Source organism: Oncorhynchus kisutch, linkage group LG21, assembly GCF_002021735.2.
Source record: "Oncorhynchus kisutch isolate 150728-3 linkage group LG21, Okis_V2, whole genome shotgun sequence".
NCBI lineage: Eukaryota > Metazoa > Chordata > Actinopteri > Salmoniformes > Salmonidae > Oncorhynchus > Oncorhynchus kisutch.
In genome coordinates this window covers 42,182,322-42,326,500 of record NC_034194.2, presented here as the reverse complement: position 1 = coordinate 42,326,500, position 144,179 = coordinate 42,182,322, and the positions used below count along the sequence as shown (strand labels likewise).

The following is a 144,179-nucleotide window of genomic DNA, read 5'->3' as shown; positions in this document are numbered from 1 at the left end:
TAAATAAAGGTCAAATAAAATATAGAGAGAGACCTGGGGACGTTTGGGAAAACACTCAGCCACATTGCCCAGTGCTTTGCCTGGATTTGACTGGAAAATGAATTGCAATGATGCTTGGTGTAACGGTTATCCTCCTCTTCTGAGTGTTTTTAATCAAAACGGAACACTACACAAACTGAAAACTAAACAGTTTTGTGTGCAAAACACAGACACAGAAAACAAGCACCCACAACCAAAATGGGGAAAACAGGCTACCTAAGTATGATTCTCAATCAGAGACAACGATCGACAGCTGCCTCTGATTGAGAACCATACCAGGCCAAACACAGACATACAACATAGAAAAAAAGAACATAGATAACCCACCCCAACTCACGTCCTGACCAAACTAACACACAGACATAACAAAGGAACTAAGGTCAGAACGTGACACTTGGACTGCGTTCCAAATGTCGCATTATTCTCTACATGGTGCACTACTTATAGGACCCATAGGACTCTGGTCAAACCTAGTGCACTACTTATAGGACCCATAGGACTCTGGTCAAACCTAGTGCACTACTTATAGGACCCATAGGACTCTGGTCAAACCTAGTGCACTACTTATAGGACCCATAGGACTCTGGTCAAACGTAGTGCACTACTTATAGGACCCATAGGACTCTGGTCAAACATAGTGCACTACTTAGTTAATAGGTTTGTATTTGGGATGAAGACTTGATGAAGTTCCTCTCTTGGATATTAACCACATCCTGTAGTCTCTGACATCATGTTATCATATGCATTTTCACTAATATGAATACCAAACCCTCTACCTCCCTGCTACAGAGCCAGGCTAACGAATACCAAACCCTCTATGTCTCTGCCACAGAGCCAGGCTAACGAATACCAAACCCTCTACCTCTCTGCCACAGAGCCAGGCTAACGAATACCAAACCCTCTACCTCCCTGCCACAGAGCCAGGCTAACGAATACCAAACCCTCTACCTCTCTGCCACAGAGCCAGGCTAACGAATACCAAACCCTCTACCTCCCTGACACAGAGCCAGGCTAACGATTACCAAACCCTCTACCTCCCTGCCACAGAGCCAGGCTAACGATGACCAAACCCTCTACCTCCCTGCCACAGAGCCAGGCTAACGAATACCAAACCCTCTACCTCCCTGACACAGAGCCAGGCTAACGATTACCAAACCCTCTACCTCCCTGCCACAGAGCCAGGCTAACGATGACCAAACCCTCTACCTCCCTGCCACAGAGCCAGGCTAACGAATACCAAACCCTCTACCTCCCTGCCACAGAGCCAGGCTAACGATTACCAAACCCTCTACCTCCCTGCCACAGAGCCAGGCTAACGATTACCAAACCCTCTACCTCCCTGCCACAGAGCCAGGCTAACGATTACCAAACCCTCTACCTCTCTGCCACAGAGCCAGGCTAACGAATACCAAACCCTCTACCTCCCTGCCACAGAGCCAGGCTAACGAATACCAAACCCTCTACCTCCCTGCCACAGAGCCAGGCTAACGAATACCAAACCCTCTACCTCCCTGCCACAGAGCCAGGCTAACATTTGGCTAATGATAGCTAGCTCATGATTGTAACCTAAAGGACTCATTGAGTAGATTTTACATGCACAGTAATAATTAGATATTAAACGAATTGAAGGCAGTAGGCTGAGTATGGTATTAGTCATGTAAACACCTTACTCTGCTCATCTTAATCGGCATAAGGAACATAATCCACCGATTGCTTAGAAAACCAGCTGTTTTAATCTTTCAAATGACTAGGATATGTAAAAACCTTAATCGGTGTATTTGATCTGCAGCATGTGCCATCAAATCAAATGTTATTTCACATGCGTCAAATACAGTGAAATCCTTTACTTACAAACCCTTAACCTTCAATGCAGACGAATAAAAAATAAAACTAAAAAATATATAAAAAAATTATAAGAAATAAAGGTAACAAATAATTAAAGAGCAGCAGTAAAATAACAATAGCGAGACTATATACAGGAGGTACTGGTAGAGAGTCAATGTGGAGGCTATATACAGGAGGTACTGGTAGAGAGTCAATGTGGAGGCTATATACAGGAGGTACCGGTAGAGAGTCAATGTGGAGGCTATATACAGGAGGTACCGGTAGAGAGTCAATGTGGAGGCTATATACAGGGGGCACCGGTAGAGAGTCAATGTGGAGGCTTTATACAGGGGGTACCAGTACAGAGTCAATGTGGAGGCTATATACAGGAGGTACCGGTAGAGAGTCAATGTGGAGGCTATATACAGGGGGCACCGGTAGAGAGTCAATGTGGAGGCTTTATACAGGGGGTACCAGTACAGAGTCCATGTGGAGGCTATATACAGGAGGTACCGGTAGAGAGTCAATGTGGAGGCTTTATACAGGAGGTACCGGTAGAGAGTCAATGTGGAGGCTATATACAGGAGGTACTGGTAGAGAGTCAATGTGGAGGCTTTATACAGGAGGTACAGGTAGAGAGTCAATGTGGAGGCTATATACAGGAGGTACCGGTACAGAGTCAATGTGGAGGCTATATACAGGGAGTACCGGTAGAGAGTCAATGTGGAGGCTATATACAGGGTGTACCGGTAGAGAGTCAATGTGGAGGCTTTATACAGGAGGTACCGGTAGAGAGTCAATGTGGAGGCTTTATACAGGAGGTACCAGTACAGAGTCAATGTGGAGGCTATATACAGGAGGTACCGGTACAGAGTCAATGTGGAGGCTATATACAGGGGGTACCGGTAGAGAGTCAATGTGGAGGCTTTATACAGGAGGTACCGGTAGAGAGTCAATGTGGAGGATATATACAGGGAGTACCGGTAGAGAGTCAATGTGGAGGCTATATACAGGGAGTACCGGTAGAGAGTCAATGTGGAGGATATATACAGGGAGTACCGGTAGAGAGTCAATGTGGAGGCTATATACAGGAGGTACCGGTAGAGAGTCAATGTGGAGGATATATACAGGAGGTACCGGTACAGAGTCAATGTGGAGGCTATATACAGGGGGTACCGATAGAGAGTCAATGTGGAGGCTTTATACAGGAGGTACCGATAGAGAGTCAATGTGGAGGCTATATACAGGGGGTACCGGTAGAGAGTCAATGTGGAGGCTATATACAGGAGGTACCGGTAGAGAGTCAATGTGGAGGCTCAATACAGGAGGTACCGGTAGAGAGTCAATGTGGAGGCTATATACAGGAGGTACCGGTAGAGAGTCAATGTGGAGGCTATATACAGGGGGTACCGGTAGAGAGTCAATGTGGAGGCTTTATACAGGAGGTACCGGTAGAGAGTCAATGTGGAGGCTATATACAGGGGGTACCGGTACAGAGTCAATGTGGAGGCTATATACAGGGGCACCGGTAGAGAGTCAATGTGGAGGCTATATACAGGGGGTACCAGTAGAGAGTCAATGTGGAGGCTATATACAGGGGGTACCGGTAGAGAGTCAATGTGGAGGCTATATACAGGGGGTACCGGTACAGAGTCAATGTGGAGGCTATATACAGGGGGTACCGGTACAGAGTCAATGTGGAGGCTTTATACAGGAGGTACCGGTAGAGAGTCAATGTGGAGGCTATATACAGGGGGTACCAGTACAGAGTCAATGTGGAGGCTATATACAGGGGGTACCGGTACAGAGTCAATGTGGAGGCTATATACAGGGGGCACCGGTAGAGAGTCAATGTGGAGGCTATATACAGGGGGTACCAGTAGAGAGTCAATGTGGAGGCTATATACAGGGGGTACCGGTAGAGAGTCAATGTGGAGGCTATATACAGGGGGTACCGGTACAGAGTCAATGTGGAGGCTATATACAGGGGGTACCGGTACAGAGTCAATGTGGAGGCTATAGACAGGGGGTACCGGTACAGAGTCAATGTGGAGGCTATATACAGGGGGTACCGGTACAGAGTCAATGTGGAGGCTATATACAGGGGGTACCGGTACAGAGTCAATATGGAGGCTATATACAGGGGGTACCAGTACAGAGTCAATGTGGAGGCTATATACAGGGGGTACCAGTAGAGAGTCAATGTGGAGGCTATATACAGGGGGTACCGGTAGAGAGTCAATGTGGAGGCTATATACAGGGGGTACCGGTACAGAGTCAATGTGGAGGCTATATACAGGGGGTACCGGTACAGAGTCAATGTGGAGGCTATAGACAGGGGGTACCGGTACAGAGTCAATGTGGAGGCTATATACAGGGGGTACCAGTACAGAGTCAATGTGGAGGCTATATACAGGGGGTACCGGTACAGAGTCAATGTGGATGCTATATACAGGGGGTATCGGTACAGAGTCAATGTGGAGGCTATATACAGGGGGTACCGGTACAGAGTCAAAGTGGAGGCTATATACAGGGTATTACGGTACAGAGTCAATGTGGAGGCTATATACAGGGGGTACCGGTACAGAGTCAATGTGGAGGCTATATACAGGGTATTACGGTACAGAGTCAATGTGGAGGCTATATACAGGGTATTACGGTACAGAGTCCATGTGGAGGTTATATACAGGGGGTACTGGTGCAGAGTCAATGTGGAGACTATATACAGGGGGTACCGGTACAGAGTCAATGTGGAGGCTATATACAGGGGGTACCGGTACAGAGTCAATGTGGAGGCTATATACAGGGGGTACCGGTACAGAGTCAATGTGGAGACTATATACAGGGGGTACCGGTACAGAGTCAATGTGGAGGCTATATACAGGGGGTAGCGATACAGAGTCAATGTGGAGGCTATATACAGGGGGTACCGGTACAGAGTCAATGTGGAGGTTATATACAGGGGGTACTGGTGCAGAGTCAATGTGGAGACTATATACAGGGGGTACCGGTACAGAGTCAATGTGGAGGCTATATACAGGGGGTACCGGTACAGAGTCAATGTGGAGGCTATATACAGGGGGTACCGGTACAGAGTCAATGTGGAGACTATATACAGGGGGTACCGGTACAGAGTCAATGTGGAGGCTATATACAGGGGGTAGCGATACAGAGTCAATGTGGAGGCTATATACAGGGGGTACCGGTACAGAGTCAATTTTAATTTTTTAAATTTTTTTATTTTACCTTTATTTAACCAGGCAAGTCAGTTAAGAACACATTCTTATTTTCAATGACGGCCTGGGAACAGTGGGTTAACTGCCTGTTCAGGGGCAGAACGACAGATTTGTACCATGTCAGCTCGGGGGTTTGAACTCGCAACCTTCCGGTTACTAGTCCAACGCTCTAACCACTAGGCTACGCTGCCGCAGGGGGTACCGGTACAGAGTCAATATGGAGGCTATATACAGGGGGTACCGGTACAGAGTCAATGTGGAGGCTATACACAGGGGGTACCAGTACAGAGTCAATGTGGAGGCTATATACAGGGTATTACGGTACAGAGTCAATGTGGAGGCTATATACAGGGTATTACGGTACATAGTCCATGTGGAGGTTATATACAGGGGGTACTGGTGCAGAGTCAATGTGGAGGCTATATACAGGGTGTTACGGTACAGAGTCAATGTGGAGGCTATATACAGGGTATTACGGTGCAGAGTCAATGTGGAGGCTATATACAGGGTATTACGGTGCAGAGTCAATGTGGAGGCTATATACAGGGGGTACCGGTACAGAGTCGATGTGCGGGGTCACCGGTTAGTCGAGGAGCCTCCCTCTTTAGCGCCAGTGAACTGAGTTTGGAACAACTGAATGTAGCGTAGTTGAAGTCGTTTTCACATAATTCAGAATCAAATATGCTTCCCAAAAATAATATGTTCGCCGTGGTGGAACATTTATTTTCTACATTTATCAGAGTGCCATCAGGTAGTGTCCATGGAAACAGGATCAGGTAGACTGATTTCAGATGTGTCCATGGAAACAGGATTATTAGGGAAATTGTTCTTCCTGCTAAACATTTAAATGTTTGAATCTAGCTATTATATTAATCTGACTATCCACAATAATCACATTATTATTGTGTGCATGTACCCACACTCACTGACCATGTTGTTGAGGTACTGTCCTCTCTTCATCGATATAGCCTGGTGCCAGATCCTTTTGTGCCGTCCTGCCAACTCATGCATGTCAATTACCATAGGAGTTTGAAAGAGAGCACAAACAGGTCTGGGACCTGGCTACCATTGGTATTAAATGAATGAATGGTGGGGATGGGAATGTTTAGTCACCACGTCTTCAATGTGGTTTTGAGACGCTGGTTTCTCAACATCGGGGCCTGCCAAAGCCAGGTTGCAGCATGCTCATAAAGCCTGATCAAACCGTGAGCAGAAAATAAGGAGAAATGAAAGCTGTGGGCTGAGTTCCTGTTTTCTGTTCACAACTTACTCATCTCACATGCTTTTCCTTTGAGTTGAACGACCCAAGATGTACCACAACAGAGCAGAGTACAACACGGCCCTGGACAGGACCATAACATACCACAGCACAGGACCATAACATACCACAGCACAGGACCATAACATACCACAGCACAGGACCATAACATACCACAGCACAGGACCATAACATACCACAGCACCATAACATACCACAGCACCATAACATACCACAGCACCATAATATACCACATCACAGCACCATAATATACCACATCACAGCACCATAACATACCACATCACAGGACCATAACATACCACAGCACAGGACCATAACATACCACATCACAGAACCATAACATACCACAGCACCATAACATACCACAGCACCATAATATACCACATCACAGCACCATAACATACCACATCACTGGACCATAACATACCACAGCACAGGACCATAACATACCACAGCACAGGACCATAACATACCACAGCACAGGACCATAACATACCACATCACAGAACCATAACATACCACAGCACAGGACCATAACATACCACATCACAGAACCATAACATACCACATCACAGGACCATAACATACCACAGCACAGTACCATAACATACCACATCACAGCACCATAACATACCACATCACAGGACCATAACATAACACAGCACAGAACCATAACATACCACAGCACAGGACCATAACATACCACAGCACAGGACCATAACATACCACATCACAGAACCATAACATACCACAGCACAGTACCATAACATACCACATCACAGGACCATAACATACCACATCACAGGACCATAACATACCACATCACAGGACCATAACATACCACAGCACAGAACCATAACATACCACAGCACAGAACCATAACATACCACATCACAGCACCATAACATACCACATCACAGGACCATAACATAACACAGCACAGAACCATAACATACCACAGCACAGGACCATAACATACCACAGCACAGGACCATAACATACCACATCACAGAACCATAACATACCACAGCACAGTACCATAACATACCACATCACAGGACCATAACATACCACATCACAGGACCATAACATACCACATCACAGGACCATAACATACCACAGCACAGAACCATAACATACCACAGCACAGAACCATAACATACCACATCACAGCACCATAACATACCACAGCACCATAACATACCACAGGACCATAACATACCACATCACAGGACCATAACATACCACATCACAGGACCATAACATACCACATCACAGAACCATAACATACCACATCACAGTACCATAACATACCACATCACAGAACCATAACATACCACATCACAGGACCATAACATACCACATCACAGTACCATAACATACCACATCACAGAACCATAACATACCACATCACAGAACCATAACATACCACATCACAGAACCATAACATACCACATCACAGTACCATAACATACCACATCACAGGACCATAACATACCACAGGACCATAACATACCACATCACAGAACCATAACATACCACAGCACCATAACATACCACAGCACCATAACATACCACATCACAGCACCATAACATACCACATCACAGGACCATAACATACCACATCACAGAACCATAACATACCACAGCACAGGACCATAACATACCACAGCACAGGACCATAACATACCACATCACAGAACCATAACATACCACAGCACCATAACATACCACAGCACCATAACATACCACATCACAGCACCATAACATACCACATCACAGGACCATAACATACCACATCACAGAACCATAACATACCACAGCACAGGACCATAACATACCACAGCACCATAACATACCACATCACAGAACCATAACATACCACAGCACCATAACATACCACAGAACCATAACATACCACATCACAGAACCATAACATACCACAGCACAGGACCATAACATACCACATCACAGAATCATAACATACCACAGCACCATAACATACCACAGCACCATAACATACCACATCACAGCACCATAACATACCACATCACAGGACCATAACATACCACATCACAGAACCATAACATACCACAGCACAGGACCATAACATACCACAGCACCATAACATACCACATCACAGAACCATAACATACCACAGCACCATAACATACCACAGCACCATAACATACCACATCACAGTACCATAACATACCACAGCACAGGACCATAACATACCACAGCACAGGACCATAACATACCACATCACAGCACCATAACATACCACATCACAGGACCATAACATACCACAGCACAGGACCATAACATACCACATCACAGGACCATAACATACCACAGCACAGGACAATAACATACCACAGCACAGGACCATAACATACCACAGCACAGGACAATAACATACCACATCACAGCCCTGGACAGCACAGTACCATACAGTACCTCTGGGCCCTGTCCTTTAGGAGTCCACTTTTGTGCCATCTGCATTTTATCCTAACTGTCCGATCCCTCCAAAGTCAAAAGAATGAGGGTTTGTGTAAGGTTGGCCTAACTGTCCGATCCCACCAAAGTCAAAAGAATGAGGGTTTGTGTAAGGTTGGCCTAACTGTCCTTGTTTAGCATGAAGGACAATTCCATGGTAACGGAATTACGCTGTATACTCAACAAAACCGTTTGATTTCAAAAGTTTAACCAACTGTAGAACTGTAGAACTACTTTTATCAATTTCCACAGAATTTGTTTTTACAAAAAACACATTTACAGGAAGAACTGTTGCAGATACAAAGTTTGGTGACAGAATAAAACTGAGGAAGATTATACTAACTCTACGAACTAATGCTAATAATGAACTAATGCTAATAATGAACTAATGCTAATAACGAACTAATGCTAATAACGAACTAATGCTAATAATGAACTAATGCTAATAACGAACTAATGCTAATAACAAACTAATACTAACTAATACTAATAACTAACTAATACTAACTCTGTCACCAAACTTTGCATCTGCATATCCAGTATTTTAATTACAAGTTTTACTCATTGTGCATAGAGTATGGTTTGTTAAACTTAGAATGGTTTTTGTTTGGCATTCATTTTAAAGTGAGAAATTGGCGTCTCAGTGTAATTCTGTTTATCAAATTCTTCTTCTCCCCAGAGGGTTAAGAAAGGAAGCCTGGGTCAGAAACTCAACAGCACACACTGTAGCATAGTATGACTGACTGAGTGCAGAGGCTGTGTTCCAAATACTACCCTATACCCTTTTATAGTGCGATACTATTGACCAGAGTTTTATGTTTTCAAGTAGTGCACTATAGAAGGAATGTCATTTGGGACTCATCCAGGCAGTAATGGAGCCATGGCTCAGGACTCATCCCAGGCAGTAATGGAGCCATGGCTCAGGACTCATCCCAGGGAGTAATGGAGCCATGGCTCAGGACTCATCCCAGGCAGTAATGGAGCCATGGCTCAGGACTCATCCCAGGCAGTAATGGACCCATGGCTCAGGACTCATCCCAGGGAGTAATGGAGCCATGGCTCAGGACTCATCCCAGGCAGTAATGGAGCCATGGCTCAGGACTCATCCCAGGCAGTAATGGAGCCATGGCTCAGGACTCATCCCAGGCAGTAATGGAGCCATGGCTCAGGACTCATCCCAGGCAGTAATGGAGCCATGGCTCAGGACTCATCCCAGGCAGTAATGGAGCCATGGCTCAGGACTCATCCCAGGCAGTAATGGAGCCATGGCTCAGGACTCATCCCAGGCAGTAATGGAGCCATGGCTCAGGACTCATCCCAGGCAGTAATGGAGCCATGGCTCAGGACTCATCCCAGGCAGTAATGGAGCCATGGCTCAGGACTCATCCCAGGCAGTAATGGAGCCATGGCTCAGGACTCATCCCAGGCAGTAATGGAGCCATGGCTCAGGTCTTGAGGAGAGGAGCATCACTATCATTGTTCATTTTCACCATGTTATTCCTTCTCCAGGCCAGAGATAGGTTGGGCTGTTTGCATGTCACTAAGAGTTGTGCAAGATGATATGTGAGGCGAGCAGGCAAATATGCTGAGGCCAAATGTAGGAGGCGAACAGTGCTGTTCTTCAACAAGATAAGTTAAAGAGTGTTCTGGATGAGAAGCATGGCTGCTTCAAGTTTCACCCTGTCGCGGGGAACGCCTCTTTTCCCCCTGTGGTGGGGAACGCCCCTTTTCCCCCTGTGGTGGGGAACGCCTCTTTTCCCCTGTCGCGGGGAACGCCCCCTTTCCCCCTGTGGTGGGGAACGCCTCTTTTCCCCCTGTCGCGGGGAACGCCCCCTTTCCCCCTGTGGTGGGGAACGCCTCTTTTCCCCCTGTGGTGGGGAACGCCTCTTTTCCCCCTGTGGTGGGGAACGCCTCCTTTTCCCCTGTGGTGGGGAACGCCTCTTTCCCCCTGTGGTGGGGAACGCCTCTTTTTCCCCTGTGGTGGGGAACGCCTCTTTACACCTGTGGTGGGGAACGCCTCTTTTCCCCCTGTGGTGGGGAACGCCTCTTTTTAGAGTGGAGTTGCTAGGGTATTGATGGTAGGAGAGTGGAGCTGCTAGGGTATTGATGGTAGGAGAGTGGAGCTGCTAGGGTATTGATGGTAGAGTCTGGGATGCATCCCAAATGGCACCCTATTCCCTTTATAGTGCACTACTTTAGACCAGACCCCTATGGGTACTGGTCAAAGGTAGGGCACTATGTGAGTGCCATTTGGGACACAGAGGTTGAATTCCTCAGCCTTGGATTGGAGCAGCTAATTGGCCTCAGGAATGGTGCAGGAAATGGACCCATTTTGTCGACCTGAAGACGGATGAAGTATGTGAGTGGAGAAATCCAGGGTTTCCTGACATATATAAATACACACACACACACACACACACACACACACACACACACACACACACACACACACACACACACACACACACACACACACACACACACACACACATTTGTCTGAGTGCACACAGATTTTCGAACACACACGCAGCCATGGCTCATATGCCATTGGTCTTGGCCATGTGCCAGCTAGCTAGGTCCTGCATTGAGTTCTAATACATGGCATTTCCTCTCCCACCCTGACTGTGCTGTGTGTTTGGCTTCTCCTGAGGCCTTTCAGTCGACTAGGCGGTTCTGTAAAGCAGAAATTCCTGCCCTGCCTTGCTCTGCCCTGTCCTACCGTGGTATGCACTGCCCTGTCCTGTCCTGCCATGCCCTAACCTGCCGTGCCCTGTCCTGCCATGCCCTAACCTGCCGTGCCCTGTCCTGCCATGCCCTAACCTGCCGTGCCCTGTCCTGCCATGCCCTAACCTGCCGTGCCCTGTCCTGCCATGCCCTAACCTGCCGTGCCCTGTCCTGCCATGCCCTAACCTGCCGTGCCCTGTCCTGCCATGCCCTAACCTGCCGTGCCCTGTCCTGCCATGCCCTAACCTGCCGTGCCCTGTCCTGCCATGCTCTACCTGCCATGCCCTACCCTGCCGTGCCCTGTCCTGCCATGCCCTAACCTGCCGTGCCCTGTCCTGCCATGCTCTACCTGCCATGCTCTACCCTGCCGTGCCCTGTCCTGCCGTGCTCTACCCTGTCCTGCCATGCTCTGCCTGCCATGCTCTACCCTGCCATGCCCTGTCCTGCCGTGCCCTACCCTGCCGTGCCCTGTCGTGCCATGCCGTGCCCGTGCCCCGTCCTGCCCTGTCCTGCCGTGCCCTGTCCTGTGTGACTGTCTTTGTCTGTCTGGGGGTACAGTATATTAGTATATTGGCTGTGTGGCACCGACTGGCTTTTCTGCTTGACTGCGAGAATACAGAGTGTGTTGCATCATCAAACACTGACCACTTATCCTGGCAAACGTTTGCCCGCCAGCCCGGCGACACAAACTGAGAAAATACAAGAACCCCCCCCCCCCTTTTGAAAAGGGAGTGGTAAAACCCCTTTTCACCCTCTGGCTTTTAGCAACCACTACTTGCTTCTGGGGGGGGGGGCTTAATTGTTTCATGTGTCAAACAATCGAGGGTGTTCACAGCCAGAAATGTCTCTGAGGGGGGGGTGGTTCTCTGGTCTTAACTGTGTGTTCGTTGTGGGAAAGGTCTTTGATCTAGCAGTGGATATTTTTGGTCCTTTTCCTCAAACCTCCAAACTCTGCAGACAGAGTTAAAACATCAGTCTTGTTGATCAGTTTGATAAACATCTGGATCTAGTTTGAATGTTTTTATAGTTGGAAGGAGTTTCCTGTGTAGTTTTTATAGTTGGAAGGAGTTTCCTGTGTAGTTTTTATAGTTGGAAGGAGTTTCCTGTGTAGTTTTTATAGTTGGAAGGAGTTTCCTGTGTAGTTTTAATAGTTGGAAGGAGTTTCCTGTGTAGTTTTAATAGTTGGAAGGAGTTTCCTGTGTAGTTTTAATAGTTGGAAGGAGTTTCCTGTGTAGTTTTAATAGTTGGAAGGAGTTTCCTGTGTAGTTTTAATAGTTGGAAGGAGTTTCCTGTGTAGTTTTAATAGTTGGAAGGAGTTTCCTGTGTAGTTTTTATAGTTGGAAGGAGTTTCTTGTGTAGTTTTAATAGTTGGAAGGAGTTTCCTGTGTAGTTTTAATAGTTGGAAGGAGTTTCCTGTGTAGTTTTAATAGTTGGAAGGAGTTTCCTGTGTAGTTTTAATAGTTGGAAGGAGTTTCCTGTGTAGTTTTAATAGTTGGAAGGAGTTTCCTGTGTAGTTTTAATAGTTGGAAGGAGTTTCCTGTGTAGTTTTAATAGTTGGAAGGAGTTTCTTGTGTAGTTTTAATAGTTGGAAGGAGTTTCCTGTGTAGTTTTAATAGTTGGAAGGAGTTTCCTGTGTAGTTTTAATAGTTGGAAGGAGTTTCCTGTGTAGTTTTAATAGTTGGAAGGAGTTTCCTGTGTAGTTTTAATAGTTGGAAGGAGTTTCCTGTGTAGTTTTTATAGTTGGAAGGAGTTTCCTGTGTAGTTTTTATAGTTGGAAGGAGTTTCCTGTGTAGTTTTAATAGTTGGAAGGAGTTTCCTGTGTAGTTTTAATAGTTGGAAGGAGTTTCTTGTGTAGTTTTTATAGTTGGAAGGAGTTTATTGTGTAGTTTTTATAGTTGGAAGGAGTTTCTTGTGTAGTTTTATTGGTTGGAAGGAGTTTCCTGTGTAGTTTTAATAGTTGGAAGGAGTTTATTGTGTAGTTTTTATAGTTGGAAGGAGTTTCCTGTGTAGTTTTAATAGTTGGAAGGAGTTTCCTGTGTAGTTTTAATAGTTGGAAGGAGTTTCCTGTGTAGTTTTTATAGTTGGAAGGAGTTTCCTGTGTAGTTTTTATAGTTGGAAGGAGTTTCCTGTGTAGTTTTAATAGTTGGAAGGAGTTTCCTGTGTAGTTTTAATAGTTGGAAGGAGTTTCCTGTGTAGTTTTAATAGTTGGAAGGAGTTTCCTGTGTAGTTTTAATAGTTGGAAGGAGTTTCCTGTGTAGTTTTAATAGTTGGAAGGAGTTTCCTGTGTAGTTTTAATAGTTGGAAGGAGTTTCCTGTGTAGTTTTAATAGTTGGAAGGAGTTTCCTGTGTAGTTTTAATAGTTGGAAGGAGTTTACTGTGTAGTTTTAATAGTTGGAAGGAGTTTATTGTGTAGTTTTAATAGTTGGAAGGAGTTTATTGTGTAGTTTTTATAGTTGGAAGGAGTTTCCTGTGTAGTTTTAATAGTTGGAAGGAGTTTCCTGTGTAGTTTTTATAGTTGGAAGGAGTTTATTGTGTAGTTTTTATAGTTGGAAGGAGTTTCTTGTGTAGTTTTAATAGTTGGAAGGAGTTTCCTGTGTAGTTTTAATAGTTGGAAGGAGTTTCCTGTGTAGTTTTAATAGTTGGAAGGAGTTTCCTGTGTAGTTTTAATAGTTGGAAGGAGTTTCCTGTGTAGTTTTAATAGTTGGAAGGAGTTTCCTGTGTAGTTTTAATAGTTGGAAGGAGTTTCCTGTGTAGTTTTAATAGTTGGAAGGAGTTTCCTGTGTAGTTTTAATAGTTGGAAGGAGTTTCCTGTGTAGTTTTAATAGTTGGAAGGAGTTTCCTGTGTAGTTTTAATAGTTGGAAGGAGTTTCCTGTGTAGTTTTAATAGTTGGAAGGAGTTTATTGTGTAGTTTTTATAGTTGGAAGGAGTTTCCTGTGTAGTTTTAATAGTTGGAAGGAGTTTCCTGTGTAGTTTTAATAGTTGGAAGGAGTTTCCTGTGTAGTTTTTATAGTTGGAAGGAGTTTATTGTGTAGTTTTATAGTTGGAAGGAGTTTCTTGTGTAGTTTTAATAGTTGGAAGGAGTTTCCTGTGTAGTTTTAATAGTTGGAAGGAGTTTCCTGTGTAGTTTTAATAGTTGGAAGGAGTTTCCTGTGTAGTTTTAATAGTTGGAAGGAGTTTCCTGTGTAGTTTTAATAGTTGGAAGGAGTTTCCTGTGTAGTTTTAATAGTTGGAAGGAGTTTCCTGTGTAGTTTTAATAGTTGGAAGGAGTTTCCTGTGTAGTTTTAATAGTTGGAAGGAGTTTCCTGTGTAGTTTTAATAGTTGGAAGGAGTTTCCTGTGTAGTTTTAATAGTTGGAAGGAGTTTCCTGTGTAGTTTTAATAGTTGGAAGGAGTTTATTGTGTAGTTTTATAGTTGGAAGGAGTTTCCTGTGTAGTTTTAATAGTTGGAAGGAGTTTCCTGTGTAGTTTTAATAGTTGGAAGGAGTTTCTTGTGTAGTTTTTATAGTTGGAAGGAGTTTCTTGTGTAGTTTTAATAGTTGGAAGGAGTTTCCTGTGTAGTTTTAATAGTTGGAAGGAGTTTCCTGTGTAGTTTTAATAGTTGGAAGGAGTTTCCTGTGTAGTTTTAATAGTTGGAAGGAGTTTATTGTGTAGTTTTAATAGTTGGAAGGAGTTTCCTGTGTAGTTTTAATAGTTGGAAGGAGTTTATTGTGTAGTTTTTACAGTTGGAAGGAGTTTCTTGTGTAGTTTTTATAGTTGGAAGGAGTTTCTTGTGTAGTTTTAATAGTTGGAAGGAGTTTCCTGTGTAGTTTTTAATAGTTGGAAGAAGTTGTTCTGCTGTATGCTAGTTCAGTCTGTACTCTGACACACTCCGGCCAATGCAGCTCCTCTGTAGATTCAGGTTGTAGAGATTTGTATAATCTTATCTCATGTCTCCTATATGAATCAGCCCATAGCCTGTTTAGCGTAGGGATGGGATTCCCCGTGACTGAATAACCTAATTGTTCCATTGGAACAGAAGTGGCTCAGCTCCCTTTCTCAGACGACGTAGCCCTCCCGGAGTAGGCCTTCAGGAAGAAAATGCCTGCCACAGACCTTGGAGCTTTTGTTGACGGTGAAGTTGTCTCGTTGGATGTTGTTCACCCACTTCTTTCGTAGCTCATCATCGGCAGGGAAAGAGTAGAATGACAGACTGGAGAATTTGAAGACACTAACTAGCTAGCCAATTAATGAAACACACAACACTACTTGTACTATACTACTAATATTACTATTATATACAAAAAAGAAATAGTGATGCACCAATATTACATTTTTGCCTGATACCGATATCTGATATTTTCCCTGCCAAAAAAACCCGATACCGATTCTAGTACAGTTAAATAGTTAACACACACACACACACACACACACACACACGGACACACACACACACATGGACACAGCGGTCTAAGGCACTGCATCTCAGTGCAAGAGGTGCCCTGCAATAGGCCTGGCTCCGTGTTTAGCCCTGCTGTAGGCCTGGCTAGGTATCTAGCCCTGCAATAGGCCTGGCTCTGTGTTTAGCCCTGCAATAGGCCTGGCTCGGTGTTTAGCCCTGCATTAGGCCTGGCTCTGTGTTTAGCCCTGCTGTAGGCCTGGCTAGGTGTTTAGCCCTGCTGTAGGCCTGGCTAGGCGTTTAGCCCTGCTGTAGGCCTGGCTAGGCGTTTAGCCCTGCTGTAGGCCTGGCTAGGTATCTAGCCCTGCTGTAGGCCTGGCTAGGTATCTAGCCCTGCTGTAGGCCTGGCTAGGTATCTAGCCCTGCAATAGGCCTGGCTCGGTGTTTAGCCCTGCTGTAGGCCTGGCTAGGCGTTTAGCCCTGCTGTAGGCCTGGCTAGGCGTTTAGCTCTGCTGTAGGCCTGGCTAGGCGTTTAGCCCTGCTGTAGGCCTGGCTAGGCGTTTAGCCCTGCTGTAGGCCTGGCTAGGTATCTAGCCCTGCTGTAGGCCTGGCTCGGTGTTTAGCCCTGCTGTAGGCCTGGCTAGGTATCTAGCCCTGCTGTAGGCCTGGCTAGGTATCTAGCCCTGCTGTAGGCCTGGCTAGGTATCTAGCCCTGCTGTAGGCCTGGCTAGGTATCTAGCCCTGCTGTAGGCCTGGCTAGGTATCTAGCCCTGCTGTAGGCCTGGCTAGGTGTCTAGCCCTGCTGTAGGCCTGGCTAGGTGTCTAGCCCTGCTGTAGGCCTGGCTAGGTGTTTAGGCTTGCCCAGTCATTTCAGCAATCAGTTGTAATGGATGGTATGAGATAAGGAAAGGAAACTAACATCTATACACTTACAAAATATTTATTCATTCATAATCTCCTGAGAGGAGGAATCGGAGAATGTGTAATCGGTAAACTGTGCCATCTTGGTCTCAGACCATTTTTCCGACAGTAACTCCCTCTCGGTCTCTCCCTCCTTCACTCAGTCCAAACACACAACGCTGTGAGACCAGCTCTTGGCTGGGTGGAGTCACCTAGAATAGGGCTTACATGACAGGTCTTTTTGTTTTTTTGTAACCTCTTCTCCCTCTGCCTCTCGTTCTCTCTCTATTTTGCTGTCTCTCTCTCTCTGTCTCTCTCTCTCTCTCTTTCTCTCGCTCTCTCGCTCTCTCTCTCTCTCTTTCTGGCTTTTGTAATAAAAGGTGCCGATTATTTTCCTAAGAAAGGAACCCAGCCCAGCAGTGTAGTCAGTCAGGAACATGCCTGTGTCCCAACTGACACCCTATTCTCTATAGTCCACTACTCTTGACTACTGTCCCTGGTCAAAAGTAGTGCACTATATATGGAATAGGGTGCCAGTTGGGACACATACCAGTCAGCTGGTCAGCCCCACCGGCAGCAGGCAGTCAGTTGGTCAGCTGTCCTGTCCTGTCCTGCTCACCTCACAATCATAGTGTTTGAGTTGAGAGGTCGAGGAAATCCCTCTCATCGCTCTCATGAAGCGGTGTGCAGCTCCGGCGCTCCACGTCCTTTCCAACCGCTAAAAACCGTTCAGCGCTCACAGGAAGAAAAACTGCCGCTCCAAGTATTGAAACCAAACCATATGATTTTAATTATTTAAAAAAACGAAACTAAAAAACAGGAAGAGGTGACTAAGGAGTGCTCGTCATTTCAAATGGGCGGCATGTCATTTTAAACAGCATATAAACACTCTAAGTAGGTCAGATAGACAGATAAATGTATTATATTATTTCAAGGCTATAACCTACAAAGAAATGCATTTGGAAGTGCGACACACTAGGTTGGTAGGGACATACAGCACTCAGCATTTAAACAACATTTTGTTGTATTAAGTTACTTAGAATTAAATACATGAATAAAAATGCCTTATTAGGGTCCATCTACAGTGCCTTTTTAATTCATTTTTAGAAACACGAGTTCGGCCAGAGCCTGTGGCTTCAGGTTCAGGCGACGGCATCAGGAGAGCAGGCTAGCAGCGGAGAAACGCTGGGGATGCCAAACACCATTCGGGTTACTCTAGCCAGGGTATAACCCTATCAAAACAGAAAGCTCCAGGACAGAGGTAATATACCAGACCTATTGGGCCAGAATCAATGATGGCCTATTGTATAGATAATAGAATGAAAATGAACTAAACTTTAATTAAGATATAAGATTTTTGTTGTTTATAAATACTTTGCTACGTTGACACACATAGCTAGCTAGCCACCTTTCTGTTAGCATGTACATGTAGTATGCACAGCATCCGTGCTGCGTTCAGGATGCGTCTGTTCAGATTCCACAATGATTCTTTAGTTGTGGACACTACATCACGCACTCCCTCTCTTGCTCTTAGTTCTCTTCATCACATACTGACACATACTCTGCTCATAATGCACGTCTTGGCTGAAAGAACGCACTTCATCACCAGATCAAGTTTGTGTCCTGTACCGTCCCTCTCCTCCTAACCTCGAATCCGATCTGTTGCACTGTTCCATGAGCAACATTTTTGTTTTCTGTTTGGCCATCAGGAGTTTTCCACAGCACAGTTGTGGTTCTAACAGTCATTACATAAATCTATTCATTCTGCAGCCACTTCTTCTAGCCCTGGTCTGTACAGGCTCTGTTTCTCTCTCTCTCTTCCTTTCATTTTTCTTTGATTGACCACAGGACTTCTCAATGCAAACTCTTGAAAATTGCCCGCAATCATTAAAATAAAATAAAAATACTGTTGGTATGCAATGCATGATGAATCATAGCCACAGCCTGAACATGGAGCCTACATGGAGCCTACTTAAAAATGTAGATGAACATTCCAGAGTAGAATTTAGCAAAATCCAGTTTGTCAATTCTGTTAAAGCTGTCTGTCGAGGATATGAGAAAATAGCTTTAGAACTATGAGGGAAAGGAGACGGACACAGGGACATGAATAAGGCACGTAAGAAGACCCTTTAGCAATGGACAATAAAGTAGCTGGACCTTACAATCAATGACCTTCCATCTCCTCCTCTCTCCCCCTCTTCCTCTCTCCCTCCATAGCTGTGGTGTATGGTGGCTGGGTCTAACATGATGCCCGGCCAGATCCTTGACCCCTCCCTGACGGCCGGCTCCTTGCCCAGCCTGGGCCCACTGGCGGGCATCTCTGCCACTACACTCACCGATCAGCTCAAACTTGCACAGGACTTCAGGAACCTGGGTGCCATGTTGTCACCACTGCATTTCCTGGGACGGCTGGGCAAGAGGCCACTCACTGCTATCAAGGGAGAGGTGAGGAGGGAGGGGTAGATTGGTGGGGAGGGAGATGGAGGAAGAGCTCACTGCTATCAAGGGAGAGGTGAGGAGGGAGGGGTAGATTGGTGGGGAGGGTGATGGAGGAAGAGCTCACTGCTATCAAGGGAGAGGTGAGGAGGGAGGGGTAGATTGGTGGGGAGGGAGATGGAGGGGAAGAAGGAGGAAGAAGAGCGTGAGGTGGGAGGGAGATGGAGGGGAAGAAGGAGGAAGAAGAGCGTGAGGTGGGAGGGAGATGGAGGGGAAGAAGGAGGAAGAAGAGCGTGAGGTGGGAGGGAGATGGAGGGGAAGAAGGAGGAAGAAGAGCGTGAGGTGGGAGGGGTAGATTGGTGGGGAAGAAGGAGGAAGAAGAGCGTGAGGTGGGAGGGGTAGATTGGTGGGGAAGAAGGAGGAAGAAGAGCGTGAGGTGGGAGGGGTAGATTGGTGGGGAAGAAGGAGGAAGAAGAGCGTGAGGTGGGAGGGGTAGATTGGTGGGGAAGAAGAGCGTGAGGTGGATGTTAATCATTTTGAGTTCTGTTGTTTTATATGCATGGTGGTCTGTTGTAAACTGGACCAGCCTACTAAGTTTTAGCTCCACCAAGTGGGCAATTTGAGAAGTAGTTTAGATGTTACACAACTTAACCATTTTCAATCTGGGCTCTCTTCAACTCTTCACTTTTGCCTCCAAGATGTGTCAAACTGAGGCACAGTTATCTGCAGTTCACAATAAAACAGTATGGAAAAACCCCAGGATTAAAACATACAGGAAAGATAGAGCCCACGGTTGTCATCACGATGTTTTAGTAATATACAGGCCTTGGAAAGGTCCCCCCATTTAGCCAATCACAACACCTCTTCTCCCTGCAGATGGATGAGGACGATGAGCGGAGGAGACGGAGGAGAGATAAGAACAAAGTGGCAGCAGCACGATGTCGGAACAGGAAGAAGGAGAGAACGGACTTCCTCCAAAGGGTCAGTCGCGTTTTCTTTTTCAAAATGGCGGCAAGAGTTCTTTATTTACACCTGGGATGTTCTTTGCAAATTGGCTGTAGAAGATGGACTAGATAGTATAAAGACATGAATGAGCTGTGAAGCGTCTATATAGTGTTTATGAATGTTCTGTAAAGCATCTATATAGTGTTTATGAAGACATTATGAATACTCTGTAAAGCGTCTATATAGTATTTATGAAGACATTATGAATGTTCTGTAAAGCATCTATATAGTGTTTATGAAGACATTATGAATACTCTGTAAAGCGTTTATGTTCTAGTTTGTTTAAAGTGGGACCTCAAGTGGTTATTGTAAAAGAAAAAGTCTCCTTGACTCGCCTGGCTAAATAAATGGCTTAACAGTGTACCCTCTCTGTCCTCCCTGTAGGAGTCGGAGCGTTTGGAGGTGGTGAACACTGACCTGAAGTCCCAGATTGAGGAGTTGAGGATGGAGAGACAGCAGTTAATGGTGATGCTCAACCTCCACCGCCCCACCTGCATCGTCCGCACCGACAGCGTCAAGACCCCGGAGAGCGAGGCCAACCCCCTGCTAGAACACCTGGCTGCCGAAAAGCTGACCGCATCCAAATGAAACCACAGGGGGAAACAAGAAACCGCAGGTCGAGAAAGATAGATCCGCCCAAAAAAAAAAAACTGTCATCATCATCATCATGAATGGTGGCCATTTTGGAAAATTCTAAAATCAACTGCCGTTTGTTGTTGTTGAAGCACATACAGTATGTACTGTCTTGACCTCAAAGCTGGAGACTTGTTGAGACTCTCGTCTGTCTTTGCCCAAAGACCTGTTTTTTTTTAAATATTTTTTTTAAGGTTCCGTTGCCTCGGTAACACCTTGGTAATGTTACCTGAGTGTGCTCTGAGGGAAGAGGGAACCCTACCCTAGTCATCAGCCGGGTTCACAGCCTTAGTCATCAGCCTGGCTCTCTGCCTAACGCCCAACCCTGTTCTCTCTGCATCATAATAAGTGCTGTTTGTTCTGAAACCCAGTCAAGTGCCCTCAGTTTACTTACTGTATCTAACCATCATTTTACATGGAAACTATAATGTTGAACAGGAAACACTAAGGTCAATCATTCTAATGCTCTGTTACTGGCACTTATCAGCACTGAGACAACCAAAGGGGCTGTTGTTTTTGATACTCTAAAACTTGTATAACGGTAGAGATACACAGGTGTAACCAGCCAGTGTACTGTATACCACATGTACATATACAGCTGTAGTAATATTCTAGGATCTGTCCATTACATACATTCAATTTATACTAAGTTGGAACATAAAGTCGTTTTTTGTATTCTATATTACAATGCTTTAAAAAAAAGAATCCTCTGCCTTGACGACGGCAGTATTCCGGTTGATCCGATTTGTGGTGACGCTGGCGTCATAAATTAAAGCACATATAAACTAAAGGAAATCATGTTTACACTCCTGTTTATAAAAAAACTAAAAAAAGGCATTGTTATGTCAATGTCTTGTCTTGCAATGTGCTTATTTTATACCGCTCTCTCTATATATATATATTATTGTGAAATGTTCTGCATTCTAATCACTTGATGTGATTTAGCATTTGTACATCTGTCTGTCAGTCTGTCCAGTTCTATTTTTCTATATGAATAATTACGCTGTTTAGCAGTGGTGAAAAGAAGAATTGTTCAGTTAACAGCTGGGCAATATCTCTCAATGACTTATGTATGACTTTCTTACCCCCCCCCCCATATATAAATTATATTTGTCAAACTGCGCTACGACTTTCATTTCTTGATCTATGTGCATGACGGTACTACTATCGGTACTACTATCGGTACTACTATCGCAATGTCATCAGCATGGCTCTCTGCCTTAGTCATCAGCCTGGCTCTCTGCCTTAGTCATCAGCCTGGCTCTCAGCCTTAGTCATCAGCCTGGCTCTCTGCCTTAGTCATCAGCCTGGCTCTCTGCCTTAGTCATCAGCCTGGCTCTCTGCCTTAGTCATCAGCCTGGCTCTCTGCCTTACTCATCAGCCTGGCTCTCAGCCTTAGTCATCAGCCTGGCTCTTTGCCTTACTCATCAGCCTGGCTCTCTGCCTTACTCATCATTCTGGCTCTCTGCCTTAGTCATCAGCCTGTCTCTCTGCCTTACTCATCAGCCTGGATCTCAGCCTTAGTCATCAGCCTGGCTCTCTGCCTTATTCATCAGCCTGGCTCTCTGCCTTAGTAATCAGCCTGGCTCTCTGCCTTAGTCATCAGCCTGGCTCTCAGCCTTAGTCATCAGCCTGGCTCTCAGCCTTAGTCATCAGCCTGGCTCTCTGCCTTACTCATCAGCCTGGCTCTCTGCCTTAGTCATCAGCCTGGCTCTCTGCCTTACTCATCAGCCTGGATCTCAGCCTTACTCATCAGCCTGGATCTCAGCCTTAGTCAGCCGGACTCTCAGCCTTATCATCCTGGCTCCTAGCTCTTCCTCCTGGGCCTCACTGGCATTCAGCCTGCCTTCAAGAGCAGGCTAAGCCGGAGCTAAAGTTTCCCATGTGAGATAACAGACAGTTATAATCATAACTGGCACAGGATGTGTCCCATCCTATTCACCACATGGTGTCTGACCTGGAGGAGCCGGTGACCACCAGGTAATCTAAGGAGGGGTGCACCGGCCCAGGTCGGAAAGGGAGCAGGCCAAAGCCACCCCGCTCAGTAGTGGGATCGCGCCCGTGAATATATGCTGTAGTCCAGCCTGAGAAATACAGCGAGCTCATGGGTCACTGGTCAAAAGTAGTGCACTATATATAGGGAATAGGGTGCTGTTTGGGACACGTCTAGGGTGTGCCGTTTGGGACACTTCTAGGGTGTGCCGTTTGGGACACGTCTAGGGTGTGCCGTTTGGGACACTTCTAGGGTGTGCCGTTTGGGACACGTCTAGGGTGTGCCGTTTGGGACACGTCTAGGGTGTGCCGTTTGGGACACGTCTAGGGTGTGCCGTTTGGGACACTTCTAGGGTGTGCCGTTTGGGACACGTCTAGGGTGTGCCGTTTGGGACAGGTATAGGGTGTGCCGTTTGGGACAGGTCTAGGGTGTGCCGTTTGGGACAGGTCTAGGGTGTGCTGTTTGGGACACGTCTAGGGTGTGCCGTTTGGGACTACAGTCTCTACCTCTACGGTGCTGAAGAGGTGTGTGACCCTGTAGGATGTAAAGCATTTTGAGACATAATGAAAAGCTCTACTTAAATAAACACTCTCACTTTATTATGTCAAAATGTGCTACAATGTTACGTTAAAAACAGAATGATAAAGTCCTTCAAGTTGGTGGATTTGATACAACTAGGCATGTTCAGGCAGACATTAGAGGGCCTTTTTTACTGAAGAATGGCTTGGTTTCATATGTTCAGCCCTTTATAGACTCCTCCAAAAATGGATTTCTTGAAAACCTAGGAATTTTGGCAAAGTTAACGTAATATTTCAACCCTATGTGGAACATTACGTAATGTTTACAGGAAAACAAGGGGACATGTTCAGACAAAACACGGAACTCTCTGCAATTAGCTTCTCAGCTAGTGGTGCTCTGTAGTAAGAGAATGTGTACACATTTGGTTCAGTTGAGTGTATGTCCTGTCCTTGTAGGCTTGATTCCAGATGGATGATTCACTGCTGGGTAGGTCATTCTTTCCAATTTATCTGAATATTGCCTGAAGTGCGAACACAACAGGAGCTGAGCAAGGACACTTACAGTTGAAAACAATTTATACTGAAAACGTGTTTAATCATGTAAAAGTGAACTAAACTCATGGATTTAGTGTGAACCTGTGGGCATGAGATAAGGCTATAACCACCAGATGTAGTCAGAAATCCAACATGGTAGCTATTAAAAGTCTGTCTGGCTAGGGTTATAAATCTCTGTATCATATTTCTTTATTCATTTGCAGTGCATGAAATAACCAGGACATATTGATTGACTTTTCAAGTAGGAATACAATTCAAATAACCATGAAATAAGGCATATGTGCTGTCGTCGAAATGATTGCAAACAATTTTATAAACACAGGACGGCGCCAGAGACCACACAGGAAGTCATGTGACGAATTGTGTGACGTCACGAATTTAACTTGAAATGCCCTAAAAATCCTCTGTTCTCTCGCCGGGCGCAGTGGCGTGCGCCTGTAATCCAAGTTGCTGGGAGGCTTAGGCTGGCGGATCGTTTGAGCTCAGGAGTTCTGAGCTCCAGTGGACTATGCCGATCGGGTGTCCGCACTAAGTTCGGTATCGATATGGTGCTCCTGGGGGAGCCCGGGACCACCAGGTCGTCTAAGGAGGGGTGCACCGGCCCAGGTCGGAAACGGAGCAGGCCAAAGCCCCCGTGCCGCTCAGTAGTGGGATCGCGCCTGTGAATAGACGCTGTAGTGCAGCCTGAGCAATACAGCGGGACCCAGTCTTTTTGAGCTGTTAAACGGGGGGGGGGCAAAATATTTATTATTTCTTCGAGTTTGAACGTGTGTAAAGTAAATGGAGCTGTGTGTGAAACGCTCCGTTTCGTTTCAGACCTGGTCCGGTGCAGCCCTCCTTAGACGGCCTTACCAATGTGACTAGTATAACTGTCATTGTTTTCTATTTTTCAGCTCATTAAACTACTGAAATAAACGTTTTTAAACTACTGAAATAACGTTTTTTTTATGGAAAGACAGCGTTCACACGGACCTTTTCTACCGTATCTATATTGCCTCCTACTGGAATGAAAGTTTAAAAATCAGAATTACTTAGAATTACTTAACATGTCCAAAAGGGGGCGCTATTTGACCGTTGACCAGGTAAAGACTTCTATTTGTTGGTTTGGTGGATGATCGTCTATATCCCTCAAACTCAACTCTGGACCTTTGCTGCTTTTCTCTCCCATTGTTCCCCTCTAATCAAGGCCTGATTTAAACCTGGGACACCAGGTGGGTGCAACATGTTTTTTGATTGGCTATTGAACCATCCAAAGGCGGTTTATAGCCCCTCCCCATGTGGACATTCAGATGCCCGGATGAAAGCCAGTAACTTACCGTAACGCGTTGGCGTTTGTTTGTTCGGTTATTTAAATATTTCTACCGAAATGCCAAGTAAATAAAGGTTTATTAAATAAGAAGTTCCTTCTGACATTTTGAAAGAGTATGTCCCACATTAATCTACATAGTTTTTAAACAATTATTATCTCTGATTAATCTTTCCACATTTGTGTACTCTGTACAAATACATTCAACATCATCATAGTCTACCATTCGAATTGCCATAACTTCCATAAGAGTTGGGCTTATAGCTCAATAGACCATTTAATGATGGTTAAATAAATAAAAAATAATAATGTATTTTTATCGAAGAAATTATATAATTATAGCATTATTATAACTGCTTTACATTATATGGATGATAAATTCACCAAAACAACCACCAATTACTGTTTTCACTTATGTTGAAGCTAGAGTAAAACTCATCCATAGGCCAAGAAAGGCTCAATATGCCTTAGTTAATCCTTTAGTTCCATGTCCCACACATGCAGTGACCTCACCTGCTTTAAATTATGTGTCTAGAGACAATATCTCTCTCATCGTCACTCAATGCCTAGGTTTACCTCCACTGTATTCACATCCTACCATACCTTTGTCTGTACATTAACCCTTGAATCTATGCTATCGTGCCCAGAAACCTGCTCCTTTTACTCTCTGTTCCGAACGTACTAGACGACCAGTTCTTTTAGCCTTTAGCCGTACCCTTATCCTACTCCTCCTCTGTTCCTCTGGTGATGTAGAGGTTAATCCCGGCCCTGCAGCTCTACTCCCATTCCCCAGGCGCTCTCATTTGATGACTTCTGTAACCGTAATAGCCTTGGTTTCATGCATGTAACATTAGAAGCCTCCTCCCTAAGTTTGTTTTATTCACTGCTTTAGCACACTCCACCAATCCGGATGTCCTAGCCCTATGGTTAGGGTAAGTTATGGTTAGGGTAAGTTATGGTTAGGGGTAAGTTATGGTTAGGGTAAGTTATGGTTAGGGTAAGTTATGGTTAGGGTTAAGTTATGGTTAGGGTAAGTTATGGTTAGGGTAAGTTATGGTTAGGGGTAAGTTATGGTTAGGGGTAAGTTATGGTTAGGGTAAGTTATGGTTAGGGGTAAGTTATGGTTAGGGTAAGTTATGGCTAGGGGTAAGTTATGGTTAGGGTAAGTTATGGTTAGGGTAAGTTATGGTTAGGGTAAGTTATGGTTAGGGTAAGTTATAGTTAGGGTAAGTTATGGTTAGAGGTAAGTTATGGTTAGAGTTAAGTTATGGTTAGGGTTAAGTTATGGTTAGAGGTAAGTTATGGTTAGAGTTAAGTTATGGTTAGGGTTAAGTTATGGTTAGGGTAAGTTATGGTTAGGGTAAGTTATGGTTAGGGTAAGTTATAGTTAGGGTAAGTTATGGTTAGAGTTAAGTTATGGTTAGGGTTAAGTTATGGTTAGAGGTAAGTTATGGTTAGAGTTAAGTTATGGTTAGGGTTAAGTTATGGTTAGGGTAAGTTATGGTTAGGGGTAAGTTATGGTTAGGGTAAGTTATGGTTAGGGTAAGTTATGGTAAGTTATGTTTAGGGTAAGTTATGGTTAGGGTAAGTTATGGTTAGGGTAAGTTATGGTTAGAGTTAAGTTATGGTTAGGGTTAAGTTATGGTTAGGGTAAGTTATGGTTAGGGTAAGTTATGGTTAGGGTAAGTTATAGTTAGGGTAAGTTATGGTTAGAGTTAAGTTATGGTTAGGGTTAAGTTATGGTTAGAGGTAAGTTATGGTTAGAGTTAAGTTATGGTTAGGGTTAAGTTATGGTTAGAGTTAAGTTATGGTTAGGGTTAAGTTATGGTTAGAGGTAAGTTATGGTTAGAGTTAAGTTATGGTTAGGGTTAAGTTATGGTTAGGGTAAGTTATGGTTAGGGGTAAGTTATGGTTAGGGTAAGTTATGGTTAGGGTAAGTTATGGTAAGTTATGTTTAGGGTAAGTTATGGTTAGGGTAAGTTATGGTTAGGGTAAGTTATAGTTAGGGTAATTTATGGTTAGGGTAAGTTATGGTTCGGGTAAGTTCCGTTTCAATAGAAAATCAACACCAACTAGGGGCCTGACCCATTCCATATAGTGCAGTACCACTGTCACTATCGGCCCTGGTCCCTATCGGCCCTGGTCCCTATCGGCCCTGGTCCCTATCGGCCCTGGTCCCTATCGGCCCTGGTCCCTATCGGCCCTGGTCACTTCTCTCTTTTCAAGCCATCAAATGCCACTGTGTGAAAAATCAACAACAACCTAAAAAACAACAGCATGCTATAACTTCAAAATAGTGGACACATTATGAAGAGCAGGTTACATGTTGCCATGTGTACTAGACTAAAGGACAGTAGAACATACAGTATTGTAGCTTTCTGATGAAATACATAGTAACAGCAAGCTCACACACACACACACACACACACACACACACACACACACACACACACACATTCCAGTATTTACCAATGTGGTCTGTACTCTGATCATAGACACGGTACATTTTGAAATAAAAAAAGATCTGAAATTTGCCCCCAAAAATGTCCTGACTTAAGCATCTACATGGCTTCCAGTTGGTTACCTTACACATCGCCCATTACAGTAAAGCAGAGAGGAGGTTTTTTTGGGGGGGAAGGGATGTGGGGAGCCCCACTAGTTCTTCTCATACATACCTGGATGGTTGACTGGGTCTCATCTCCAAAACTGGCACCCTATTCCCTTTATAGTGCACTACTTTTAACCAGGGCCCTATGGCACCCTATTCCCTTTATAGTGCACTACTTTTAACCAGGGCCCTATGGCACCCTATTCCCTTTATAGTGCACTACTTTAGACCAGAGCCCTATGGCACCCTATTCCCTTTATAGTGCACTACTTTAGACCAGAGCCCTATGGCACCCTATTCCCTTTATAGTGCACTACTTTAGACCGAGGTTCATAGGGTCCATAGGGGCCCTGGTCAAACGTAGTGGCACTATAAATGGAAAATAGGGTGTCGTTTGGAATGCATGCTAGGTCTCACCCCCCTTGTGACTATCCCCCTACAGCTGGTGAAGTGGCTGCTGAGATAGGAGTTGTGTAGGCCTGTGGAAACTCCAAGGTTCACCACCTTGTGACTATCCCCCTACAGCTGGTGAAGTGGCTGCTGAGCTAGGAGTCGAGTAGGCTGGAGGAAACCCCAAAGCTATGTGCAAATGTGTGAAGACCCAGTCAACCATGGTAAGTGTGTGTCTAAACTACACTGTGCTCGATGCTCTGACCCAGTCATCCATGGTAAGTGTGTGTCTAAACTACACTGTGCTCGATGCTCTGACCCAGTCATCCATGGTAAGTGTGTGTCTAAACTACACTGTGCTCGATGCTCTGATCCAGTCATCCATAGTAAGTGTGTGTTTAAACTACACTGTGCTCGATGCTCTGACCCAGCCATCCATGGTATGTGTGTCTAAACTACACTGTGCTCGATGCTCTGACCCAGCCATCCATGGTAAGTGTGTGTCTAAACTACACTGTGCTCGATGCTCTGACCCAGCCATCCATGGTGTGTGTGTCTAAACTACACTGTGCTCGATGCTCTGACCCAGCCATCCATGGTATGTGTGTCTAAACTACACTGTGCTCGATGCTCTGACCCAGCCATCCATGGTATGTGTGTCTAAACTACACTGTGCTCAATGCTCTGACCCAGTCATCCATGGTGAGTGTGTGTCTAAACTACACTGTGCTCAATGCTCTGACCCAGTCATCCATGGTAAGTGTGTGTCTAAACTACACTGTGCTCGATGCTCTGATCCAGTCATCCATAGTAAGTGTGTGTTTAAACTACACTGTGCTCGATGCTCTGACCCAGCCATCCATGGTATGTGTGTCTAAACTACACTGTGCTCGATGCTCTGACCCAGCCATCCATGGTAAGTGTGTGTCTAAACTACACTGTGCTCGATGCTCTGACCCAGCCATCCATGGTATGTGTGTCTAAACTACACTGTGCTCGATGCTCTGACCCAGCCATCCATGGTATGTGTGTCTAAACTACACTGTGCTCGATGCTCTGACCCAGCCATCCATGGTATGTGTGTCTAAACTACACTGTGCTCGATGCTCTGACCCAGCCATCCATGGTATGTGTGTCTAAACTACACTGTGCTCGATGCTCTGACCCAGCCATCCATGGTGAGTGTGTGTCTAAACTACACTGTGCTCGATGCTCTGACCCAGTCATCCATGGTAAGTGTGTGTCTAAACTACACTGTGCTCAATGCTCTGACCCAGCCATCCATGGTATGTGTGTCTAAACTACACTGTGCTCGATGCTCTGACCCAGCCATCCATGGTATGTGTGTCTAAACTACACTGTGCTCGATGCTCTGACCCAGCCATCCATGGTATGTGTGTCTAAACTACACTGTGCTCGATGCTCTGACCCAGCCATCCATGGTAAGTGTGTGTCTAAACTACACTGTGCTCGATGCTCTGACCCAGCCATCCATGGTATGTGTGTCTAAACTACACTGTGCTCGATGCTCTGACCCAGCCATCCATGGTATGTGTGTCTAAACTACACTGTGCTCGATGCTCTGACCCAGTCATCCATGGTAAGTGTGTGTCTAAACTACACTGTGCTCGATGCTCTGACCCAGCCATCCATGGTATGTGTGTCTAAACTACACTGTGCTCGATGCTCTGACCCAGCCATCCATGGTATGTGTGTCTAAACTACACTGTGCTCGATGCTCTGACCCAGCCATCCATGGTATGTGTGTCTAAACTACACTGTGCTCGATGCTCTGACCCAGTCATCCATGGTGAGTGTGTGTCTAAACTACACTGTGCTCGATGCTCTGACCCAGTCATCCATGGTGAGTGTGTGTCTAAACTACACTGTGCTCAATGCTCTGACCCAGTCATCCATGGTAAGTGTGTGTCTAAACTACACTGTGCTCAATGCTCTGACCCAGTCATCCATGGTGAGTGTGTGTCTAAACTACACTGTGCTCAATGCTCTGACCCAGCCATCCATGGTGAGTGTGTGTCTAAACTACACTGTGCTCGATGCTCTGACCCAGTCATCCATGGTAAGTGTGTGTCTAAACTACACTGTGCTCGATGCTCTGATCCAGTCATCCATAGTAAGTGTGTGTTTAAACTACACTGTGCTCAATGCTCTGACCCAGTCATCCATGGTGAGTGTGTGTCTAAACTACACTGTGCTCAATGCTCTGACCCAGTCATCCATGGTAAGTGTGTGTCTAAACTACACTGTGCTCAATGCTCTGACCCAGCCATCCATGGTAAGTGTGTGTCTAAACTACACTGTGCTCAATGCTCTGACCCAGTCATCCATGGTGAGTGTGTGTCTAAACTACACTGTGCTCAATGCTCTGACCCAGCCATCCATGGTGAGTGTGTGTCTAAACTACACTGTGCTCAATGCTCTGACCCAGTCATCCATGGTAAGTGTGTGTCTAAACTACACTGTGCTCAATGCTCTGACCCAGTCATCCATGGTAAGTGTGTGTCTAAACTACACTGTGCTCGATGCTCTGACCCAGTCATCCATGGTGAGTGTGTGTCTAAACTACACTGTGCTCAATGCTCTGACCCAGCCATCCATGGTATGTGTGTCTAAACTACACTGTGCTCAATGCTCTGACCCAGTCATCCATGGTATGTGTGTCTAAACTACACTGTGCTCAATGCTCTGACCCAGTCATCCATGGTATGTGTGTCTAAACTACACTGTGCTCAATGCTCTGTTAGCAGGTAAACAAATGGCCATTCTTCTTCTTCTTAAAGCCAGTATGTGTTAGGCTGCTGTCAGATCTGTGCTTATATTTATTTATATTTACAGCAATTAAATTGACCAGGAATTTGAAGAAATCTAATTGTTCCATATTAGATACAAATATTTATCCTGGCTCCAGATCTGTTTTGTGCTCCACGGTGGAGTGTACAAGAGCACAAAACAGATCTGGGACCAGGATAAATATTTGTATCTAATATGGAACAATTAGATTTCTTCAAATTCCTGGTCAATTTAATTGCTGTTATTGTCATTTCATAAATCACCATCCCGATCTATGAAACTGGGTTTAAATGTCACAGGAGGTTGGTGGCACCAATAATTTGGGAGGACGGGCTCGTGGTAATGGCTGGAATGGAATCAGTGGAATGGTATCAAACAACATGGTTTCCATGGTTTCCGTGTGATTGATGCCATTCCATTCGCTTCGTTCCAGCCATTATTATGAGCCCGTCCTCCCCTCAGCAGCCTCCACTGGTAAGTGTCTCATTCTAGCGTTCTACCTTCTAATATTCCAGACAGGCTAATATCAGTCCATTTACTGATAATATGATTCATTCCCCTTTGTAAACAGAAGAATGGACTTCCTGTGGGGGTTTGCTTGGTAGTAGATATGCCCCTATAGGTGCAAACTTTCCAAGGGTCATGTGACTTCCAGTCTGGTGTCAATAACCCAGTTTATATATATATATATATATATATATATATATATATATTTTTTTTTTAACCAGAAACCGCAACAGACGCTTTCTGATAATTAGGCAGACACAGTGTGTGTGTGTGTATGTGTGTGTGTGAGAGAGATAGAGAGGAAGGAAGGAGGGCAGGCGGGAGAGAGAGAGGTATAGAGAGTGAGAGAGACAGAGAGAGAGAGAGGAAGGAAGGAAGGTAGGAAGGAAAGAGAGAGAGAGAGAGGTATATATATATATATATATATAGAGAGAGAGAGATAGGTAGAGAGAGAGAGGTATATATAGAGAGAGAGAGGTATATATAGAGAGAGGTAGAGCGAGAGAGAGAGGTAGAGAGAGAGCGTGAGAATAGAGAGAGTGAGAGAGAGAAGTTCTTTCTCATTAAGCGACCAACCAGGTTCAGCTTAGCACACTGTCTGAACACACACACACACAGCGACAGCTTAGCACACTCTGTCTGAACACACACACACAAATAAAAAGCAGAAGTGGTGAGAGGCACAGGGTTTGGGGCAACGTGGTTGGCTATGGCTCACGGCTCTGACAGCGATGACTCCAATTACACCAAGTCTCCTTCGCCAGCGGGCAGCAGGCGGGTAAGGACATCTCTTTTGACTATTTATTACCTTCTCTCTCTCTTTCTAGCCTTTATTTAGTTATGAAGTGTTATCATTGCGACGTGGGGCATTATAGTCACGTTTTCAGTAACGTATTGTCGAGGAGTAGTAATCATCCCAATCGTACTCTATCGTTATGCTCTGTATGCGGTTATCACTCGTCTTGTCTTTACTCTGGTCACTTTCAACTGTCATCTCTCAATGGCTCGTTGAATGACATGCTTTGGCTGGTCTGGATGATCGTTTACGACTCTGGGCATTCAGGACGTCTTTCTTCCGTAGTATTTTGCTTTAAATGTAGAAATTTAAATTTTGATTGAAATGTAGAATTAAGCAGAAATTTAGAATCATGTACAAACGTAGAATCATGCTGCAATGTAGATTCGTTCATGACAACAATGAGGAGTTTCCTTGACGACAGTTGTTTGTAAATTCCGGCATGTGTTCTGGGAATCAAGGCCGTTCGATGAAAGGATGAGCTGATAGACTTAACATTGCAATATTGCATCGTTGGGTTGGGTCGGGTCGGGTCGGGTCGGCGTGGTCTCAGATCACGCCTGGTTTCATGTCCTGAATACTTCAGTTGTCATGGTATCAGAATAACTCAGCTATGTAGAAATGCTGCGTCAGTCAAGTCATGCACCAAAGAGATGTCTCATCCTAGAACTGTCTAAACATTGTTATACATGTTCAAGCTACAATATCTACTGTATACTAGAGTGAAACCTAATATTCCACCCATTAGTGTAAGTTAGTTAGTTAGTTAGTTAGTTAGTTAATTAGTTAGTCAGTCAGTTAGTTAGTTAGTTAGTTAGTCAGTTAGTCAATTAGTTAGTTAGTTAGGGTGAGCAACAGTTAGTGTCCTGTCAGGAAGATGACTGCCCCGTGTCTCTCCCCAGGGCTCCTCAGACAACATAAAGAAAGTAATGAGAAGAGAGAAGAACCGTATCGCTGCCCAGAAGAGCAGGATGAGACAGACCCAGAAGGCAGACAGTCTACACCTGGTGAGGACGACTACACACAATGCAATACACTGAGGCGTGCACCATATCTGGCTATGAGTTAGGATGACTACCCACAACGCAATACACTGAGGCGTGCACCATATCTGGCTATGAGTTAGGATGACTACCCACAATGCCATACACTGAGGCGTGCACCATGTCTGGCTAATGAGTTAGGACGACTACCCACAATGCAATACACTGAGGCGTGCACCATGTCTGGCTAATGAGTTAGGACGACTACCCACAATGCCATACACTGAGGCGTGCACCATGTCTGGCTAATGAGTTAGGACGACTACCCACAATGCAAAACACTGAGGCGTGCACCATGTCTGGCTATGAGTTAGGATGACTACCCACAATGCAATACACTGAGGCGTGCACCATGTCTGGCTAATGAGTTAGGACGACTACCCACAATGCAAAACACTGAGGCGTGCACCATGTCTGGCTATGAGTTAGGATGACTACCCACAATGCAATCCACCAGGCCAAATGTGTGGCACCATATCCAGTACAACTGGACTTGTCAAACTAGCAGTGAGTCGGTTGTGGCCTGAATGAAATAAATACAGACTCCACACATGCAGTGTTCCCAAATCCGGCATGGTGAAGTTGCAAACTTTGGCAGGTCACCCCAAAAGCCGATTTATGACTTCTAAAAGTCTAGCCTGGTCCCAATAGATCTGTTGTCTCCTTCTATAGCCTGGTCCCAGATCTGTTGTCTCCTTCTATAGCCTGGTCCCAGATCTGTTGTCTCCTTCTATAGCCTGGTCTCAGATCTGTTGTCTCCTTCAATAGCCTGGTCCCAGATCTATTGTCTCCTTCTATAGCCTGGTCCCAGATCTGTTGTCTCCTTCAATAGCCTGGTCCCAGATCTGTTGTCTCCTTCTATAGCCTGGTCCCAGATCTGTTGTCTCCTTCTATAGCCTGGTCCCAGATCTGTTGTCTCCTTCTATAGCCTGGTCCCAGATCTGTTGCCAACTCCATTGCTCATTGTCAAGCCAAGCAAGGACTGGGCGTGATAGCACAAACAGACTGGCACTCAGGCTACTACAGGCATGATAGCACAAACAGACTGGCACTCAGGCTACCACAAGTCAGGAACAGACTGGTTATGCGGTAATCAGACACCCAGGCTGATTATTGATTTACTGATTATTGATTTATTAGGCCGGGGGAACTCAGCAAAGCTTTATTTTCAAGTCCTTCAAGTCCTTTCCCCAGTGATCCACTATGATAAGGTTATAAAGAAAAAGCTGTGTTGTTGGAAATCTGTGTTGGTCTGTGTTGGTCAGTGTTGGTGGGTGTTGTTCGGTGTTGGTCTGTGTTGGTCGATGTTGGTCTGTGTTGGTCTGTGTTGGTGGATGTTGGTCTGTGTTGGTTGATGTTGGTCAGTGTTGGTCGGTGTTGGTCTGTGTTGGTCTGTGTTGGTCTGTGTTGGTCTGTGTTGGTGGATGTTGGTGGATGTTGGTCTGTGTTGGTCTGTGTTGGTCAGTGTTGGTCAGTGTTGGTCGGTGTTGGTCGGTGTTGGTCGTTGTTGGTTGATGTTGGTCTGTGTTGGTCGATGCTGGTTGATGTTGGTCAGTGTTGGTCTGTGCTGGTTGATGTTGGTCTGTGTTGGTCTGTGTTGGTTGATGTTGGTCAGTGTTGGTCTGTCTTGGTCAGTGTTGGTCGATGCTGGTCAGTGTTGGTCAGTGTTGGTCTGTGTTGGTGGGTGTTGGTGGATGTTGGTCTGTGTTGGTGGATGTTGGTCTGTGTTGGTTGATGTTGGTCTGTGTTGGTCTGTGTTGGTCGATGCTGGTCTGTGTTGGTCAGTGTTGGTTGATGTTGGTCAGTGTTGGTTGATGTTGGTCTGTGTTGGTTGATGTTGGTCTGTGTTGGTTGATGTTGGTCTGTGTTGGTTGATGTTGGTCTGTGTTGGTTGATGTTGGTCTGTGTTGGTTGATGTTGGTCTGTGTTGGTCGGTGTTGGTCAGTGTTGGTCAGTGTTGGTCTGTGTTGGTCGGTGTTGGTCGGTGTTGGTCTGTAATGGTCGGTGTCGGTCAGTGTTGGTCAGTATGAGATGATATTGACAAAGCGCTGATGGACCATGTGGTGATGTGTCATCATGGCTTCTGTTGGGCTCATCACTTAGGGTTCATCCCAAATGGCACCATATTCCCTATATAGTGACCTACTTCTGATGGTGATACCTATGAGCCCTGGTGCACTAAATAGAGAATAGGGTGCATTTGGGATACAAACGTGGCCATATCTCTGCCTGTGTGGGATTGCTGCGATACTGAGTATTCATTATCACACGTAATGTTAATATCAGTTGGTAATAAATGGCACCCTATTCCCTACGTAGTGCACTACTTTATACCAGGGCTCTGGTCAAAAAGTAGTGCACTTCAAAGAGGAATACTGTGTTATTTGGGATACACATGAGCAGCAGTAATACAACACGTGACTGGAGATATTTCAGGTAATAGTCAAAGTGAAAAGCACACAATCACTTTCCTTTCACCGTCTCTATCTGTTCATTGACTGGCTAGCTTTTAGTCATTGACTTTCACTTCTATCGCTTGGCAGAGTCTAGTAAAGAACACCTATTTCCGATGGTAGAAGCTACAAATACATTTTAGTCTTAGCGGTTAGTGTTGCTGAAGAGAGTAGAGTTTATTAATGGGGACACCATGCGGTTCTGCTGAGGATGCTTTCTTCATAAGGTCTATGGTGTCAAAATGAAAATCAATGTATTTAGAGCTGCTAGAAGACATCTCAAACTCTGGAGAAAATATCTGTATTTAATAGAATGCCGGTAGGACATCGTTTTCTTTTTCTCCAGTGGTTTTAGAAAGACAATTTTGTTAATCTACAACAATTCAACATTGTATTTTTTTCTCTGTTGTCTTTTTCTTCTGAGGTCCTCAGGTACATGTGTAGATGTTCCATTACAGTGTGGGCCTGCACAGGGCCAGATGATCAGGCTGTCAGACATGAGCTCTGCGTGTTCGTGGGATGATGATGGCCTTTTACTCCCAGAGATGTCGGGAAACAAAACAAGTTAGACAGAAAAGGCCAGGGTTAGAGGAGGGAAGATAGAGAGTGTTGCGCAGTGTGGCCTTCCTGTCAGAGACAGGCCTGGGTAAACCCCAGTGATCACGTCACTTAAGGCCAACAACCCACTGACACGGGTCCTTTACCAGAAATGACAGCCGTTCTCTCCCCTCCTACCCACGGTTTACTACTAAACCTCATTTACACAGGAGAGAGTGAGAGAGAGAGAGAGCGAGAGAGACTACTACTCAGGAAACAGGAAACGTGTCACAGTGAGGGAAAATTCAACTTCCTGTTTGTTAAACGAGTTGACAAAACCCATAAAACCACAAAATATGCTTAGCCTAACACGCTCTGTGAGGAAGCCTGTGCTGAGCCATCATTGGTCCATCCTCCCTAATACGCTCTGTGAGGAAGCCTGAGCTGAGCCATCATTGGTCCATCCTCCCTAATACGCTCTGCAAGGAAGCCTGAGCTGAGCCATCATTGGTCCATCCTCCCTAATATGCTCTGCAAGGAAGCCTGAGCTGAGCCATCATTGGTCCATCCTCCCTAATACACTCTGTGAGGAAGCCTGAGCTGAGCCATCATTGGTCCATCCTCCCTAATACACTCTGTGAGGAAGCCTGAGCTGAGCCATCATTGGTCCATCCTCCCTAATGCACTCTGTGAGGAAGCCTGAGCTGAGCCATCATTGGTCCATCCTCCCTAATACGCTCTGTGAGGAAGCCTGAGCTGGTGAATAAGCCGTCTCTCAGAACTAGACCAGGTGTTTTACATAGAATAATGACTTAGACTGGATCTAACAACCACCACCACAGCACCACCCACATACTGGGTTTTCACAAAGGTCATTGACTCTGAAATCTAACCAGATCTGATGATGGAAGTTCAGAAGAACAACGTCTTTCTGCACAAAAAAAAAAAAAAGATGTGAAGATTATTTGAATGAACAAATGAACGACAGCAGCAAGGGGGGGTGGTGGATTTTTCTTTTGAATAATTTTTCCCACCAAAGCTGAAGTTAGAGAGACGGATGATAACTTAAAAAAAAAAAAAATCAACGATGGCCTGAGTTGTAACCCGGGTAACCTATGGTCGAACCATACAGGTCATTGGTATTCAGCATAGCAGAGCCACAAAACAGTTGAATTGTGTACTTTCACTGTACAGAGAAGAATTCATGCTGCAATTTCAGTTGCGGCCATTTGATTATGAGGTCATTAGCTTCATTCATTTATTGATTCAAGTTTGACTGATTCCATAGAAGAAATGGGCCTTCACTGAGTCTAGTTCCTGCTGCAGCTTGCTCTTTGGGGTCTAGGCTGGGTTACTGTAAAGCAGGCTGAGTTACTGTAAAGCAGGCTGGGTTACTGTAAAGCAGGCTGAGTTACTGTAAAGCAGGCTGAGTTACTGTAAAGCAGGCTGAGTTACTGTAAAGCAGGCTGGGTTACTGTAAAGCAGGCTGGGTTACTGTAAAGCAGGCAGGGTTACTGTAAAGCAGGCAGGGTTACTGTAAAGCAGGCAGGGTTACTGTAAAGCAGGCTGAGTTACTGTAAAGCAGGCTGGGTTACTGTAAAGCAGGCTGGGTTACTGTAAAGCAGGCTGGGTTACTGTAAAGCAGGCTGGGTTACTGTAAAGCAGGCTGGGTTACTCTAAAGCAGGCTGGGTTACTGTAAAGCAGGCTGGGTTACTGTAAAGCAGGCTGGGTTACTGTAAAGCAGGCTGAGTTACTGTAAAGCAGGCTGAGTTACTGTAAAGCAGGCTGGGTTACACAGGCTGGGTTACTGTAAAACAGGCTGAGTTACTGTAAAACAGGCTGAGTTATTGTAAAGCAGGCTGAGTTATTGTAAAGCAGGCTGGGTTACTGTAAAGCAGGCTGAGTTACTGTAAAGCAGGCTGAGTTACTGTAAAACAGGCTGGATTACTGTAAAGCACTTTGTAATACCTAGTGATGTAAAAGGGCCTTTATTTGTACATTTCATTGACTGATTGGTTCCTTTTGCTTCAGGAGAGTGAGAACCTGGAGAAGGAGAACGCGGCTCTGAGGAAGGAGGTGAAGAAACTCAAAGAAGAAGCCAAGTATCTCTCCTCTGTCCTGACTACCCATGAGCCTCTCTGCACTGGCCTGCCCCCCCAGATGACCCCTGACCTCATCTACTCCCCCCATCATCACTCCGTCTCCCCCCACCATCACGGGAGCAATGTCTTCCACCACCAGCACAGCATCGCTGTGTCGCACTTCCAGCACTGATCACCACCGACCACCAGGTGGTGCTGAAAAGAGAAGCGGGAGAGGTTTACTGACCTTGATATAGTGGGTGAAGAGAGCCACTTGAACTAGCCTCGCTAAACCAGGTCAGTCTGGTGTCAAGAGGCTACACTTGAACAGGATGAAGTTAATGAATGGTTTCTTTGTTTCAACTGGAACAGACAGCACTCATGAATGATGTCTTTGCATCAGATCAACAATTTTCTGATATTAAAAGATGACAAAGACTTCTTTTACACAGGCAGCCAAATTCTGATCTTTTGCCCAATTAGTGTCAAAATGTCTGATTGGTCCAAAAAATAATTAATGACAAAAGATCAGAATTGTTTAAAGGCACATAGATGGTAATTTCAAATGTATGTATATAACATCTACAGGACATAAAACCAGCATGATTGAATGATTCTTTATTGTACTATTGACATTTATACAACAATGAAATGATTCCTTGTTTACGTTTCAAGTAATTTATTTAGGCCTATTACAATGTTTTGCCTCTAGGACTGGGACGATACTAGTATCACGATACTTGTTAGTATTGTGGCAAGGGAACAAAACACAAAGCAGATTTAACTTCTTTAGAAAAACAGTCTTAATGTTGGAAACGAACATCACTATGTTATCAACCAGATTCACATGTAGTTATTTTCCAGGCTATTATATCACAACATATGTTCCATAAAGTAGGTTTAGGACCAGGCTATATCACAACATATGTTCCATAAAGTAGGTTTAGGACCAGGCTATATCACAACATATGTTCCATAAAGTAGGTTTAGGACCAGGCTATATCACAACATATGTTCCATAAAGTAGGTTTAGGACCAGGCTATATCACAACATATGTTCCATAAAGTAGGTTTAGGACCAGGCTATATCACAACATATGTTCCATAAAGTAGGTTTAGGACCAGGCTATATCACAACATATGTTCCATAAAGTAGGTTTAGGACCAGGCTATATCACAACATATGTTCCATAAAGTAGGTTTAGGACCAGCCTATATCACAACATATGTTCCATAAAGTAGGTTTAGGACCAGGCTATATCACAACATATTTTACATACAGCAGATTTTTTAAAGGACCAAAGAATCTGATCTGGTTCGTGTTTTCCTTTTTTTACCATAGAAATAAATATCGCAATACTGGTATCATCCCAGCCTTTAGTTTTATTTGTGTGCATTTCTCATGTTCACGACTACCACTATTGCATATGACTGATTGGAGCATTGACAAATAGCTTGGATTACTCAATGATGTGTACATTATTTTACTATTTTCTCACAAAACAGCTGCTTTTCTAGTCTGATTTGAATACATGTACATTCTGCCTAAAGTGAAACAGTTTGAAAATAACTTTGTTAACTCAAGAGTCTACGTTCGAATCATCTTGAATTCGTAAAAAAAAAAAATACAATTATTTAATGGTCACAAGGTGGAGTCGTGTACCTATAAGTAATTAAGGGTAAGGCCTTGTTAAGGAACCGTATGCATTGTATGCTCTGATATAAGTGATTATCTTATAGACTGGTACTGAGACAGGACATAATAAAGGTGAAATAAATAAAATGAATACAGGTTTAGTTTACCATCAGTGCTTGTACTTTTTAAATGAATTTCTTTGAATGTTGTATTGAATTTTTTAAATGCTGTCTTACTGTACATTTAAAAATAAAGATAGAAACTTAGAAATGGTTTTGAAATGCAAGATAGTGAATTTTTGGGTGGAAGCAATGTTTTTTCCGACCCTGAGCAAACATCAGGTCTGGTTGAGGGCAAACATGAACATTGAAAATTCTGTGCTACTTCCAGCGCGTGTTTACTGTGAACACTGAGGCTGTACCTGCTTACAGTTTTACTGTGAACACTGAGGCTGTACCTGCTTTAAGTTACAGTTTTACTGTGAACACTGAGGCTGTACCCACTAAGTTACAGTTTTACTGTGAACACTGAGGCTGTACCTGCTTACAGTTTTACTGTGAACACTGAGGCTCTACCCACTTTAAGTTACAGTTTTACTGTGAACACTGAGGCTGTACCCACTAAGTTACAGTTTTACTGTGAACACTGAGGCGGTACCTGCTTAATGTTACAGTTTTACTGTGAACACTGAGGCTGTACCCACTTTAAGTTACAGTTTTACTGTGAACACTGAGGCTGTACCCACTTTAAGTTACAGTTTTACTGTGAACACTGAGGCTGTACCTGCTTTAAGTTACAGTTTTACTGTGAACACTGAGGCTGTACCCACTTTAAGTTACAGTTTTACTGTGAACACTGAGGCTGTACCTGCTTACAGTTTTACTGTGAACACTGAGGCTGTACCTGCTTACAGTTTTACTGTGAACACTGAGGCTGTACCCACTTTAAGTTACAGTTTTACTGTGAACACTGAGGCTCTACCCACTTTAAGTTACAGTTTTAACAGTGGCCAAGTAGGCTACTGTGTCTGCTTGATCCTAATGTTGGCCTACCAGAGTGACCTACCATCAAAAACAATGGAGAAAATGCATCCCATAACATTTTAACATGGAAACAGCTGTTCTATCATTCAGACTATAGTAGCTGCCAATGTGTGGTGTTCAATGTAGGTCTACATTCCATGAGACCTTTGAGAGAAAAAAAAACATGCAGAGCTTGACATTAACCTGTTTATCCACTTGTCCTTCAGACAAGGAGGTGACTGAACATGTTGTGTTGTTTGATGCAAGAAACCTCTTTACAAAATAAAAATGTATTATTATTCCCATACCATTATTACAAAGAATCAGACAAATTATACTACCCCTCTGTCTATTGGCTACTGAGCTTATTCAAGCCTGTCTTAAAATTCAACACTGCCCCTTTAAGACCAAAATAAAAAATAAATCTGACTTACTTTTCAAAGATGTCTAGAAATGTACATGTAATATACACGTAATGTACACGTAATGTACACATAATTTACACGGAATGTACATGTAATGTGCACGTAATGCACACGGAATGTACACGTAATGTACACGTAATGTACATGTAATGCACACGTAATGTACACGTAATGTGCACGGAATGTACACGTAATGTACACGTAATGTACACGTAATGTGCTCTTGTAGGAAGCAATCCCTCTCCTATTGCTGACTACAAATGACATATTACCGGGCTAATAACTCACCAGCCAGCAAAGATTATGAACACAATGTGCACATGTAGCTGTATGCAGCTCTCACTTTGATCTCAAAACAAATGCATCATAAGGCTCCCGAATGGCACAGTGGTAAAGGCAATCACTACAGACCCTGGTTCGATCCCGGGCTGTGTCATAAACGGCTGTGATCGGGAGTCCCGTAGGGCGGTGCAGAATTGGCCCAGTGTCGTCCGGGTTAGGGGAGGGTTCTGACCGGGGCAGGCCGTCATTGTAAAATAAGAATTTGTTCTTAACTGACTTGCCTAGTTAAATAAAGGTTACATTTAAAAGAAATCAAACAAATCTACTTATGACCACAGCTGTAAACACAATCCAGTTCAATGTATACGACACAGATCCATAAATGGCAATAGTTTATTTGCATATAGGCCTACTGCAGCTCTGATTGGCTATGCCCAGTGGTGGAAAAAGTACCCCGATTGTCATACTTGAGTAAAAGTAAAGATACTGTAATAAAAATTACTCAAAAAAAGGGAAAGTCACCCAGTAAAATACTACTTGACTAAAAATCCAAAAGTATTTGGTTTAAAATCTACTTATTATGTGCCAAAAGTAAATGTAATTGTTAAAATATACTTAAGTATCAAAAGTAAAAGTATAAATAATTTCAAATTCATAATCAAACCATATGACACCATTTTCTAGTTTTTTTTTTTTTTACCGATAGCCAGGGGAACACTCCAACACTCAGACATAATTTACAGATAGCCAGGGGCACACTACAACACTCAGACATCATTTACAGATAGCCAGGGGTACACTCCAACACTCAGACATAATTTACAGATAGCCAGGGGCACACTACAACACTCCAACACTCAGATATCATTTACAGATAGCCAGGGGCACATTACAACACTCAGACATCATTTACAGATAGCCAGGGGTACACTCCAACACTCAGACATCATTTACAGATAGCCAGGGGCACATTACAACACTCAGACATCATTTACAGATAGCCAGGGGCACACTACAACACTCAGACATCATTTACAGATAGCCAGGGGTACACTACAACACTCCAACACTCAGACATCATTTACAGATAGCCAGGGGTACACTCCAACACTCAGACATAATTTACAGATAGCCAGGGGCACACTACAACACTCCAACACTCAGATATCATTTACAGATAGCCAGGGGCACATTACAACACTCAGACATCATTTACAGATAGCCAGGGGTACACTCCAACACTCAGACATCATTTACAGATAGCCAGGGGCACATTACAACACTCAGACATCATTTACAGATAGCCAGGGGCACACTACAACACTCAGACATCATTTACAGATAGCCAGGGGTACACTACAACACTCCAACACTCAGACATCATTTACAGATAGCCAGGGGCACACTACAACACTCCAACACTCAGACATCATTTACAGATAGCCAGGGGCACACTCCAACACTCAGACATAATTTACTATAGCCAGGGGAACACTCCAACACTCAGACATCATTTACTATAGCCAGGGGAACACTCCAACACTCAGACATCATTTACAAATGAGGCCAGTGTTTAGTGAGTCCGCCAGATCAGAGGTAGTAGGGTTGACCAGGAATGTTCTCTTGATAAGTGAGTGAATTAGACCATTTTCCTGTCCTGCTAAGCATTCAAAATATAACGAGTACATTTTTGTGTCAGGGAAAATGTAAAAATAAAAGTACAAAGTATTTTTTACTTAAGTACTTTACACCACTGCCTATGCCTCACCGGTCTGGAGAATGTGGTGAGTCATTCACAATAGAATTATATTCCTATGCATTCTGCTTACAACAAAATATATTTCATGTTTCAGAATGTTGCATCGAAGTGGCTAGTATTGGCGTTTGATTCAATCACAATTGCCACAGTAAAAGGAAAACGTTGATAGTGTTAATTAAAAAGGGGAAAACTCAAGAAGAGTCGAATGAAGTTTAATCGCCTGCTTCTCTTTGTGGGCAGATATTTCTTCAGCACTCTATGCGGCAGTCTCGTGGGAACTGTACGCCAGTCTCATGGGAGCTGTATGGCAGTCTCATGGGAGCTGTACGGCAGTCTCGTGGGAGCTGTACGGCAGTCTCGTGGGAGCTGTACGACAGTCTCGTGGGAGCTGTACGGCAGTCTCGTGGGAGCTGTACGGCAGTCTCGTGGGAGCTGTACGGCAGTCTCGTGGGAGCTGTACGGCAGTCTCGTGGGAGCTGTACGGCAGTCTCGTGGGAGCTGTACGGTAGTCTCGTGGGAGCTGTGCGGCAGTCTCGTGGGAGCTGTGCGGCAGTCTCATGGGAGCTGTGCGGCAATCTCATGGGAGCTGTACGGCAGTCTCGTGGGAGCTGTACGGTAGTCTCGTGGGAGCTGTACGGTAGTCTCGTGGGAGCTGTACGGTAGTCTCATGGGAGCTGTGCGGCAGTCTCATGGGAGCTGTGCGGCAGTCTCATGGGAGCTGTACGGCAGTCTCGTGGGAGCTGTACGGCAGTCTCGGGGCTACAGCACGTCTGCTAACGCATGCAAGTTTAGAGGGAACATTGGGTGGAAGCCTCATGTTTTCAGACCAATGGTCGCTTTACGTTTTATGAACATCTAACATGATCTATTCCAATTCCAGTGCCATTTTCAATGTTATTCTATTATATGCTATTATATTCCATTCTATTCTATTATATTCCAGCTCCATATTATATTATATTGTAATCTACTCTATTGTATTGTATTCCATTTTATCTTGGGTCAGTGGATGGTGCTTTGTGGAAGTGTGTTTTATAGCCTATGTCAGTAACAGCAGAAATAGCATTTTGACATTGATAGTAGAATAATTTTAGTCGGCAACCAAAGTCGGATGTTCGGTTGCAAAATGTAGCTCCTCCTCCTCGGTCGTGCCCAATTTCAACACAGACGGCAGTGAGGGTTCATTGGGTAGTGGGTTGGTTGGCCCTACGTGGTGACGTAAACGGGCGTTTACATTGGGAAAGTTCGTTTTGCATGGCCCTGTGGCCCGTCTCAGCGGAGTTTAAATGTTTTAAAACAAAGGTGTCAAACTCATTCCACGGAGGGCCGAGTGTCGGTGAGTTTGCGTTATTCCCTTGTACTTGAGTGATGAATTAAGGTCAGTAATTTGTAAGGAATTCCTCACACCTGGTGGTCTTGGGCTGAAATTGAAAGGGAAAAACAAAACCTTTGCAGGCCATAGGCCATCCATGGAATGACTTTGTCACGCCTGTTTTAGACCATCCCATTATCGGTCCTTAAAGAAAATCTCCACCCACCCGAGACAGCTGGCCATGCAAAACGAACTGGCCCATTGATACTTCGCTCGACACTGAACAGAATGACATCTCCATACATTATTTAAAAACAAATGTTGGGCCACATTTGTTGCCTTTGAACTCCTTGTGAAAGTAGGCTACTGTTTTGTCAACTTCAGCACAACGGGAACAGAAAAAAGTGCGCCTAGGCAGGCTACTTGTAATGTAGTAATGTAGTCTATGAGTGACTTGTCTAGTTTACCATTTGCAAAGCGAATTATCGAATGGTTGTTTAGCGAACCGAAACGTCACATTTTCATCTCGGGGAATGCCTTTACTTTAAAATACTCAATTTGCTAACGTGGCATCACATAGAGATTGGTGTCGGTTGTAGTTTCTGATTGGTGAACTTCGAGTGGTGGTGTAGCTGGTTTGGCATGTGTCCCAAAACTAGAGTACTGTCAAAAGATCTGGGAGCTGTCGCATAGTCAAGCTGGTCCGAACTCTCACTAAAATGTAAGAGAGAGGCATACGTGTCTGTATTGTATTCACTTACCCGTCTTAGTTAGTAAACTTCAACATGAGCGGCGAAAATGAAAAACCCTCCTTGGTTTATGGCGAAATCAAAGACAATCCAAATGTGTTAGATCTGGAAAAAATTACAATTATGAAGTCTGCCGTTGACAGCGAGGACGTGCGCATGGAGCACAAGATACGACTCAACCAGAACGGGGACGATACAAACCAAACCATCAAACTATACAAGCGGCGTTGGTTCATCGTGTTGCTATTCAGCTCGTATTCTCTCTGCAACTCGTTCCAATGGATCCAGTACGGAATTATCAACAACATTTTCATGAGGTTCTACGGTGTAGAGTCTTTCACTATAGATTGGATGTCTATGATATACATGTTGACTTACATCCCCTTCATATTCCCGGTCACCTGGCTACTGGATAAGAAGGGGCTCCGTGTCATTGCGCTGGTGGCTACGGCCATGAATTGCGCGGGGACTTGGATCAAAGTGACCAGTGTGAGACCCAACCTGTTCGCAGTCACCATGCTCGGACAGTTCTGTTGCTCCCTTGCGCAGGTGTTTATACTTGGGATGCCGTCGAAGATCGCCTCGGTGTGGTTTGGATCGGAGGAGGTGTCCACCGCTTGCTCCATCGGGGTCTTCGGAAACCAGGTATGTTATGTAGTCGAAGGTCAGATACATTCAAAAGTAATTGCAGATGTAGCTATTTGTTTATGTAGTCGGTCATTTTGCACTTAAAAAAAATTATTAGTCACTTATCGGAATGTTATAGATTACTCCACCCATGTGTCCATTTGGCCCAGTTGGGAATTACGCAATACTCAAGCCACCGCTGGCCTATATTGGCCAGTTGGTAACCTCTCATCCTCTGCCCTCAAAGGTGTAAGGTCAATGTCATCACATGCATATTCATTTGTCCCATTGACGAGACTCCGAGAGAACAGTGTACAGTGTGAGTCTAGTCACAAATTGGTGAACGTCACAGGTACAGATATATTTGTCCCACTGACCAACTGACCTGGCTTGAGAGCTCATTATATAGGGTTATCTATACCATAGCATAATCACAGGACATAAGCCCTCAGGGCACCATAATAATTTCAATGGAAACCTTCTCTATTGATGGTTGAAGTGGGGAAACTAAACATTTCCATTTACTCCTCGAGACATATGACCATTTGCCATGTAAGGTTCCTGTGTTGTTGAGATTCTAAGTTTGGACGCCATGCTTGCTTGCTTCATTCCGTGCTGTGTTTAAGATCCATAGGTGCTGAATAAGGGAATCTCATATGGGGCAGCAGGGTAGCCTAGTGGTTAGAGTGTTGGGCTGACAAGGTACAAATCTGTCATTCTGCCCCTGAACAGGCAGTTAACCCACTGTTCCTAGGACGTCATTGAAAATAAGAATTTGTTCTTAACTGACTTGCCCATTTTAAATAAAGGTAAAATAAAAAAATATATATCTTTATAACGCACGTGGGGGTACACTCACAGTGGCACTGGAGTGAGAGAATCACCAGCTGTGCGAGGAAGACGAGACATTCTCAGAGGACCAGTCAAAAAAACAAACATGGGCCTTAGACAATCCATAGGCCTTGACCTTCTTGATACAGGGAAGTCGACATCTTCGCGTAACACTTCTAAAGGATATGTGTAACAGTATAACTTTAGACCGTCCCCTCGCCCATACCCGGCCTCGAACCAGGGACCCTCTGCACACATCAACAAGTCACCCACGAAGCATCGTTACCCATCGCTCCACAAAAGCCGCGGCCTTTTCAGAGCTACAACCCAATACTTCAAGGTCTCAGAGCAAGTGACGTCACCGATAGAAACGCCATTTAGCGCGCACCACCGCTAACTAGCTAGCCGTTTCACATCCGTTACATATGCATCTGATGAATCTACCGTAGGCCGCTATACAAGGCCCCCATATAGAGGCTATACACAGCGCCTTCAGAAATCCCCAAGAACACCATGGAATCCAATCCATAATTCTTAAATGGAAGAAGTTTGGAACCACCAAGACTTCCTAGAGCTGGCAGCCCAGCCAAACTGAGCAATCTGGGGAGAAGGGCCTTGGTCAGGGATGTGACCAAGAACCTGATGGTCACTCTTACAGAGCTCCAGAGTTCCTCTGTAGAGATGGGAAAACCTTCCAGAAGGGCAACCATCTCTGCAGCACTCTACCAATCAGGCCTTTATTGTAGTGGCCAGACAGAAGCCACTCCCTCCACAACCACCCGAACTCAACCCAATTGAGATGGTTTGGGATGAGTTGGACTGCAGAGTGAAGGAAAAGCAGCCAACAAGTGCTCAGCAGATGTGTGAACTCCTTCAATACTGTTGGAAAAGCATTCCTCATGAAGCTGGTTGAGAGAATGCCAAGCGTGTGCAAAGCTGTTATCAAGGCAAAGAGTGGCTACTTTGAAGAATCTCAAATCTCAAATATATTTTGATATAACACTTGGTTGCTACATGATTCCTTATGTGTTATTTCATAGTTTTGATGTCTTCACTATAATTGTAAGGAAAAACCCTTGAATGAGTAGGTGACTAAACTTTTGTGCAGTATAAATACACACACAATCTGATTAACCCAGATGAGGTCATAGTACTTATTCACAGTTGTGTGTCTCTTCTAAGGAAGTGTACACATCAGTGTAGGCTAAGTTATACAGCTAATATGGAAATATGTTAGGCAAATGGACTGGAACACCAGCTATACCTAACTACTGAGTTGTTGCACATTAACAGAGTTGTCTTAATTCATCACATGTTGATTTGAAACAGACTGTAATTTGACCTCTAGCCGGTGTTTTTATGGAGTCTTTGTATCTTCTCGCATCAGATTTGTTATTTTCACAAATATTGTTTTTATTTTTCTATCTTTTCTTATTCCTAGTTAGTTGAACTCTCATTTGCAGGCCCACAAATTAACTTTGAGACTGGTAATTAAAGAATGAGCCGGTTTTCCCTCTCTTGTTTCACGTTACCTCATTGTTACCTCATTGTTACCTCATTGTTACCTCATTGTTACCATGCAACGAGGTGCCTCCGATGTGCCGGTGCCTTTTCCAAATAAGGAAAAAGAGAAGAACCAGCACGCTTTCCTAACTGCCTGTGTGTGTATATATGATATATATATTTTTTTTTTTTGGGGGGGGGGGGGTTACATCCAATCTACTTTTGAAACACATGCTGTGCCCTAAAGAAATGAATATGTAATGTTGTAAATATACTGACCAAAATTATAAACCATTTCAAAAGATTTTACTGAGATACCGTTAATATAAAGAAATCCGTCAATTGAAATATATTCATCTGGCCCTAGTCATGTGGTATCTATAGATTGGGCAGGGGCAACAGCCATGAGTGGGCCTGGGAGGGCATACCCAGACATTCAGAATTAGTTTATTTTTCCCCCCACAAAAGGGGTTTATTACAGACCGAAATTTAGTCAGCTGTCTGGGTGGCTGGTCTCCGAAGGCCCCGCAGGTGAAGAAGCCAGATGTGGAGGGTCCTGGGCTGGCATACGTGGTCTGCGGTTGTGAGGCTGGGTGGAGGTACTGCCAAATTAACTGAAACAACATTGATAAATACATTAACATTCAATTATCTGGCAACAGCTCTGGTGGACATTCCTGCAGTCAGCATGTCAATTGCACGCCCCTTCCGACATCTGTGGCATTGTGTCGTGTGATACAACTGCACATTTTAGCCTTTTATTGTCCCCCAACACAAGGTCCACCTGATGCTAATTAGCATTTTCGAAATCAGTAAGTAACACCCCAACCTCCACTGTGGGCCACATTCACAACACACCCCAGCGTCCACTGTGGGCCACATTCACAACACACCCCAGCGTCCACTGTGGGCCACATTCACAACACACCCCAGCGTCCACTGTGGGCCACATACACAACACACCCCAGCCTCCACTGTGGGCCACATTCACCACACACCTCAACCTCCACTGTGGGCCACATTCATCACATCTAATGAAAGCTGCCTTCTGCTCATAGAAGTCTGCATGATAGCTCTGTCACTCAGCCAGGCCTAATCGCTCAACATGTACAGTATGTCGTGGTCATATAGTCACTATGGTTACATGACTGTGGTTTTCATAAATAGATAAGTCAACTTGTCCATGAGAGATTTACACGATTCTCAAAACATCACGCCAGGGTGAGCCGACACAAAACACAGGTGGGAAAAAACTATTGGAGCCATTTCCCTGTTTTGACCGCTAGGTGTTATGGGTATTATGACTCATACTGTGCTTCTCTATTGCAGCTTATAGGTCAAAGTAACAACGCAAATTAACACGCCCAGAAAAACGAATCATAACTCAAACTGCACATCACTAATCTATGATCATATGATCTCCTTAAGAAGCTATCGTCCCTTTCTTTCTGCGCCCCCAAAATGTTTGGATATACTGGTGAAGTTACCAGGTTATTAGCTAGCCAAGGAGGTAACATGCCCTGACAAAGTGTTTTTAAATAAAATAAAAAAATGTTAACAACGTCGATGTGCGAGTAGTTTTAGAACTGCCCACAACATGGTTTATGGATGGAAAAAGCGTTCTCGGCGATCCTCTATTGGAAGATATAAAGTCTTGTGCCGGTAATATGGGATCTTTTGAGCTTGACGCAAGCTGTTTTCACTGTAGTAATGGGCACTTGGCGGCTACATGGTGGTGAATGTGCACGGTGATGAGCCTGATTTTTATTTTTATTTTTTTTTCCTTTCCGGTAAATATCAAGGGTCTTCATTTTGTGACATGATGATCGGTGTTTAGCTGCCAATTAACAAATGGGAAAATAATCCGACTCTTAATCCATCTCATCCATGTAAACCTAATGTGTCCACTTTATCAGCCAACTGCAAGTGGTCTAGAGTCTGTTTGTTTTATTTTAAATACCTAGCTATAGGCTTAGAGTTGGGTTGAATAGGTCACAGTGGCAAGAACTCTGACATCATCCGCTTTCTGAATAGAATGTGTGTTTACTCTTTGGACCAAGGGTCCAATGTATGCCTTTAAAAAAAAAATACTACACTCAACACTACAGGTTTCCGTGAGAAAAGTCTTGTCATCGTTGTATCATATCGGCATTGAACTCAATCGTCTAGGAAGCTCCAAGTCCACTAGTGAGAGTGGATATTTGATCCCCCTAAATGGGGTCACTGTCCCAAAGCATAAACATGTATCATTTGATCCTATTCCACCACATTATAATAGAGTATTTCCAACTGTCTTCCAACTGTCTTGACACCGTTGGCTGGGAAAGCGTCCGATGTCAGCTTTTAAATGACTATCAGGTAAAATCAATTCAAATCACATGCTTGGTAAACAACCGGGGTAGATTAACAGTGTTGCTTAATGAAATGCTTCAAGCACGCAAATTGGATCATGAGTCCAAATCAAAGTATTCCAAACGGAGCACGGAGGGCACTTCCAAACGGAGGGCACTTCCAAACGGAGGGCACTTCTTGCATACAATACTCTCTGTTTGTACATATTTTGAGCATCAATGGAAGCTTCAAAGGAAAGTATGCAAAGAAATATGATGCATCCACGTATAAAAAATGTATGCAACGTTTCTTGAAATCGATGTTGAGCTGAAGCGAGATAAAATACATTCCGACAGAATGAAATGTTGCCTTTTCACATCTCATTTGTTGCCTGACTACAATATTTTATATACGTTGGTAAATACATGCTGTTATTTTTTTGGCATGTTACCTGTAGATCGTAAGCCCATAAGTCAATAGTGCTAACTGTCTAGCTACTACAGTCGTGGCCAAAAGTTGAGTGACACAATATATACATTTTCACAAATTCTGCTGCCTCCGTTTGTATGATGGCAATATGCATATACTCCAGAATGTTATGAAGAGTGATCAGATGAATTACAATTAATTGCAAAGGCCCTCTTTGCCATGCAAATGAACTGAATCCCCCCAAAACATTTCCACTGCATTTCAGCCCTGCCACAAAAGGACCAGCTGACATCATGTCAGTGATTCTCTCGTTAACACAGGTGTGAGTGTTGACAAGGACAAGGCTGGAGATAACTCTGTCATGCTGATTGAGTTCGAATAACAGACTGGAAGCTTCAAAAGGAGGGTGGTGCTTGGAATCATTGTTGATCCTCTGTCAACCATGGTTACCTGCAAGGAAACACGTGCTGTCATCATTGCTTGGCACAAAAAGGACTACACAGGCAAGGATATTGTTGCCAGTAAGATTGCACCTAAATCAACCATTTATCAGATCATCAATAACTTCAAGCAGAGCGGTTCAAATGTTATGAAGAAGGCTTCAGGGCGCCCAAGAAAGTCCAAGCGCCAGGACCGTGTCCTAAAGCTGATTCAGCTGCGGGATCAGGGCACCACCAGTCCAGAGCTTGCTCAGGAATGACAGCAGGCAGGTGTGAGTGCATCTGCATGCACAGTGAGGCGAAGACTTTTGGAGGATGGCCTGGTGTCGAGAAGGGCTTCAAAGAACCCACTTCTCTCCAGGAAAAACATCAGGGACAGAGTGATATTCTGCAGAAGGTACAGGGATCGGACTGCTGAGGACTGGGGTAAAGTCATTTTCTCTGAATACCCTTTCCGATTTGTTTGTGGCACCTGGAAAAATCTTGCTGGGAGAAGACACTGTGAGCGCTACCATCCGTCCTGTGTCATGCCAACAGTAAAGCATCCTGAGACCATTCATGTGTGGGGTTGCTTCTCAGCCAAGGGAGTGGACTCACTCACTTTGCCTAAGAACATAGCCATGAATGAAGAATGGTACCAACACATCCTGAGAGCAACTTCTCCCAACCATCCAGGAACAGTTTGGTGACAAACAATTCCTTTTTCCAGCATGATGGAGCACCTTGCCATAAGGCAAAAGTGATAACTAAATGTCTCGGGGAACCAAACATCGATGTTTTGTGTCCATTGCCAGGAAACTCCCCAGACCTTAATCCCATTGAGAACTTGTGGTCAATCCGCAAGAGGCAGGTGGACAAACAAAAATCCACAAATTCTGACAAACATGCATTGATTATGCAAGAATGGGCTGCCATCAGTCAGGATGTGGCCCAAAAGTTAATTGACAGCATGCCAGGGTGGATTGTAAGCGGTCTTGAAAAAGAAGGGTCAACACTGCAAATATTGACTCTTTGCATCAACTTCAAGTAATTGTCAATAAAAGCCTTTGACACTTATGAAATGCTTGTAATTATAATTCAGTATCCATAGTAACATCTGACAAAATCTAAAGACACTGAAGCAGCAAACATTGTAGAAATTAATATTTGTGACATTCTCAACTTTTGGCCACGACTGTAGTTGTAAACAAAATAAATACAGGCCTAATATTAATTTATTTTGGGGGGCTTGCCTGTTCATGTTATTTTGACACTAATACGTGTCACAACCATTTGGTACCTTGGGTCAAGTGTAAATTGGGGCCATGTCTTTGCAGATATAAGTTTCAACGGCAGCTGTTATCCCCTTTGCCATATGGTGTGCCGCGGGCAAAAGCCTCCTGCAACGTCTGAGTCGGGTTTGTTTAGAGCACTCGACTGTACTTTTTGGGTTCTCCTTCGTAGACTCTCTCCGTACTGTTTCACATGACTCTTGCGTAGGTGGTAAGAGGTTAGTGGTGTTTGAGCCTGTTGTCAGAACCGGCCTGCTGCATATTATTTAGAGGACGGTTTACTGGTCCGTGTCAGGCTTTTCATACCCAAACCACGCCCATGCAACGGAAGTAGCCCCTCTTTTAGGTACGGTCTCTGTCACGTTCACTCTCATTCATGTTTGTTTGTTTGTTTGATGCAAATTTCCACGCGACTTTCTCCATTCAGCTACTTGTTGCTGACTTGCTGTTCAATATCCACTCGTATCTACTACATGGCCAAAAGTATGTGGGCACCTCTTCAAATGAGTGGATTCGGCTGTTTCAGCCCACCCGTTGCTGACGGGTATAAAATCGAACACACAGCCACGCAATCTCCATAGACAAACATTGGCAGTAGAATGGCCTTACTGAAGAGCTCAGGGACTTTCAACGTGGCACCGTCATAGGATGCCACCTTTCCAACATGTCAGTTCACCAACTTTCTACCCTGCTAGAGCTGGCCCTGGTCAAATGTAAGTGCTGTTATTGTGAAGTGGAAACGTCTAGGAGCAACAACGGTTCAGCCGTGAAGTGGTAGGCCACACAAGCTCACAGAGTGGGACCACCGAGTGCAGTAGCGCGTAAAAATGGTCTGTCCTCGGTTGCAACACTTACTATTGAGTTCCAAACTGCCTCTGGAAGCAAAATCAGCACATTAACTGTTCGTCGGGAGCTTGACCGAGCAGCTGCACAGATCACCGTGCGTAATGCCAGGCGTCGGCTGGAGTGATGTAAAGCTCTCTGCCATTGGACTCTGGAGCAGTGGAAACGCCTTCTCTGGAGTGATGACTCACGCTTTACCATCTGTCAGTTCGCTGGACGAATCCAGGTTTGGCAGATGCCAGGAGAACACTACCTGCTTGAATGCATAGTGCCAACTGTAAAGTTTGGTGGAGGAGACCATTCTCTTCCAATGGTCTTGGGCTGTTTTTTCATGGTTTGGGCTAGGCCCCTTAGTTCCAGTGAAGGGAAATCACAGCATACATTGACATTCTAGATTATTCTGTGCTTCCAACTTTGTGGCAACAGTTTGGGGAAGGTTTCAGCATGACACATTGTTGAGATCGGTGTAGAAGAACTTGACTGGCCTGGACAGAGCCCTAACCTCAACTCCATCGAACACCTTTAGGATGAATTGGAACGTGGACTGCGAAGCCAGGCCTAATCGCTCAACATGTACAGTATGTCGTGGTCATATAGTCTCTATGGTTACATGACTGTGGTTTTCAAAAACTAGACGACACTTCTGGACACTTTTTTTGAAGGGATGGACCAACATGCACTGTGAAGTATCAAGTTTGAGCCAGGTTCATTTTACACGGGTGTAGTGCTACTGTAACTATAGAGTGAATGAAGAGCTGTCTGTCTGCCACATTTTGGCTGTCTCCAACATGCATCTCCACTATACATGTTTGTGTTTAGCTGTTTTTTTAAAGCTGTTCTACTGTCTGTCTGTCTGTCTGTCTGTCTTCTCTTCCAGTTGGGTATAGCCATTGGGTTCCTAGTCCCTCCCATCCTGGTGCCTAACGTTGAGGACATGGATCAGCTGGCCTATCACATCAGTATCATGTTCTACATCACAGCAGGAGTTGCTACCCTGCTCTTCCTACTGGTCGTCATGGGTAACTATTTTATACACTTGTTATAATAATGCACTATGTAGCCTACAGTTTTACATATAGTGACAGGCATGGATCTACACTCACTTCCTGTAGGCCCTATTCCAATGATGCACTGTAGGTTATCAATAGATCTGTATCTGCATTTTAAGGGCAAGATCAGGAACTTTGAACATGTAGACTCTGATCTGGTTCTGGAGATGAATATGAAAAGTGGTGGAAATTCCACTTTAATCTGATGTGGGGATATCTGTTCTCCTAGATGCAGATGTTGGATAAACAGCTACTTGAACTAACAGCGGACCTTGTAACCTACAGTAGTGCAGCACTGTGACACTACTAAACCACTAACTAGAACTGGGAATTTGCCAGGGGACCTCACAATATTATTGCGACTCTCACGATTCTATATGTATTGTGATCTGCTACTGCGATTTGATGTTCCATATTGCTCACGGCATGTCTGCTGCAGAGACGAGAGCAATGGAAAATTAGTTTTGATCCGTAATGGGTGTAAAAAGTGCTGAAAACATGTCTCTATTTCAAAAGAAGATGGAGAACAAGCTATAGGATAGACAAATACCAGAGTTTTGGCGCAGGTACCACTTTTTTATTTATTTTTTCATTTCACCTTTATTTAACCAGGTAGGCTAGTTGAGAACAAGTTCTCATTTGCAACTGCGACCTGGCCAAGATAAAGCATAGCAGTGTGAGCAGACAACAAAGAGTTACACATGGAGTAAACAATTAACAAGTCAATAACACAGTAGAAAACAAAGGGGGAGTCTATATACAATGTGTGCAAAAGGCATGAGGAGGTAGGCAAATAATTACAATTTTGCAGATTAACACTGGAGTGATGAATGATCAGATGGTCATGTACAGGTAGAGATATTGGTGTGCAAAAGAGCAGAAAAGTAAATAAATAAGAACAGTATGGGGATGAGGTAGGTGAAAAAAGGTGGGCTATTTACCAATAGACTATGTACAGCTGCAGCGATCGGTTAGCTGCTCAGATAGCTGATGTTTGAAGTTGGTGAGGGAGATAAAAGTCTCCAACTTCAGCGATTTTTGCAATTCGTTCCAGTCACAGGCAGCAGAGTACTGGAACGAAAGGCGGCCAAATGAGGTGTTGGCTTTAGGGATGATCAGTGAGATACACCTGCTGGAGCGCGTGCTACGGATGGGTGTTGCCATCGTGACCAGTGAGCTGAGATAAGGCGGAGCTTTACCTAGCATGGACTTGTAGATGACCTGGAGCCAGTGGGTCTGGCGACGAATATGTAGCGAGGGCCAGCCGACTAGAGCATACAAGTCGCAGTGGTGGGTGGTATAAGGTGCTTTAGTGACAAAACGGATGGCACTGTGATAAACTGCATCCAGTTTGCTGAGTAGAGTGTTGGAAGCCATTTTGTAGATGACATCGCCGAAGTCGAGGATCGGTAGGATAGTCAGTTTTACTAGGGTAAGCTTGGCGGCGTGAGTGAAGGAGGCTTTGTTGCGGAATAGAAAGCCGACTCTTGATTTGATTTTCGATTGGAGATGTTTGATATGAGTCTGGAAGGAGAGTTTGCAGTCTAGCCAGACACCTAGGTACTTAGACGTCCACATATTCTAGGTCGGGACCATCCAGGGTGGTGATGCTAGTCGGGCATGCGGGTGCAGGCAACGACCGGTTGAAAAGCATGCATTTGGTTTTACTAGCGTTTAAGAGCAGTTGGAGGCCACGGAAGGAGTGCTGTATGGCATTGAAGCTTGTTTGGAGGTTAGATAGCACAGTGTCCAATGACGGGCCGAAAGTATATAGAATGGTGTCGTCTGCGTAGAGGTGGATCAGGGAATCGCCCGCAGCAAGAGCAACATCATTGATATACACAGAGAAAAGAGTCGGCCCGAGGATTGAACCCTGTGGCACCCCCATAGAGACTGCCAGAGGACCAGACAGCATGCCCTCCGATTTGACGCACTGAACTCTGTCTGCAAAGTAATTGGTGAACCAGGCAAGGCAGTCATCCGAAAAACCGAGGCTCCTGAGTCTGCCGATAAGAATATGGTGATTGACAGAGTCGAAAGCCTTGGCAAGGTCGATAAAGACGGCTGCACAGTACTGTCTTTTATCGATGGCGGTTATGATATCGTTGAGTACCTTGAGTGTGGCTGAGGTGCACCCATGACCGGCTCGGAAACCAGATTGCACAGCGGAGAAGGTACGGTGGGATTCGAGATGGTCAGTGACCTGTTTGTTGACTTGGCTTTCGAAGACCTTAGATAGGCAGGGCAGGATGGATATAGGTCTGTAACAGTTTGGGTCCAGGGTGTCTCCCCCTTTGAAGAGGGGGATGACTGCGGCAGCTTTCCAATCCTTGGGGATCTCAGACGATATGAAAGAGAGGTTGAACAGGCTGGTAATAGGGGTTGCGACAATGGTGGCAGATAGTTTCAGAAATAGAGGGTCCAGATTGTCAAGCCCAGCTGATTTGTACGGGTCCAGGTTTTGCAGCTCTTTCAGAACATCTGCTATCTGGATTTGGTTAAAGGAGAACCTGGAGAGGCTTGGGCGAGGAGCTGCGGGGGGGGCGGAGCTGTTGGCCGAGGTTGAAGTAGCCAGGCGGAAGGCATGGCCAGCCGTTGAGAAATGCTTATTGAAGTTTTCGATAATCATGGATTTATCAGTGGTGACCGTGTTACCTAGCCTCAGTGCAGTGGGCAGCTGGGAGGAGGTGCTCTTGTTCTCCATGGACTTCACGGTGTCCCAGAACTTTTTGGAGTTGGAGCTACAGGATGCAAACTTCTGCCTGAAGAAGCTGGCCTTAGCTTTCCTGACTGACTGCGTGTATTGGTTCCGGACTTCCCTGAACAGTTGCATATCACGGGGACTATTCGATGCTATTGCAGTCCGCCACAGGATGTTTTTGTGCTGGTCGAGGGCAGTCAGGTCTGGGGTGAACCAAGGGCTGTATCTGTTCTTAGTTCTGCATTTTTTGAACGGAGCATGATTATCTAAAATGGTGAGGAAGTTACTTTTTAAAGAATGACCAGGCATCCTCAACTGACGGGATGAGGTCAATGTCCTTCCAGGATACCCGGGCCAGGTCGATTAGAAAGGCCTGCTCACAGAAGTGTTTTAGGGAGCGTTTGACAGTGATGAGGGGTGGTCGTTTGACTGCGGCTCCGTAGCGGATACAGGCAATGAGGCAGTGATCGCTGAGATCCTGGTTGAAGACAGCGGAGGTGTATTTGGAGGGCCAGTTGGTCAGGATGACGTCTATGAGGGTGCCCTTGTTTACAGAGTTAGGGTTGTACCTGGTGGGTTCCTTGATGATTTGTGTGAGATTGAGGGCATCTAGCTTAGATTGTAGGACTGGCGGGGTGTTAAGCATATCCCAGTTTAGGTCACCTAACAGAACAAACTCTGAAGCTAGATGGGGGGCGATCAATTCACAAATGGTGTCCAGGGCACAGCTGGGGGCTGAGGGGGGTCGGTAGCAGGCGGCAACCGTGAGAGACTTATTTCTGGAGAGAGTAATTTTCAAAATTAGTAGTTCGAACTGTTTGGGTATGGACCTGGAAAGTATGACATTACTTTGCAGGCTATCTCTGCAGTAAACTGCAACTCCTCCCCCTTTGGCAGTTCTATCTTGACGGAAGATGTTATAGTTGGGTATGGAAATCTCTGAATTTTTGGTGGCCTTCCTGAGCCAGGATTCAGACACAGCAAGGACATCAGGGTTAGCAGAGTGTGCTAAAGCAGTGAGTAAGACAAACTTAGGGAGGAGGCTTCTGATGTTGACATGCATGAAACCAAGGCTTTTTCGATCACAGAAGTCAACAAATGAGGGTGCCTGGGGACATGCAGGGCCTGGGTTTACCTCCACATCACCCGCGGAACAGAGAAGGAGTAGTATGAGGGTGCGGCTAAAGGCTATCAAAACTGGTCGCCTAGAGCGTTGGGGACAGAGAATAAGAGGAGCCTACAGCCAACTAGCGTTAGCTAATGCTACCTAGCAAAACATTGAATTAATCAAAAATATATATATATTTGTTTTACTAGTCGATACTTGGTGTCAACATATCTATATAATCTATATCTATATAGCTCCCCCCCCCCCCCATCACAAACCATTACCACTGTAACCTACATACAGGTTGCATCATGAGCTGTTCAGCTAACATTGTGCAATTAAGCCTACTCATTCAGAGGTTTATTTTCATATGACCTGATTTCACTCTATAGCTGCTACTGCCTTTTGTCCCAAATTACACCCTATTCCGTACCTAGTTCACTATGAGCCTGTGGGCCCTGGTCCAATGTAGTGCACTATATAGAGAATAGGGTGCTGATTGGGACTCGGATACTGTCTTGTTGGTGAAGTGCTATATAAAGGATCTGATGATAAAGGAAGATGTAGCCTGCAGGTAGTCTGCAAAGAGAAGATCTATTGGGTAGAGGGTTAATGCTGTCTGGCTCTTCTGCCTTTTTTGGGGTTCTTGTTTTGTGCTACCTAGCGAATATTAACTGGTCACTAGAGCCTGTCTGTCTGGTTGCTAGATGCCCTGTCTGTCTGCCTCTGTCTGTCAGTCTGGGCCATCTGGGGGCCTGAGTTATGCCCTGCAAAAAGTGTGTGTGTGTGTGTGTGTCAGGTGTGGAATGTTGTCTAACAGCAGAGACGGTTGTCTAGCTGGAGAATGTTGTCTAACAGCAGAGACGGTTGTCTAGCTGGAGAATGTTGTCTAACAGCAGAGACGGTTGTCTAGCTGGAGAATGTTGTCTAACAGCAGAGACGGTTGTCTAGCTGGAGAATGTTGTCTAACAGCAGAGACGGTTGTCTAGCTGGAGAATGTTGTCTAACAGCAGAGACGGTTGTCTAGCTGGAGAATGTTGTCTAACAGCAGAGACTGTTGTCTAGCTGGAGAATGTTGTCTAACAGCAGAGACGGTTGTCTAGCTGGAGAATGTTGTCTGACAGCAGAGACGGTTGTCTAGCTGGAGAATGTTGTCTGACAGCAGAGACGGTTGTCTAGCTGGAGAATGTTGTCTGACAGCAGAGACGGTTGTCTAGCTGGAGAATGTTGTCTGACAGCAGAGACGGTTGTCTAGCTGGAGAATGTTGTCTGACAGCAGAGACTGTTCTCTAGGTTCATGTCTCTCAATGGATGAAGGAGGGACAGAAATCGTTGACGGGCGTTTTATATGGATGTGTGTGTGAATCTGGAAGAGTACAACAATGAGTTTTAAGATGTGAATATTAGCCTGAATGTGGCATTTGCCTTGCCATGGTTTTCAGTACATTTGACTTTCACAATACTTTACATGCGTACTACAGTAGCTGAGTACTAAGGTACTGTGTATATCTAGAACAGCTTTATTACACTCCAACGAGTTTCAGTGTTTTGTAAGGAAGTAAGTAGCCTTGTACAAGCCGGAATGGTACATATGGCAGGAGCCGATCTCCTATAGCGTGTACAAGTACACTCCCTGGACACTAGTCTATCGCAGGGCCTTCAGTGTCTTGAGTCTGAGTGTACCTCGGGGTGCCTGTTCAGTGAGGACAGTTTAAAAAAAAACTCTTTAAAAAGAAAAATTTGGACAGTACTTAGCGAAGAGTACACTCCTGCTGGTTGAGACACCCCAGGGAAGACTGTAGCTTAGAGATAAGAACCGAGACATCTGCACACAAAGATATCTGTAGCAGCTCTCTGCCCACTGACTCCAGTCTGAAAGCTGGCTCTCCCGGGAGAAAGTCCGCTTTAAGCAAGTCGTGTCACAATTCCACAGTTGACATTCCTTTGGATCTGACATTTTTTGTTTATGGTCTCATTTGAATAAAAATCTAAAATAATTGTCAGCTAGGAATTGTCAGTTGGGAAAATCTTGTGCAATACACCGACGCATATCTTGTATTCAAGATCCTTAATGGCCTGGCTCCCCCCCCACTCAATATTTTTGTTAAACAGAAAACCCAGACATATGGCAGCAGATCCACAAGGTCTGCCATGAGAGGTGACTGTATAGTTCCCCTAAGGAAAAGCACCTTTAGTAAATCTGCATTCTCTGTGAGAGCTTCCCATGTCTGGAATACACTGCCATCAGACACACATAACTGCACCACATATCACACTTTCACAAAATGCTTGAAGACATGGCTAAAGGTCAATCAGATTTGTGAACATGGTCCCTAGCTGTGTGTTGCCGCTTTCCATGTTGTCTGTTGTCTGTAGCTTGTGAGGTGTGGAAACACTTTGTTGCTTTTATGAATTTTGTCTTGCTGCTTTTTGTTTTATGCTGCTCTGTCTGTATGCTACGTTTTGCTTGTCCTATGTTGCTCTGTCTGTATGCTATGTCTTGCTTGTCCTATGTTGCTCTGTCTTGCTTGTTCTATGTTGCTATTGTCTATATTGTAATTGTTTTTAATAACCTGCCCAGGGACTGCGGTTGAAAATTAGCCGGCTGGCTAAAACCGGCACTTTTACTGAAACGTTGATTAATGTGCACTGTCCCTGTAAAAATAAAAAATAAACTAAACTCAAACTCAACTAGCTGAAGCCTAAAAGCCTGTTGACAGGAATAGTGAGCTGTACTTGTTTGACCTATGTCCTGTAAGTTTTGAAAGAACCAATTACAAGACTGAGGCAAAACCCATTTTAAACACCTTCCAATATTTGCTTGTTCAGACAATAGCCTCTAGGTCTATAAGAGTCTCTCTCTCTCTAAATGGCTGAAGACCCGTTCTTATGTTTATCTGGAAGCGTAATGTGTTGCGGATGCAAATAATACAACACGTTTTCCAGGCTTTGGGTTTTAGATACGCTGAATCATACAGTACTGTGTATAAATTAATAATAATGACAAAGTGATTTAAAAAAATACAAAAAAAATGTAAGGAGAAATTAAAAAATATAAAGAACTAATTTCCATAACTATTTACACCCCTGAGTCAATACATGTTAGAATCACCTTTTTGACAGTGATTACATCTCTGTATTTCTGGGTAAGTCTCAATATAATTTAACAAGGAAGGTCAGTTAAGAACAAATCTTCATTTATAATGACGGCCTACACTGGCCAAACGCGGATGACGCTGGGCCAATTGTGCTCCACCCTATGGGTCTCCCAATAACGTCCGGTTGTGATACAACCTGAATTCGAACCAGGGTGTCTGTAGTGACGCCTCAAGCAGTGAGATGCAGTGCCTTAGACCGCTTGCGCCACCCGGGAGCCCATTTCTAAGATGGTTTGATTCCTCTCCAACAAGCCTTTTAGTTTCAATGTCTTGTCAGGAAGTAAGTAGCCTTGTCCAAGTTAGAACAGCCCCGATCTCCTGTTTCTGTTTGATTTACAAGAACACTGGAACCTAGTCTTTCACAGGGCCTTTAATAATGTCTTGGGTCTGAGGTAAGCTGAGGGTGTTATTGACTTGTGTTCTTCACCCATTCCTAGAGAGACGAAGCCAAGACTTTCAACATTCTGATTATCCTGTAGACCGCTGTCTCTGCTGCTGTCTCCAGGCCTGTTCCACGGATGGTGTACACAGACAGGTCTCAGCAGCCAATAGGTTTCATTAAGAGTTTGTTGTCTTGGGTCTGTGTAGCTGTGGGTTCCAGTTCAGTGAGTACAGTCTAGGTTAGAGTACTTACTTAGACTCGTGCTGTGGTCGAGACGCCCCAGGGAGGGGCTAGTTCACTGATAACCCCTGCTGGTTGAGACACCCCAGGGAGGGCTGGCTCTGAGATAAGAACCACAAAGACATCTGCAGCATTTCTTCACCCCCAGACTCCTCTCTGAAAGCCTGCTCTGTCAAGAGAAAGTCTGCTTGAGGCACGTCATGTCACAGTCAGGATTCCACAGTTGACGTTCCTTTGGGTCGGCGACTAGGGCCGAGTCCGACATGGCTCATTATTCACTGTATAGTGCACTTCTTTTGCCCTGGGCCCATGGGTAATAGGGGGCCATTCTAGACATAGGCTTTCAGTATTTGTTACTGTTGCTCTATATATATATATATATATATATATTTAAATCAATGGAACCTTTTGTTTAACTTGGCAAGTCAGTTAAGAACAAATGTTTAATTACAATGACGGCCTACCCCGGCTAAACGCTGGGCCGATTGTGCTCCGCCCTATGGGACTCCCAATCAAGGCCGGATGTGATCCAGCTCGAAGGTGACTTCATCTCCTAGTGTCTGGTGGAAAGCAGACCACCAGGTTTTCCTCTAGGGTTTTGCCTGTGCTTCGCTCCATTCTGTAAATGTTTTTGACCTGGAAAACTCACCAGTCCATAACAATTACAAGCATACCCATAACATAATGCAGCCACCATTATGCTTGACAATATGGAGAGTGGTACTCAGTAAAGTGTTTGTAATGGATTTGCCCCCAAACATAATGCTTTGTATTCAGGACAAGAAGTTAATTGTTTTGCATGATGACTTTAGTACCTTGTTGCAAACAGGATGCATGTTTTGGAATATATTTTTATTCAGTACAGACTTCCTCCTTTTCACTCTGACGATTTGGTCCCGAACTGTTTTAATTGGCCTCATGTTTCCACTTTGACATTTTGGGGTATTGTATGTGGGCCAGTGACACGTTTTAAATTCAGGTTAAAACAACAATTTGGAAAAAGTATGTGGTGGTAATAACTTTCTGAATGTTTTGTATCTCCTATGGAAGAAGTGGTGATTTTAGCATGCACAGTTGAAGTCGGAAGTTTACATACACCTTAGCCAAATACATTTAAACTCCGTTTTTCACAATTGCTGACATTTTAATCCCAGTAAAAAATCCCTGTCTTAGGTCAGTTAGTATCACCACTTTATTTTAAGAATGTGAAGTGTCAGAATAATAGTAGAGTGATTTTATTTCAGCTTGTATTTCTTTCATCACATTCCCAGTGGGTCAGAAGTTTACATTACATTCAATTAGTATTTGGTAGCATTGCCTTTAAATTGTTTAACTTGGATCAAACATTTCGGGTAGCCTTCCACAAGCCCATTCCTCCTGACAGAGCTGGTGTAACTGAGTCAGGTTTCTAGGCCTCCTTACTCGCACATGCTTTTTCACTTCTGCCCACACATTTTCTATAGGATTGAGGTGAGGGCTTTGTGATGGCCACTCCAATACCTTGACTTTGTTATCTTTAAGCCATTTTGCCACAACTTTGGAAGTATGCTTGGGGTCATTGTCCATTTGAAGACTCATTTGTGACCAAGCTTTAACTTCCTGACTGATGTCTTGATGTTGCTTCAATATATCCACATCATTTTCCTACCTCATGATGCCATCTATTTTGTGAAGTGCACCAGTCCCTACTGCAGCAAAGCACCCCCACAACATGATGCTGCCACTCCTGTGCTTCACGGTTGGGATGGTGTTCTTCTGCTTGCAAGCCTCCCCCTTTTTCCTCTAAATGAAACAATGGTCATTATGGCCAAACAGTTCTATTTTTGTTTCATCAGACCAGAGGACATTTCTCCAAAAAGTACGATCTTTGTCCCCATGTGCAGTTGCAAACCATAGTCTGGCTTTTTTATGGAGGTTTTGGAGCAGTGGCTTCTTCCTTGCTGAGCGACCTTTCAGGTTGTCGATATAGGACTGGTTTTACTGTGGATATAGAGACTTTTGTACCTGTTTCCTCCAGCATCTTCATAAGGTCCATTGCTGCTGTTCTGGGATTGATTTGCAGTTTTCGCACCAAATTACGTTCATCTCTAGGAGACAGAACGCGTCTCTTCCTGAGCGGTATGACTGCTGCATGGTCCCATGGTGTTTATACTTGCGTATTGTTTGTACAGATGAACGTGGTACCTTCAGGCGTTTGGGTCATCCTTGGGAGAAATTTCCAGACTTGTGGAGGTCTACATTGTTTTTGAGGTCTTGGCTGATTTCTTTTGATTTTCCCACGATGGCAAGCAAAGAGGCACTGAGTTTGAAGGTAAGGCCTTGAATTACATCCACAGGTACACCTCCAATTGACTCAAATGATGTCAATTAGCCTATAAGAAGCTTCTAAAGCCATGACATTTTCTGGAGCTGTTTAAGCTGTTTAAAGGCACAGTCAATTTAGTGTATGTAAACTTCTGTCTCGTCTCCGGCTATGCCGGATTAAGTGATATGACATGCTATTCTATAAAATCATTTCTCTGTAATTAATATTACCTGATTAAGCTAATAATGTTAATAATTAACCAGAAAGTCGGGGCACCACAAAATAATGTTTATAGAGCTGTTATCTTCTGAATAAACTCTTAAAGACCTGGTTATCTTTTACATCAATAGCAGTCAATATTTAATCGTCACCTTGTTTAGTCTCATCTGAAAGTTGTAAAATCTTGGATATCTTCACGAACCCTGGCTAACAAGTTGAATCAGCAATACAATTTTTTAAAATGTTTATTTACTAAATACCTAAATCACACAGAATGGATCATATATTGATTACAAATGATGTCATAAAGAAAACGTCCCCGGTGGACGGAACGGCTACGATGGTTACAGAAAGAGAGGGGGTTGGGTTTGAGTGAAAGAGCGGGAAGACTGAGTAACAAAGGGAGAAGCTATGCTATCGTAAATACAGAATCGTATGCAGTCTAAATAACCGCCCATTTGAAAAAGGAGAATGCAATAAATGTTTACTCTGAGCTGCGCTTCGGTAGATTGGTCGTCGATGGAAGGCCGTTTTGTCCTTTATGGATCTCTGGTCCTCTGAAGAATGTCTAGTGGTGAACTGGAACGTGGTATAATGGATACTCTGTCCGTCCTCTCCTAGCCCACGTTTAACGACTGCTGCTAACTCGACGGCTAGGAGGTATCACTTCTGGAGTGAATAAGAGTTCAAAGTTCATACCAAGTTGCCATACTTTTAAGCTCATGCTATATTCTGGCTGGTATAGTCAAAATGCATCCCTCACCCACAGGCCAACATCATGACACTTCTGACCCACTGGAATTGTGATACTTATTCACTGTGAAATAATCTGTCTGTAAACAATTGTTGGATTAATTACTTGTCACGCACAGAGTTGATGTTCTAACCGACTTGCCAAAACTATAGTTTGTTAGCAAGGAATTTGTGGAGTGGTTGAAAAACCGGTTTTAATGACTAACCTAAGTATGTAAACTTCCTCAAGTAAAGATCCTCAAACTCTGTCAGGTTGGATGGGGAGCATTACTGCACAGCTATTTTCAGGTGTCTCCAGAGATGTTCGATCGGGTTCAAGTCTGTGCTCTGGCTGGGCCACTCAAGAACAATCGGAGACTTGTCCCGAAGCCAGTCTAGCGTTGTCTTGGCTGTGTGCTTAGGCTCGTTGTCCTGCTGGAAGGTGAACGTTCGCCCCAGTCTGAAGTCCTGAGTGCTCTGGAGCAGGTTTTCATCAAGGATCTCTCTGTGTTTTGCTCTGTTCATCTTTTCCGCGATCCTGAATAGTCACCCAGTCCCTGCCGCTGAAAAACATCCCCACAGCATGATGCTGCCACCACCATGATGCTGCCACCACCATGCTTCACTGTAGGGATGGTGCCAGGTTTCCTCCAGACGTGATGCTTGGCATTCAGGCCAAAGATTTCAATCTTGGTTTCATCAGACCAGAGAATTTTGTTTCTCATGGTCAGAGTCCTTTAGGAGCCTTTTGGGAAAACTCCAAGCGGGCTGTCATGTGCCTTTTACTGAGGAGTGGCTTCCGTTTGGCCACTCTACCATGAAAGCCTGATTGGTGGAGTGCTGCAGAGATGGTTGTCCTTCTGGAAGATTTCCCCATCTCCACAGTAACTCTGGAGCTCCGTCAGAGTGACCATTGGGTTCTTGGTCACCTCCCTGACCAAGGCCCTTCTCCCCTGATTGCTCAGTTTGGTCGGACGGCCAGCTCTAAGAAGAGTCTTGGTGGTTCCAAACTTTTTTTCCTTTTTAGAATTGAGGCCACTGTGTTGGACATTCAATGCTGCAGAATATTTTTTGGGACCCTTCCCCAGATCCTGTCTCTGAGTTCTACAGACAATTCCTTCAACCTCAGTTATTGCTCTGACATAGTGTTAAGAGAATTATGTTCTCCTGTTCATTAACCAATTCAATTATAACAGACAGTAATATATCAGGATTTGTAAGATACTGATAGAAATGAGAACAGACAGAGGCCCAGTCTACCAACGTTAAATGTTTATTCACGGAACGTTCTGACGTGCATAGTACAAAGATCTTCAATTTTATAGTGACACACATACTTCCACACATCACCAAAACCGCCCGCCAATAGAGACTAGGGGCGTCCTTGAGAATAGCGTCTTCCTGCCCTCCCCTAAAATAAGGAGAGACCTGGGACTGGGAAGTTCTCAGTGTCCCAGCCAAGGTCGGCCTCTAATCTGGCTCAGACAGAGACCGTCTGTTATCAAAATACTAGACACATTGTTCCCAAAATGTTGATTCTGACTAAGAACTACACTCCAGTGTACATATTATTATTTCACTGATTTAAAACCACACACAGTATTATAAACATCCAAATGATTCTAACACTTACATACATGCATTAGAATAATCCAATGATTCAAATCAATTTCATACAATCACATGGTTTCAGACTTGTAATGATTTCACATGATTTCACATGATTTCACATGATTTCAAGAGTGTAATATTCTAATCATTTATTAAAACGCATTTCCTTATCAAGTGTCAACTGTAAGATCTTCTATAGACAGGTGTGTGCCTTTCCAACTCATGTCCAATCAATTGAATTTACCATAGGTGGGCTCCAATCAAGTCGATCAATGGAAACATGATGCACCTGAGCTCAATTTTGAGTCTCATAGCAAAAGGGTCTGAATAAATTAGCAAAAATGTCTAAAACAGTTTTTTGCTTTGTCATTGTGTATTGAGAGAAATAATAATTGAATCCTCTTAGAAAAAGGCTGTAACAAAATGTGGAAAAGTCAAGGGGTCTGAATACATTCTGAATGCACATATCTCCCTGGCATATTACATAATTTATATAAATATTTTTTGGACTCCCCCATTGTTGTGCGTTGCTCACTTGAACAGAAGGTGGTGCAGCGGTCTTTCTTGTGGGCAAACTTGGTCATCAAACTCTGGAATTGTCTGGATAAATTCATGCTGGATTGACAGAATGGCCTTTGTATTCAACTTTTTCTGGCCCAAGGTGGGTGGGTGTTTATCCTGTTTAGCTTAGATAGACAAGGAGCTTAGCTTAAATAGACAAGGATTGAGAAAGATTTGACAGATTGTTGACCTGATTTGATGATGACTGCGGCGATGTCGTGTCCCCATGAGTGACAGAACACTGAGCCAATCACGGCGCAACTAGAGAAGATTACCAACACCTATGCTATGTGCTTTCGCTGGCTGCCCCTCCACCACAGAAGGCACTGAGCTAGGCTGAAACACCTGCATTTTGGAGCTGCCGTACTCGGAGGCGTTTGTTTGCGGCTTTAATAACTCAAGGATTATTTTCTTCCACATTGTTTGCACGCTGATATGTGACATGAATTAATGCCAAAAGGACATGTGAAACAGGCCAACTATTTTATTTTAGCTAAACATCTGGGGCTCAAAACAGGCCCTGGATGACAGGTCGACACTGTATCGGAGTGTGGAAAGCACCAATTACAACACTGAGGGAACCTGTTTTGCATGTTCAGACAATAGCCTCTAGGCCAGGGCTGCCCAACCCTTTTCCTGGAGATCTACTGTCCTGTGGGTTTTCAGTCCAGCCCTCTTCCTGGAGATCTACTGTCCTGTGGGGTTTCAGTCCAGCCCTCTTCCTGGAGATCTACTGTCCTGTGGGTTTTCAGTCCAACCCTCTTCCTGGAGATCTACTGTCCTGTGGGTTTTCAGTCCAACCCTCTTCCTGGAGATCTACTGTCCTGTGGGTTTTCAGTCCAACCCTCTTCCTGGAGATCTACTGTCCTGTGGGTTTTCAATCCAACCCTCTTCCTGGAGATCTACTGTCCTGTGGGTTTTCAGTCCAACCCTCTTCCTGGAGATCTACTGTCCTGTGGGTTTTCAGTCCAACCCTCTTCCTGGAGATCTACTGTCCTGTGGGTTTTCAGTCCAACCCTCTTCCTGGAGATCTACTGTCCTGTGGGTTTTCAGTCCAACCCTCTTCCTGGAGATCTACTGTCCTGTGGGTTTTCAATCCAACCCTCTTCCTGGAGATCTACTGTCCTGTGGGTTTTCAGTCCAACCCTCTTCCTGGAGATCTACTGTCCTGTGGGTCTACTGTCCTCAAGATCTCCAGGAAGAGGGTTGGACTGAACCCACAGGACGGTAGATCTCCAGGAAGAGGGTTGGACAGTCCTTGTTTAGAGGCTATATGAAGCTGAATCCCTTACTCTGATGGGAATTGGCCTGTATGGATAAGGCTAAATCTGAAATGTTTCTTGAAGGAAAAATGATGGAAATACATAAACATGATACAGGACACAAAGGTGACGACAAAGTCACCTGACAAGACTGAAAACAAACATTACACTGTTTTCTACCTGCATCTTACATTTACTGAAAAAAAATCTGAAAATACTCTTCGTACATGATAAGAAATGGGAGCTGCCGTACTGGGACATTTGGGACATTTGGAGGAGGTGAAACATCATACCAGTAAATGACAAGGGTTTGAGTGAGAGGTCGAACTGGTGTTTCCCAAGTGGCCACACACCTCTTCAAAGTGTGCACAGTTCCTAAGTAATTTCAATGCACTTTTATGACTCAAAGAATATCCTTCAAGTATATAAGGTGTTAAAAATGATTAAAACTTTTTTTTGTGTTTTTAAATCTTCTCTCTGTGCCGTTGAGGAACTAGAGCAAGCACACTTGTAGTTGTTTTGTTTGGAACACAACCCTGCATCCCCACTTTTACACAGTTAATGTTTATGAAATCCAAAAGCTGTCAATTAAAAAAAAATCTTCATCTGGGTTTGACGGGCATAATTTGAAAGCCTGTTCTGTAGCCGACATGACTAGCTAAACCTGAGAAGCACAGATCCTGAGCTTTGACGTCATGTTGTTGTACAGCCGCTGCGTTCCAATTTAGGCACTTATCAGTGTCCCAGTCGTGCCTATATACACAGGTTGAAAATGGCAAAGTGTATAGGCACTCTGAATCAATGCTCTCTGCTTCTTCTCTGTATCCACTCTGATTCATTCATAAATGTCCCGTTCTTTTGACTGTTACTGATGTCTCTTTCCGTCTTTCTCTCTCTTCAGTGTTCCAGGAGCGTCCGGAGCTCCCTCCCACCCAGGCCCAGGCCACAGCTCGCTGTATCTCTCCAGAACAGTACTCCTACACCGCCTCCATCCTCAGGCTGCTCCGAAACAAACCCTTCCTCCTCCTCATCCTCACATACGGTCAGCACTTAACCCTTTGTATCACTACTGATCTGTGTTGAGCTGAGCTGTCCTGGTTATGCATTCATCATAGCCAGGAAGGATAACGTGAAAACATAACTGTCATGTCTCGGGTATTATGTTTCAAGTAGGCAGGCTAGTTGTAAACTGTCTGCCAGTGTGTTACCTGTTCCACCTGACCTACAGTTACCTAGAAAACTACATTTTTTTTGTCATTTGGCAGACACTTATCCAGAGCAATTTGGGTAAAGTGCCTTGCTCAAGGGCACATCAACAGATTTTTCCACCAAGTTGGCTCCGAGATTGGAACCAACAACCTTTTGGTTACTGGCCCAACGCTAGGCTACCTGCACCTCAGCAATGTGCCCATATTTCCCACACTGCATCACAGGTGCACCATTAATGTGTTGTCCTATAGGAAAGGACTCTGTGCCAGCTAGGATGTCATTGGCTGTTCCCAGATCCACAAGGAAATGTTATGGTCGCATGTCAACGTGTAAAACAATGTTTTTATGTTTCTCTTTGTTTAAAAAACAACTTATTGGTATAATAAGTTATATTAATGGAAGCACTGTAGTTTACGGTGCTGAAAGAGTAGGGTCACATCTGGAAAGTACCAGGAGAAAACAGTGAAATAAGATGACGACAACCAGGTAAGAATGCAGTGCTGTGGGTGAAGTCCACAGTAATAGAGTAACTGCTGTGGGTGAAGTCAGAAAGCTCTCAGAAAGCTCCCTGAAAGTCCCTGTTGACTGGTCCTCATTTGCTTTTTCTCTCACCAACAGGACTGAATGTGGGCTGCTTTTATGCTGTGGGCACGCTACTGAACCGCATGATCATCGAACACTACCCTGTAAGTCCTACACTGTAGTATGTGGGCACTGAAACACATTGACAACAATGGGCGTGTTATTTGGTTAACAATACAAACATTCTAGAATACAACAATGGGCGTGTTAATTGGTTAACAATACAAACATTCTAGAATACAACAATGGGCGTGTTATTTGGTTAACAATACAAACATTCTAGAATACAACAATGGGTGTGTTAATTGGTTAACAATACAAACATTCTAGAATACAACAATGGACGTGTTAATTGGTTAACAATACAAACATTCTAGAATACAACAATGGGCGTGTTAATTGGTTAACAATACAAACATTCTAGAATACAACAATGGGCGTGTTAATTGGTTAACAATACAAACATTCTAGAATACAATAATGGGCGTGTTAATTGGTTAACAATACAAACATTCTAGAATACAACAATGGGCGTGTTAATTGGTTAACAATACAAACATTCTAGAATACAACAATGGGCGTGTTAATTGGTTAACAATACAAACATTCTAGAATACAACAATGGACGTGTTAATTGGTTAACAATACAAACATTCTAGAATACAACAATGGGCGTGTTAATTGGTTAACAATACAAACATTCTAGAATACAACAATGGCCGTGTTAATTGGTTAACAATACAAACATTCTAGAAGTATAGTAAAAGGTCAGGAGAGATTACATTACTGAAGTTATTTAACAAAGCCCTGTGTTATTCACCCTTACCTAAAGAGGGTTGTGGCTGGGGGTTAGGGGGTTGTCGCCAGGTGGCTGGGGGTTAAACATGAACTTATAAAAACATCAGCTCTTTGCTATATTTGTTGAGTCTCTCTCTAGTCATGGTTTTAAACGTTTTCAACATTGCTGTGAGTTTTTATTTGATGTGCGTCTGGCTCGAGGAAACTGTGCAGACACGATCTGATCGGCCAGCGGTAGGCCTATAGGTGCGCTTGATTTGCTCTCTGGGCCTGCTGGGTAGGTGGAGTTCTACCTTCAGACACATGGTTCAAAATGGGAACACTTTGCCTTCCCGGGCACTAGGCCTGTTGAATCAAGTGCACCTACTGCCAACGGTGCAAAATTAAAAAAATAAAAAATAATAATATGAACGCGAGGCTTTACAGTTGGGTTTTTAACAGAAATGTTTGGTGATCGACTAGGAATGGCTTGGAGATGGACCCGTTGGTGACCACTGCCCTAAACCTATTGACCTGATCAGCATCCGTATAGAATTCAGTATCAAACGACATGTTATTTGTCACATTTGCTGACTACAACAGGTGTGGTAGACCTCACAGTGAAATGTTTACTTACAAAGCCCTTAACCAACAGGTGTGGTAGACCTCACAGTGAAATGTTTACTTACAAAGCCCTTAACCAACAGGTGTGGTAGACCTCACAGTGAAATGTTTACTTACAAAGCCCTTAACCAACAGGTGTGGTAGACCTCACAGTGAAATGTTTTCTTACAAAGCCCTTAACCAACAGGTGTGGTAGACCTCACAGTGAAATGTTTACTTACAAAGCCCTTAACCAACAGGTGTGGTAGACCTCACAGTGAAATGTTTACTTACAAAGCCCTTAACCAACAGGTGTGGTAGACCTCACAGTGAAATGTTTACTTACAAAGCCCTTAACCAACAGGTGTGGTAGACCTCACAGTGAAATGTTTACTTACAAAGCCCTTAACCAACAGGTGTGGTAGACCTCACAGTGAAATGTTTACTTACAAAGCCCTTAACCAACAGGTGTGGTAGACCTCACAGTGAAATGTTTACTTACAAAGCCCTTAACCAACAGGTGTGGTAGACCTCACAGTGAAATGTTTACTTACAAAGCCCTTAACCAACAGGTGTGGTAGACCTCACAGTGAAATGTTTACTTACAAAGCCCTTAACCAACAGGTGTGGTAGACCTCACAGTGAAATGTTTACTTACAAAGCCCTTAACCAACAGGTGTGGTAGACCTCACAGTGAAATGTTTACTTACAAAGCCCTTAACCAACAGGTGTGGTAGACCTCACAGTGAAATGTTTACTTACAAAGCCCTTAACCAACAGGTGTGGTAGACCTCACAGTGAAATGTTTACTTACAAAGCCCTTAACCAACAGGTGTGGTAGACCTCACAGTGAAATGTTTACTTACAAAGCCCTTAACCAACAGGTGTGGTAGACCTCACAGTGAAATGTTTACTTACAAAGCCCTTAACCAACAGGTGTGGTAGACCTCACAGTGAAATGTTTACTTACAAAGCCCTTAACCAACAGGTGTGGTAGACCTCACAGTGAAATGTTTACTTACAAAGCCCTTAACCAACAGGTGTGGTAGACCTCACAGTGAAATGTTTACTTACAAAGCCCTTAACCAACAGGTGTGGTAGACCTCACAGTGAAATGTTTACTTACAAAGCCCTTAACCAACAGGTGTGGTAGACCTCACAGTGAAATGTTTACTTACAAAGCCCTTAACCAACAGGTGTGGTAGACCTCACAGTGAAATGTTTACTTACAAAGCCCTTAACCAACAGGTGTGGTAGACCTCACAGTGAAATGTTTACTTACAAAGCACTTAACCAACAGGTGTGGTAGACCTCACAGTGAAATGTTTACTTACAAAGCCCTTAACCAACAGGTGTGGTAGACCTCACAGTGAAATGTTTACTTACATTTAACCAACAATGCAGTTTAAATAAAAAATACATAAGAAATAAAAGTAACAAATAATTAAAGAGCAGTAAAATAACGATAGCGAGGCTTTATACAGGAGGTACCGGTACAGAGTCAATGTGGAGGCTATATACAGGAGGGTACCGGTACAGAGTCAATGTGGAGGCTTTATACAGGGAGTACCAGTACAGAGTCAATGTGGAGGCTATATACAGGGGGTACCAGTACAGAGTCAATGTGGAGGCTATATACAGGGGGTACCGGTACAGAGTCAATGTGGAGGCTATATACAGGGGGTACCGGTACAGAGTCAATGTGGAGGCTATATACAGGGGGTACCGGTACAGAGTCAATGTGGAGGCTATATACAGGGGGTACCAGTACAGAGTCAATGTGGAGGCTATATACAGGTGGTACCGGTACAGAGTCAATGTGCAGGCTATATACAGGGGGTACCGGTACAGAGTCAATATGGAGGCTATATACAGGGGGTACCGGTACAGAGTCAATGTGGAGGCTATATACAGGGGGTACTGGTACAGAGTCAATGCGGAGGCTATATACAGGGGGTACCGGTACAGAGTCAAATGTGGAGGCTATATACAGGGGGTACCGGTACAGAGTCAATGTGGAGGCTATATACAGGGTATTACGGTACAGAGTCAATGTGGAGGCTATATACAGGGGGTACCGGTACAGAGTCAATATGGAGGCTATATACAGGGGGTACCGGTACAGAGTCAATGTGGAGGCTATATACAGGGGGTACCGGTACAGAGTCAATGTGGAGGCTATATACAGGGGGTACCGGTACAGAGTCAATGTGGAGGCTATATACAGGGGGTACTGGTACAGAGTCAATGCGGAGGCTATATACAGGGGGTACCGGTACAGAGTCAAATGTGGAGGCTATATACAGGGGGTACCGGTACAGAGTCAATGTGGAGGCTATATACAGGGTATTACGGTACAGAGTCAATGTGGAGGCTATATACAGGGGGTACCGGTACAGAGTCAATATGGAGGCTATATACAGGGGGTACCGGTACAGAGTCAATGTGGAGGCTATATACAGGGGGTACCGGTACAGAGTCAATGTGGAGGCTATATACAGGGGGTACCGGTACAGAGTCAATGTGGAGGCTATATACAGGGGGTACCGGTACAGAGTCAATGTGGAGGCTATATACAGGGGGTACCGGTACAGAGTCAATGTGGAGGCTATATACAGGGGGTACCGGTACAGAGTCAATGTGGAGGCTATATACAGGGGGTACCGGTACAGAGTCAATGTGGAGGCTATATACAGGTGGTACCGGTACAGAGTCAATGTGGAGACTATATACAGGTGGTACCGGTACAGAGTCAATGTGGAGGCTATATACAGGTGGGTACCGGTACAGAGTCAATGTGGAGGCTATATACAGGGGGTACCGGTACAGAGTCAATGTGGAGGCTATATACAGGGGGTACCGGTACAGAGTCAATGTGGAGGCTATATACAGGGGGTACCGGTACAGAGTCAATGTGGAGGCTATATACAGGGGGTACCGGTACAGAGTCAATGTGGAGGCTATATACAGGGGGTACCGGTACAGAGTCAATGTGGAGGCTATATACAGGGGGTACCGGTACAGAGTCAATGTGGAGGCTATATACAGGGGGTACCGGTACAGAGTCAATGTGGAGGCTATAGGGGTACCGTACAGAGTCATGTGGAGGCTATACAGGTGGTACCGGTACAGAGTCAATGTGGAGACTATATACAGGGGGTACCGGTACAGAGTCAATGTGGAGGCTATATACAGGTGGTACCGGTACAGAGTCAATATGGAGGCTATATACAGGTGGTACCGGTACAGAGTCAATGTGGAGGCTATATACAGGGGGTACCGGTACAGAGTCAATGTGGAGGCTATATACAGGGGGTACCGGTACAGAGTCAATGTGGAGACTATATACAGGGGGTACCGGTACAGAGTCAATGTGGAGGCTATATACAGGGGGTACCGGTACAGAGTCAATGTGGAGGCTATATACAGGGGGGTACCGGTACAGAGTCAATGTGGAGGCTATATACAGGGGGGTACCGGTACAGAGTCAATGTGGAGGCTATATACAGGGGGTACCGGTAGAGTCAATGTGGAGGCTATATACAGGGGGTACCGGTACAGGGTCAACGTGCGGGGGCACCGACCGGTTAGTTGAGGTAATATGTACGTGTAATATATTACCAGTTATCTCCTACAGAAAGAGACTGTCACTCCCTCTGCCACCTGATATGACCTGTCTAGCTTGTATAGCTTCACATTCCTCTGTTCAATACTGATGGAAACTCAGGGAAACCTGTTTCCAACCTAGTCAGTAGTTGGTTAGAATAGCATGCACAATGGGTGTGCTTCACAAATGGCACCCTATTCCCTATATAGTGCACTACTTTAGACCAGAGCTCTATGGTACCCTATTCCCTATTACAGTGCACTACTTTAGACCAGAGCTCTATGGTACCCTATTCCCTATATAGTGCACTACTTTAGACCAGAGCTCTATGGTACCCTATTCCCTATTACAGTGCACTACTTTAGACCAGAGCTCTATGGTACCCTATTCCCTATATAGTGCACTACTTTAGACCAGAGCTCTATGGTACCCTATTCCCTATATAGTGCACTACTTTAGACCAGAGCTCTATGGTACCCTATTCCCTATACAGTGCACTACTTTAGACCAGAGCTCTATGGTACCCTATTCCCTATATAGTGCACTACTTTAGACCAGAGATCTATGGTACCCTATTCCTTATATAGTGTACTACTTTAGACCAGAGCTCTATGGTACCCTATTCCTTATATAGTGTACTACTTTAGACCAGAGCCCTATGGCACCCTATTCCTTATATCGTGTACTACTTTAGACCAGAGCCAACACACACACACACACACACACACACACACACACACACACACACACACACACACACACTAACCCTGGTCTCCCCTGTCTGTCCTGACCTGCAGGGTGAAGAGTTGAATGCAGGGAGGATAGGTCTCACCATCATTATCGCTGGCATGGTGGGATCACTGATCTGTGGCATCTGGTTGGACAGAACCAAAACATACAAGTAAGTCAAGTCCAGGTTATTTTAAATTATAATTTTACATGGGTCACAACACATCAAAATCATTCAGAATGAAGGTGGAATGAAGGTGGAATGAAGGTGGAATGAAGGTGGAATGAAGGTGGAATGAAGGTGGAATGAAGGTGGAATGAAGGTGGAATGAAGGTGGAATGGAGATACAGGAAGTTGGTTGAGTTGCTTTGAGCCAATCCAGTGAAAGAAGCCGGTTATGATGTCATCGCAGCTAGTGTTGCCCACTGAGAAAGAAACTCACTGCATCTTTTTCCACCAATGACTTGTGTGAGACGCTTTTGTCTCCAGTTCTTGTACTGTTTGTGTTTTATCCTTTCATGTTGGTTGGCTGGCTGTGTGAAGACTTCTGTCTCCTTGACTGTGTAGGATGTTGGTTTATATTGTCAGACTGGCTCATTGACTGTGTAGGATGTTGGTTTGTATTGTCAGACTGTCTCCTTGACTGTGTAGGATGTTGGTTTGTATTGTCAGACTGGCTCATTGACTGTGTAGGATGTTGGTTTGTATTGTCAGACTGGCTCATTGACTGTGTAGGATGTTGGTTTGTATTGTCAGACTGGCTCATTGACTGTGTAGGATGTTGGTTTGTATTGTCAGACTGGCTCATTGACTGTGTAGGATGTTGGTTTGTATTGTCAGACTGGCTCATTGACTGTGTAGGATGTTGGTTTGTATTGTCAGACTGGCTCATTGACTGTGTAGGATGTTGGTTTGTATTGTCAGACTGGCTCATTGACTGTGTAGGATGTTGGTTTGTATTGTCAGACTGGCTCATTGACTGTGTAGGATGTTGGTTTGTATTGTCAGACTGGCTCATTGACTGTGTAGGATGTTGGTTTGTATTGTCAGACTGTCTCATGGACTGTGTAGGATGTTGGTTTGTATTGTCAGACTGGCTCATTGACTGTGTAGGATGTTGGTTTGTATTGTCAGACTGGCTCATTGACTGTGTAGGATGTTGGTTTGTATTGTCAGACTGTCTCCTGGACTGTGTAGGATGTTGGTTTGTATTGTCAGACTGGCTCATTGACTGTGTAGGATGTTGGTTTGTATTGTCAGACTGTCTCCTGGACTGTGTAGGATGTTGGTTTGTATTGTCAGACTGTCTCCTGGACTGTGTAGGATGTTGGTTTGTATTGTCAGACTGGCTCCTGGACTGTGTAGGATGTTGGTTTGTATTGTCAGACTGGCTCCTGGACTGTGTAGGATGTTGGTTTGTATTGTCAGACTGGCTCATTGACTGTGTAGGATGTTGGTTTGTATTGTCAGACTGTCTCCTGGACTGTGTAGGATGTTGGTTTGTATTGTCAGACTGTCTCCTGGACTGTGTAGGATGTTGGTTTGTATTGTCAGACTGGCTCATTGACTGTGTAGGATGTTGGTTTGTATTGTCAGACTGGCTCATTGACTGTGTAGGATGTTGGTTTGTATTGTCAGACTGGCTCATTGACTGTGTAGGATGTTGGTTTGTATTGTCAGACTGTCTCCTGGACTGTGTAGGATGTTGGTTTGTATTGTTAGATTTTTGCATTCTTCTTGGCTGGCGTAGTTTCATGTTCTTTCATGGTGATGTTTGTCCCTCTGTTTCCTGCTGTGTGCTTGGGACAGGACAGAGCCCAGTTCTGTTTGTCCAGGTGCAGCCTGTTTATCTCTCCGAAACCCCTGACCCCTAACCTCTGATTCCATAGGGTCACTGGCCATGAGTTCAGAGAACCCCCTCAGGGGTCCAAGGTCTTATTTTTAAAAAACTTTAGTTTATTTAGTAAAAATGGTACTTAACACTTAAACGTGCTTTGTTTTGTTAAGGGATTGTAAGTAAGCATCTCACCTGTTGCATGTGACAAATAAAATGTGATTTTTGAGTTTTGTCGTCCAATCCCTTGCTACTCCTGTGAACCCATTCCGCACATGGTCGCTAGTTCAGGAAGAATGTTTACCATGTAACACGTGTTGTCACTGTACAATGTAAGGACGTGACGTGTACTATTCAAATCTCCTCAAAGCTGGCCATTGGGTCATTTTCATAATAATACACCACCGTGGGTGTATTAGACAACACGTGTTCTGTCCACACCACCGTGGGTATATTAGACGACCCGTGTTCTGTCCACACCACCGTGGGTATATTAGACGACCCGTGTTCTGTCCACACCACCGTGGGTATATTAGACGACCCGTGTTCTGTCCACACCGCCGTGGGTGTATTCAGGGAAGTGAAACTCTCTCTCTGGATGCTGCAGATGGAAATAGAATGCATGGAGCTGACAGTATCTATTTTATTCAGTTGTTCATCGCGACTCTGTAACTGACATGCCAGGATTACTACATAGCTGAACTGGTGGATTAATCCACAACTCTCATGTGTTGATTTGGATCTATCGATGTGTATTGGATTTGTCTCTAGGATATGTCTGAGCAGCTAACCTATCGCTGCAGCTGTACATAGCCCATCTGTAAATAGCCCACCCAATCTACCTACCTCATCCCCATATTGTTTTTATTTACTTTTCAGCTCTTTTGCACACCAGTATTTCTACTTGCACATCATCATCTGCTCATCTATCACTCGTGTTAATTTGCTAAACTGTAATTACTTCACTACTAATGGCCTATTTATTGCCTTACCTCCTCACGCCATTTGTACACACTGTATATAGACTTTCTTTTTTTTCTAGCATGGATTTGATTTATCTCTAGGATATCAGTGTATTCTGTGTATTCTGTGAATTGTGTGTAATGTCTCTGTTTCCCAGACCATGACTGATTTTGAATAATTGATTGCATCTTTCAGACAGACTACCCTGACGGTCTACATCATGTCCTTCGTAGGGATGTTGGTCTACGCCTTCACCCTCAGTCTTGGTCATCTCTGGGTAGTCTTCCTCACCGCTGGAGCTCTGGGGTAAGACCTCTCTCTCTCTCTCGTAATCAGACTAAAATATATATTTGTATTGAGCTAAATTTAACTCAACTGATAACTAAACCAAGCTGCCCCAACTTAAAACACCATGAGACATCTACACTTTTTGCATGTCATTCTAATAAACCCCCCCCCCCCCCTCCATAAGTACACAGTTGATGGACTCTTAGCTAACGAGTTCAGTGACCGGTGTCCCATTGCCTGCATTAGAGATACTAAGCTACCGAAATCGTGTCCAATAATTATTTTTGCGAAGAGAACTTTCAATGAACATTTCCTGTATGGCCTGTGGTTGTATAATTGGGAGGTTGTGTCCCTCGATCTTTGATTCGGATCAGGCCCTTAAATGTTTTACCTTTCTGTTTAACTCTGTTGTAGATGAGCATGCCCCATTTTAAAATATTAAGGGTAAAGGATATATATGTGGTTCATGCATGAATTGTCTGAAAGAGTTCATGGAAACCTAGCTTGGGCTAAGGCTAGATGAACTGATTCTACCTCTGACGGGCAGTCCTTCAGACATTTGAGAAATAGATGTCTTACTGTCTCTCAGACAGGACACAATGTGTGCTTTCTGATGGTGTGAAGTTACCTCTTACTAAAGGTATCCCAAAGGGGTTGATTTTGGGACCTGTCCTCTTCAAAATTATTTATCTAAATAGTAGTCTATCTGCAAAATCCTGTAACATTCAACTGTATGCAGATTTATTTTATTTTACCTTTTATTTAACTGGACAAGTCAGTTAAGAACAAATTCTTATTTTCAATGACGGCCTAGGAACAGTCTGTTCAGGGGCAGAATGACAGATTTGTACCTTGTCAGCTCGGTGGTTTGAACTTGCAACCTTCCGGTTACTAGTCCAACGCTCCAACCACTAGGCTACCCTGCCGCCCCTCCACTCTAACCACTAGGCTACCCTGCCGCCCCTCCACTCTAACCACTAGGCTACCCTGCCACCCCTCCACTCTAACCACTAGGCTGCCCCGCCGCCCCTCCACTCTAACCACTAGGCTACCCCGCCGCCCCTCCACTCTAACCACTAGGCTGCCCTGCCGCCCCTCCACTCTAACCACTAGGCTACCCCGCCGCCCCTCCACTCTAACCACTAGGCTGCCCTGCCGCCCCTCCACTCTAACCACTAGGCTACCCCGCCGCCCCTCCACTCTAACCACTAGGCTACCCCGCCGCCCCTCCTCTCTAACCACTAGGCTACCCCGCCGCCCCTCCACTCTAACCACTAGGCTACCCCGCCGCCCCTCCTCTCTAACCACTAGGCTACCCCGCCGCCCCTCCTCTCTAACCACTAGGCTGCCCCGCCGCCCCTCCACACTAACCACTAGGCTACCCTGCCACCCCTCCACTCTAACCACTAGGCTGCCCCGCCGCCCCTCCACTCTAACCACTAGGCTACCCCGCCGCCCCTCCACTCTAACCACTAGGCTGCCCCGCCGCCCCTCCACACTAACCACTAGGCTACCCTGCCACCCCTCCACTCTAACCACTAGGCTGCCCCGCCGCCCCTCCACTCTAACCACTAGGCTACCCTGCCGCCCCTCCACTCTAACCACTAGGCTACCCTGCCGCCCCTCCACTCTAACCACTAGGCTACCCTGCCGCCCCTCCACTCTAACCACTAGGCTACCCTGCCGCCCCTCCACTCTAACCACTAGGCTACCCTGCCGCCCCTCCACTCTAACCACTAGGCTACCCCGCCGCCAGATGACACTGTTCTGTATGCTATTGCCCCTATGGCTGACCAGGCCATTTGTTGCTGCAATCAGATTTTGTCGCCTTGCAGAACGTCCTTAACTCTTTTTTTTTTTTCCCATTTTGTTTTTGTAGAAATATTTCAGATGGCTTACACATTTATGTATTGGATGTTTCTTTCATTGAGCAGGTTCCCACATATCTGAACTTTTGGATTGCCAATAATGTGACTTTTTTTTTAAACAACGAATGAACTAGTTAAGAAGCTGAGATTTAAACTAGGTTTATTTTATAGAAACAGATCATGCTTCTCCCTAAACAGCAGGAGGCAGATTGTACAGTTAACCCTCCAGCCAGTTCTTGACTATGGTGACACCGTTTACCAGAATGCAACAGCCACTACTCTTAAACCATTGGATGCCGTCTACCATAGCGCCCTTCACTTTATCCCAGGTGACTGTTTCAATACGCATCACTGCATCTCGTATCAAAAGGTTGGCTGGTCCTCACTTAAAGTCCCGTAGATCACTTCATTACTCACTCTTTGTTTACGAAACTCTACTACACTTCTGCTTCTGACCTACCTCACTTCGCTGTTATTTTTATTATTATTTTTAAATGAGACGCCAAAACCGTTCACAGGGATGTTTATCTCTGGAGGTTCCATGAGTATCTTCCCATCTAGGTAAATCTAACTTCAGTTTTAGTGCAACACATTTTTTTGGAATAGCCTACAAAACTCCTTGACTCTCAGGTGCATGTAGGACAGTTTAGGACTTTAATGTTGAATTCATTTTTAATGAGAATTTCAACTGTTTGGATTGAATGCAAATAATTGTATTTGTTGGGGTTTGAAGCTGTAGTGTTGATTCTGTCATTTTTAGTAAAAAAAAATGTATTGATCATTTTGAATTTGTATTGTTCTCAGGGTACCATTTATTAAAATAAATGTTTATTTTTTATTTTTTAACTAAGCAAGTCAGTTAAGAACAAATTCTTATTTACAACTACGGCCTAGAAGCAGTGGGTTAACTGCCTTGTTCATGGGCAGAACGACAGATTTGTACCTTGTCAGCTCGGGGATTCGAACTAGCTGAAAGACATGGCCCAACGCTCTAACCACTAAGCTCCCTTGAACCCCTGGTCTCAATGGTTTCCCCTGAATAAATATAAAATCTCTTAACCCCCCCCATCTCTTTCTCGCTCTCTGGCCCCCCCCTCTCTCTCTTGCTCTCTCTCTCTCAACACCTAAGATGCAACCCCTGTTCTATAAATTATGCAGGAGAGGGGCAAGACTTGTCATTGTGATATTTAGCTATGAATGTACAGCGACTTGCGAGATAGTAGAAAGTATTACTTTTTGAAGTCCTAAAGCAGTCTGTCAACCCAGGCTATTCTGATAATGATTGAGGTGTTCCCCAGTCATTATGTCCTGTTCTATTGCATTTTTGTGACGTACGTGTGTGTGTGTGTGTGTGTGTCTCCTTGTTGAATCTGTGTGACAACCACTGAATGAAATAGAACAAAAGAGTGGACATTAGCATCCTAGCAACAGGACTGAAACATCTGACATCTTGGTCAGGAAAATATTAATTCTAAATACCCAAAAAATAGGATCTCTGTGTATACATAAATTACCAGTCAAACATTTCTTTATGTTATACATTGTAGAGTAATAGTGAAGACATCAAAACTATGGAATCACGTAGTAACCAATAAAGTGTTAAACAAATCCAAATATATGAGATTCTTTAAAGTAGCCACCCTTTGCCTTGACAGCTTTGCACACTCTTGGCATTCTCTCAACCAGCTTCATGAGGTAGTCACCTGGAATGCATTTCAATTAACAGTTGTGCCTTGTCAAAAGTTAATTTGTGTAATCTCTTTCCTTCTCAATGTGTTTGAGCCAATCAGTTGTGATGTGACAAGATAACCCTATTTGGTGAAAGTCCATATCATAGTCCATAAAGCAAGACCAGCTTGACAGTCCATTACTTTTGACTGACTTTCACGTCTTAATCTGGAAAATTTCATGAACTTTGCAATGCAGTTGCAAAAATCATCAAGCGCTATGATGAAACTAGCTCTCACGAGGACCGCCACAGGAAAGGAAGACCCAGAGTTAACTGCACCTCCAGATTGCAGCCCAAATAAATGCTTCAAGTAACAGACGCATCAGCAGAAACTGTTCAGAGGAGACTGCGTGAATCGGGCCTTCATGGTTGAATTTCTGCAAAGAAACCACAACTAAAGGACACCAGTAAGACGAGACTTGCTTGGACCAAGAAACATGATCAACGGACCGGTGGAAAACTGTCCTTTTGGTCTGGAGTACAAATTGGACATTTGTTTATTTTCTTCCAACTACCGTGTCTTAGTGGGATGCAGAGTAGGTGACCGGATGGTCTCGGCATGTGTGGTTACCACTGTGAAGCATGGAGGGGGTGCTTTGCTGGTGACACGGTCTGTGATTTTATTTAGAACTCAAGGGACACTTGACCAGCATGGCTACCACAGCATTCTACAGCGATACTCCATCCCATCTGGTTTGCGCTTAGTAGGATGACCCAAAACACACACTCAGGTTCGTAAGGGCTATTTGACCAAGAAGGAGAGTGATTGAGTGCTGCATCAGATGACCTGCTCTCCACAATCACCACCCTACCTCAACCCAATTCAGATAGTTTGGGATGAGTCGGACGGTGAAGTGAAGGAAAAGCAGCCTCAAGTGCTCAGCATATGTGGGAACTCCTTCAAGACTGTTGGAAAAGCATTCCAGGTGAATCTGGTTGAGAGAATGCCAAGAGTGTGCAAAGCTGTCATCAAGGCAAAGGTTGGCTACTTTGAAGAATCTCATAAAATATATTTTGAGTTTATTTTATTTTTAGAGGGACAGTGCACATTAATCAACGTTTCAGTAAGTGCCGATTTCAGCCAGCAGGCTAATTTTCAACCTCAGTCCCTGGGCAGGTTATTAAAAATAATTACAATATAGACAATCATTGAGCAGTGCGCACACGCAGAGCAACATGGGACAAGCAAGACACAGACAGAGTAACACAGAACAAAAAGCAGCAAGACAAAATTCATAAAAGTAAGTGTTTCCACACCTCACAAACTACAGACAACAGACATGGAGAGCGGCAACACACAGTTAGGGATTATGATCACCAATCTGATTGACCTTTCACAAAATGTATGAAGACATGGCTAAAGTGTGATATGTGGTGCAGTTATGTGTGTCTGATGCCAGTGTATTCCAGACATGGGAAGCTCTCACAGAGGAAATGGATTTACTAAAGGTGCTTTTCCTTAAGGGAACTATACAGTCACCTCTCATGGCAGACCTTGTGGATCTGCTGACATATGTTTGGGTTTTCTGTTTAACAAATATACTGATTGGAGGGGGAGCCAGGCCATTTAGGATCTTGAATACAAGACATGCGTCGGTGTATTGCACAAGATTTCCCCAACTCAGGAGCTCATGCTTTCTGAGGATGTGACAGTGATGATGGCTATTGGGCTTCCTATCAAGCACTTTGAGAGCCTGTTTGTAGACAGACTGAATAGGTCTTAATGTGGTACAGCAAGCTTGGGCACAACTAGTCAAGCAGTATGTTAAGTGGGGGAGTATCATAGATTTGAAGTACAGTTTTGCTACCTCTGTAGTCAAACAATTTCGTATAAATCGGAAATTAGCTAGGTTGAATCTGAATGACCTTATTCACATGCTTTTTAAAAGAGGTTGGAATCAATTATGATGCCAAGGTACTTAAAATCAGGTACCAACTGGAGCTTCTCCCCTGACACAGACATATGGCTCAGTAGCATCTGTTGCCCTCTTTGTGAAGAACATGCAAACAGTTTTTTTTTCACATTAAGATGCAAACACGAGGCATTTGAGCCACTTTGAAACGTGGACCATTACAGTAGTGAGCCACTTTGTAACCTGGACCATTACAGTAGTGAGTCACTGAGCCACTTTGTAACCTGAACCATTACAGTAGTGAGTCACTGAGCCACTTTGTAACCTGAACCATTACAGTAGTGAGTCACTGAGCCACTTTGTAACCTGAACCATTACAGTAGTGAGTCACTGAGCCACTTTGAAACGTGGACCATTACAGTAGTGAGCCACTTTGTAACCTGGACCATTACAGTAGTGAGTCACTGAGCCACTTTGTAACCTGAACCATTACAGTAGTGAGTCACTGAGCCACTTTGTAACCTGAACCATTACAGTAGTGAGTCACTGAGCCACTTTGTAACCTGGACCATTACAGTAGTGAGTCACTGAGCCACTTTGTAACCTGGACCATTACAGTAGTGAGTCACTGAGCCACTTTGTAACCTGGACCATTACAGTAGTGAGTCACTGAGCCACTTTGTAACCTGGACCATTACTGTAGTGAGTCACTATGTAACCTGGACCATTACAGTAGTGAGTCACTGAGCCACTTTGTAACCTGGACCATTACAGTAGTGAGTCACTGAGCCACTTTGTAACCTGGACCATTACTGTAGTGAGTCACTATGTAACCTGGACCATTACAGTAGTGAGCCACTATGTAACCTGGACCATTACAGTAGTGAGTCACTGAGCCACTTTGTAACCTGGACCATTACAGTAGTGAGTCACTGAGCCGACTTTGTAACCTGGACCATTACAGTAGTGAGTCACTGAGCCACTATGTAACCTGGACCATTACAGTAGTGAGTCACTATGTAACCTGGACCATTACAGTAGTGAGTCACTGAGCCACTTTGTAACCTGGACCATTACAGTACTGAGTCACTATGTAACCTGGACCATTACAGTAGTGAGTCACTGAGCCACTTTGTAACCTGGACCATTACAGTAGTGAGTCACTGAGCCACTTTGTAACCTGGACCATTACAGTAGTGAGTCACTGAGCCACTTTGTAACCTGGACCATTACAGTAGTGAGCCACTTTGTAACCTGGACCATTACAGTAGTGAGTCACTGAGCCACTTTGTAACCTGGACCATTACTGTAGTGAGTCACTTTGTAACCTGGACCATTACAGTAGTGAGCCACTTTGTAACCTGGACCATTACAGTAGTGAGTCACTGAGCCACTTTGTAACCTGGACCATTACTGTAGTGAGTCACTTTGTAACCTGGACCATTACAGTAGTGAGCCACTTTGTAACCTGGACCATTACAGTAGTGAGTCACTGAGCCACTTTGTAACCTGGACCATTACAGTAGTGAGTCACTTTGTAACCTGGACCATTACAGTAGTGAGTCACTGAGCCACTTTGTGACCTGGACCATTACAGTAGTGAGTCACTGAGCCTCTTTGTAACCTGGACCATTACAGTAGTGAGTCACTGAGCCACTTTGTAACCTGGACCATTACTGTAGTGAGTCACTATGTAACCTGGACCATTACAGTAGTGAGTCACTGAGCCTCTTTGTAAACTGGACCATTACAGTAGTGAGTCACTGAGCCACTTTGTAACCTGGAACATTACAGTAGTGAGCCACTTTGTAACCTGGACCATTACAGTACTGAGCCACTTTGTAACCTGGACCATTACAGTAGTGAGTCACTGAGCCACTTTGTGACCTGGACCATTACAGTAGTGAGCCACTTTGTAACCTGGACCATTACAGTAGTGAGTCACTGAGCCACTTTGTAACCTGGACCATTACTGTAGTGAGTCACTATGTAACCTGGACCATTACAGTAGTGAGTCACTGAGCCTCTTTGTAAACTGGACCATTACAGTAGTGAGTCACTGAGCCACTTTGTAACCTGGAACATTACAGTAGTGAGTCACTGAGTCACTATGTAACCTGGACCATTACAGTAGTGAGCCACTTTGTAACCTGGACCATTACAGTAGTGAGCCACTTTGTAACCTGGACCATTACAGTAGTGAGCCACTTTGTAACCTGGACCATTACAGTAGTGAGCCACTTTGTAACCTGGACCACTACAGTAGTGAGCCACTTTGTAACCTGGACCATTACAGTAGTGAGCCACTTTGTAACCTGGACCATTACAGTAGTGAGCCACTTTGTAACCTGGACCATTACAGTAGTGAGCCACTTTGTAACCTGGACCATTACAGTAGTGAGCCACTTTGTAACCTGGACCACTACAGTAGTGAGTCACTGAGCCACTTTGTAACCTGGACCATTACAGTAGTGAGTTCTTGTGCAGCTTGTTATTTGATCTTTGCACATATATCACTATCATCTGCATACATTTGAACTTCAGACCCGGTAAACTCAATATATTTGGATTTGTTTAACACTTTTTTTTTCTGGTTACTACATGATTCCATATGTGTTATTTCATGGCGTTGATGTCTTCACCATTATTCTACAATGTAGAAAATAGTATAAATTAAGAAAAACCCTTGAATGAGTAGATGTGTCCAAACTTTTGACTGGTACTGTACATAAGGCTCTAATAAGTGTAATAATATTTATATAGCGCTTTATTATAAGGTGTGTGTGTGTGTGTGTGTGTGTGTGTGTGTGTAGGTTCTTCATGACAGGCTACCTGCCCCTGGGCTTTGAGTTTGGAGTGGAGCTGACCTACCCTGAGTGTGAAGGAACCTCTTCAGGCCTGCTCAACTGCTCTGCACAGGTGACCCCCCCCCCCCCCCCTTGCACACACAGACACACACACACAGACACACACAGCTGCTGCACAGTGGGCAGATCAAAGCTTTTGGTATCCATGGAAATACAGTGCTTTCGGAAAATATTCAGACCTCGACTTTTTCCTTATTTTGTTACTTTAGTCTTATTCTATAATGGATTAAATTGCTTTTTCTTCTTCACCAATCTACAGACAATACCCCATAATGACAAAGCACATGTTTTCATTTTTTTAAATGTTCGCTAATTTATATTTAAAAAAAAATGAAATATCACATTTACATAAGTATTCACACCCTTTACTCAGTACGTTGTTGAAGCACCTTTTGGCAGCGATTACAGCCTCCAGTCTTCTTGGGTGTAGTAACGCTACAAGCTTGGCACATCTGTATTTGGGGAGTTTCTCCCATTGTTCTCTGCAGATCCTCTCAAGCTCTGTCAGGTTGGATGGGGAGTGTCGCTGCACAGCTATTTTCAGGTCTCTCCAGAGATGTTTGATCGGGTTCAAGTCTGCTCTGGCTGGGCAGCTCAAGGACGTTGAGACTTGTCCCGAAGCCACTCTTGCGTTGTCTTCGCTGTGTGCTTAGGGTCGTGGTCCTGTTGGAAGGTCACCCTTCGTCCCAGTCTGAGGTCCTGAGCGCTCTGGAGAAGGTTTTCATCAAGGATATCTCTGTATTTTGCTCTGTTCCTCCTTTCCTCAATCCTGAATAGTCTCCCAGTCCCTGCTGCTGAAAGACATCCCCAATGCATGATGCTGCCACCACCATGCTTCACTGTAGGGATGGTGCCAGGTTTCCTCCAGATGTGACGCTTGGCATTCAGGCCAAAGAGTTCAGTCTTGGTTTCATCAGACCAGAGAATCTTGTTTCTTATGGTCAGAGTCTTTTAGGTACTGTTTGGCAAACTCCAAGTAGGCTGTCATGTGCCTTTTTTACTGAGGAGTGGCTTCCGTCTGGCCACTCTATCATAAATGCCTGATTGGTGGAGTGCTGCAGAGGTTGTTGTCCTTCTGGAAGATTCTCCCATTACCACAGAGGAACTTTAGAGCTCTGTCAGAGTAACCATCGGTTTCTTAGTCACCTCCCTGACCAAGGCCCTTCTCCCTCGATTGCTCAGTTTGGCCGGGTGGCCAGCTCTAGAGAGAGTCTTAGTGGTTCCAAACATCTTTCATTTATAAATGATGGATGCCACTGTGTTCTTGGGGACCTTCAATGCTGCAGGCTTTTTTTGTACCCTTCCCCAGATCTGTGCCTCGAAACAATCTTGTCTCGGAGCTCTACGGACAATTCCTTCGACCTCATGGCTTGGTTTTTGCTCTGATATGCACAGTCAACTGTGGGACTTTATATAGACAGGTGTGTGCCTTTCCAAATCATGTCCAGTCAATTGAATTTACTACAGGTGGACTCCAAGTTGCAGAAACATCTCAAGGATCATTAATGGTAGCAGGATGCAGCTGAGGTCAATTTCAAGTGTCATAGCAAGGGGTCTAACTACTAATGTGAATAAGGTATTTTTGTTTTATATTTAATAAATTAGCAAACATTTTTAAAACCTGTTTTCACTTTGTCATAATGGGGTATTGTGTGTAGATTGACGGAAATATTTAATTTAATCCATTTTTGAAAAAGGCTTTAACATAACAAAATGTGGAAAAAGGGAAGGGGTATGAATACGTTCTGAATTATGTATGTATGACAAACATACTGTTGACTGGTAGGCTATGGTGTAATTGAATGTTTTGCTTTGTGTGGTAGGTTTTCTGGGTTTTGACACTTATGTAGGTGTCATAACCAGAAATAAAATAACTCAATATATGTCATAACAGGTTTAAATGTATGTGTTTATAAAGCATCGCCAGCTAGCTACCAGTCTTTTTTTTGTTGTTTCACTGTCCAATCAAGTTAACACGCATGTATCAAAGAATAGGTCACGAATGGGTAGCTACTGACTGGCCAGTCATCTAGCTAGCTACATTTCAGTAATAGTTAACCTCCTAAACTAACTTGAAAATATTTGTCTGAAAATGAACTAGTTGCCTGTGGTGTAATCATGTCTAACCAGTTGGCTAATGTAGCCTGTGTGCCCATGAGTTCCCAAGTCTCGATAGCTGGGTCTTTTGGCGTCCACGTTTAGCTAGTTGGATTGGATACTGCATGGCCAGTGTGAGCCACCATACTAGCTAGCTACATTTCATTCAGTAGCTATCCTTCTAAATATGGTGGCCACTGGATGAACTAGCTATGTTCCACTCAACTCATATCTGACAATTCTGTCAAGTTCGCTGCATCTGCCCAATTTGAAGGAGGCACAAATTGTCGAAATTCAGCGAGCAGTTGACAGAATTGGTGTTTGTCTTTGTTACTCAATGGTGTCTTTGACTACCATTATTTTCAAATTGCTGTATAAAGTTTCCAATTTGAAAAAGAGGTACCCTTGATAATGTGAAGAGCATGTGACCGACTGTAGCAACATTTGAAATTGTGTTTTTTACATTGGATAAAAGTAGACTCAAAATGGCTACAAAATAGCTACAAAATGGTATATCATAAATGTCAGTTGAGGGAAAGTAATTTTGCTTTCAAAGTTGATAAAAATGGCCTTTGATTGTTTTGGTACTGTTATTTGAGAGCCCTTTGTTTACTACACCCATTCAGCATCGTTCACACCCTCTTAAGCTTTAGCCCCACCCATTCAGCATCATTCACACCCTCTTAAGCTTTAGCCCCACCCATCTCTTTAAGGGTTGATCTGAGCGTTCTGTACTAACTTGCTAGCTACTTCCAGACATCTAAGTGAGAGTGAACAGCTCACTGGCCATTACTTGCCCTTCCAGAGATGGTTAGGCTGTTTATGTTACCCAGGGCATTGGTGACTGCAACTGTGCTGTCAGTTTGTAAATTCAGAGCAGTTCGTGTTCAGTTTACTGACACCGGCCATATTCAACAGATGTTGCACGTTTGTAAATTCATCAGTTATTCTGCGCTTTTGTTAAGACATGTAGCTAGGTAAACGATGAACCATAATCCCAACTCATGATGTTACTACGCTGCATGAATCTGCATGTTTCTAACCAACCAGGTTCAATGCTAACGTAAGCTAGCTAGCTAACAGTACTCTTTAACTTGAAATTAAAATACTTTGTCAAAATTAGAAATGTGTAATATCTGAAAATGTAGCTAGCTAGACTTATCTTACCCGTGGTCTGAAATTGGAGTAGATGGCCAGAGCGAATTTACCAGCTAGTAAGTCTATCAACAGTTGTTGTAGCGGTGATGTTCTATTGAAATGGATACTTGCATAGTGGAGTCTTTTGTTAAGACATGTAGCTAACTAGCTAGTTAAACAATGAACCATAATACCAACTCATGACGTTACTACCCTGCATGAATCTGCAGGTAGCTAACCAACCAGTTTCAATGTTGGTGAGCTAACATTAGGCTATAACTAGTCAAGCAATGTGTCTGAGATACGAGGAATAATATTTTTCACAATTTTTAGCTAGCGAGCCAGCCAGCTAACGTTAGCTAGGTAACAGTACACTTTTACTTGAAATGACACCACTTTCTGTCAAAATTAGAAACATGTAATATCTGAAAATGTAGCTAGCTAGCTAGACTCTTACCCGTATACATCATGGTTGAATACATCTCCTGTCGGATGCCATGGTTGGCCTTAGTTTGAAGATGTAATCCAGAGAAAGGTGTTTTCTCTATTTCCTTAGCTATCATACTCGAATTACAATGATTTCAAAACTCAGTCCTCCAGAGAGTGGAGAGCATAAACATAATGTTAGCTAACGGGCCAGCCAGCTTTTACACTTTAACTTGACATTAGGTTTATGCAGTTTTAATACATGATACATCTTCTTAAAAAAAAAAAAAGCTGCACTAGTCAGGATTACCTAGACATACAGACCAGCTCAAATAGATAGAAGCGTGCTATATGGCAGACAAATCAAAACTCATCTCTCAGCATGTCCAGCCCACTCATTATCTCAGCCAATCATGGCTAGCGGGAAGGTTGCTGAATTTTTCTCTGGCTAAACCAACTTGTCTCGTAATTTAACTATTTATTTCTATTTACAGATGGCATACAAGTTTGTTATTAAGGCACATGAAAGTTCACATGTTTGAGAAGGCTCTCCTGTGAAGTAGTGACCTGCGACATACGCCTAGTTTCCTGAAACGGGTCACATATTTGGCTGAAAACTAACAAATAGCCAGTTGTTGCCCATGGTGGAATCATATGTAACCAGCTGGCTCCTGAAGCCTGTCCCCTTGAGCTCCCAAGTTTAGCTAACATTAACTAGCTAGCATCGCAATTTATCATTTCTCTAGCTAGCTGAGTTGTTTTATGAGAAGAAAAAAGAAAAAGGCGCAGGAATGTCAGTTCAATTTTGAAAGTGAATGCTGCCACTGGGAGGCGCCTCGCCTCCACTGGACCTGAGAGGTTTCTCACAACTTCGATAGCTTTGTTATTGAGATCAGGACAACATATTAAGGTAAGAAACTGTATACAATTTGTTGGTAATTATAGTATATATTTTTTCCTGATTTTACAAGATGAGCCTGAAATGTACTGATGAGCAGAGTAGACAGTAAGCCAAAACGAGGCAAGGTAACGTTAGCTAGCAACTTGATTTAGCTCGTTGTCTTTTCTATGTAAATGTTTCCCTTGATAACTGTACAAAATAAAATTCTCATTGTCAATTTGAAGAGCATTTGTCATTTGTATTAGCTAAGAGCTAAAATGAATTGGCTAGTGTCTGAATTGATTTGTAGCTAGCTACAGTAGCTAGCTAGCCAGCCACAAGACAGGGCTGCTGCAGGATTGCTATTCTACTAGTAAAATGTATGTATGATACCCATATAATTAGCTAGATAAGCCTGCTGGCTATTGATTGGAAAGAATGAATGTAGGCTAAGACTGAAGCCTAACCCTTATTAAGGCGTCCCTTAAAAGACCTTCGCTTGAAAAATGAGACGCCGTTGTGGTACTCCAGTGAGTGTGACTCGCTACAGGCACTAGTAAAGGGACTCCTAGTCTCCACCCAGTAGCTCAGATTGTCACTGGTCATTTAGCCTCCCCTGCATGTTCCCATTATGACTCTTCCTGTATTAGGCTACAGGCCTAAGGGAATGTATGTACAGAAGTAATTTAAGTTTTAAAAGCCAATTATTGTTAATGTCTTTTATGTGAATGTTTACTCTGATAACTGTACAAAATATTGTATTGTTAATGTCTTTTATGTGAATGTTTACTCTGATAACTGTACAAAATATTGTATTGTTAATGTCTTTTATGTGAATGTTTACTCTGATAACTGTACAAAATATTGTATTGTTAATGTCTTTTATGTGAATGTTTACTCTGATAACTGTACAAAATATTGTATTGTTAATGTCTTTTATGTGAATGTTTACTCTGATAACTGTACAAAAACGTGTTTATCACAGTTTTCTCATTGCCTTATTGTGATCATCTTTAGTCGTTCCAATTTTCGATTTAACTTGCACTTACTATGTATCCCCCTCAAAGTTCTTTATTTATTAACACACGCCTTGTGTACGTCTTTCCTTATATGTAAGACGAAGTGTCATTTGTAATCTGTTTTGATGCAGATATGTAGATAAAGTGGAACTGACTGTGTTTTAGCAAAAATTAAATCTTATGACGATCTGGGTATCACTTTATTTGACACCACATGGGGTGTCAACTTTTTTATGACAGTCAAAACCATGTCATAAGCAATGACACAACCTGTCATATGGTCATAACGTTGTCATATATTTAAACCTGTTGTGACAGATATTGTATTTTATGGCTGGTTATGACACCTACATATATTGCCTGTCAAAAACCTAAATGTTTTTCAAATCAGTTTTTTTCTGACAAGAAGTTTGGTTTCTTAAATCCTTTGTTGTAATGAATTCTTTAGTCATGTTTTTTTTTTTAAATAGCTAAGTAATCATGTATAAAAAAAATTTTTTAAACACTATGGACAAGCTAGCTAGTTAGCTGGGTCATCTTGTTATCTATGCTGGTTGTTAGCTTGTGTATAACTGTAAGGGACACTTCAAGTTTTATGGATGATATTTGCAGAGTTGGGTGAACTCCATTCCTGACAGGCTTGATCAGATTCAATAACTGCCTCAGAGGCTGATATGTAAGAGTGAGGCCTTTTTATAGGCTGTCTGCAAGGAGCCTTTCTATACAAGGCAGCATCCTGGCATCTATTGAATCTGAATCAGTCAGTCAGTAATAGAGCTCATCCCCTGGATCTGATATGAATCTACCTATAAAGCACGTTGACATCAAATTTTATCGGTCACTTAAATATATTTTGCAGATGCTATCAGAGGTGCAGGGGAATGCGTATGTTTCCTTATAGCTCCAACAGTGCAGTAATGCCAAACAATACAAAACGATACACACGAATCCCCCAAATAATGATGGCGAGCTTGGTTCTGGTAGTTCCTATTGAGTTTGTATTAACTCAATATTAGACTTATATTATTAAACAAATATTTAATCACGATCTCTCCTGTTGCTCTGAATTCCCGAAACTTATCTCTTTCGTTTTCTCGCTCTGTCGCTTTCTCTCGCTCTCTCGCTCTATCGCTTTCTCTCGCTCTCTCGCTCTGTCGCTTTCTCTCGCTCTCTCGCTCTGTCGCTTTCTCTCGCTCTCTCGCTCTGTCGCTTTCTCTCGCTCTCTCGCTCTGTCGCTTTCTCTCGCTCTCTCGCTCTGTCGCTTTCTCTCGCTCTCTCGCTCTGTCGCTTTCTCTCGCTCTCTCGCTCTGTCGCTTTCTCTCGCTCTCTCGCTCTGTCGCTTTCTCTCGCTCTCTCGCTCTGTCGCTTTCTCTCGCTCTCTCGCTCTGTCGCTTTCTCTCGCTCTCTCGCTCTGTCGCTTTCTCTCGCTCTCTCGCTCTGTCGCTTTCTCTCGCTCTCTCGCTCTGTCGCTTTCTCTCGCTCTCTCGCTTTCTCTCTCTCTGTCTCGCTCTCGGTCTCGTGCCCTCTGTCTCGCTCTCATTACCTCCTTTCAATTCAAATTCGAAAGGCTTTATTGGCATGGATAGTGTTACCACATACATTGCCAAAGCTTTTACATATAGACATGTATCAAATCCGTGATGACGGATGGATGATAATAGTAAGAAAAATAATACTAAGTGAGTAACAATTTAACAGGACCCTACAGTAAGACATGAATGAGGACAATGATGAAATGGACACGGGTAGCTACGGGTGTGGCAGGAAGCTACATATTTTGCACAAAGGTGTTTTTCTCCAAATATATTTTTTTCCTTATCTGTTTTTAGTTTCAACATTTTTGTATTTAAACATTTTAGCAAAGAAAATTGCCTGTAAGTCTGCATTGTTCTGTCATTGTAGGCGAAAGTACATCTCTGTCAGGACCTCTGAGGGTTAGAGTGAGCACAACCTGTCCTCTCTGGGTTGTTAGATCTGTCTGTAACGGACGGTTTCTATGGCCAGGCTGTCCTCTCTGGGTTGTCAGATCTGTCTGTAACGGACGGTTTCTATGGCCAGGCTGTCCTCTCTGGGTTGTCAGATCTGTCTGTGACGGACGGTTTCTATGGCCAGGTTGTGCTCAATGAGTCTGTACATTTTGTCATTGTTTCTGTGTTTTCTATCAGTCACGGTGGTCAGATAGTCTGCCACCATGTACTGTCTGTTTAGAGACTAATAGCATTGAAGTTGACTTATTTTTTTGTTTTGTGGTGTCTTTCCAATAGGTGATATTTGAGTGCTGTCCTGTGGCTTTGTTGGATTGGTAGTGGTTAGTGAACTAAGCCTCAGAACCAGATGACTCTTCTCTATGGTCACCTCTTGACATTTGAGGACTTAGTTTCAATTGTAGGAGTGGGGGTCAGTAGTTTGTAGAGATTATACAATTTGGTGGCTCTTTTTTGGATATTAAGGGAATTGTCATTCTACTCTGCGTTGTTTGGAGTTTCTCTGTCCTCCGAGGAAGCTCTTGCAGGGTTTCATTTGGGTGTTTGTCCTGTTTGTCATTCTTGCTTCGTAAGTGGACTTCACACTTCACTGCCGTATAGTGGACTTCACACTTCACTGCCGTATAGTGGACCCCACACTTCACTGCCGTATAGTGGACCCCACACTTCACTGCCGTATAGTGGACCCCACACTTCACTGCCGTATAGCGGACCCCACACTTCACTGCCGTATAGTGGACCCCACACTTCACTGCCGTATAGCGGACCCCACGCTTCACTGCCGTATAGCGGACCCCACGCTTCACTGCCGTATAGCGGACCCCACGCTTCACTGCCGTATAGCGGACCCCACGCTTCACTGCCGTATAGCGGACCCCACGCTTCACTGCCGTATAGCGGACCCCACGCTTCACTGCCGTATAGCGGACCCCACGCTTCACTGCCGTATAGCGGACCCCACGCTTCACTGCCGTATAGCGGACCCCACGCTTCACTGCCGTATAGCGGACCCCACGCTTCACTGCCGTATAGCGGACCCCACGCTTCACTGCCGTATAGCGGACCCCACGCTTCACTGCCGTATAGCGGACCCCACGCTTCACTGCCGTATAGCGGACCCCACGCTTCACTGCCGTATAGCGGACCCCACGCTTCACTGCCGTATAGCGGACCCCACGCTTCACTGCCGTATAGCGGACCCCACGCTTCACTGCCGTATAGCGGACCCCACGCTTCACTGCCGTATAGCGGACCCCACGCTTCACTGCCGTATAGCGGACCCCACACTGCCGTATAGCGGACCCCACAGATGTTCCCTGTGGCGCGGCTAGGTTGACGTTCTCTGTGGCGCGGCTAGGCTGACGTTCCCTGTGGCGCGGCTAGGCTGACGTTCCCAGTGGCGCTGCAGGTTGACGTTCCCTGTGGCGCGGCTAGGTTGACGTTCCCAGTGGCGTTCCCACGCTTCACTGCCGTATAGCGGACCCCACGCTTCACTGCCGTATAGCGGACCCCACACTGCCGTATAGCGGACCCCACACTCCACTGCCGTATAGCGGACCCCACACTGCCGTATAGCGGACCCCACAGATGTTCCCTGTGGCGCGGCTAGGTTGACGTTCCCTGTGGCGCTAATAGGTTGACGTTCTCTGTGGCGCGGCTAGGCTGACGTTCCCTGTGGCGCGGCTAGGCTGATGTTCCCAGTGGCGCTGTAGGTTGACGTTCCCTGTGGCGCGGCTAGGCTGACGTTCCCAGTGGCGCTGCAGGTTGACGTTCCCTGTGGCGCGGCTAGGTTGACGTTCCCAGTGGCGTTCCCACGCTTCACTGCCGTATAGCGGACCCCACGCTTCACTGCCGTATAGCGGACCCCACACTCCACTGCCGTATAGCGGACCCCACACTGCCGTATAGCGGACCCCACAGATGTTCCCTGTGGCGCGGCTAGGTTGACGTTCCCTGTGGCGCTAATAGGTTGACGTTCTCTGTGGCGCGGCTAGGCTGACGTTCCCTGTGGCGCGGCTAGGCTGATGTTCCCAGTGGCGCTGTAGGTTGACGTTCCCTGTGGCGCGGCTAGGCTGACGTTCCCAGTGGCGCTGCAGGTTGACGTTCCCAGTGGCGCGGCTAGGCTGACGTTCCCTGTGGCGCGGCTAGGCTGACGTTCCCTGTGGCGCGGCTAGGCTGACGTTCCCTGTGGCGCGGCTAGGCTGACGTTCCCAGTGCCGCGGCTAGGCTGACGTTCCCAGTGCCGCGGCTAGGCTGAGGTTCCCAGTGCCGCTGCTAGGTTGACGTTCCCTGTGGCGCGGCTAGGTTGACGTTCCCTGTGGCGCGGCTAGGTTGACGTTCCCTGTGCTGCCTCAGGTTTTGTCCCGTTACGCATACGTGTGTTCTATATCAGTAGAGCCCAGTATATCCATTTCCCTGACCATCTGGACCTTGTTCTGGAACGTTAGAATGTTTGTCTCGTTTTGACCGTCCGGGGTCCAGGTTTGACAGAACTATTAGCAGATGATCTAATGGTTGTTGTAACCGTCTTTTGTGTGGGACAGCAGCACCAGGGCATCTGACTACAGGAAGCGCGTGTGTCGTTAATAGTGAGATCGGGCGCCGTTGATTGCTCAAGCGTTTTCTTGCCATTTCCTTTATCTAGATATGAAATAGATTTGAGCTGAATTTGTACTCCTCACCCTTGGGGGAAATAAATCTTATGTTCATCATGTTGACTGCATTTGTTATTGGTGTACATGGATTTGATTGTTTTTTCCTCCCACACCACTTTATAAATTTAATTTCAGTAAAAAGAGTTCATGTCAAATTTTAATCATAAGCTTTTTTGGAAGTCTTACAAAGCATGAGAATTTGTGTTTTATCAATTAGGGTGTGTAAGATGTAAATATGGTTTGATAATTTGGTATACAATTTGACTTTTGCTCAGGATGTTGTGTTCACTCAGAACGTGCAGTGATCTGTTCATGATGGTGCTGAATATTTTCCCCCAGGTTGCTGTTGACACAGGGTCAAACGTCAACCTGCAGCGCCACAGGGAACGTCAACCTAGCCGCGCCACAGGGACCGTCAACCTAGCCGCGCCACAGGGACCGTCAACCTAGCCGCGCCACAGGGAATGTCAACCTAGCCGCGCCACAGGGAACGTCAACCTAGCCGCGCCACAGGGAACGTCAACCTAGCCGCGCCACAGGGAACGTCAACCTAGCCGCGCCACAGGGAACGTCAGCCTAGCCGCGCCACAGGGAACGTCAACCTAGCCGCGCCACAGGGAACGTCAACCTAGCCGCGCCACAGGGAACGTCAGCCTAGCCGCGCCACAGGGAACGTCAGCCTAGCCGCGCCACAGGGAACGTCAGCCTAGCCGCGCCACAGGGAACGTCAGCCTAGCCGCGCCACAGGGAACGTCAGCCTAGCCGCGCCACAGGGAACGTCAGCCTAGCCGCGCCACAGGGAACGTCAACCTAGCCGCGCCACAGGGAACGTTTGGGTCAAATTTCTATTTTTTTTAAATTGTATTTTGAATGTGAAATTGGTATTATTAGTTCCAGATGTCAGGGAAATAGCCTATACCCAACACTGTTAAACAGTTTAAGTATGGCAGTGTTACATTTGGTGCGCTCCACAGTTTGGGATCTACTGGTGTAGAGGGCCAATTCCCGCGACAGGTGTTTGGTATCATTTTCACTATCTGTCAAGGAAAGATAATTGATAATTCACTCTCACTTTCTCTCTCTCGCTCTCTCTCTCTCTCTATATATATACGCACAGGTGTTTGGTATCATGTTCACTATCTGCCAGGGGAAGATCATAGATAACTACGGGACGCTGGCAGGAAACATCTTCCTCTGCGTCTTCCTCTTCATTGGATCGGTCCTCACAGGTAAAGACCTTTTTCTGATGGTGGTGGTCTAAAGTAGTGCACTACATAGGTAATAGGGTGCCATAGGGCTCTGGTCTAAAGTAGTGCACTACATAGGTAATAGGGTGCCATAGTGCTCTGGTCTAAAGTAGTGCACTATATAGAGAATAGGGTGCCATAGGGCTCTGGTCTAAAGTAGTGCACTACATAGGTAATAGGGTGCCATAGTGCTCTGGTCTAAAGTAGTGCACTACATAGGGAATAGGGTGCCATTGGCTACTGTAGTCCAAGTCCACATTCAACCACATGAGAGGAAAGTGAGGCTACTGATTGGCCCTTGAAGGGTTAACTCCAGAGAGCTGCTGTGTAATTCCTTAAATACATCCATACTGACTACTGGAGAACATCAGGACTGAAGTCCAAGTTCACCAACATGACAATAGACCCTAAACTTGGTCCTCTGGACACCAAGGGATGAATTATGAATTTTTTTACCTTAAACTACACAGCTGATTTTCAAATGATCAAAGAATGAAGATTTAGTTGATTTTATTTGAATCGGATGTGTAGTGCTGGGGCAAAAACCAAAACGTGTACCCAGTGGGGACCCCAGGACCCAGTTTGAGAAACACTGCGCTAGATGATTATGTTAATGATGTGAAGGGTTAAAGGTCAGTCCAGAGGGGCAGTAATTTAGGGGAGAACTATAAATCAATTGAAGTAATAAATCAATGAGCCCTAAACTCCTCTTCAAAGTACATACTGGTTGTTTTTTGGGCCAGGGCTAAAGTCCCAAGTTAATTTATTGTTAATGATTTATTGTATGACTAGAAGGGTTAAGAGTCTGCAACAGAGGGTTACTGCATGGGCAGTATGTAAGGTAAACTCTAGAGCAATAAAGGTTAAATTAAACATTGACAACTCATGACCACCAATTATTTACAATCTGAGCCATAGTATAGATAATGAACTAGGTTGTGTTGTAACATTAACACAGTTATAAATATCTGTTAAGAATTAGTCCTTTCAGCTTTTCTATTGAAGGATTTATGTATCGTGCGCATCATCGTATGGTGTACATTTTTTTGTTGTATTGAGTGCCCTCTAGTGGAAGCTGTGCCTTACTGTCTTTGCTATAGGGAATATTCTTTCATGCTATTTGACAAGCAACACGGTGAAACAAATTATGTATTTACCTGATCCACTTATCAAACTCCCCATCCTCGAGAACGGAGACTGCGGGTTTTCACGCCACAGATTGGTTAGGAACTTTCACCCTCACCTGGTTGTCTAGGTCTTAATTGATTTAGTTAGGAACTCCCAACCTCACCTGGTTGTCTAGGTCTTAATTGATTTAGTTAGGAACTCCCACCCTCACCTGGTTGTCTGGGTCTTAATTGGACACCACTGACCTGAACCGTAAAAAACCTGATCATGGAATTGTATAGAGGGATCTGCTGAAAGGTCATGTGTTGCAGGCATCAAAATGGCTGGCACACACCTCACTAGTCTTACGTAAACCCTAAACATGCATGTCCGCTTTTTAAGAAATGTTTTTCTCTCTCCAGGCTTCATCAAGTCAGACCTGCAGAGACAGAAGGCCAACCAGTTAGCCAAGGCAGCTGTAAGTGTGGGGGGCAGGCTGAGGGGTGTGTTAAATCCGTTTCTGTGTAGCTATGTATGTCTGGTGCAGTCTGCTCCGGAAGTCACCTTATAGTATTTTGCTGTTGCTCCTAGAATTACTTGTCTCATGCTGAGTTGCATGTCTGTCTGTTTAATGCTCTCTGTGTGTGTGTGTTTCCTCTGTGTGTCTGTCTGTTTCCTCTATGTCTGTCTGCTTCCTCTGTGTGTCTGTTAATAACCCCTTACTATCTCTATCGGGCACGTTTTTTCCAGTAAGTCAGAAGTCATCAAATTTGACCACTTTGATAGATGTTTTGACCTCAATACGACAACCCGATCAGGTCGCTCTCAGACAACTTAGTAACTCCATTTTCCATTTATTGACAACTGGGGGATCCACTACTAATCTGTGTCCCACTCTTCACATTGATTGGTGTTGTTCTTCTTGTTGTTGTTGTTGTTCAAAATATTCAAAATAACTTCTGAAGTTTTGTCAATGTATGTTTGTTTTGGTAACACTTGACAAAACGTTATAACACGGTCATAACAGCTGACCTAACTGTCGTAATGTCATAACACTGTCATGACATATATTTAAACCTATTGTGACACAGTTCATTCCAAAAGTTTTCAGACCCCCTGATCCCCCCCCCCCCCCCCCACCCACATTTTGTTACTTTAAATCGTTATTCTAAAATGGATGAAATAGTTATTTTTTTCATCAATCTACCCATAATGACAAAGCAATAACAAGGTTTGCAGAATTTTCTTTACAAAAATATCACATTTACAGCAGCGATGACAGCCTCGGGTTTTCTTGGGTATGACGCTACAAGCTTGGCACACCTGTATTTGGGGAGTTTCTCCCATTTCTTCTCTGCAGATCTTCTCAAGCTCTGTCAGGTTGGATGAGGAGCGTCGCTGCAAAGCTATTTTCAGGTCTGTCCAGAAATGTTGATTGGGTTCAAGTCCGGGCTCTGGCTGGATCACTCAAGGATATTCAGAGACTTGTCCCGAAGCCACTCCTGCGTTGTCTTGGCTGTGTGCTTGGCATTGTTGTCCTGTTAGACTGGGGCAAAGGTTCACCTTCCGAGGTCCTGAGAGCTCTGGAGCAGGTTTTCATCAAAGATCTCTCTCTACTTTGCTCTGTTCATTTTTCAATCGATCCTGAGTAGTCTCCATGCATGATGCTGCCACCTATGTTTCACTGTAGGAATGGTGCCAGGTTTCCTCCAGATCTGACGTGTGGCATTCAGACCAAATCTTGGTTTCATCAGACCAGAGAATCTTATTTCTCATGGTCTGATGAGACACAATCTTGTCTCGGAGCTCTAAGGACAATTCCTTAGACCTCATGGCTTGATTTTTGCTCTGACATGCACTGTCAACTGTGGGACCTTATATAGACAGGTGTGTGCCTTTCCAAATCATGTCCAATCAATTGAAATGACCACAAGTTGTAGAAACATCAATGATGATCAATGGAAACAGGATGTACCTGAGCTCAATTTCAAATCTCAGCACAGATTCTTGAATACTTATGTAATTTAAGTTATTTCTGTTTTTCGCTTTGTCGTTAATTGGTATTGTGTGTAGATTGATGTGGGGGAAAAAAAGAAAGTTATCAATTTTAGAATAAGACTGTAACAAAATGTAGAAAAAGAGAAGGGGCCTGAATGCTTTCAGAATGTATATTGCTTTATTTTATGGCTGGCTTATGACACTGACAAAAGTGTCAAAACCCACAAAAACCTTCCACACAAGGCCGAACCTTCCACACAAGGCCGAACCTTCCACACAAGGCCGAACCTTCCATTACACCATAGTCTACTCGTCAACAGCATGTTTATGTTACATAACATTTTCTGAGATTAAAAAAATGATCATTATTGAGCACACATTGATGTCAGACATGCATCTATCCCAATGCTCTTTTGCTGATGACTGCAGGATGACTGCAGGATGAATGCAGGAGCAGGACAAGACATTCTCTTTGTGACTCATGACTGACATAAGGACATGTACGTGATAGGCCAATCTGGCTTATATTTGTTTTATTTAACCAGGCAAGTCAGTTAAGAACAAATTCTTATTTTCAATGACGGCCTAGGAACAGTGGGTTAACTGCCTGTTCAGGGGCAGAACGACAGATTTGTACCTTGTCAGCTCGGGGGTTTGAACTTGCAACCTTCCTTTTACTAGTCCAATGCTCTAACCACTAGGCTGCCCTGCCGCCCCTCCACTCTAACCACTAGGCTACCCTGCCGCCCCTCCACTCTAACCACTAGGCTGCCCTGCCGCCCCTCCACTCTAACCACTAGGCTGCCCTGCCGCCCCTCCACTCTAACCACTAGGCTGCCCTGCCGCCCCTCCACTCTAACCACTAGGCCGCCCTGCCACCCCTCCACTCTAACCACTAGGCCGCCCTGCCACCCCTCCACTCTAACCACTAGGCCGCCCTGCCGCCCCTCCACTCTAACCACTAGGCCGCCCCTCCACTCTAACCACTAGGCCGCCCCTCCACTCTAACCACTAGGCCGCCCTGCCGCCCCTCCACTCTAACCACTAGGCCGCCCCTCCACTCTAACCACTAGGCCGCCCCTCCACTCTAACCACTAGGCCGCCCCTCCACTCTAACCACTAGGCCGCCCCTCCACTCTAACCACTAGGCCGCCCCTCCACTCTAACCACTAGGCCGCCCCTCCACTCTAACCACTAGGCCGCCCCTCCACTCTAACCACTAGGCCGCCCCTCCACTCTAACCACTAGGCCGCCCCTCCACTCTAACCACTAGGCCGCCCCTCCACTCTAACCACTAGGCTGCCCGGCCGCCCCTCCACTCTAACCACTAGGCTGCCCTCCTGCCCCATGATTATGATGGTCATGATGTTTGTTATTGTCATTATTGTTTTGTTTTCCCCCTGAGAAGTAAAAATTTTTTTTGGGGGGGGGGCGATGCAAGGTTTTCTTCCCGACAGCGATGATAACATGATAGTACTTCCATTAACCCCTGATGTGAATTTTAAAAAACAGACTCTGTTCCAGGCGGATGGAGAGCTCTCTGGTCAGCAGCAGGACTACGGGGCCACGGCTCTAATCAACAAGCCAGACTGCCCTTCTGCTTCTCTTCAGGCTTGATCACTAACCCATATACCCTATAACCCCTACACTCTTAGCTCGAACATCAGACGGGCCAAGGTAGGGGCACAGCCAACCAATAATCACCACACGCTTCCCTGTCATTCTTCTCTTAGGAGTGAATCCTAACTTTCCGCTTTTCCCATTCGACATCAGTGACCAAGTTTTAAGTTAGGATTCTCTCTCCTGAACACCTTTCGCTTTTGACCAGGAACTTCCTGGAAGCTTTGTAGTGCAAAAAAATCATCTTTAAATGTTTTGCTCCCATTGGCTAAAAATTGACTTTAGATGATCTAAGTGCTAGGAAGTTTTTGGGGAAATTAAAAACTTAACCCTCAACCCCTCATCTCAATCCCGCTGTTCCATTTTCACTTCCTTCTAAACTCTCCACGCTCCAGATTACATGATTAGGGTTATTTTCACCTACAGTATGTTGAATAAGATGTATGGGATAATCTTTTAACCTTGTGTTGTGCCTAGTACCTGTATATGTGTGTATTTATGTAGCGTGTTATGTTTTTTTGTTCTTTTAGTTATGTTGTGTTGCTATGGATACTCAAACAGTTGGTCTACTTGTATTTCAGACTAATACTGTTTTGCATCAGGATTTTAAAAAATTCTGGTAACTTCTCCAGATTTCCAGAAATCCTGGTTGTAAGATGCCTAGGAATCAGAAGGGAATAAGCAGAGAATCCTCCAGCTGATATCTCTGGAAAACCTGGGGATTCTGGGAAAGTTATTAGAATTTTGCAACCTTAATCAGAATAGTCTTTAGTTGGACTGTGATTGGTGGATTTGTTTTTGATTGACAGGTCCCGTCAGACCCAGAGGATGGGAACATGTCTGCCCCCGCAGTCCTCGACGAAACCAGGTTTTAGAGGCGGACGATCTGCTGGACACACACACACACACACAGTAAATCACCAGTTTATGACCACTTCCATTTAACACTGGCAGCCCATCATTTTTTCACTAATTGAAAAAGATCTGACATGATTGGTCAAAAGACCAATTAGTGCAGAGAAGAAAAAAAATCAATTGGGCTGCCTGTGGAAACTAAGCCTAAGTCTTCCACGCAGCCTAAGTCTTCCACGCAGCCTAAGTCTTCCACGCAGCCTAAGTCTTCCACGCAGCCTAAGTCTTCCACGCAGCCTAAGTCTTCCACGCAGCCTAAGTCTTCCACGCAGCCTAAGTCTTCCACGCAGCCTAAGTCTTCCACGCAGCCTAAGTCTTCCACGCAGCCTAAGTCTTCCACGCAGCCTAAGTCTTCCACGCAGCCTAAGTCTTCCACGCAGCCTAAGTCTTCCACGCAGCCTAAGTCTTCCACGCAGCCTAAGTCTTCCACGCAGCCTAAGTCTTCCACGCAGCCTAAGTCTTCCACGCAGCCTAAGTCTTCCACGCAGCCTAAGTCTTCCACGCAGCCTAAGTCTTCCACGCAGCCTAAGTCTTCCACGCAGCCTAAGTCTTCCACGCAGCCTAAGTCTTCCACGCAGCCTAAGTCTTCCACGCAGCCTAAGTCTTCCACGCAGCCTAAGTCTTCCACGCAGCCTAAGTCTTCCACGCAGCTAAGTCTCCACGCAGCCTAAGTCTTCCACGCAGCCGTCGCCTAAGTCTTCCACGCAGCCTAAGTCTTCCACGCAGCCTAGTCTTCCACGCAGCCTAAGTCTTCCACGCAGCCTAAGTCTTCCACGCAGCCTAAGTCTTCACGCGCCTAGTCTTCCACGCAGCCTAAGTCTTCCACGCAGCGCTAAGTCTTCCACGCAGCCTAAGTCTTCCACGCAGCCTAAGTTCTTCACGCAGCCTAAGTCTTCCGCGCAGCCTAAGTCTTCCGCGCAGGCCTAAGTCTCCGCGCAGCCTAAGTCTTCCGCGCAGCCTAAGTCTTCACGCGCAGCCTAAGTCTTCCGCGCAGCCTAGTCTTCCAGGCGCCTAAGTCTTCCGCGCAGCCTAAGTCTTCCGCGCAGCCTAAGTCTTCCACGCAGCCTAAGTCTTCCGCGCAGCCTAAGTCTTCCACGCAGCCTAAGTCTTCCGCGCTGCCTAAGTCTTCCACGCAGCCTAAGTCTTCCACGCTGCCTAAGTCTTCCGCGCAGCCTAAGTCTTCCGCGCAGCCTAAGTCTTCCGCGCTGCCTAAGTCTTCCACGCAGCCTAAGTCTTCCGCGCTGCCTAAGTCTTTCCGCGCAGCCTAAGTCTTCCGCGCAGCCTAAGTCTTCCGCGCTGCCTAAGTCTTCCGCGCAGCCTAAGTCTTCCACGCAGCCTAAGTCTTCCACGCAGCCTAAGTCTTCCACGCTGCCTAAGTCTTCCACGCAGCCTAAGTCTTCCACGCAGCCTAAGTCTTCCACGCAGCCTAAGTCTTCCACGCAGCCTAAGTCTTCCACGCAGCCTAAGTCTTCCACGCTGCCTAAGTCTTCCACGCAGCCTAAGTCTTCCACGCAGCCTAAGTCTTCCACGCTGCCTAAGTCTTCCACGCAGCCTAAGTCTTCCACGCAGCCTAAGTCTTCCACGCAGCCTAAGTCTTCCACGCAGCCTAAGTCTTCCACGCAGCCTAAGTCTTCCACGCTGCCTAAGTCTTCCACGCAGCCTAAGTCTTCCACGCAGCCTAAGTCTTCCACGCAGCCTAAGTCTTCCGCGCAGCCTAAGTCTTCCGCGCAGCCTAAGTCTTCCGCGCAGCCTAAGTCTTCCACGCTGCCTAAGTCTTCCACGCTGCCTAAGTCTTCCACGCTGCCTAAGTCTTCCACGCAGCCTAAGTCTTCCACGCAGCCTAAGTCTTCCACGCAGCCTAAGTCTTCCACGCAGCCTAAGTCTTCCACGCAGCCTAAGTCTTCCACGCAGCCTAAGTCTTCCACGCAGCCTAAGTCTTCCACGCAGCCTAAGTCTTCCACGCAGCCTAAGTCTTCCACGCTGCCTAAGTCTTCCACGCAGCCTAAGTCTTCCGCGCAGCCTAAGTCTTCCGCGCAGCCTAAGTCTTCCGCGCAGCCTAAGTCTTCCGCGCAGCCTAAGTCTTCCGCGCTGCCTAAGTCTTCCACGCTGCCTAAGTCTTCCACGCTGCCTAAGTCTTCCACGCTGCCTAAGTCTTCCACGCAGCCTAAGTCTTCCGCGCAGCCTAAGTCTTCCACGCAGCCTAAGTCTTCCACGCAGCCTAAGTCTTCCACGCAGCCTAAGTCTTCCACGCAGCCTAAGTCTTCCACGCTGCCTAAGTCTTCCGCGCTGCCTAAGTCTTCCACGCAGCCTAAGTCTTCCACGCAGCCTAAGTCTTCCACGCAGCCTAAGTCTTCCACGCAGCCTAATTGTACAAATACCATTTCTTTATTATTTATAGAGAAATGTGTGTATGTATATGTTATGTATGTACACACACACACAGTGGCTTGGCTTAAAGTATCCAGACCCCTTTGTCCACATGTTGCCTGTGTTTTAAAATGGATTTCATTTAGATTTTTGGTCATAATGTCAGAGTTGAAATGCAGTGCCGGTCAGAAGTTTTGGACATTCAAGAGGTTTTTCTTTATTTTTACCATTTTCTACATTGTAGAATAATAGTGAAGACATTAAAACTATGAAATAACACAATATGGAATCATGTAGTAACCAAAAAAGTGTTAAACAAATCTAAATATGAGATTCTTCAAAGTAGCCGCGCTTTGCCTTGATGACTGCTTTGCACACTCTTGGCATTCTCTCAACCAGCTTCATGAGGAATGCTTTTTCAACAGTCTTGAAGGAGTTCCCACATATGCTGAGCACTTGTTTACAGCAATTCCTTCACTCTGCGGGAGACTCCGGCAGCAGCGCCGGACAGGCGGGAGACTCCGGCAGCAGCGCCGGACAGGCGGGAGACTCCGGCAGCAGCGCCGGACAGGTGGAACGCACTGTAGGCCTGATGCATGGTGCTGGCACTGGTGGTACTGGGCAGGAAGCCTGTGCGTCCTCGCTCTGCAGTCCGACTCATACAAACCACTTCAATTGGGTTGCTGTCGTGTGATTGTGGAGGCCAGGTCATCTGATGCAGCACTCCATCACTCTCAAATAGCTCTTACACAGGCTGGGGGTGTGTTTTGGATCATTGTCCGGTTGAAAAACAAATGATAGTCCCACAAAGTGCAGACCAGATGGAATGATGTATCGCTGCAGAATGCTGTGGCAGCCATGCTGGTTAAGTGTGCCTTTTTTTATTTTAAATATATCACTGACAGTGTCACCAGCAAAGCACCATAACACCTCCTCCTCCATGCTTCACAGTGGGAACCACACATGTGGAGATCATCCGTTCACCTACTCTGCGTCTCACAAAGACACGGCAGTTGGAACCAAAAATCAGACCAAAGGACAGTTTTCCACCGGTCTAATGGCCGTTGCTCGTGTTTCTTGGCCCAAGCAAGTCTCCTCTTCTTATTGGTGTCCTTTAGTTGTGGTTTCTTTGCATGAATCAGGCCTTCATGGTCGAATTGCTGCAGTCTCCTCTGAACAGTTGACGGTGAGATGTCAAACTCTAAAGCATTTATTTGGGCTGCAATTTCTGAGGCTGGTAACTCTAATGAACACTTATCCTTTGCAGCAGAGGTAACTCTGGGTCTCCCTTTCCTGTGGCGGTCCTCATGAGAGCCAGTTTATCATAGCGCTTGATGGGTTTTCCAACTGCACTTGAAACTGTCAACATTATAGTATAATTCCATATTGACTTACCTTCAAAGGAATGGACTGTCGTTTCTCTTTACTTATTTGAGCTGTTCTTGCCATAATATGGATTTCGTCTTTAGCCCTATTTGGTTATCTTCAGTATATCTCCCTTCCTTGTCATAATATAACTGATTGGTTCAAATGCATTAAGAAGGAAAGAAATTCCACATATTAACTTTTAAAAATTCACACCTGTTAATTGAAATGCATTCCAGGTGACTACCTCAAAGCTGGTTGAGAGAATGTGCAAAGCTGTCATCAAGGCAAAGGGTGGCTACTTTGAAGAATCTCAGATTTAAAATATATTTTGATAGTAACCAAAAAAGTGTTACAATGTAACGGTTCTCTTGGGGTGAAGTAGAGGCGGACCAAAACGCAGCGTGGTTATATTGATTCATGTTTAATAAAAACAGATAAACACGAACACTACAAAACAATAAACGTGGAAAACCAAAAACAGCCCTGTCTGGTGCAAAACACAGAGACCGGAACAATCACCCACCAACACACAGTGAAACCCAGGCTACCTAAATATGGTTCCCAATCAGAGACAATGACTAACACCTGCCTCTGATTGAGAACCATATCAGGCCAGAAATAGAAATAGACAAACAAGACATCCAACATAGAATGCCCACTCAGATCACACCCTGACCAACCAAAACATAGAAACATACAAAGCAAACTATGGTCAGGGTGTGACATACTACATGGTTCCATATGTGTTATTTCTTAGTTTTGATGTTTTCTATTATTCTACAATGTAGACTATAGCCAAAATAAAGAACTCCTTAAATGAGTAGGTGTTTCCAAACTTCTGACTGGTACCTTTTTTGTGTTTTTTTTTTTTGCGACATAAAGTATATATTTTATTTTTCTCTTCAAGGTTTCAGTTGCATTGAAGTATTACTAAAACTATCCTAAAGACACTTTTCAAAATGTTGAATTTTTGAGCTTTTAGTTTTTGCTGTTCTTATTCTTAAAAAAAAAAAAGCTCATATCTCCTTGGAGAAATGTTTTTACAAATGCTGATTGCTTGTAAAAAAAAAATATTAATTGATATATATGACATAATAAAATAATTATTTTTCTAAGGTGCATTATTGTTAACTTAATGAATTGGTAGAATTGATTTTGTTTTTTTAACATCTGGTACTTTTATAGTAACACAAATAACTGATTTATAGTTGTGTATAACAGTTGTTGTTCTGTAAACATGCAGTATTTTTTTACCTGTTGAGTAAATGTGACATGTCTGACCCTTTTATGTTGTCATAAAGATTGGTTTCCTAAAGTATGTGAGAGCCTTCAATGTTGAATCTGTAAGATACGTCTTTATCATCACACCCTGCTAGAGTAACATGCCTGCTGCCAGCTGGCCTTTTACAGACCGCATATGTACCTCATAAACACTAGGTGGCGACATTGTAATTCTGTGCTCTAATAGTAAAAAGAAATCTCCAGGGATTTGGTGATGATGGTGAAATCGCATCACTAACATTCTATATTAGGTAAGGCAAGGAGGGTTGCTAGACATCTTCCTCCGCAGTACCGTGACGGTAGACATGCAGTAGGTTTGGATTCGGGTTAATAACACATCTGATTTTTGTCTTTCTGTGCAGTGGTGTATTATGGTAGAGTCCAGCTGCCTCAGGACTGATTTACACACACACCCCTCCCACACCACTCATCAAATCAAATTTATTTATATAGCCCTTCGTACATCAGCTGATATCTCAAAGTGCTGTACAGAAACCCAGCCTAAAACCCCAAACAGCAAGCAATGCAGGTGTAGAAGCACGGTGGCTAGGAAAAACTCCCTAGAAAGGCCAAAACCTAGAGAGGAACCAGGCTATGTGGGGTGGCCAGTCCTCTTCTGGCTGTGCCGGGTGGAGATTATAACAGAACATGGCCAAGATGTTCAAATGTTCATAGATGACCAGCATGGTCCAATAATAAGGCAGAACAGTTGAAACTGAAGCAGCAGCACGGCCAGGTGGACTGGGGACAGCAAGGAGTCATGTCAGGTAGTCCTGAGGCATGGTCCTAGGGCTCAGGTCCTCCGAGAGAGAATTAGAGAGAGCACACTTAAATTCACACAGGACACCGAATAGGACAGAAGTACTCCAGATATAACAAACTGACCCCAGCCCCCCGACACATAAACTACTGCAGCATAAATACTGGAGGCTGAGACAGGAGGGGTCAGGAGACACTGGCCCCATCCGCGGACAGGGCCAAACAGGAAGGATATAACCCCACCCACTTTGCCAAAGCACAGCCCCCACACCACTAGAGGGATATCTTCAACCACCAACTTACCATCCTGAGACAAGGCTGAGTGTAGCCCACAAAGATCTCCGCCACGGCACAACCCCAGGGGGGGGGGGCGCCAACCCAGACAGGATGATCACATCAGTGACTCAACCCACTCAGGTGACGCACCCCTCCCAGGGACGGTATGAGAGAGCCCCAATAAGCCAGTGACTCAGCCCCTGTAATAGGGTTAGAGGCAGAGAATCCCAGTGGAGAGAGGGGAACCGGCCAGGCAGAGACAGCAAGGGCGGTTCGTTGCTCCAGAGCCTTTCCGTTCACCTTCCCACTCCTGGGCCAGACTACACTCAATCATATGACCCACTGAAGAGTTGAGTCTTCAGTAAAGACTTGGTTGAGACCGAGTTTGCGTCTCTGACATGGGTAGGCAGACCGTTCCATAAAAATGGAGCTCTATAGGAGAAAGCCCTGCCTCCAGCTGTTTTCTTAGAAATTCTAGGGACAATTAGGAGGCCTGCGTCTTGTGACCGTAGCGTACGTGTAGGTATGTACGGCAGGACCAAATCAGAGAGATCGGTAGGAGCAAGCCCATGTAACGCTTTGTAGGTTAGCAGTAAAACCTTGAAATCAGCCCTTGCTTTGACAGGAAGCCAGTGTAGGGAGGCTAGCACTGGAGTAATATGGTCACATTTTTTGGTTCTAGTCAGGATTCTAGCAGCCGTATTTAGCACTAACTGAAGTTTATTTAGTGCTTTATCCGGGTAGCCGGAAAGTAGAGCATTGCAGTAGTCTAACCAAGAAGTGACAAAAGCATGGATAAATTTTTCTGCATCATTTTTGGACAGAAAGTTTTTGATTTTTGCAATGTTACGTAGATGGAAAAAAGCTGTCCTTGAAATGGTCTTGATATGTTCTTCAAAAGAGAGATCAGGGTCCAGAGTAACGCAGAGGTCCTTCACAGTTTTATTTGAAACACAAAATAAAGTATATTTGGGTACAAAAATAAAATCCAAATTAAAACAATAGCAGGGCATAAACCGTCATTATTATTCCTCCTCATACACAGATGACAATACATTAGTCACTGGACACAAAAAGTTGTGACTGTAGAACCATTAAGATTAATTGTCAGATTCAACAGAATATCTCTTTGTTTCTTGGGACCTAGAACAAGCATCTCTGTTTTGTCCGAGTTTAAAAGTAGAAAGTTTGCAGCCATCCAATTCCTTATGTCTGAAACACATGCTTCTAGCAAGGGCAATTTTGGGGTTTCACCATGTTTCATTGAAATGTACAGCTGTGTGTCATCCGCGTAGTAGTGAAAGTTAACACTATGTTTTCGAATAACATCCCCAAGAGGTAAAATATATAGTGAAAAACAGAAAACAGTTTTCAACCAGCGATTGAGTTGTGAGACTCTGCTGTAGAGCTCATCACTCCCCTCCCCATAACTGGGAGGGGGCCAGAGACAATTACTCGATACGACACATCTTTCTAGCTGATTGACACGCAGAAGCTATGTTGCGCTTGGTGATCTCTGACTGTTTCATCCTAACATCGTTGGTGCCGACGTGGATAACATTATCTCTATACTCTCTACACTCGCCAGTTTTAGCTTTAGCCAGCACCATCTTCAGATTAGCCTTAACGTCGGTAGCCCTGCCCCTTGGTAAACAGTGTATGATCGCTGGATGATTCATTTTAAGTCTAATACTGCGGGTAATGGAGTCGCCAATGACTATTAGAAGGCATCATGTTAATGTTACTACTTAGCTTCGGCTGGTGGAGGTCCTGACGAACCACGTCCAGATAAAGCGTCCGGAGTGAAAAAGTTGAGGGAAAAAAAACAAAAATATAAACGGTAATTAAAAAGTAAAAAGTGTAAAGTTGTCAGGTAGCAAAATAGTTTGGCAACAAAACGCACAGCAACACGTCTGCAAGTTGTGACCGGAAATGACGTGCAGTGAGTGATGACTCAACCCCCCCCTCCCTCCCTGATCCAGCCCCATCCCACACCCACCTCCCTCCCTGATCCAGCCCCATCCCTCCCTGATCCAGCCCCATCCCTCCCTGATCCAGCCCCCTCCCTCCCTGATCCAGCCCCCTCCCTCCCTGATCCAGCCCCTCCCTCCCTGATCCAGCCCCCTCCCTCCCTTATCCAGCCCCATCCCCCCCTCCCTCCCTGATCCAGCCCCCTCCCTCCATGATCCAGCCCCCTCCCTCCCGGATCCGGGGGGGGGGGGGGGGTGACACATAAGAGGGAGAGACAAGAGATTGAACGGGGGATAAGGAATTTGAGAAAATGTAGGTGAAAAGAGTGAGACCGAAAGGAGAGAGTTAAATAAGACATTTTAACTCTCAAGTGATTGGTCATGTCGGCCTTCACACTGAGCATTGTGTAACTGAGAAGTGACAGTGAGTGGTGGTCTGGCTCTGTGCCAGAGGGATGTGGTTGGTAATGTAGAGAAATGCTAATTCTTATGTAGGTGACCAAACTATTGTTGATAAAGGGCTACAACTCAGAGTTGAGCCTGTGGGGTCCCCTACAGGATAGCTCCCGCATTACACTAATGGCCAAAACCAGCGCACACACACATGATCTCCGTTGTAGCTGAACGTTGAATACCCGAAGAGGATTCTACGATGACGGACAGACAACTGAGCCAATGGCGGAAGACTACAGACTACACCCCAGATGAACCAATCCAAAGATCCGATCTTCCAGAATCAACCTACATTCTTTCCTATATAATAGTGGTGTACTGATTGTAACGGTCTCTTCTTCGTCTGCGCTTCCGTACGAACCAGCGGGAGAGCCGTAATTACGCTGTTCTAGATATCTTCACTCTGAATAAACTGTAGCTTGTCATACAATTTACCACCTTGTCTGAATCGATCCTTGACCGACTCGTCCGTCTACATATCAAATTACTAACAGAAATGGTAGCAGAGGATGGTTTACTAACGATCCAGTCGAAGTGAGTTGATTTGGGTGTGGAGAAGGCGAGTTGGGGAAAGGACGATTCATTAAATAAATAAGAAAGACGGGTGAAGACTTTCGGGGGAGGGCAACAATTCTGCTCAACTCGGAAAACTGATTTCAAGGTGCACCATAAAAAAAATAAGGTAAGCAAAAGCCTGTTAAATCAAACTTTGCATATTGTCGAATAGTCTGTCCAAATTTTTATCAGTTTTTCCGAGTAAGTATGAATTCTTGTGTAAATTTATAATTTGCTGACGAGTCGAAATAACAGTGTACGTGAACATATGTAGTAACGAACCGGCGACGGCCGGTGTGATTTAAATCATTGATGAGATATCAGTAAGGGGATAGCTAATTACTATTCATTAAATCTGGCGCCGAGGGGACAAATTGTAATTTTGGGACCCGTGACCCGGTCAGCACAGTCTGCTAGCTTTCAATGATGAGTGATCACTGTTTTGTCTTTGATAGTTCCGATAGGGGTCGGGAATAGAGATCAGTAGGGGATAGCTAATTACTATTCATTAATTCTGCAGCCGAGGGGACAAATTGTAATTTTGGGACCCGTGACCCGGTGTGGTTCAGTCTGATAGAGATTCACCGATAGGGGTCGGACATGTGTAATAATTCTGATAGGGGTCAGCTCGATAGGGATCAGGAATAGAGATCAGTAGGGGATAGCTAATTACTATTCTTCAAATCTGGCGCCGATGGGGATAAGTTGTAATTTTATCCTGTGGTCCGGTACGGCTCAGTCTGATAGAAATTCACTGATAAGGATCGGCTTTCAGGGGTCAGAGATATAACGTGCTGTTTTGTCTTGTTTTGTCTATTTGTAACTGTTTATGTTATGTTATGTTAAAATGCAATGTGGTTGTAATTGTTTCCATTAAGATTGTTGGTGGTTAGATAGAGGGAGAGAGAGAGAATTATAATAAGGGATATTGGATAAATCCGAAACTTCTATATTGTACCTATGTACCTATGTTAATAGGTACATGTATAAATGTATAATCAGGAATGAAATGACTGATGTATAATTGAAATAATATCTGAATATAATATTTAAATATTGAGACTAAATAGTCGAATAGATCCCTTGGTTGTGCGCTCCACAAATGCTATACCAGCCCATGCGGTTTTTCTCAACCTGAATATACGAAGGAGAAGCTCTGAGATAAGGCAGAGCACGAGCAATAGTGTCTCTTCGAATACCTCGTGGGCATTAATCAACGTCGGGCGAAGTATATGCTAACTATATTCAGATAGAAGGAGAGAATTTCGATTAAAACTACGATTAAATTCCGATTGAATTAAATTAAATTACGTTTAAAGCAAATTCACAATGGCGAACCCCAATACTCCAAAGCTGAGGTTTAATGAGTTCCTAGAACAAAAAATTGAATATAGATCAGGGGGAAAGGAACGATGGACGCCTATAAAGAAAGTTTGGGAGGGATTGAAGTTAAGATGGACACAAGCAGGTTATCTAGGGGGGTGGCCGCCAACAGGGGCCCAGCTGAAAACAATGGAATGTGAGTTGAGAGGGACGTAGCAGGAGGCCAGAGACAAGGAAGTTGAAAGAAATAAAAGCCATGTATTTAAGAACTAAGGGACCAAACAGAGAATGAACAGAAGGCGGGGCCATTGCGTCTCCCACTGGTCTGCTTACTGGCGTAAATGAAGATTTGTAAGAATCAAATCCTGTGCATGAAACACGCTTGATATTCAGTCGGGGACTAATATCGATATGAATGAGGTCGGGGACAAAGCGAGTGTGGTACATGAGGTGTTTCAGTTGGAGCTGGAACCGGTGAGAATGTTGAAAAAGTCGCAGGCTTGCTGATGAGAGTTATATCATAGAATATTGAGGGGGGTGCATGACTGTTGGAAAGAGTGTTAAACTCTATTAACGCAAAATTCTTTTTGCGGATTTATATTATGAGGTTTGAACTATACTAATGTTGTAGAATTACATAATCAACATCTGAACATACTTACGTTAAACATTAATTGAGCCACTGAGTAATAGATAAGCTGTACACTAGGTACGGGGCGAAGGGTGTGGTCGATGTAAGACGGGAGTGGTGTTCTAACCAAATTATTTAGTTATTTTAATTCATTTACACAAGTACTTCCCGGGTATTGATTTTGGTTTGATTGTTCAGATAACATCATTGAAATTAAACAGGAGGTCAAGGTATACTAACATTAGAATCTGTTTTCATTATGGAGAACAATGAAAGGCCCGCAGAGTGGATTGCAGGCTGAGGTTTTTATGTTAAAGGGACAGTGCACATTTATCACAGTTGTGTGTGTCTGTCTAATGGCTGGGTATTTAAGAAGTATTTTTGGGAGAAAATTTGGAGAAACACGAATAAGACATGAAACATCGAGACAAATTATTTGAGTTTGAGGGGATTATCATAATTATTAGGTTTTGTTTTTGTAGTAAATGTTTGGGTTAAGGGGATTTCCATGTTCCCAGAGACATGATATTTTAAAGAGGCACGCTCACATATGGAACCTTTATGAGTTTTTTATTTTATGAGTTTTAATTACACAAGTAATTTTTATTTTATTTTAAGGATAAAGGGTTCTTTAATATGTCTAATATGGTATGGAACACGAATGTGGGGGGATGGTGTAACCCGTGACCGGATTTCATGGCTCTCTCGGGTGGTCTGATCAGCCACAAGGGGGTGCCATTTGAATAATACATTTGTGGTCATGGGTAATACTGTTAAAAAATTTTTTTTTTTTTTTTTTTTATTAATTTAATTTGTTTTTTAAGGTAACTTAATTATAGTGGAGTTTACTTAACCTATATAAAGACTTTATAAGAAACTAATATTTAAAAAAAATGTAGTTAACAAATGGGCATAGAAGTTAAAGATAGAATCAGATAAAACATGAGAAACTGTTTGTTAACCAAGCCTGTATGTCCAGCATTTTATGCATTATAGGTGAACTGCAGGTGAAGTCACTCAATCCAGTCCCAGAGGCTTATTGGGGGGACCATACCAAGGTCTCCTGGTGGCAGCTAGCTGAAAGAGCTACCCGGATTCATATCGCACGGTGGGAGGGTAAGACACACGGACACTATCGAACAATAAACAGTGTTCGAGAGGAGAACTGGAATTAACAGAATTCCGGGGGCCATCTCTCGAATGAAGAAAATCCTCCCTGTCCTGTCACCCCTGTTTTTGTTCATAGAAGTGAAGATGTGTCTGGCTCTTGCTAAGTGATGTGTTCTCGGGGAAAGGGTGGGGCTTCACATGGAAGCTGTTTGTCTGAGCTGTCTTATCGTGGGTGACATCCCAAATAACACAGCTCCGGATGAATCAGTACCCGAAGCCTCAGCTGGTTTGACCACCCTGGATCACGGGTTGACAGAAAACACTGGGGTGGATACTTCTGATTAATTGGGTTTGATAATATGTTTAGAAAATGGGGAAAATATTATGATCACTGTATTGTGGGCTACATTCACCTGTGTGACTGTTTTAGTTTTATGGGGCTGTTGTCTAACTCCCTGTCTATGAGGCCTTATTTCCAGGACTCTGGAGAAATCGATGGAAATAGATGGTGATGTACCAGCGGATTCCAGGTTCTGACCCGTGGAATGCTGAATGTATGTCTACAGAACAAGTGGACGAAAATTATAAATGAAATTATATTAAATTGGGAGGGTGTCCGTATGGGGATTACAGGATAACCGACTTGGGACAGTTCTGGGATTGGAAGAGAGGGTATCCTTATAGCATAGGGGATCCCACAAAGGTGGATAGGCTTTTCATGATATGGGAAAACCTGGGAGCACTGTTGAACTTTGTAAAGGTGATGAAATCTTGCTAACCATCAAAACTATTAAGCTCTCTGATGCAGGCACTTACACCCTCGGACTACAAAGGACCGGGACAGACACGATGGGTGTGTTTTCTATTAAGGTGCTGCCAAAACCAGAGGTCCCAGATGAACCAGGGCCAGACACACTCCTCTACCACCCCTGGACCGAACCTGCCACCACTGTATTAAAAAATCCCATTCAGGTAATTAATGTTAGACTATTCAGCTATTGATCAATTAGGCACTGAGACTGGTGTTATTGGTAGGGACAATTTGTGGCTTTCTTATGAGGTACAGTTAAGACCCTGAAAAGAAAGGACTACATGAGTTACATGAAACATTGGTCATGATGGACCTGTTCTGGCTGCACACCCATTTGCTATAGGAGAAGGAGAGGGGTGGTTGTGTATTCTGAGAGGTTTATACCTGGTTGAGGCCAATTCAACTCTCTGTTCCTCTTTGAGCCTTGTGTTTCCTACAGTACCTCCTCATCGGGCCCCTTGGGGTGTTGAGGCATATGGGGGCAATTACAGTTGCATCACGGGTACAGGTAATGGCATTGATTATGGGAGATTGCCTGAAGCTGATTGCAGTAGTAACATAACCATTAATTCCACTTGGCCAGTTACAGGCCTAAACCAAACTAGTGGTCTGGCTGATGTGTGGTGGATCTGTGGACCCAAAAGAGTGCTGAGACTCATTCTTAGAGGAGACTGGCAAGGTACGTGTGCTCTGACCAGTTTGATAATTCCACTGACCATTGTTGATGTTACTGCTGAACAGTTGTTGGGTTCTGTATCCAGGGGACCTGAAAACATTCCATCCCATGGGAGACATAGAAGTAGTGCTCCATGGACAGAGGATGTAGTTGACATACACACTAACCTGTTGGGAGTGCCGGTGGGGGTTCCTCATGAGCTTCAGGCCTTGGGCAGGAATGATGGATTATAGGTCCAGCCACAGTGGATGCAAGACAGACTGCATGGATTCATTACATCTACTATGATCAACAGCGTTTTGTTAATTACCCCCGTGATGCACTCACTGGTATGTCTGAACAGTTTGAGGCCACATCTAGGGTTGCCAGACAGAATAGACTTGCTTGGGATATGCTTCTTGCCAGTCAGGGGGGCGTATGCAAGATGTTCGGTGAACAATGTTGCACGTATATTCCTAATAACACCAGTCCAGATAGTAGTATATCTAAGGCCCTTAGTGGGCTTGATGCACTATCTGCTGAGATGAGGACCATGGCGGGGGTGGAGGAGTCTGGCCTGTTCTCTTGAGTGGGAGCCTGGTTTTGGTAAGTAAACTAGAATGGTGGTTACTGGATTTCTGACCCTAATTTTTGTTATTGACGTGTTGTGCTGCTTGCATCATACCGTGTTTTAAGAAGTCTGTTACAGATGTGGTGAAGGCTTCAGGCATGATGATGCCTTTGCTTGATGCTCCAGTTGGAGATGCTGATACTGAAGCATGCTTTCAGGGGAGGATGAGACTGACTGAGGATGACCCATGGTATGCTGTGGGTGAGGTAGTAGAATAAATCTTACACCACCACAGTTCCTTGTTATACATCTTTATGATGGGTTTTCTTTCCAGTATGTTTGTTCTCCCTGTTGTGAAGGTTTTGAGTCCCTGGGTGGCATGAAGCCCAACTGGTGCAGGATAGGAGTAGCTGAGAGGACCAGATGGTTTATAATAATGCTTTGCTTTGTTTTACTCTGTTTTCCATGACCAAAGTTTTATCCGGTATCTTACATGTCAATAAACAATAAAGTGTTATCCTGTTTTTGCTAAGTGACACCCTTGTGGGTGTCAAAAGGGGGACTTAAATTTCAATTTTTTTTTATGTTCTGTTTTTGAATGAGCTGTTCTCTTTTGACATGAAGGTATTTTAAACTCTGTGACTGTTATATGATTCATTGCTGAATTTTTGTTCACACCCTTGGGGGTGTGAAAAAGAGGGATTATTGGTTCCTGTGTTTTACATTATAGCCATTACCATATATATGATTGAATATTATCTGCTGTTGGCTTGTGTTGATGTATGCAAGTGTTATGCAACATAGCTGACTTGAAACATTGTTAAAAGTGTCAGGGCCAGGGGACTTTCTCATGCTGGAAAAATACAGAAGGGAGGGCACATTCAGAGCGTGGGGTTGCGAGAACAAGCATTTTTTGTTGTTGTTAGATAACAGGAGCCAGGTGCATGATAACGGTATGGAGCATGAGAGCCTGGCTGCAACTTCTCTTATGACATTCCAGAATCGCATTGCAGTAGATATGCTACTGGCGGAGAAAGGTGGAGCTTGTACTATGTTTGGTGAACAGTGTTGCACTTTCATCCCTAATAACGCAGCCTCCGATGGTAGCTTGACCATGGCCCTAGAAGATTTGAGGACGCTCAATGGTAAAATGAAATCTCATTCTGGGATGGATACCTCGATGTGGGACTCCGGGATGAGTGCGTTTGGTAAATATAAAACCCTGGTGTCCTCCATTTTGGTATCCATTTCGGTGTTCGCTGCCATTTTAGTTCTCTGTGGATGCTGTTGCATTCCATGCATCCGTTCCCTTGCCACTAGGGTTATCTCTAGAGCCATTGACCCTTCCTCCCCTTCCCAGATGTTTCCTCTGCTGGATAAAGACCTACTTGAATTTGAGGAGGAGAGTGTCTATTAGATTTACATTATATCTGCTGTTGCCTTATGGGGATGTATGTATGTGTTATGCAAGTGGATCATTCCGCCTGACTTGCCTAGTTTAAGTCACATCTCTTTGGAGATGTGAAGAGAGGGAATCACAACTTTTTCCTGCGGGAAAAAAGTTGGCTTATGTAGACAAGCATTTACTTTTATTTTGAGCTGTTGTTCTCCGCTCTGTAAAATGAGGGTTGTAAGTTCCTAGGTGGCTGGTAGCCAACTTAGTACATAGTGGGATTGAATGGAGAACATGATGTAATACATATATCTATTTCTGTTTAAAACCGTGCCTTATTTCATAGTCCCATTGGGAGAAGTTTCTCTTTGTGTCTGGATCCAGTTAGGTTGTGTCACGTCTCTGGTGAGACGTGAAGAGAGGGTTTTGTAGAGAAATGCTAATTCTTATGTAGGTGACCAAACTATTGTTGATAAAGGGCTACAACTCAGAGTTGAGCCTGTGGGGTCCCCTACAGGATAGCTCCCGCATTACACTAATGGCCAAAACCAGCGCACACACACATGATCTCCGTTGTAGCTGAACGTTGAATACCCGAAGAGGATTCTACGATGACGGACAGACAACTGAGCCAATGGCGGAAGACTACAGACTACACCCCAGATGAACCAATCCAAAGATCCGATCTTCCAGAATCAACCTACATTCTTTCCTATATAATAGTGGTGTACTGATTGTAACGGTCTCTTCTTCGTCTGCGCTTCCGTACGAACCAGCGGGAGAGCCGTAATTACGCTGTTCTAGATATCTTCACTCTGAATAAACTGTAGCTTGTCATACAATTTACCACCTTGTCTGAATCGATCCTTGACCGACTCGTCCGTCTACATATCAAATTACTAACAGTAACAGTAAGTCCCTGCTCCTTGCTGCCTCCCTAATGGTACCCTGTTCCCTAGATGGTGCACTACTTTAGACCAGAGCCCTATTCCCTAGATGGTGCACTACTTTAGACCAGAGCCCTATTCCCTAGATGGTGCACTACTTTAGACCAGAGCCCTATTCCCTAGATGGTGCACTACTTTAGACCAGAGCCCTATTCCCTATATAGTGCACTACTTTAGACCAGAGCCCTATTCCCTATATAGTGCACTACTTTAGACTAGAGCCCTATTCCCTAGATGGTGCACTACTTTAGACCAGAGCCCTATTCCCTAGATGGTGCACTACTTTAGACCAGAGCCCTATTCCCTAGATGGTGCACTACTTTAGACCAGAGCCCTATTCCCTAGATGGTGCGTTACTTTAGACCAGAGCCCTATTCCCTAGATGGTGCACTACTTTAGACCAGAGCCCTATTCCCTAGATGGTGCGCTACTTTAGACATGAGCCTTATTCCCTAGATGGTGCACTACTTTAGACCAGAGCCCTATTCCCTATATAGTGCACTACTTTAGACCAGAGCCCTATTCCCTAGATGGTGCACGACTTTAGACCAGAGCCCTATTCCCTAGATGGTGCACTACTTTAGATGAGAGCCCTATACCCTAGATGGTGCGTTACTTTAGACCAGAGCCCTATTCCCTAGATGGTGCACTACTTTAGATGAGAGCCCTATACCCTAGATGGTGCACGACTTTAGACCAGAGCCCTATTCCCTAGATGGTGCACTACTTTAGATGAGAGCCCTATTCCCTATATAGTGCACTACTTTAGACCAGAGCCCCATGTGACACAATTTAGGACACACATTCACCCAGTTCCCAGAAGAGATAACGAAAATCCAACTGGGATTTGTTTTCGTTGAGTTTCCAAAGTTTCATTCTGCGTATAAACAGCTGTAAGTCAATATATAACGGTTACCTGGCAGAGGAGGCTGGTGGGAGGAGCTATAGGAGAATGGGTTCATTGTAATGAACGGAATGAATGGAACAGTTTTCAACCAATGGAAACCATTTCTTCATTCTATTGATTCCATTCCAGCCATTAAAATGAACCCATATTCCTATAGCTCCTCCAACCAGCCTCTTCTGATACCAGGAGTATTCAAATCTTACTGAGGTCTGGACTACTGGGGTGGCAGGGTAGCCTAGTGGTTAGACCGTTGGACTAGTAACAGGAAGGTTTGCAAGTTCAAGTCCCAGAGCTGACAAGGTACAAATCTGTTGTTCTTCCCCTGAACGAGGTAGTTAACCCACTGTTCCTAGGCTGTCATTGAAAATAAGAATTTGTTCTTAACTGACTTGCCTAGTTAAATAAAGGTAAAAAACATATTGGTGCTTTTCTGTTCTACCTGATCATTAATTGCAGGTCTAAATCAGTCCCTGACTAGAGAGGAAGTGGAACTGGCTCGTCCCTGACTAGAGAGGAAGTGGAACTGGCTCGTCCCTGACTAGAGAGGAAGTGGAACTGGCTCGTCCCTGACTAGAGAGGAAGTGGAACTGGCTCGTCCCTGACTAGAGAGGAAGTGGAACTGGCTTGTCCCCGACTAGAGAGGAAGTGGAACTGGCTCGTCCCCGACTAGAGAGGAAGTGGCTTCAAGGTCCAGATTTTAATTTGATGGTAATATACCATAGTAGCATATCCTACCTACCACTCTGTTCTGTTGGACCGAGCAGAGCCAGTGCCATCTTGAAGGAAACCCTCCCTTTCACTTGACCTTAGCTTTCATAATCCCCTTCTATCTATAGCAGTCCTGGGCAACTCCAGTCCTCTGGGGTCATGATTGGTGTCACACACTTCCCCCATCATCCCTAGCAAACACACCTTTTATTTAAACTAATTGCATTCTAAACTGAAGATCATGATTAGTTCGATTGTTGGGAGTCAGGTGTGTTAACTGGGACTGTGGGGGTAAAAGTATGACAACAATCAGGCCCCCCAGAGGACTGGAGTTGCCCAGATCTATAGTGTTGTTCATGTGGTCTGCTTTCCAGTGTGACAAGTTTGTTGCTAAGCTACACGGTGCCTCGAGTGGCACCCTGTAGTAGTGCCACTTATAATGCACTACTTCAGACCAGGATCCATGGGTTTCTGGTCAAAACTAAAGCATTATGTAGAGGAAACCATTTTAGGACTCAGCACGGTCTGTTCATGTGGTGTGTTTTTCCAGTATGACAGCGCTTCGTCACACTCGACTACACGGTGTCTGTCTCCCAGCAGCCTGTGAGTGTAATACTGTAGTACCAACAGCTCTTCACCCTTAAATTTTTTTTTACAAAATAAATCTCTCAACACATGAAACAGCTCAGTGACTTTAAAGGCACAATCTGGGATATTTTTTTGACATTTTTTAATTTGAGAGTAGTTACATTTCTCAAACCCTGGTCTCAACCACTTAAGTTGAGACACCGGGCCGGTGAAATGTACCCACACTCTCAAATAAAATATCCCAGATCGGGGTCTTTCCAAAGCCATCCAGTCGTCTCGTGTGTTGAGATTGAGAGCCGTTGGTTTGGAACACAAACTACAGATTGTGGCTTTATTTAAGTGTCTCTCTTTCTCCTGTAAATTGTGGCCGCGTTGATTAGCTTCTGCAGTTGGGGCCTAATTTGTTCCAGCGTTTTGTTCCAGCGTTTTGTTCCAGCGTTTTGTTTTCTGGGGTTTTCTTTTATGGTGAGAAACAAACGGGAGCCTCCCTTTGTAAAAGGGGGAGAAAAACCCCCACTTAATGTTCTGAGGCGAAGCTACTGTTTTGGCTTTTAGTTGGGTACTAACTCCCACCCATCTAGAGACTGGTCTGTCGATCGGTCTCTCCATTAAGCGATTTGTGGAAGCCTGTATCCTGTATACATTATGGAAACAGACTGTGATGCTGATACACACACACACACACATCTAGAGATTGATCGATTTGAGTTCAGTATGTACCCTTTACAGGTGTAATGGAAACGGAGGTTATAGGATTAGGTTAGGGTTAGGTTAGGGTTTGGTTAGGGTTTGGTTTGGTTAGGATTAGGTTAGGATTAGGTTAGGGTTAGGTTAGGATTAGGTTAGGGTTAGGTTAGGATTAGGTCAGGATTAGGTTAGGGTTAGGTTAGGGTTAGGTTAGGATTAGGTTAGGGTTAGGTTAGGATAAGGTTAGGATTAGGTTAGGATTAGGTTAGGGTTAGGTTAGGATTAGGTTAGGATTAGGTTAGGGTTAGGTTAGGGTTAGGTTACACACATCACCCCATACTGAACACACATCACCCCATACTGAACACACATCACCCCATACTGAACACATATCACCCCATACTGAACACATATCACCCCATACTGAACACACATCACCCCATCCTGAACACACATCACCCCATACTGAACACACATCACCCCATACTGAACACATATCACCCCATACTGAACACATATCACCCCATACTGAACACACATCACCCCATACTGAACACATATCACCCCATACTGAACACATAGACATCACCCCATACTGAACACATAGACATCACCCCATACTGAACACATATCACCCCACACTGAACACATAGACATCACCCCATACTGAACACACATCACCCCATACTGAACACACATCACCCCATACTGAACACATATCACCCCATACTGAACACATATCACCCCACACTGAACACACATCACCCCATACTGAACACACATCCCCCCATACTGAACACATAGACATCACCCCATACTGAACACACATCACCCCATACTGAACACATATCACCCCACACTGAACACATATCACCCCATACTGAACACACATCACCCCATACTGAACACACATCACCCCATACTGAACACACATCACCCCATACTGAACACATATCACCCCACACTGAACACACATCACCCCATACTGAACACATATCACCCCATACTGAACACATATCACCCCATACTGAACACACATCACCCCATACTGAACACACATCACCCCATACTGAACACACATCACCCCATACTGAACACACATCACCCCATACTGAACACATATCACCCCATACTGAACACACATCACCCCACACTGAACACATAGACATCACCCCATACTGAACACATAGACATCACCCCATACTGAACACATATCACCCCACACTGAACACATAGACATCACCCCATACTGAACACACATCACCCCATACTGAACACACATCACCCCATACTGAACACACATCACCCCATACTGAACACATATCACCCCATACTGAACACATATCACCCCACACTGAACACATATCACCCCATACTGAACACACATCACCCCATACTGAACACATATCACCCCACACTGAACACACATCACCCCATACTGAACACATAGACATCACCCCATACTGAGCACATAGACATCACCCCACACTGAACACATAGACATCACCCCATACTGAGCACATAGACATCACCCCACACTGAATGGGGGCATGGATATCACCCCAAACTTGACTTGTGCAACATGCCTTGCTAACTTGCTGACCCTATGATGAAGACAGACAGTGATTGTGCAAGTAATTCTATAGCTAGCTAGTATTCTTCAAAATATTCACGATCGGATTTTCACACAGCCAGAATTACCCAGCGTTAGCTAGTTAGAAAAAACCCTGACACAGCTAATAATGACTCAAGTGTAAATGTAAAGCTAACTAGTTACTAGCCAGGAGAAAGCTTATAGTTGCTCATGTTTTTTCTAGCATATCAGAGTTTATTCACATTCATGCACTTTTTTTATGAAACGTACTTTGTTGTTGCCAACAACAATGACTTTCCAACGGTGTGGTGAGTAGTGATGGTGGTGGTGTTGCACACAACTTCTTGTCTTACTCACACACTGCCACACCGCTTGAAACAACCCAGAGGGAGAAGGAAGAGGTCTGTCAGTGGGGGCAGGGAAGTGACTCTCGTTCCAGCAGCACAGGCCTTTTCAAAATAAAAGTCCCTCAACAAATCCGAGGAGATGTTTTTCAAAATAAAAGGCATCCATTTTTGGGGGGGGGGGGGGGGACACGTGTCATAGGCCAGGCGCTCACTTTCACAAGAAAAGAGGGTTGTTAAATCACTCCCCCCCCCCCCCCCCCAGGCTCATATCACCCTTGTCGAGAACACACTGTGGAACTTTGAAGAAGATTTGAGCTTCTTCAAAATACACACTTTACAGTGGTAAGAAAAGTTATTTTTTTTTAAAGAAGTTGAAGCAGAAAAAACCTTTGATTTAACAACCCTCTTTCCTTGTGAAAGCGAGCGCCTGGCCTATGACACGTGTCCCAAATGACGCCCTATTCCCTACGTAGGGCATATCTAGGGAACAGGGTTCAAGTTTGGACACGACCCATACCTTCAGAGTTGGTTTGTCCAGGTTTCTCAGGTTTCAAAGCTGGCCGTTTGATCAGAGCCTCAGAGCTGAGAGAGAGTGGGGTGCGAGCAAGAGAAGGTTTGTGGGACTTGGCAGCGAGCGGTGCAGCGGTCCTGAAGCCCCAGACTGAAGACCCTTTGAGGCACTGGAGGAGCGTGCTTCGTACTTTAAATAAACAATTAACACACACACAGCCAAATGTACAGCCTGCCGCATGAATGCACATTTCATCTTTTAGCCTGCTAGCTGCTACTTTTACAGGAATGTACATTTCATCTTTTAGCCTGCTAGCTGCTACTTTTACAGGAATGCACATTTCATCTTTCAGCCTGCTAGCTGCTACTTTTACAGGAATAAACATTTAATCTTTCAGCCTGCTAGCTGCTACTTTTACAGGAATAAACATTTAATCTTTCAGCCTGCTAGCTGCTACTTTTACAGGAAGAAACATTTAATCTTTCAGCCTGCTAGCTGCTACTTTTACAGGAATAAACATTTAATCTTTCAGCCTGCTAGCTGCTACTTTTACAGGAATAAACATTTAATCTTTCAGCCTGCTAGCTGCTACTTTTACAGGAATGCACATTTCATCTTTCAGCCTGCTAGCTGCTACTTTTACAGGAATGCACATTTCATCTTTTAGCCTGCTAGCTGCTACTTTTACAGGAATAAACATTTAATCTTTCAGCCTGCTAGCTGCTACTTTTACAGGAATGCACATTTAATCTTTCAGCCTGCTAGCTGCTACTTTTACAGGAATAAACATTTAATCTTTCAGCCTGCTAGCTGCTACTTTTACAGGAATAAACATTTAATCTTTCAGCCTGCTAGCTGCTACTTTTACAGGAATGCACATTTCATCTTTCAGCCTGCTAGCTGCTACTTTTACAGGAATAAACATTTAATCTTTCAGCCTGCTAGCTGCTACTTTTACAGGAATAAAAATGTAATCTTTCAGCCTGCTAGCTGCTACTTTTACAGGAATAAACATTTAATCTTTCAGCCTGCTAGCTGCTACTTTTACAGGAATAAACATTTAATCTTTCAGCCTGCTAGCTGCTACTTTTACAGGAATGCACATTTCATCTTTCAGCCTGCTAGCTGCTACTTTTACAGGAATGCACATTTCATCTTTTAGCCTGCTAGCTGCTACTTTTACAGGAATAAACATTTAATCTTTCAGCCTGCTAGCTGCTACTTTTACAGGAATAAAAATGTAATCTTTCAGCCTGCTAGCTGCTACTTTTACAGGAATAAACATTTAATCTTTCAGCCTGCTAGCTGCTACTTTTACAGGAATAAACATTTAATCTTTCAGCCTGCTAGCTGCTACTTTTACAGGAATAAACATTTAATCTTTCAGCCTGCTAGCTGCTACTTTTACAGGAATAAACATTTAATCTTTCAGCCTGCTAGCTGCTACTTTTACAGGAATGCACATGTAATCTTTCAGCCTGCTAGCTGCTACTTTTACAGGAATGCACATTTAATCTTTCAGCCTGCTAGCTGCTACTTTTACAGGAATAAACATTTAATCTTTCAGCCTGCTAGCTGCTACTTTTACAGGAATGCACATTTAATCTTTCAGCCTGCTAGCTGCTACTTTTACAGGAATAAACATTTAATCTTTCAGCCTGCTAGCTGCTACTTTTACAGGAATGCACATTTAATCTTTCAGCCTGCTAGCTGCTACTTTTACAGGAATGCACATTTCATCTTTCAGCCTGCTAGCTGCTACTTTTACAGGAATAAACATTTAATCTTTCAGCCTGCTAGCTGCTACTTTTACAGGAATAAAAATGTAATCTTTCAGCCTGCTAGCTGCTACTTTTACAGGAATAAACATTTAATCTTTCAGCCTGCTAGCTGCTACTTTTACAGGAATAAACATTTAATCTTTCAGCCTGCTAGCTGCTACTTTTACAGGAATAAATATTTAATCTTTCAGCCTGCTAGCCGCTACTTTTACATTAATAAACATTTAATCTTTCATGATACTTAAATCTTCCTTAAACCCATCATTGAGGTTTCTACAACCTAGCCTATGAATGAACGTTTACAACGTAGGTGCACAGGTCGAGATACATTTTTATTTTTTTTGTAATCAAGGTGACAGACAGTGACACATTCAATACCGCCTTGCACATTCTTGCCTGCATCTAGCTGACCATGTGTGTAATCATTAGTCCAAACTGTTGCTAATGAGAGTTTCTATTGGACAAATGTAGGTAGGTCTACCTTCTGTTTTAAGAAATATTTTAACAGAATCGGCAGAATGAATAGACCTGATCACCCCCCCCCCAAAACCCCCCCCCCCACTGTTCCCGTTCATAGCAGCCACATAGAAACAGCATGATCTTTGCTCGTTGTATAATTCCTTCTCGCATCTAAGCGCTATTCTGTGACCAGGTGAAAAAAAAAACGTTTCCAAGCCAAACCTTCATTCCATAACCGCTAACCGCCAACCGCTAACCGCTACACACAGCCTACATCTTTGTCATGATATTAGCTAATGTCAAAGTCAACATAGCTACTAGAACTAACGTGTTGCTAAACCCGCTACAATCACAGCATTACAGTGTACAGAAAGCAATTTATCACTAACACATGCAGGCCCAGGTTGCAATAAAGGAATACAACCAAAAGCTTTATTTTGTTACTTGGAAGAGTTCCAGTTTTGGATAGCTATAGTCAGCTAGCTAACATAGCATCCCTCTGTTATAGTCAGCTAGCTAACATAGCATCCCTCTGTTATAGTCAGCTAGCTAACATAGCATCCCTCTCTGTTGGATAGCTATAGTCAGCTAGCTAACATAGCATCCCTCTGTTATAGTCAGCTAGCTAACATAGCATCCCTCTCTGTTGGATAGCTATAGTCAGCTAGCTAACATAGCATCCCTCTCTGTTGGATAGCTATAGTCAGCTAGCTAACATAGCATCCCTCTGTTATAGTCAGCTAGCTAACATAGCATCCCTCTCTGTTGGATAGCTATAGTCAGCTAGCTAACATAGCATCCCTCTCTGTTGGATAGCTATAGTCAGCTAGCTAACATAGCATCCCTCTCTGTTGGATAGCTATAGTCAGCTAGCTAACATAGCATCTCTTTCTGTTGGATAGCTATAGTCAGCTAGCTAACATAGCATCCCTCTCTGTTGGATAGCTATAGTCAGCTAGCTAACATAGCATCCCTTTCTGTTTGAGCCGGGTGTTTTGATTAGGCTAAACTAGCTGCAGTATTCAACTTTTTGGGCGACCCAACCAAATTCTGGCTGGCTGTGTGTGGTGTTTGTTGGGCGAGGGGTGGCTGGCTGTGTGTGTTGGGAGAGGGGTGGCTGGCTGTGTGTGGTGTTTGTTGGGTGAGGGGTGGCTGGCTGTGTGTGTTGGGAGAGGGGTGGCTGGCTGTGTGTGGTGTTTGTTGGGTGAGGGGTGGCTGGCTGTGTGTGTTGGGAGAGGGGTGGCTGGCTGTGTGTGGTGTTTGTTGGGCGAGGGGTGGCTGGCTGTGTGTGTTGTGAGGGGGAGAGGGGTGGCTGGTTGTGTGTGTTGTGAGGGGGAGAGGGGTGGCTGGCTGTGTGTGTTGTGAGGGGGCGAGGGGTGGCTGGCTGTGTGTGTTGTGAGGGGGAGAGGGGTGGCTGGCTGTGTGTGTTGTGAGGGGGAGAGGGGTGGCTGGCTGTGTGTGTTGTAAGGTGGCGAGGGGTGGCTGGCTGTGTGTGTTGTGAGGGGGAGAGGGGTGGCTGGCTGTGTGTGTTGTGAGGGGGAGAGGGGTGGCTGGCTGTGTGTGTTGTGAGGGGGAGAGGGGTGGCTGGCTGTGTGTGGTGTTTGTTGGGCGAGGGGTGGCTGGCTGTGTGTGTTGTGAGGGGGAGAGGGGTGGCTGGCTGTGTGTGTTGTGAGGGGGCGAGGGGTGGCTGGCTGTGTGTGTTGTGAGGGGGAGAGGGGTGGCTGGCTGTGTGTGTTGTAAGGGGGAGAGGGGTGGCTGGCTGTGTGTGTTGTGAGGGGGAGAGGGGTGGCTGGCTGTGTGTGGTGTTTGTTGGGCGAGGGGTGGCTGGCTGTGTGTGTTGTGAGGGGGAGAGGGGTGGCTGGTTGTGTGTGTTGTGAGGGGGAGAGGGGTGGCTGGCTGTGTGTGGTGTTTGTTGGGCGAGGGGTGGCTGGCTGTGTGTGTTGGGAGAGGGGTGGCTGGCTGTGTGTGGTGTTTGTTGGGCGAGGGGTGGCTGGCTGTGTGTGTTGTGAGGGGGAGAGGGGTGGCTGGTTGTGTGTGTTGAGAGGGGGAGAGGGGTGGCTGGCTGTGTGTGTTGTGAGGGGGCGAGGGGTGGCTGGCTGTGTGTGTTGTGAGGGGGAGAGGGGTGGCTGGCTGTGTGTGTTGTAAGGGGGCGAGGGGTGGCTGGCTGTGTGTGGTGTTTGTTGTGCGAGGGGTGGCTGGCTGTTTGTGTTGTGAGGGGGAGAGGGGTGGCTGGCTGTTTGTGTTGTGAGGGGAGAGGGGTGGCTGGCTGTTTGTGTTGGGAGAGGGGTGGCTGGCTGTGTGTGGTGTTTGTTGGGTGAGGGGTGGCTGGCTGTGTGTGTTGGGAGAGGGGTGGCTGGCTGTGTGTGGTGTTTGTTGGGCGAGGGGTGGCTGGCTGTGTGTGTTGTGAGGGGGAGAGGGGTGGCTGGTTGTGTGTGTTGTGAGGGGGAGAGGGGTGGCTGGCTGTGTGTGTTGTGAGTGGGCGAGGGGTGGCTGGCTGTGTGTGTTGGGAGAGGGGTGGCTGGCTGTGTGTGGTGTTTGTTGGGTGAGGGGTGGCTGGCTGTGTGTGTTGGGAGAGGGGTGGCTGGCTGTGTGTGGTGTTTGTTGGGCGAGGGGTGGCTGGCTGTGTGTGTTGTGAGGGGGAGAGGGGTGGCTGGTTGTGTGTGTTGTGAGGGGGAGAGGGGTGGCTGGCTGTGTGTGTTGTGAGGGGGCGAGGGGTGGCTGGCTGTGTGTGTTGTGAGGGGGAGAGGGGTGGCTGGCTGTGTGTGTTGTGAGGGGGAGAGGGGTGGCTGGCTGTGTGTGTTGTAAGGTGGCGAGGCGTGGCTGGCTGTGTGTGTTGTGAGGGGGAGAGGGGTGGCTGGCTGTGTGTGTTGTGAGGGGGAGAGGGGTGGCTGGCTGTGTGTGTTGTGAGGGGGAGAGGGGTGGCTGGCTGTGTGTGGTGTTTGTTGGGCGAGGGGTGGCTGGCTGTGTGTGTTGTGAGGGGGAGAGGGGTGGCTGGCTGTGTGTGTTGTGAGGGGGCGAGGGGTGGCTGGCTGTGTGTGTTGTGAGGGGGAGAGGGGTGGCTGGCTGTGTGTGTTGTAAGGGGGAGAGGGGTGGCTGGCTGTGTGTGTTGTGAGGGGGAGAGGGGTGGCTGGCTGTGTGTGGTGTTTGTTGGGCGAGGGGTGGCTGGCTGTGTGTGTTGTGAGGGGGAGAGGGGTGGCTGGTTGTGTGTGTTGTGAGGGGGAGAGGGGTGGCTGGCTGTGTGTGGTGTTTGTTGGGCGAGGGGTGGCTGGCTGTGTGTGTTGGGAGAGGGGTGGCTGGCTGTGTGTGGTGTTTGTTGGGCGAGGGGTGGCTGGCTGTGTGTGTTGTGAGGGGGAGAGGGGTGGCTGGTTGTGTGTGTTGTGAGGGGGAGAGGGGTGGCTGGCTGTGTGTGTTGTGAGGGGGCGAGGGGTGGCTGGCTGTGTGTGTTGTGAGGGGGAGAGGGGTGGCTGGCTGTGTGTGTTGTAAGGGGGCGAGGGGTGGCTGGCTGTGTGTGGTGTTTGTTGTGCGAGGGGTGGCTGGCTGTTTGTGTTGTGAGGGGGAGAGGGGTGGCTGGCTGTTTGTGTTGTGAGGGGAGAGGGGTGGCTGGCTGTTTGTGTTGTGAGGGGGAGGTCCTGTTAGACCAGCAGGGTGATGAGGAGGTCTTGTTAACCCAGCAGGGTGATGAGGAGGCCAGGGTGATGAGGAGGTCCTGTTAGACCAGCAGGGTGATGAGGAGGCCAGGGTGATGAGGAGGCCCTGTTAAACCAGCAGGGTGATGAGGAGGCCCTGTTAACCCAGCAGGGTGATGAGGAGGCCAGGGTGATGAGGAGGTCCTGTTAACCCAGCAGGGTGATGAGGAGGCCAGGGTGATGAGGAGGTCCTGTTAGACCAGCAGGGTGATGAGGAGGCCAGGGTGATGAGGAGGCCCTGTTAAACCAGCAGGGTGATGGGGAGGCCCTGTTAACCCAGCAGGGTGATGAGGAGGCCAGGGTGATGAGGAGGCCCTGTTAAACCAGCAGGGTGATGAGGAGGCCCTGTTAACCCAGCAGGGTGATGAGGAGGCCCTGTTAAACCAGCAGGGTGATGAGGAGGTCCTGTTAACCCAGCAGGGTGATGAGGAGGTCCTGTTAACCCAGCAGGGTGATGAGGAGGCCAGGGTGACGAGGAGGCCCTGTTAAACCAGCAGGGTGATGAGGAGGTCCTGTTAACCCAGCAGGGTGATGATGAGGTCCTGTTAACCCAGCAGGGTGATGAGGAGGCCAGGGTGACGAGGAGGCCCTGTTAACCCAGCAGGGTGATGAGGAGGCCAGGGTGACGAGGAGGCCCTGTTAAACCAGCAGGGTGATGAGGAGGTCCTGTTAGACCAGCAGGGTGATGAGGAGGTCCTGTTAACCCAGCAGGGTGATGAGGAGGCCCTGTTAACCCAGCAGGGTGATGAGGAGGCCCTGTTAACCCAGCAGGGTGATGAGGAGGTCCTGTTAACCCAGCAGGGTGATGAGGAGGCCAGGGTGATGAGGAGGCCATGTTAAACCAGCAGGGTGATGAGGAGGCCCTGTTAACCCAGCAGGGTGATGAGGAGGCCCTGTTAAACCAGCAGGGTGATGAGGTGGTCCTGTTAGACCAGCAGGGTGATGAGGAGGCCAGGGTGATGAGGAGGCCCTGTTAGACCAGCAGGGTGACGAGGAGGTCCTGTTAAACCAGGAGGGTGATGAGGAGGTCCTGTTAAACCAGCAGGGTAATGAGGAGGTCCTGTTAGACCGCCAGGGAGATTAGGAGGTCCTGTTAAACCAGCAGGGTGATGAGGAGGCCAGGGTGATGAGGAGGTCCTGTTAGACCAGCAGGGTGATGAGGAGGCCTGGGTGATGAGGAGGCCCTGTTAGACCAGCAGGGTGACGAGGAGGTCCTGTTAAACCAGCAGGGTGATGAGGAGGTCCTGTTAGACCGCCAGGGAGATTAGGAGGTCCTGTTAAACCAGCAGGGTGATGAGGAGGCCAGGGTGATGAGGAGGTCCTGTTAGACCAGCAGGGTGATGAGGAGGCCAGGGTGATGAGGAGGCCCTGTTAGACCAGCAGGGTGAAGAGGAGGTCCTGTTAAACCAGGAGGGTGATGAGGAGGTCCTGTTAAACCAGCAGGGTGATGAGGAGGTCCTGTTAGACCGCCAGGGAGATTAGGAGGTCCTGTTAAACCAGCAGGGTGATGAGGAGGCCCTGTTAACCCAGCAGGGTGATGAGGAGGCCCTGTTAAACCAGCAGGGTGATGAGGAGGCCCTGTTAACCCAGCAGGGTGATGAGGAGGCCCTGTTAAACCAGCAGGGTGATGAGGAGGTCCTGTTAGACCAGCAGGGTGATGAGGAGGCCAGGGTGATGAGGAGGCCCTGTTAGACCAGCAGGGTGACGAGGAGGTCCTGTTAAACCAGGAGGGTGATGAGGAGGTCCTGTTAAACCAGCAGGGTGATGAGGAGGTCCTGTTAGACCGCCAGGGAGATTAGGAGGTCCTGTTAAACCAGCAGGGTGATGAGGAGGCCAGGGTGATGAGGAGGTCCTGTTAAACCCGCAGGGTGATGAGGAGGCCAGGGTGATGAGGAGGTCCTGTTAAACCAGCAGGGTGATGAGGAGGCCAGAGTGATGAGGAGGCCAGGGTGACGAGGAGGTCCTGTTAGACCAGCAGGGTGATGAGGAGGTCCTGTTAAACCAGCAGGGTGATGAGGAGGCCCTGTTAGACCAGCAGGGTGATGAGGAGGTCCTGTTAGACCAGCAGGGGACAAGGAATGCCGGCCGGATGGGGGGCAGGTGTCAGGAGACAGAGGTTTCACACAGCTAGGGAACTCCAGGCAAGCAGCTCGCTCACTAAAATGACTTTATTATTCAGGCTTCTGCCAAGCGGCGCTCAGGGTGGAAAATACACAGGATCCCCGGCGCCAAGTCCCTCGCGCTCGGAAAATCCTCCCCAGAAGCGTCCAAGCACAGGCCTGGCTTCAATCACCCTCCCTCCCAGGCATTACTCTGTCCTCCATCTTGGGATAAATATTATACGACCAAAGTAGACCAGTGTGATGTGACTTTCTTTACCAGGTCTCCAGAACCCTTCCGTCTATTGATTTACATGAACTCTATTCTATTGCCTGCCATTATGGTGTCGAGAAGATAACCTTAGTCTCAGTAGGTTTGTCCTAATATGGACACCGTGTACCATAGAGAACAAGAGAGAGCTTTTAACTCCATTTGAACTGAGGCCTGAACCCAGTGAACCAGAAGAAAGTGATACGGTGGGAATCCAGCCCAGTGCTCTGCTTCAGCCGAATCTCTCTCTCTCTCTCTCTCTCTCTCTCTCTCGCTCTCTCTCTCACTCTCACTCCCCCCCTCTCTCTCTCTCTCTCTCTCTCTCTCTGTCTCTCTCTCTCTCTCTCCTTCACTCCCCCCCCTCTCTCTCTCTCCCTCCTTCACTCTCCCCCCCCCCTCCCTCCTCTCTCTCTCTCTCTCTCTCTCCTTCACTCTCACTCCCCCCTCCCCCCCCCCCCCCTCTCTCTCTCTCTCCTTCACTCTCACTCCCCCCTCTCTCTCTCTGTCTCTCTCTCTCTCTCCCTCCTTCACTCTCAACCCCCCCCTCTCTCTCTCTCCCTCCTTCACTCTCAACCCCCCCCCCCCTCTCTCCCTCCTTCACTCTCAACCCCCCTCTCTGTCTCTCTCTCTCTCTCTCTCTCTCTCTCTCTCTCTCTAGCTCTCTCTCTGTCTCTCTATCTCTCTCTCTCTCTCTTTCTCTCTTTCTTTCTCTCTCTCTCTCTCTCTCTCTCTCTCTCTCTCTCTCTCTCTCTCTCTCTCTCTCTCTCTCTCTCTCTCTCTCTCTCTCTCACTGTGCATCTGTCACTGGTCCATTTGCTACCAGATAAATCTAATAGGAAAAGCACTCAGAGCCTGGGGCAGCCAGCTGACAGTATTATAGCACTGGGATAGCCAATTACCAGTAGTATAGAACTGGTACAGCCAACTGCCAGTAGAATAGCACTCAGAGTCAGTTGGGGCCAAGCCAGAGGTTCCGAACACCGCATGCTGGCCCAGCGTTCAATGGAATTTCCCTAATGATGGAATTAGTACAGATGGACAGGCTCATGTTTTGTGGGACTATAACCTCTACCAATCAACTACTGTAACTCCACATCTCCACCAATCAACTACTGTAACTCCCCATCTCCACCAATCAACTACTGTAACTCCCCATCTCCACCAATCAACTACTGTAACTACCTATCTCCACCAATCAACTACTGTAACTCCCCATCTCCACCAATCAACTACTGTAACTACCTATCTGTAACTCCAACCAAATGGTAATACCGTATGTCCATGCAGCTAGAGTTATTACACAAAGGAGTTTTGTTTGGTTGATAACTAAAATGTTGTTTTTGTTTAGACCTGGCTCCTGTGGTTGAGTCATATTCTGGCTCCTGTGGTTGAGTCATATTCTGGCCCCTGTGGTTGAGTCATATTCTGGCTCCTGTGGTTGAGTCATATTCTGGCCCCTGTGGTTGAGTCATATTCTGGCCCCTGTGGTTGAGTCATATTCTGGCTCCTGTGGTTGAGTCATATTCTGGCTCCTGTGGTTGAGTCATATTCTGGCCCCTGTGGTTGAGTCATATTCTGGCCCCTGTGGTTGAGTCATATTCTGGCCCCTGTGGTTGAGTCATATTCTGGCCCCTGTGGTTGAGTCATACCCTGGCCCCTGTGGTTGAGTCAGACCCTGGCCCCTGTGGTTGAGTCATATTCTGGCCCCTGTGGTTGAGTCATATTCTGCCTCCTGTGGTTGAGTCATACCTTGGCCCCTGTGGTTGAGTAAATCTCTGGCTCCTGTGGTTGAGTCATACCCTGGCCCCTGTGGTTGAGTCATTCTCTGGCCCCTGTGGTTGAGTCATGCATTAATTCTCCTAACCTGCCAAGTTAATTATCTGAGTTCTCCTAACCTGCCAAGTTAATTATCTGAGTTCTCCAAACCTGCTACCAAAGTCACTTCTGCTAGTCAAGAACATTCTTGGTTTCCACTAATGAGATTTATTTATTATTTTTTTATTTTTTAAGAACAAATTCTTATTTTCAATGATGCCCTAGGAACAGTGGGTTAACTGCCTGTTCAGGGGCAGAACGACAGATTTGTACCTTGTCAGCTCGGGGATTTGAACTTGCAACCTTTGGTCCAAGGTTCTAACCTACTGGTCCAACGCTCTAACCACTAGGCTACCCTGTCACCCCAGCGCTCTCTGAGTTATGATCAATCATGGGTGTAATGATTTCACTGAGCCCAGTGTGTGTGTGTGTGTGTGTGTGTGTGTGTGTGTGTGTGTGTGTGTGTGTGTGTGTGTGTGTGTGTGTGTGTGTGTGTGTGTGTGTGTGTGTGTGTGTGTGTGTGTGTGTGTGTGTGTGTGTGTGTGTAAAGCAGAAGTTATTAACAGGGCATTGGCTCTGTCAAGTCAACTACTGAATCTACTTGCTCTAAGCTTTAGATTGACAGTGGAGAGTTATTTAACAGGACATATTCCTGCCCCACCATGTGGGTAGCTATCTAACTATAGCATGTATGGTGACCTATGAGGGATTCTAGTATTCTCTACAGTAGGCTACATACAGTACGTCATAGATGTTGTTAGCGAGGATGAGCTTGGGTGTCTGCCTAAAATAACCTGTGTGTGTGGTCATGTGTGTGTGTGCGCGTTTTCGTGTGTGAGTGTGTGGTTGCTATTAACTTTATAACATCTGTTAATATCTACTAACAAAACTTAAATGATCTCTGGTTTTAGGGCCAAATAATGTCATCATTATTTATCTGTTAGTGTATACAGTGCATTCAGAAAGAATTACGACCCCAATACTGTCTCCACATTTGGTTTATGTTACAGCCTTATTCTAAAATGGATTACATCGTTTTTTCCCCCTCATCAATCTACACACAATACCACATATTGATGAAGTGAATTTTTTTTTTTTTGAAATGTTTCCAAATCTATAAAAAAAACAAAAAAATGTATACCTTATTTACAGTGCCTTGCGAAAGTATTCGGCCCCCTTGAACTTTGCGACCTTTTGCCACATTTCAGGCTTCAAACATAAAGATATAAAACTGTATTTTTTTGTGAAGAATCAACAACAAGTGGGACACAATCATGAAGTGGAACGACATTTATTGGATATTTCAAACTTTTTTAACAATTCAAAAACTGAAAAATTGGGCGTGCAAAATTATTCAGCCCCTTTACTTTCAGTGCAGCAAACTCTCTCCAGAAGTTCAGTGAGGATCTCTGAATGATCCAATGTTGACCTAAATGACTAATGATGATAAATACAATCCACCTGTGTGTAATCAAGTCTCCGTATAAATGCACCTGCACTGTGATAGTCTCAGAGGTCCGTTAAAAGCGCAGAGAGCATCATGAAGAACAAGTAACACACCAGGCAGGTCCGAGATACTGTTGTGAAGAAGTTTAAAGCCGGATTTGGATACAAAAAGATTTCCCAAGCTTTAAACATCCCAAGGAGCACTGTGCAAGCGATAATATTGAAATGGAAGGAGTATCAGACCACTGCAAATCTACCAAGACCTGGCCGTCCCTCTAAACTTTCAGCTCATACAAGGAGAAGACTGATCAGAGATGCAGCCAAGAGGCCCATGATCACTCTGGATGAACTGCAGAGATCTACAGCTGAGGTGGGAGACTCTGTCCATAGGACAACAATCAGTCGTATATTGCACAAATCTGGCCTTTATGGAAGAGTGGCAAGAAGAAAGCCATTTCTTAAAGATATCCATAAAAAGTGTTGTTTAATGTTTGCCACAAGCCACCTGGGAGACACACCAAACATGTGGAAGAAGGTGCTCTGGTCAGATGAAACCAAAAGACCTGAGACTGGGACGGAGATTTGTCTTCCAACAAGACATTGATCCAAAACATAAAGCAAAATCTACAATGGAATGGTTCAAAAATAAACATATCCAGGTGTTAGAATGGCCAAGTCAAAGTCCAGACCTGAATCCAATCGAGAATCTGTGGAAAGAACTGAAAACTGCTGTTCACAAATGCTCTCCATCCAACCTCACTGAGCTCGAGCTGTTTTGCAAGGAGGAATGGGAAACAGTTTCAGTCTCTCGATGTGCAAAACTGATATAGACATACCCCAAGCGACTTACAGCTGTAATCGCAGCAAAAGGTGGCGCTACAAAGTATTAACTTAAGGGGGCTGAATAATTTTGCACGCCCAATTTTTCAGTTTTTGATTTGTTAAAAAAGTTTGAAATATCCAATAAATGTCGTTCCACTTCATGATTGTGTCCCACTTGTTGTTGATTCTTCACAAAAAAATACAGTTTTATATCCTTATGTTTGAAGCCTGAAATGTGGCAAAAGGTCGCAAAGTTCAAGGGGGCCGAATACTTTCGCAAGGCACTGTACATAAGTATTCAGACCCTTTGCTATGAGACTTGATTTTAAGCTCAGGTGCATCCTGTTTCCATTGATCATCCTTGAGATGTTTCTACAACTTGATTGGAGTCCACCTGTGGTAAATTCAATTGATTCGACATGATTTGGAAAGGTACACACCTGTCTATATAAGGTCCCACAGTTGACAGTGCATGTCAGAGCAAAAACCAAGCCATGAGGTCGAAGGAATTGTCCATAGAGCTCAGAGACAGGATTGTGTCGAGGCACAGATCTGGAGAAGGGTACCAAAATATTTCTGCAGCATTGAAGGTTCCCAAGAACACAATGCCCTCTGACATTCTTAAATGGAAGAATTTGGTACCACCAAGACTCTTCCTAGAGCTGGCCGACCGGCCAAACTGGCAAATTGGTGGAGAAGGGCCTTGGTCAGGGATGTGACCAAAAACCTGATGGTCACTCTGACAGAGCTCCAGAGTTTCTCTGTGGAGATGGGAGTAACTTCTAGAAGGACAACCATCTCTGCAGCACTCCACCAATCAGGCCTATATGGTATAGTGGCCAGATGGATGCCACTCCTCAGTAAAAGGCACATGACAGTCTGCTTGGAGGTTGCCAAAAGGCAACTAAAGACTCTCAGACCATGAGAAGCAAGATTCTCTGATCTGATGAAATCAAGATTGAACTCTTTGGACTGAATGCCAAGTGTCATGTCTGGAGGAAACCTGACACCATCCCTACGGTGAAGCATGGTGGTGGCAGCATCATGTTGTGGGGATGTTTTTTAGCGGGAGGGAATAGGCGACTAGTCAGGCTTGAGTGAGAAATTAATGGAGCAAAGTACAGAGAGATCCATGATGAAAACCTGCTCCAGAGCACTCAGGACCTCAGACTGGGGTGAAGGTGTACCTTCCAACAGGACAACAACCCTAAGCACACGGCCAAGACAACGCAGGAGTGGCTTCGGGACAAGTCTCAATGTCCTTGAGCGGCCCAGCCAGAGCCCGGGACTTGAACCTGATCGAACATCTCTGGATAGACCTGAAAAAAGTTGTGCAGCGATGCTCCCCACCCAACCTGACAGAGCTTGAGAGGATCTGCAGAGGAGAATGGTAGTATCTCTCCAAATATAGGTGTGCCAAGCTTGTGTGCCAAGCATATCCAAAAGACTTGAGGCTGTAATCGCTACCAACGGTGTTTCAACAAAGTACTGAGTAAAGGGTCTGAATACTTATGTCAATGTGATAATTACATTGTTTGTTTTTTAAACCTCTACGGGATTGGTGTCCCTATACCGGGATGGTTGTTGCTAACCTGCGCTAATGTGACTAGAATGACGTTGTAAGTAACAGCCAACATTCCAGGACATAGAAATGTCTTTATATGTGCAGAAAGCACATTCTTGTTAATCTAACTGCACTGTCCAATTTACAGTAGTTATTACAGTGAAAGAATACCATGCTATTGTTTGAGGATAGTGCACAACAACAAAACACTTTTATCACGGAAACTGGTTTTATACATTCACCTCTGGAGGTAAATAATGTATTTACATTCAGTTATCTTGCTCTGATTTGTCATCCTCAGGGTCCCAGAGATAAAAATGTAGCATAGTTTTGTTTGATAAAATAAATGTTTATGTTTATCATTAATGACATTCCTGGGAGTGTGTAAACTTTTTTTTTTTTGTGTGTTCTCTATAGCGATGTACATGAAAATGTATCAGTTGACAAATCCAGCACATTTACGCAGACAACATTCATACAACATTTTGAACAGTAAATGCAATGGTTCTTTGGATCAGTCTTAAACTGCTGCCCATCTAGTGGCCAAAATCTAAATTGCGCCTAGACTCCTAAGTGATATAATGGCCTTTCTCTTGAATTTCAAAGATTTTTTTTTGAAAATGCATGTTTTTTTCTTTGTATTATGTTTTACCAGATCTAATGTGTTATATTCTCCTACATTCATTTCACATTTCCACAAACTTCAAAGTGTTTCCTTTCAAATGGTATTAAGAATATGCATATCCTTTCTTCAGGTCCCGAGTTACAGGCAGTTAGATTTGGGTATGTCCTTTTAGGCGAAAATTGAAAAAAAGGGTGTTTTCCTTCGTCATTATGGGACATTGTGATGTCATTATGGGGCATTGTGATGTCATTATGGGGCATTGTGATGTCATTATGGGGCATTGTGATGTCATTATGGGGAATTGTGTGTGGATTGATGAGGGGGGAAAAAACTATGTAATCCATTTTAGAACAAGGCTGTAACGTAACAAAATATGGAAAATGTCAAGTGGTCTGAATACTTTCCAAGAGCACTGTAAATACTCTCCAGGTAATTTGTGTGTTTTCAGATACAACTATTGTTCTTGTTTGTTTCCCTTCTCCCTATCACCTGGTGAAAGTGCTTTGGGTTATCAATAATTATATAATTTTGTCATTTACTCCTGTTCTTTCTTCATGAAGATCACCAAGGAGACAAACCATAACAGTCCCACAAGAATGTTGCTTGGTTATGTACTGTAGAATCATTTGGTTATAAACAGACCTCAGGAGGATTTTTGTGTTCCATTGATTTCATTTGGCTTCGAATGCTCTTGTGTTTTGGATGTTAAGGGTCCATCTTTATACTGGGTCTCGACCTTTGCTTTGTGAAACCCAACTCCCAGTTCATTATCTTGGGTATGAAGAACGTCAGGACCTTCAGCTCACTTCATCCTGAAGAAGGAGAGGAAAGGCCTAGTGAAAACCACTCTACTCTGAAAGGAAAGGAAAGGCCTGGTGAAAACCACTCTACTCTGAAAGGAAAGGAAAGGCATGGTGAAAACCACTCTACTCTGAAAGGAAAGGAAAGGCCTGGTGAAAACCACTCTACTCTGAAAGGAAAGGCCTGGTGAAAACCACTCCACTCTGAAAGGAAAGGCCTGGTGAAAACCACTCTACTCTGAAAGGAAAGGCCTGGTGAAAACCACTCTACTCTGAAAGGAAAGGAAAGGCCTGGAGAAAACCACTCTACTCTGAAAGGAAAGGCCTGGTGAAAACCACTCTACTCTGAAAGGAAAGGCCTGGTGAAAACCACTCCACTCTGAAAGGAAAGGAAAGGCCTGGTGAAAACCACTCTACTCTGAAAGGAAAGGAAAGGCCTGGTGAAAACCACTCTACTCTGAAAGGAAAGGCCTGGTGAAAACCACTCTACTCTGAAAGGAAAGGCCTGGTGAAAACCACTCTACTCTGAAAGGAAAGGCCTGGTGAAAACCATTCCACTCTGAAAGGAAAGGCCTGGTGAAAACCACTCCACTCAGAAAGGAAAGGCCTGGTGAAAACCACTCTACTCTGAAAGGAAAGGCCTGGTGAAAACCACTCTACTCTGAAAGGAAAGGAAAGGCCTGGTGTAAACCACTCCACTCAGAAAGGAAAGGCCTGGTGAAAACCACTCCACTCTGAAAGGAAAGGAAAGGCCTGGTGAAAACCACTCTACTCTGAAAGGAAAGGCCTGGTGAAAACCACTCTACTCTGAAAGGAAAGGCCTGGTGAAAACCACTCTACTCTGAAAGGAAAGGCCTGGTGAAAACCACTCTACTCTGAAAGGAAAGGCCTGGTGAAAACCACTCTACTCTGAAAGGAAAGGCCTGGTGAAAACCACTCTACTCTGAAAGGAAAGGAAAGGCCTGGTGAAAACCACTCCACTCTGAAAGGAAAGGAAAGGCCTGGTGAAAACCACTCTACTCTGAAAGGAAAGGCCTGGTGAAAACCACTCTACTCTGAAAGGAAAGGCCTGGTGAAAACCACTGCACTCTGAAAGGGAAGGAAAGGCCTGGTGAAAACCACTCTACTCTGAAAGGAAAGGAAAGGCCTGGTGAAAACCACTCTACTCTGAAAGGAAAGGCCTGGTGAAAACCACTCTACTCTGAAAGGAAAGGCCTGGTGAAAACCACTCTACTCTGAAAGGAAAGGCCTGGTGAAAACCACTCTACTCTGAAAGGAAAGGCCTGGTGAAAACCACTCTACTCTGAAAGGAAAGGAAAGGCCTGGTGAAAACCACTCTACTCTGAAAGGAAAGGAAAGGCCTGGTGAAAACCACTCTACTCTGAAAGGAAAGGAAAGGCCTGGTGAAAACCACTCCACTCTGAAAGGAAAGGAAAGGCCTGGTGAAAACCACTCTACTCTGAAAGGAAAGGAAAGGCCTGGTGAAAACCACTCCACTCTGAAAGGAAAGGAAAGGCCTGGTGAAAACCACTCCACTCAGAAAGGAAAGGCCTGGTGAAAACCACTGCACTCTGAAAGGAAAGGCCTGGTGAAAACCACTCTACTCTGACAGGAAAGGCCTGGTGAAAACCACTCCACTCAGAAAGGAAAGGCCTGGTGAAAACCACTGC

The 144,179-nt window shown here is 44.9% G+C and overlaps 3 protein-coding genes across 10 annotated transcripts in view; all 3 read left to right on the top strand.

Annotated features, from left to right (window-relative positions):
* LOC109880622 (jun dimerization protein 2-like) overlaps positions 1 to 22,072 on the top strand; it is a 34,889-nt gene extending 12,817 nt beyond the window's left edge. For 2 of the 3 annotated variants that reach the window (XM_031800864.1, XM_031800863.1), the window contains exons 3-5: positions 19,094 to 19,321; positions 20,189 to 20,293; positions 20,702 to 22,072. In XM_031800864.1, coding sequence (XP_031656724.1) covers positions 19,103 to 19,321; positions 20,189 to 20,293; positions 20,702 to 20,905 — 528 coding nt within the window. In that variant the 5' untranslated portion in view covers positions 19,094 to 19,102 and the 3' untranslated portion in view covers positions 20,906 to 22,072. Of the gene's footprint in view, positions 1 to 17,983; positions 18,138 to 19,093; positions 19,322 to 20,188; positions 20,294 to 20,701 lie in introns of all 3 variants that reach the window. The other variant, XM_031800862.1, reaches the window with a different exon arrangement.
* A 9,877-nt stretch (positions 22,073 to 31,949) lies between these two features.
* On the top strand, positions 31,950 to 40,459 carry LOC109880625 (basic leucine zipper transcriptional factor ATF-like). Its single transcript, XM_020472818.2, has 3 exons — positions 31,950 to 32,416; positions 33,337 to 33,441; positions 38,500 to 40,459. Exons 1-3 carry the CDS (start codon positions 32,348 to 32,350, stop codon positions 38,740 to 38,742), a joined length of 417 nt encoding a protein of 138 aa, XP_020328407.1. The 5' UTR covers positions 31,950 to 32,347; the 3' UTR covers positions 38,743 to 40,459.
* A 4,460-nt stretch (positions 40,460 to 44,919) lies between these two features.
* On the top strand, positions 44,920 to 105,981 carry LOC109880619 (feline leukemia virus subgroup C receptor-related protein 2). 6 transcript variants are annotated; one of them, XR_004204720.1, is made up of 11 exons: positions 44,920 to 46,379; positions 54,887 to 55,028; positions 70,239 to 70,379; positions 71,165 to 71,232; positions 76,913 to 77,016; positions 79,838 to 79,948; positions 88,194 to 88,299; positions 99,563 to 99,674; positions 101,222 to 101,277; positions 104,310 to 104,474; positions 105,227 to 105,981. XR_004204720.1 is itself a non-coding variant. In XM_031800861.1 (11 exons), exons 1-10 carry the CDS (start codon positions 45,771 to 45,773, stop codon positions 103,284 to 103,286), a joined length of 1,509 nt encoding a protein of 502 aa, XP_031656721.1. In that variant the 5' UTR covers positions 44,920 to 45,770; the 3' UTR covers positions 103,287 to 103,297; positions 105,227 to 105,981. The 6 variants fall into 6 exon arrangements, 5 of the variants coding, with proteins under 5 accessions (XP_031656721.1, XP_031656717.1, XP_031656718.1 ...); XM_031800861.1 differs by lacking the exon at positions 104,310 to 104,474 and adding an exon at positions 103,227 to 103,297; XM_031800857.1 differs by having other exon boundaries at positions 104,310 to 105,981.
* Positions 105,982 to 144,179: the final 38,198 nt, after the last annotated feature.

Excerpts from the sequence above, each read along its gene's own strand:
- LOC109880619 (XM_031800857.1), top strand. The coding sequence starts at position 45,771 with ATGAGCGGCGAAAATGAAAAACCCTCCTTGGTTTATGGCGAAATCAAA. Across the intron at positions 77,017-79,837 it reads GACAGAACCAAAACATACAA|ACAGACTACCCTGACGGTCT; the intron begins GTAAGTCAAGTC and ends TGCATCTTTCAG. Across the intron at positions 79,949-88,193 it reads CTCACCGCTGGAGCTCTGGG|GTTCTTCATGACAGGCTACC; the intron begins GTAAGACCTCTC and ends GTGTGTGTGTAG.
- LOC109880625 (XM_020472818.2), top strand. The coding sequence starts at position 32,348 with ATGGCTCACGGCTCTGACAGCGATGACTCCAATTACACCAAGTCTCCT. Across the intron at positions 32,417-33,336 it reads CGCCAGCGGGCAGCAGGCGG|GGCTCCTCAGACAACATAAA; the intron begins GTAAGGACATCT and ends GTCTCTCCCCAG. Across the intron at positions 33,442-38,499 it reads AGGCAGACAGTCTACACCTG|GAGAGTGAGAACCTGGAGAA; the intron begins GTGAGGACGACT and ends CTTTTGCTTCAG.